Source organism: Aegilops tauschii, chromosome 5, assembly GCF_002575655.3.
Source record: "Aegilops tauschii subsp. strangulata cultivar AL8/78 chromosome 5, Aet v6.0, whole genome shotgun sequence".
NCBI lineage: Eukaryota > Viridiplantae > Streptophyta > Magnoliopsida > Poales > Poaceae > Aegilops > Aegilops tauschii.
In genome coordinates, this window is record NC_053039.3 from 581,803,973 (window position 1) to 581,948,151 (window position 144,179).

A 144,179-nucleotide genomic window follows, 5' to 3' on the forward strand; every position below is an offset into this window, starting at 1 on the left:
TACAGTTACCTCATCAAGTTCTACTTTCCTCCCACTCACTTCTTTCAAGAGAAACTCCTTCTCTAGAAAGGATCCATTCTTAGCAATGAATATCTTGCCTTCGGATCTATGATAGAAGGTGTACCCAATTGTCTCCTTTGGGTATCCTATGAAGACACATTTCTCCGATTTGGGTTTGAGCTTCTCAGGATGAAACTTTTTCTTATAAGCATCGCAACCCCAAACTTTAAGAAACGACAGCTTAGGTTTCTTGCGAAACCATAGTTCATACGGTGTCGTCTCAACGGATTTAGATGGTGCCCTATTTAACGTGAATGCAACTGTCTCTAATGCATAACCCCAAAACTATAGTGGTAAATCGGTAAGAAACATCATAGATTGCACTATATCCAATAAAGTACGGTTATGACGTTCGGACACACCATTATGCTGTGGTGTTCCAGGTGGCACGAATTTGTGAAACTATTCCACATTGTTTTAATTGAAGACCAAACTCGTAACTCAAATATTTGTCTCCGCGATCAAATCATAGAAACCTTTTTCTTGTCACGATGATTTTCCACTTCACTCTGAAATTCTTTGAACTTTTCAAATGCTTCAGACTTATGTTTCATCAAGTAGATATACCCATATCTGCTCAAATCATCTGTGAAGGTCAGAAAATAACGATACCCGCCGTGAGCCTCAACACTCATCGGATCGCATACATCAGTATGTATTATTTCCAATAAGTCAGTTGCTCGCTTCATTGTTCCGGAGAACGGAGTCTTAGTCCTCTTGCCCATAAGGCATGGTTCGCAAGCATCAAGTGATTCATAATCAAGTGATTCCAAAATCCCATCAGCATGGAGTTTCTTCATGCGCTTTACACCAATATGACCTAAACGGCAGTGCCACAAATAAGTTGCACTATCATTATTAACTTTGCATCTTTTGACTTCAATATTATGAATATGTGTATCACTACGATCGAGATCCAATGAACCATTTTCATTGGGTGTGTAACCATATAAGGTTTTATTCATGTAAACAGAACAACAATTATTCTCTAACTTAAATGAATAACCGTATTGCAATAAACATGATCAAATCATATTCATGCTCAACGCAAACACCAAATAATACTTATTTAGGTTCAACACTAATCCCGAAAGTATAGGGAGTGTGCGATGATGATCATATCAATCTTGGAACCACTTCCAATACACATCGTCACTTCATCCTTAACTAGTTTCTGTTCATTATGCAACTCCCGTTTCGAGTTACTACTCTTTAGCAACTAAACCAATATCAAATGCTGAGGGGTTGCTACGAACACTAGTATAATACACATCAATAATCTGTATATCAAATATACCTTTGTTCACTTTACCATCCTTTCTTATCCACCAAATAGTTGGGGTAGTTCCGCTTCCAGTGACTAGTCCCTTTGCAGTAGAAGCACTTAGTCTCAGGCTTAGGACCAGACTTAGGCTTCTTCACTTGAGCAGCAACTTGCTTGTCATAATTCTTGAAGTTCCCCTTCTTCCCTTTGCCCTTTTCTTGAAACTAGTGGTCTCGTCAACCATCAACACTTGATGTTTTTCTTGATTTCTACCTTCGTCGATTTCAGCATCACGAAGAGCTCGGGAATTACTTTCGTCATCCCTTGCATACTATAGTTCATCACGAAGTTCTACTAACTTGGTGATGGTGACTAGAGAATTCTGTCAATCACTATTTTATCTGAAAGATTAACTCCCACTTGATTCAAGCGATTGTAGTACCTAGACAATCTGAGCACATGCTCACTGCTTGAGCTATTCTCCTCCATCTTTTAGCTATAGAACTTGTTGGAGACTTCATATCTCTCAACTCGGGTATTTGCTTGAAATATTAACTTCAACTCTTGGAACATCTCATATGGTCCATGACGTTCAAAACGTCTTTGAAGTCCCGATTATAAGCCGTTAAGCATGGTGCACTAAACTATTAAGTAGTCATCATATTGAGCTAGCCAAACGTTCATAACGTCCGCATCTGCTCCCGCAATAGGTCTGTCACCTAGCGGTGCATCAAGGACATAATTCTTCTATGCAGCAATGAGGATAATCCTCAGATCACGGATCCAATCCGCATCTTTGCTACTAACATCTTTCAACATACATTTTCTCTAGGAACATATCAAAAATAAACACAGGGAGGCAACAACGCGAGCTATTGATCTACAACAAAATTTGCAAAATACTATTAGGACTAAGTTCATGATAAATTTAAGTTCAATTAATCATATTACTTAAGAACTCCCACTTACATAGACATCCCTCTAATCCTCTAAGTGATTACGTGATCCATATCAACTAAACCATGTCCGATCATCACGTGAGATGGAGTAGGTTCAACGGTGAACATCATTATGTTAATCATATCTACTATATGATTCATGCTCGACCTTTCGGTCTCCATGTTCCGAGGCCATATCTGCTATATGCTAGGCTCGTCAAGTTTAACCTGAGTATTCCGCGTGTGCAACTGTTTTGCACCCGTTGTATTTGAACGTAGAGCCTATCACACCCGATCATCACGTGGTGTCTCAGCACGAAGAACTTTCGCAACGGTGCATACTCAGGGAGAACACTTATACTTTGATAATTTAGTGAGGGATCATCTTATAATGCTACCGTCAATCAAAGCAAGATAAGATGCATAAAAGATAAACATCACATGCAATCAATATAAGTCATATGATATGGCCATCATCATCTTGTGCTTGTGATCTCCATCTCCGAAGCACCGTCATGATCACTATCGTCACCGGCGCGACACCTTGATCTCCATCATAGCATCGTTGTCGTCTCGCCAATCTTATGCTTCTACGACTATCGCTACCGCTTAGTGATAATGTAAAGCATTACAGGGCGATTGCATTGCATACAATAAAGCGACAACCATATGGCTCCTGCCAGTTGCCGATAACTCGGTTACAAAACATGATCATCTCATACAATAAATTTAGCATCATGCTTTGACCATATCACATCACAACATGCCCTGCAAAAACAAGTTAGACGTCCTCTACTTTGTTGTTGCAAGTTTTACGTGGCTGCTACGGGCTTAGCAAGAACCGTTCTTACCTACGCATCAAAACCACAACGATAGTTTGTCAAGTTGGTGCTGTTTTAACCTTCGCAAGGACCGGGCGTAGCCACACTCGGTTCAAGTAAAGTGAGAGTGACAGACACCCGCCAGTCACCTTTAAGCAACGAGTGCTCGCAACGGTGAAACCAGTCTCGCGTAAGCGTACGCGTAATGTCGGTCCGGGCCACTTCATCTCACAATACCGCCGAACCAAAGTATGACATGCTGGTAAGCAGTATGACTTATATCGCCCACAACTCACTTGTGTTCTACTCGTGCATACGACATCTACGCATAAAACCAGGCTCTGATACCACTGTTGGGGAACGTGGTAATTTCAAAAATTTCCTACGCACACGCAAGATCATGGTGATGCACAGCAACGAGAGGGGAGAGTGTTGTCCACGTACCTTCGTAGACCGAAAGCGGAAGCGTTAACACAACGCGGTTGATGTAGTCGTACGTCTTCACGATTCGACCGATCAAGTACCGAACGCACGGCACCTCCGAGTTCTGCACACGTTCAGCTCGATGACGTCCCTCGAAGTCCGATCCAGCCGAGTGTTGAGGGAGAGTTTCGTCAGCACGACGGCGTGGTGACAATGATGATGTTCTACCGACGCAGGGCTTCGCCTATGCACCGCTACGATATTATCGAGGTGTAATATGGTGGAGGGGGGCACCGCACACGGCTAAGAGATCGTTGATCAATTGTTGTGTCTATGGGGTGCCCCCCTGCCCCCGTATATAAAGGAGTAAGGGGGGGAGGCGGCCGGCCTAGGACGAGGGCGCGCCAAGGGGGGGAGTCCTACTCCCACCGGGAGTAGGACTCTTCCTTTCCTTGTTGGAGTAGGAGAAGGGAAGGGAGAAGGAGAAGGAAGGAAGGGGGCGCCCCCCCCTCCCTAGTCCAATTCGGACTAGTCCATGGGGAGGGGTGCGGCCACCCTTTGGGGCCTTTCTCTCCTTTCCCGAATGGCCCATTAAGGCCCAATACGAATTCCCGTAACTCTCCAGTACTCCGAAAAATAACCGAATCACTCGGAACCTTTCCGATATCCGAATATAGTCGTCCAATATATCGATCTTTACGTCTCAACCATTTCGAGACTCCTCGTCATGTCCCCGATCTCATCCAGGACTCCGAACTCCTTCGGTACATCAAAACTCATAAACTCATAATAAAACTGTCATCGTAACGTTAAGCGTGCGGACCCTACGGGTTCGAGAACTATGTAGACATGACCGAGACACGTCTCCGGTCAATAACCAATAGCGGGACCTGGATGCCCATATTGGCTCGCACATATTCTACGAAGATCTTTATCGGTCAAACCGCATAACAACATACGTTGTTCCCTTTGTCATCGGTATGTTACTTGCCCGAGATTCGATCGTCGGTATCTTAATACCTAGTTCAATCTCGTTACCGGCAAGTCTCTTTACTCGTTCCGTAATACATCATCTCGCAACAAACTCATTAGTTGCAATGCTTGCAAGGCTTAAGTGATGTGCATTACCGAGAGGGCCCAGAGATACCTCTCCGACAATCGGAGTGACAAATCCTAATCTCGAAATACGCCAACCCAACAAGTACCTTCGGAGACACCTGTAGAGCACCTTTATAATCACCCATTTACGTTGTGACGTTTGGTAGAACACAAAGTGTTCCTCTGGTAAACGGGAGTTGCATAATCTCATAGTCATAGGAACATGTATAAGTCATGAAGAAAGCAATAGCAACATACTAAACGATCGAGTGCTAACTAACGGAATGGGTCAAGTCAATCACATCATTCTCCTAATGATGTGATCCCGTTAATCAAATGACAACTCATGTCTATGGCTAGGAAACATAACCATCTTTGATCAACGAGCTAGTCAAGTAGAGGCATACTAGTGACACTCTGTTTGTCTATGTATTCACACATGTATCATTTTTCCGGTTAATACAATTCTAGCATGAATAATAAACATTTATCATGATATAAGGAAATAAATAATAACTTTATTATTGCCTCTAGGGCATATTTCCTTCAAAGGGTCCCGGCGAACTAGCTGTTCCGAATGACGCTGAGGGACGCGGACCCATGTGGAAGAAGAAATCTATATTTTGGGACCTACCCTACTCGAAAGACCTAGAGGTACGCTCTTCAATCGACGTGATGCACGTGACGAAGAACCTTTGCGTGAACCTGTTAGGCTTCTTGGGCGTGTATGGCAAGACAAAAGATACACCCGAGGCACGGGAGGACCTGCAATGTTTGCACGAAAAAGACGGCATGCCTCCAAAGCAGTATGAAGGTCCTGCCAGCTACGCTCTTACCAAAGAAGAGAAGGAAATCTTTTTTGAATGCCTGCTTAGTATGAAGGTCCCGACTGGCTTCTCGTCGAATATAAAGGGAATAATAAATATTCCAGAGAAAAAGTTCCAGAACCTAAAGTCTCATGACTGCCACGTGATTATGACGCAACTGCTTCCGGTTGCATTGAGGGGGCTTCTACCGGAAAACGTCCGATTAGCCATTGTGAAGCTATGTGCATTCCTCAATGCAATCTCTCAGAAGGTGATCGATCCATAAATCATACCAAGGCTAAGGAGTGATGTGGTGCAATGTCTTGTCAGTTTCGAGCTGGTGTTCCCACCATCCTTCTTCAATATCATGACGCACGTCCTAGTTCATCTAGTCGACGAGATTGTCATTCTGGGCCCCGTATTTCTACACAATATGTTCCCCTTTGAGAGGTTCATGGGAGTCCTAAAGAAATATGTCCGTAACCGTGCTAGGACAGAAGGAAGCATCTCCATGGGCCATCAAACAGAGGATGTCATTGGGTTTTGTGTTGACTTCATTCCTGGCCTTAAGAAGATAGGTCTCCCTAAATCGCGGTATGACGGGAGACTGACTGGAAAAGGCACGCTAGGAGCGGACTCAATAATATGCAGGGACGGGCATTCTTGGTCTCAAGCACACTACACAGTTCTACAGAACTCTACCTTGGTGACCCCGTATGTCGATGAACACAAGAACAGTCTGCGCTCCAAACACCCGGAGCAGTGTGACGACTGTATTACATGTGAACACATCAGGACTTTTAGCAGTTGGTTGGAAACACGTCTCAGAGGTGACAACACTGTTTGTGACGAGCTGTACTCGTTGTCCAGGGGACCATCTTCGACTGTATTGACTTACAAAGGATACGAGATAAATGGGAATACATTTTACACGATCGCCCAAGATCAAAAGAGCACCAACCAAAACAGCGGTGTCCGCTTTGATGCAGCAACCGAGAGGGGAAAGGACACATATTATGGTTACATAGTGGACATATGGGAACTTGACTACGGACATGATTTTAAGGTCCCTTTGTTTAAGTGCAAATGGGTCAATCTGTCAGGAGGCGGGGTACAGGTAGACCCACAGTACGGAATGACAACAGTGGATCTAAACAATCTTGGGTACACTGACGAACCGTTCGTCCTAGCCAATGATGTGGCACAGGTTATCTATGTGAAGGACATGTCTACCAAACTGAGAAAAAGAAAAGATAAGGAAGCGAATACATCATACGATGAGCCAAAGCGCCACATAGTTCTTTCAGGAAGGGACATCGTGGGAGTGGAGGGCAAGACAGACATGTCTGAAGATTATGAAAAGTTTCATGAAATTCCTCCTTTCAAAGTCAAGGCTGACCCAATCATCCTGATAAACGATGAAGAATATCCATGGTTACGGCGCAATAAGCAAAGCACACAAGCGAAAATAAGTGAAGACTTTCTCTCCACAACTATTATGATGATACCATGCCAACTTTCAACCTTTTCGTAGTTCATTTGAGATGCCTGTTGTAACAGATGAGTTTCCGTATGAAACCCTGATACTTTGAAAGGGATTGTCCATGTTGTACACGAAGTGAATCCAGTTTTTCCCATAACCCTCTCAACTTTTTAGCACATGCTATGTGGGTGAAATGATGATACCATGCCAACTTTCAACCTTTTCAGAGTTCATTTGAAATGCTTTTCAATTTCAGGGTCTTATAGCTAAAAAAATCAGTAAATGCATGAAAAATAACAAATGAAGTAAGAAAGGGTTGAAATTGACGATGTGGCTTTGAATGGTGCATTTTGAACACACAAAAAGTCTAGAGTTCAAATAAGTTCGAAAAAATGAAATCCCTTTGTAACAGATGAGTTTTCGTCCGAAACCATGATACTTCGAAAGAGATTGTCCATTTTTTACACGAAGTGCATCCAGTTTTTCCCATAACCCTCTCAACTTTTTAGCACATGCTATGTGGGTGAAATGATTATACCATGCCAACTTTAAACCTGTTCAGACTTTATTTGTAGTGCTTTTCAATTTCAGGGTCATTTAGCTCAAAGAATGAACTAATATAAAAAAAGAACGAACTAATACAAAACAAAAATGAACTAATAGCTAAAAGAATGAACTAAAAATAATTAATTAAAATATTCTGTTATGATCAACTAAAACAAAACTATAATATTCTTTAATGGCAAAAAGAAAATCAACTAAATAACTTTTATAAAACTCGAATAGCAAAAGGAATCAACTAAAAAGCTTTTATAAACCTCTAGTATTTTTTAAACTAAAATTGCATAACATTTATGCAACTAAAATTATCAAAGTATTTTCTGTTCAAAACATGAAAAGAAGAAAGGATTATCATAAAGATTTTTTTGTTAGAAACTTTAGTAGCAAAAAGAATTTTCATAAAGAATTTTTTTGATAGAAACTAAAATAACAAAATCTGTTTTTGAATATAATGATAAAACGCAGTAATATTAAATAGCAGGAAAAAGCATCACTCAAAATATATTTTTATAGTGAAGTTATTCACAAACTAGTGATTCACACAAATTTCAAAGAATTAAAATTTAAATTAATCAAATTTGGAAACTAATGGAGTAACAGAAAGTTTATAATTATTCTGACCTAATGGGCCACACGGCATGCATACGATTAGAAACCCATCTGTACATGGGCCAGGATGCAGGCCCGCAGGCCCAATAGGCCCAACATGGCAGTGACACGGGTAGGCAAGTACTGCCTGCATATTAGAGGGGGGCTCAGCACCTGAGCCGCAACGCATCTTATAAACAGGTGCTGAGCTCTCTCAGCTAGCGAGGTGGGACTAAACTTCCCACCACACCGCGCCAGCACAAGGTCTTTGGTCTCGGTGGGTGGCACGAACCGGAACCAATGCCCCCCTTTGGTCCCGTTTCGTGGCACCAACCGGTACCAATGCCCCCCCTTTAGTCTCGGTTGGTACCACCAACCGGGACCAAAGGCCCCTGTTTCCCGCCCTTTGGGCTGCTGAAAAGAGACCTTTGGTCCCGGTTGGTGGCACCAACCGGGACTAAAGGGGGCTTTGGTCCCGGTTGGTGCTACCAACCGGGACCAAAGGTGTGGCTATATAAGCCAACACTTAGGAAAATTTCACATCTCATCTCGCAGTTGCCGCCCCGAAGAGCCGATGACATCGACGCCGCCAGGCTGCCCCGCCCCCGCCCGCCGCCCCCGCCGTCGCTATCGCCGTCGCCCGTGCCCGTCGTCGCCGTCGCCCGTGCCCGTTATCGCCGTCGCCCGCGCCCCTTGCCCGACGCTGTCGCAGCTCGCCGCCCCTGCCCCGACGCGCACCGCCCCGGCCCTGCCCCGACGCGCGCCGCCTGGCCCGCTCCCGTCGTCGCCGTCGCCCTGCCCCGCCCCCTTCGTCGCCGTCGCCCCTATCCCAAGCGCGCGCCCCCTGCCCCGTCGGCGTCCTCACCGCCGACCCCGCGCCCCTCCTCACCTTGGTCCGGCCGGTGCCCCTGTCCTTTTTTTCATATATAAGATGATATATATGCTTGTTTTTTTTTCATATATATGATGATATATATGCTTGTTATCATAATTGTTTTTGTTCATATATATGATGATTTTTTATAGAATATGATGTTGTTTTTGTTCATAGATGATCATATATATGATGTATGCATGGATGTGGATGAAATATAATGTTTTTTTGTTCATAGAATATGATGTTTTTTTTATTCATAGATTTTTTTTGGTCATGAGAGAGGCGGGGACGTCGGGGAAGTTGTACTGTTTAGGGTTAGGGTCATCAACGAAAAAGGAAAATAAGGAAAAAGAAGAAAAGAGGAAGAAGGAAGAAGGAGAAGAAGAGGAGAAAAAAAAATAAGAAGAGGAAGTAGAACAAAAAAGGAGAAGAAGAAGGAATAGAGGAGAAGAAGAAAAAAATAGAAATCCTCTTTTTTTCTTCTATTTTTTCATCTTCTTCTTTTCCTCTTTTTTTCTTCTTCTCCTCTTTTTTTAGATGTATTTTTTGTATGTATGTATGTATGAGGGATCATAGATGTATTTTTTCAGAATTTTCTATCGTGCATAGACCGATTTTAGACCACAGGAGCACCCCCCCCTATCGTTGCAAAAGTTGCTAAGTGATATTAAGAAGGAAGAAGAAGAAAAAGAAGGAGAGGAAAAAGGAAAATAAGAAGAGAAAGAAAGGAGAAGAAGAGGAGAGGAAGAAGAGGAGAAATAAATAAGAAGAGGAAAAAAGAAGAAAAAGAAAAGGAGAAGAAGAAGAAAAAATATTCTATTTTTTCTTCTTCTCCTCTATTCCTTTCATCTTCTCCTCTTTTTTTTCTTCGATCTTCTCCTCTATTCCTTTATTCTTCTCCTCTTTTTTCTTCTTCTTCGTCTTCTTATTTTTTTATCGGGTATGTCGTTGTCGATATACCCCTCCCCGATAACTTCAACGTGAGGGGGGGGGCTCGATATACCCCTCCCCGATAACTTCGGCATGAGGGAGGGAGGGGGTCGACGAGGGTTCGAGGGGGCGAGGGTCGGGAAATAGCTAGGGTAGAGGGTCGAGGGTCGCTGAGGGTTCGAGGGTCCAGGGTCGAGGGTTCAAGCGTCGTCGAGGGGCCGAGGGGCCGAGGGTCGAGGGGTCGGGGGTCAAGGGTCGCTGAGGGGACGAGGATCGAGGGGTCGAGGGTCAAGGGTTCGAGGGTCGAGGGGTCGAGGTTCGAGGGGTCGAGGGTCGCCGATGGGCCGATGGTCGAGGGGTCGAGGGTCGAGAGTCATCGAGGGGCCGTGGGTTCGAGGGTCGCCGAGGGGCCACGGGTCGTCGAGGGGCCGATGGGTCGAGGGTCGAGGGGTTGATGGTCGAGGGGTCGAGGGTTTGAGGGTCGTCGAGGGGCCGAGGGGTCGAGAGGTTGCCGAGGCCACCCAAATTTACCAAGTTAAAATAGCGTTGTCGTCGAGGCCACCCCGAACCCTTGAAGCGTTGCCGAGGCCACCCCAAACCCGGGAGAAGCGTCGAGGCCACTAATATGATTCCTTTGTTGTGATTAGGTAGCTAGGTCTACCTTTGCCACTAATATATCCACCTGCTTCATGTTTGTACAATAATTGCCATGTTGTAATATTTGCAGAAACAATGGAGCACGGACAAGACGAGGCAGCAGAAGAGGTGTTGGGGGACATAATCTTAGCTGGAGGTGATGTCTTGTCGTATCTTAACGACAATGATGGTCTGGAAGGACAGGGTGAAGAAGCAGGCTACGGTGATCGAACAATGGAGGAGGAAAGACATGATTATGATGGCTCCGGTGACCCAATGCCGGTGTAAGAAGGAGACCGTGATGACGGCTCCGGTGACCGAACAGAGTCCGGCCAGGTATATATATTAGTTAAGCCAGTGCTGACTAGCTAATTGATGCATTCATTGTTTTGGTATGTACACATATTAATTAACTGTCGTCTTTCTTCTTTTTTCTAGCCCTCCGGATCGAGCACAACTTCGGTAAGGAGACGAGGCCCGAAGAAAAAGTTGCGCTCGGATGAAAGGTTTGAGATCACAGCAATCACGCGCGATGGCCAACCGATTGAACCCATCCGGACAAAGGAAACATTTGCTGCTCAGTGCGGGGTTCTTGTTAGGGACAAGATCCCGATCAGCATCCACCAATGGTGTAAGCCGGCTAAGGAAGACCCTGAGGTGTCTTATGTGAACGATATGCAGAAAGATGATCTTTGGACTGCGCTGAAGGCAAATTTCACCCTACCGCCAGAGGAGGATCGGGAGAAGCCAGTTAAAGAGCAATTGATCAAGTCTGATGCTCTTAAGAAGATGGCAGAACTATTCAGGAGGTGGAAGAATGAGCTGAAAACATCGTTTGTCGACCAAGAAAAGACACCAGAATTCACCGGCCGGTATGAGAAGATCAGAGATCACTGGCCCGCATTTGTGGCCCACAAGACATCGGACAAGAGTAAGAAGATGTCAGCGACAAACAAGAAAAATGCTGCGAAGAAGAAGCTTCACCATTGCATGGGGTTAGGTGGCTACCTCATAGCCCGGCCGGTGTGGGCCAAGGCTGAGAATGACCTGGTTGATAAAGGGGACGAACCAGAGACATTGAACTGGCCAGACCGTTGCCGGACTTGGTTCTTCGGTGTTGGCGGAACCTTGGACCCTGTAACAGGGAAGTGCGTTTGGACAAACGAGCAACTACGAATACCTGTCATGAAGCTTCAGCAGTATATCGATGCAGCGCAGCAAGGGACGTTCGTTCTAGACATAGAGAACGACGAGCTCACAATGGCCCTCGGGAATCCTGAGCACCCTGGACGGACACGAGGCACGCCAGGCTCCGTTTCGTGGAAGGCTGGGTTTCCGGACACAGGCGGTTACAAATGCCAGGAGAGGAGGAAGAAAGTGGAGCAGACCCAACTCCAGGCGCTGCACGCAAGGGTACAAGGGATAGAGGAACGAGAAGCAGTTCGCATCAAGCGACCTGCCGAAGCTACCCCGCCATCTCAGCGGAGAAGCAGCGTGGCTTCCACCGACTTGCTTCAGTTGGAGCCTGTCTTCACGGCTCCTGCTAGCTACCTCATGGATGCTATCACGGAGTCTCAACATTTCCACCTTATGACACAATGGCAGAACTTCAAAGTCAAGGCGGATGTTGGCTCTGTTCGACCTCATGAACCCGACGCAACTTTTCGCTGCCGTCCAATTCCAGAAGGATATGCTAAGGTGACGGTGGACGAAATAACAGAGGGATTTGAGGACCTCAAGCTTGACCACCCTACCGGTGAAGGGGAGACTCGGCTGGGTTCTGCTCTGAAGACTCCATGCCTATGGCAGAAGGAGCTCATCAACCTTCCAAACTGGATGCCTCCGCCTCCTCCTCCTCCTCCTCCGGCGAGTCATGGCACTCCTCCTCCTCCTCCGCCTCCTCCTCCGGCGAGTGATCAGGGCACTCCGCCTCCTTCTCTGCCTGCGCCGGCGCGCCTGAGCAGCCAGCCTCCTCCTTCTCCGCCTCATCGGCAAGGGCGGAAGAGACCTGCCGCCGCTCCGGCTGCTCTGGTGCGTCGTAGTCCTTCTCCTCCGCCTCGTAAGCAAGGAAAGAAGACAGCCGCAGCCGCTCCATCTGCTTTGGTGTCTAGCAGTACAGCCAGAGGCGGGAGGCAATACAGATTCGATCCATCTCTCAAGCCTCTAGAGAAGTTACCATACGAGAGGACTGTGGAGGATAACGCGGAGATCTGTCAAACCCAAGTGAGGGACTTCTTTGAAGGGGTGAAAGCAAAGAAACATCTACCTCCGGAGGAGAAGATAGATCCGGTGAAAGCGAAGCGCACTGTGGATGCCCTGAAGAAACCACCAAAGTCTCCGCCGAAAGGCAACTATGAGCGCATTATTGAAAGGTCATATACCGAAGCGGAGCGGTCGGGAAGTACTATCAGTGATCAAAGGTTAACAGAACGACGAGCTGGGAAAAAAATTGCCCAGCTCGGCGAACAAGCGAACCAATCGTGCCCCACGCTCAAGGTGTCTAGCGATTTCGTCGCTAATCATCTGGTGATTTTGCCCAATACCAATCTTGGAGATTACCTGCCCGACGATGTACATTATGATTTCTTGGAGGTGGACGAACATAGATACCATTACGGGAAGCCTCTCGTCAAAGATGAAAGATCTCTAACAACGATGATGCGAAGATTCCATGATTGGTACATGAAAACCTACAGAGAGTCTGGGGGGATGAATACTTTGACGCTGAGAGTTAAAGAGGGGCATGACCTCGATGGAATTGATCTGTTGAATGTTCCATTTGAGGAGTTCTTCCAGTTTTTCAATTAACAGGCCCTCGATAAATTAACGGTCACTTGCTACTGTCTGTAAGTACTACTTCTGTCATTAAGTCTCTATATATAGGTCAGCTCTTTCATTGCATGTATATATAATTATCCTCACTATATTATGCAGATTGAAGATCGCCGAAGAAAAGACAAATCGGTGATATTGGGTTCATTAACACAAATCTCATAGATGCATATACGGTTGAATTTCAGGCCAAAGATACTGAGGGCAACTTGCTACGATCGTTGGTATTAAATCAAAACAAAGCTATAATACTCTTTCCTTACAATTTCAAGTGAGTGTTACTATCTTGTGCACATTCGGTTTCCCTTATTAGTCGAGGTTATAGTAATGTAATTGATGAGTTATGCATGTGTGCGCAGGTTCCACTATATTCTCCTAGAGATTAAGCTTGAGTAGGGACTAGTAACCGTCTTAGACTCGAGACGAAAAGATCCCCAGGAGTATGCGGACATGACTGAAATGCTTGAGAAGTAAGTTCAATCGATCATTATCGCACCATATCGGCAACTTTGTTCCTTTCTTGATATCAAGTAATTGTTTTCTTTGTCTGGCAGGATTTGGAAAAACTTCACCTCAAAAGCTCCGGGACTGCCGAAGAAGCTGCAATTTAAACACCCGAAAGTAAGTACTACTAGCATGTTCCATGCATCTCCTAGTGATTCAAGCGCTAGTTTCATCAATACAATTTAGCATGCTTGCTTATCAGTTTGATTGACCTCTATTTCTTGTAAAGTGGTTGTGGCAGGAAGCCGGGAATAATTACTATGGATACTACGTTTGTGAGTCCATCCGCCACACGACCTGTGAGCGGGGCTACTCTAAAAAACAATATGAAGTGCGTAAGCAATAATATTCACAATTTTATTTTATTACCATCATTTGTGTTGAGTTTCATTCATTCATATATATGTATTGACACCCTTCTTCAAATTAGATGTTTCGGATGCGGGATGAACTCCTAGCACCAGATCGCATGCGAGCAATTTAAGAGGAATTGGCGGCATTCTTTTTTGACCACACGATCGATAAAGATGGAGAATACCATGTGCACTACCAGCGGTGCGCCATTAGTATCTGGTACTCTAATGGCGCACCAGGCAGTGCGCCATTAGTATAGGCCCCGGTGCGCCATTAGTATGCCTCCCCGTGGGCATGTGCTTTGCCATACTAATGGCGCACTGGTGGGTGATGCGCCATTAGTATCCTTTGGCATACTAATGGCGCACGTCTGGGTGATGCGCCATTAGTATGTATATTAGGGATTTTTTTTCTTTTCTGATATTTGCACAGATTACAAAATATATTATTGGACAGAATATAAACAGCACCACACAGCAACAGCAGATTCATCGAATACAATAGAAGTTTAGTCTCCGAATACAATTCATCATATTAGTCTCCGAAATCAAAAGACCGAACAAAGATAGAACATTACAAGTCTCGAGACCGCGAGTAGCGAGTTTGTCGAAATTAATACTAATCCTAACAAGTCCTACTAATCATCATCATACAACTTCTACTCGTTATTAATAACAAGTCATACGACCATCATCCTGATAGTCATCGAAGCAACCCTACTTAATTGTTCTTAGCACATGATCATCAGTATTAGGCAGGACCTAAAATACCCTATTTAAGGTAAAATAGCATAAAACAATATAGACCCTGACTCTCCATTATGGAGAATGGAGATCATCATGTCTCCAATTCTTGCGCGGCGCTTCCTTTTGCTTCCAAGAACCTCCTTACGACTGTCCATACATTTTTTCCATTCTCTGATTAGCATGTCTCCACTTCTTCTAGAAATCCGGTATGGACAGTTGAGATTTGTAGGATGACCTGGATATAAGTTCAAAACTTGAAGGCTGCCATTCTGATACATCAAATGAGGCACACAATCCTCTGGGATTCTCTGTCGAAAAACATAGTAATAACTTCATAGTAAGCAATGATGTACTAGTTTTAGAAGTATGCAAAAGATGCACGGATGTCGTAATAGTAAAAAATCTTACCAAGGTATCTCCATGGTAGTTACCGTAGTTCAACACGTGCACTAGTGGCACGTATTGACCATAATGTTGAGGAGTTTGATTGTAGATATTGTAATTCTCAAGATCAGTACAAAATCCGACCAGATGATTTTTCTCCTGATAAGTTAACTCGGAGCCATCGGTGTAGTGGGTTTTGTCTACCATTTTCCGCACATTTTTTGAACAATCAAAATAAGTTGTCAATGGAAATAAGTTGTCAACTATTTTGAAATAAACAATATAGATTAGTTAATAATTAACTATGTTTGAGAAACTCACATAGCGGTAGAACTGGAGGCGTATCAACAAGGACCCAAATGTCGATATTGTCTTGGTCGATGCCAGGATCACCAAGATCCATGGTGACAAGCATACCCTCATCAAAACCATACATCTTGCAAAATGCTTCCCAATTTTTGCAACCAAAATGGGTTACGCTCTCAGCATTATACAGATTTACTTCAAAATCCACATCATGATGTGTCCTTAGGTGAATTTTCTTCGTTTCAAAATTTTCATGATCTTCAAAATCCATCCTCTCCAAGACATAGCGTCTTGCATGGCATGGGATAAACTATACTCGAATTGTAAAAGATGAAATTACACGTTGGAATAGTTGAAGTCATGCTTAATTATGAAAAAACACTTGTCGTCGTTGCGTACCATTTCAACTTCGAAGGTCTCCTCGAGCTTAATGCTGAAGCGCCGATCATCGTCCAGGTGAGGCCTGTCGCACAGACCTCGACCGTCGTGGCACCAGTCGCACTCCCCCGAGAGACTTTCGTCGTCCGATGACGACATTTCCTATGTTCATAATTCAAAACTACATCATCTCTGTTGGGTCCAATAAGATAATCCACAGTGTGGTGAAAACACGCCCATCCAAATAGAATATGTGGTATGGGCTTTTTTAGTAGGTCATCCTACCAGATTAGGATTTATCGATGACGAGCAACTGACATTAGTAATAACTATGAGTAGATATCACACTTCTATATGAATAACACAAGAGGCAGTTGATCCTACTTAATTAAGTACTAAGATACCCCGGCCCATGCATTAGTCGGAAGTGCCCCATATGTCCTATTTTTAGCAAAGTCATGCTAAAATTCACGGAAAATTTTAGCATGACCTTTGCTGAAAATAGGACATATGGAGTACCCGAATTTGCCGGAACGGAAGTTAATCGACATTCCGGCAAACTCAAGGGCCTCTCGGGGTACCTGCAAAATCATCACGACACGATGGTCGCAGACAAAACCCAGCAAACTAGCAATTGATGGATCAACACGTAAAACATGTCCAATAAGAGCATATAATTCAACAACTCCACTGAAAATGAGAGCTGAAAGATGCAGGGAGCACAAACAGCTCAGAAAAAGGATGCAGGGAGCACAAAGAGCTACACTCTGAATCTTTTATCTATTTATACCTGTAAATTAGCACTCCGATGCTGGCCTTGACAAATGATCCCACTATGTTGTTTGCTGGAACCTGCAAAATGATCCCACTATGTTGACAAATGATCCCACTATGTTGTTATACTTGAGAACACTGTAACAAAATCAAAACCACAATAAACAGTGGTCAAATACAGAAGAAGGAACAATTTATTTGTACTGTAAAAAAGGTTAGAGAGAAAAGTTAATGAGGATGAGTCACATAAACCAATTCAGATCACTCCCTCCCCAACACTGGCAATGCTCACTAGATCTTTATAAACCTAGGTACTTGTTTGGGATAAAAATAATAGAAGGGATTTCAGGAAGGAGTTCAAAACATATAACATTGGAGGGTTAGATTCAATTTAACCTCTTGTACCTCCTGTACATGTGTGAATTAAGGAGTAGCAAGCACAAGAACAGCAAAATTCAGAGATGACAGAAAATCAAGGCACAAATTACACAGAACCATGAAGCTAAAATATAACTATTTAAATGAAGGCACTGTAAGAAAAGACAACATAGTTCAGTAAAGTCATGAACATAAATACTGCAGAATTTAGAGACCACTTAGTACTGTAAATTCAGTTAGCAACAAGACAGAGAAATTGCACTTAGATTTCAAAGAAAAATATGACTACTCCACACTGTAAATCATCAACATTGACACTGTAATAACTGTATACTCCACACTGTAAAAAGACAGAACATTTTTTTTCCACAACTTGAATCTGCAGATTATCACGAGGAGTGAAGCAATTTTGATTTACAAACATAGTTACTCCTACTACTTATCTGCGGGGGTCGGGGCGATGGGAGTGGAGTCCGGCGGGGGTCGGGGCGGCGGCGTCGTGGGTCAGGTGAGCGCGCGGGTGGACTGGCGAGGGAGAGGGGAGGAATTAGCTAAGGGGGGAAACTTACTAATGGCGCACCCCGAAGCGGTGCGCCATTAGAATGTTTTTTTACATAGCAATGGCGCACCCACGACGGGTGCGCCATTAGTAAAAAAAATTTATGTAGCAATGGCGCACCAGCCATAGGTGTGCCATAAGTAATTTTTATTATTATTTTTTGTTGCATCTAATAAATTTTTTAGAAAATGAATATGAATATGAAACAGTAACAATTTTTTACAAAAACAGTAATAATTTGTGACGGTGGAGCGGGCCGGGGAGGGTGCGGGGGGTCGTCGGCGGCGGTGGAGCGGGCCGGGGAGGGTGCGGGGGGTCGTCGGCGGCGGTGGAGCTGGCCGGGGAGGGTGCGGGGGGTCGTCGGCGGCGGTGGTGCGGGCCGGGGAGGGTGCGGGCCGGGGGGTCGTCGGCGGCGGTGGAGCGGGCCGGGAGGGTGCGGGGGGGCGTCGGCGGCGGTGGAGCGGGCCGGGGAGGGTGCGGGGGGCGTCGGCGGCGGTGGAGCGGGCCGGGGAGGGTGCGCTGGGTCGTCGGCGGCTGTGGAGCAGGGGAGCTAGGGTGCGGTGGGTCGTCGGCGGCGGTGGAGTGGGGGAGGGTGCGGGGGGTCGTCGGCGGCGGTGGAACGGGCCGGGGAGGGTGCGGTGGGTCGTCGGCGGCGGTGGAGCAGGGGAGCTAGGGTGCGGTGGGTCGTCGGCGGCGGTGGAGCAGGGGAGGGTGCGGGGGGTCGGCGGCGGCGCCCGGTGGAGCGGGGTAGAGGGTGCAGGGGGTGCTCGGCGGCGAGGGGGACCGGATCTGGCGAGGTGGAATAGCGATCGAGATGGAGGGGGATCGAGATCAAGTGTCCATTAAATATACACTAATGGCGCACGGGGAGCAGTGCGCCATTACTAGCTTAAACTAGTAATGGCGCACTGCACCAGGTGCGCCATTAGTAGTTTTGCAAAAAAGTAAAAAAAAAAAATTAGTGGCGCACTATGTTGTTGGTGCGCCATTACTAGTTACAACTAGTAATGGCGCACTATGTCCTGGTGCGCCATTAGTATGTCTGGCAAAAAAAAAATTTTGTTACTAATGGCGCACCGTTTGTCTGGTGCGCCATTAGTGTCTTTCACACTAATGGCGCACCAGCACATGGTGCGCCATTGCTATATAGCAATGGCGCACCACATGTCTGGTGCGCCATTAGTGGCCATTGCATCTATAGCCCTTTTCCTAGTAGTGGTGGACCCTGAGTTCATATATAATTAGGGGATTATATTGTAAGAGACCTTACATTGTATATATGTAGCCAGTAGCGTCGGATAGATATACGAAAACTTGTTGTTCGACCAATCTCTCGGAGAAGGAGAGGTCGATATCACTTCTCTCTGTATGCATATGTTCATGACGATCTTCTGTTTCCTTCATTTTTACTTACTAGCTAGCGTGTCGAGTCCTCTTTATACGTATAGTACGTAGCGTCGACCAAGCACGGAGATAAGAGAGGACACTTCTCTCTATTAATTAGCTAACTAACACAATATATGAAACACCTAAATTAACCCCCAAAACCCCCTAAACCCACCCCCTTAAAAAAACAAAAAGCTCAGCTCCTGCCAGCTGCTGACGCGTGGATGCCTATTGGTCCCGGTTGGTGCCACCAACCGGGACCAAAGGCCCTCCTGCCTGGACTCGCCGCACCGGTCACGTGGAGGCCCATCTGTCCCGGTTCGTGTAAGGACCGGGACTAAAGGCCTAGGGCTTTAGAAACGACCCTTTAGTCCCGGTTCAACAACCGGGACAAATGGGCCTTACGAACCGGGACATATAGCCCTTTTTCTACTAGTGACAACTATCCTCAAACACCCTTTTTTTGTATATATATCCATATGGAACGGTAAAAATAGAGCCAGCCATATAATAGCACAAATTAATTAATTAAGCAACTCGCGTTTTTCTCTTATTCTTTTCTGAAAAGAAGGATAGCCATCAGCCTCTGCATCTAAGTGATGCATGCAACCATTTAAAAAAAAATCAACGCTCACTCTTGCTTGACTTCTTTGGGACCGTCGGCTGTTTTCAATTCGACCTAAGTTAAGTTTTCTTCTAATCATAGGATGACACATGGACATTCAACTTTTCCCGATTTGATGAAAAATCATTTTTAACGTGAAATCTATTTTCAGGGCTCTCCCGCATAGCGTTGGATTTCGAACGAGTGAATGTGTTTCTAGTCATCAACGTAACCAACCCCCCCGTACACACACAAAAACATAGATGAACCACATGTCTTCGTGTCGATTATATATGTGTGAGAGGTTTGGAGAGATAGAGCTTATCCCAAAAGACTAGGCAAAAAAAATGTTTATCTCACATATTCAGTTGTACATGTTTATCCTAACAGGTACATGTTTATCTCACATATTCAGTTGTACATGTTTATCCTAACAGGTGATGTTTATCCCATATCGCCATTTCAGTTTTAAAAAAATCATAAGAAAATGATAAAATCTTCAAAAAATAAAATCCTTCGAGAGGTAGTTATATTACTACATCTACTAGTTAGGAAAATTTGAAAACTTCAATTTGGACATGTTTTGCAAAAAGTGTAGGGAAAATGTAAAACGGCTATAACTTTTGCATACGATGTCAAAAAAAACGTATAATATATCAAAAAATTCAGCACGAAAATCCGCATACGATTTTGACCGCCTACAGCCTGTTTGCAATTTTTTTAGAATCCTCAAATTCCAGAAGGAATAAAAGATATGCTCAAATTTCAGTTTTTTTGTTTAAATCTGGTCAAACTATGGTCAAACTGTGGTCAAACTTATTCAAAGAATATTAGTGTTACTAAATAATTACTGTTTTTAAGAATAATAGTTTCAAACTCAAACGGTGAAACGTGTGACCTAATGCTCAAGCTAAACTGCTGAGGGTTAATAGGATTGTCAGCTTACATTTGTCAGGAAAACAACAAGTGCAAACTTGGAAAGTAGAGGAAATAGAACTCCGAAGTTAAGCGTGCTCAGGCTGGGGGAGTGAGAGGATGCGTGACCGGCCGGGAAGTTAGACGATTTGGAATGAGTGATCCACACTTGAGTAGTTAAGAGGTGTGATTAGAGACTATATCATCAAATAATTCAGAAATTTTAAAATCGGAAAAAAAATCAAATTTTTTTTCCAAAATTTTCAGAATTTTTTTTCAGAAAAAACCTTTAGTACCGGTTGGTAACACCAACCGGTACTAAAGGTCCCCCATACCACAGCGCGAGCTCACGCCACGTGGTGGGCCTTTGTGGCGGTTCGTGCCGAACCGGTACTAAAGGGGGGGGGGCTTTAGTCTCCACTCTTTAGTGCCGGTTGCATAACCGGCACTAATGGCCCTTACGAACCGGGGATAAAGCTTTGTTTTCTACTAGTGTACATTGCTCGCATTTTTGCTACAATCGGCGTCACATTTTGCCTCATCGCACGGCCATCGTAGTTTTTGCTACATACGGCCATCGCATGTCAATTACGTTTTTATATACTGAAGAATATGACATACCCTAGCAAGTCATTTCCGGAGAATAGTTACCAACAAGTGATTTACAAGTGAGCCTCTAGTTTATTAAAACTGGGATGCGACTCACTCTATTAATATGCACGACGCCACTCACTCTGACTGAAACGGTCACCTGCTTGAAGCGAGCAGCGGATCAATGAATATATATTGTAAATATGGGCTGATCTTATTTTTTAATTAAAAATGTGTTTTATATTCACTGTTGTATATTAGAGATAAATACTGATGGCTTTGGATGATGCTTTGAAAATGTGGATTGACAAAGCTTTATGATGGCTAAACTGAAAAACTCATCGCATCCTGCGCAACTGAAAGAGATTCATATAAACAATTGTACTTCTTTATATATTTGTTACACATGATGGTAGAAATGAGGTATTTTATATACATTTTGGTTTTTTCAGAGTAAGAGAAAGACGAAGATGTATTATGTCGACGTTCAGAAAGAATCCGTCGACAAGAGTGTCGACGCGATGTTATTGGAAGGAGTCAAAAATTCATTGATAGTTATATAAAACAATACAAATATAGAAAATACGGGCATTCTACTAATAGAGCTAGTGTGAACGGAGAGGACCCTCATTTTTCCCATCATCAGGACCATGGACCCTGAGTAGTAGTGATAGTTATATAAAACAATACAAATATAGAAAATACGGGCATTCTACTAATAGAGCTTGTGTGAACGGAGAGGACCCTCATTTTGCCCATCATCAGGACCATGGACCTTGAGTAGTACCATGATCGACAAGGAAACCCGCAAGAATGTCTGGCCGTCGTCCTCGACATGCTCGGCACCGTCTGGCCGTCCCTCGTCACTCGCCGGCACGCCCACAAGGGCGAGGTGGACACAAGCAACTCCTCCTCGTGCCTGCAATCCTGGAGCGGAATCGTGTTACTTTCTAGTCATATGGCGAGAAAGTGATACAATAAGAAGAAAACAATCAAAACGTGCGTCTCTCTAGCTTGCTAGTGCCACAAGCTGAAGCTTGTACAAAAACCACTGCTGAGAGGAAGCCAGCCTTGTGTTGATATGGCTATATAAGCTGCTGGGGAATACACAACTACACAAGGCTGGCAAACACCACGAGAAGTCCATTACCTGCATTTCTTAATACAGTACTAAATAAAAATGTTGAGTCTCGCTTGGACTCGTCGCGGCGACGCGGAGGCACCACCCACCCCAACCCCAACCTGGGGTGGCTGCTCTCTCCACGGACTCGACATTGAGGTGGTGAGGGAGAAGGACACTGTCCCTGGCGGCAACGGCAACGGGCTAGTTGCAATCCCTTCGTATTTTTGGGGCGCCCGGCTGGCGAAGCGGCAAGATGGAGGCTTCCCCTTGTACACGGGCTACTCGGCGGCGAGGGCCTTGGTCGGCAAGGGGGCGGGGGCCATGGCGGATCTGAGAAGGCTGTCTCGCGAGGCGGAAGACATGCTGGCGGAGATGTTTGCTAGCATTAGCAGTGATGGCGGAGGCGACGCGGCACGGCCCAGGGTGGTGCAACTGCGACTGTCGCCGGAGCTGGCGCTGTGGAAAAGCACGCAGCACGCAATCGGCAACGTGTTGCCCACTAAGGGCGCCGGGCTGGTCCAAGCCACGCCGCAGGTTCTCGCCTTGCTGGGCGCCGCCGACTGGCCTGAGGCGATGACAACAACCAACGCCCTATCTGGTAGCGGCATGGCGAACCTGCTGATTGGCGCCTCCGACGTGCGCACCCTCTTCTCCAACTACGTGGTGGACATGGCATTTTATTACGAGCACGGGTACCACAAGGTGTTCCCCTCCTTCAGCCGCCTCCTGCGCGACGGGCTCGCCGACGCCCGCTCGCTACGAACCCCTGGTGGCCAGCAGCGACGCGAGGCCGTCGCCATCGGCGCGTCCTACATCCGAGCCAAGATCGCATTGGAGGCGGCGCACAGGACGCTCCTCAAGGACCGGTCGGGGCAGATGGACCGCCACGCCGCCCAGGTCATGTCCCTGTGCGAGAGCAGCATCCTCGGCATGGGGGCTGAGGCCATAGCCCGGGGCTTCGATGTCGGCGCCGTCACGAGCGACCTCGTCTTCAGCTCGCCCGGCACCGATGTCATCGATGTGGGCAGTGACCTGGTAAACTCCGAGGTCATGAACTCGTTCCTCAACGTGGCCGACATCGCCGCCACAGGCGTGGTGAGCGAGACGGCGCTGCGGGCCATCTACGACGCCTACGCTGCCACGGGAGCTCGGATGTACACTCAGAGGTGGCACGAGCCTGTGGCCCGGATGTGCATCACCTTGTACACTTGGCACCTGCACAACGACCGGCACATGTTCCTCCGCCGTGCCCTCCTAGGATGGCCCAAGGCCCGCAAGTCCCCGGCGCGGCCCCAGCGAGAGGCCGACTTCGACGAGGTCTTCGACACCGACTTTCATACCACCGGCTTCAGCAGGCCCCTTGACGCTGAGTATGCCTGCAATGGGGAAGAAACCTGCGACCACGTCCGGCGCTTCCTCAAAGTAAAAGGAGACCAAGACCACCTGCTGGCCGCCCTTTGGTCGTCCATTGTCACCGGTCCGCTGGAGTACGTCCGGAAGGGCGAGGTGGACGAGCAGCGTGAGAAACACCTCATTGAATCCTCGCGCCTGCAAATGGTCCAGCTCTTCTCCAAGGGCCTCATCGACGAAATGGTTTGGCTCGTCGCCCATGCAAGCCACCATGCCTGGCAGGTGAACTATCTGTTTGAGGCCGCCATGTTTGGCAGCATACTGGACGGGGGCGAGTTGATAGGCAAGCTCGATCGGGCGGAATAGGCTGTCAACATGCATCCATCTTAATTATATTCGGCCGGCCGGCCTGCTGCTGTGATCGATCCGAACGAACGTCCTTAATTCTGCATGCATGCATGTTTTCCTTTTTAATTCTATATTTTCTTTCTTCTTTGGGAATCCCCTTTCTTTCCAATCATACGATGACATTCAACTTTTTTCCATTTCATTCATCCCAAACTCAAAATATTATGTATGTATGTATGTTACTTACAGTTTTTATACGTGCATCTACTCCTATTTAATTTACATGAGGTCGACATTGGTGTCCTCTCCAAATTCCATCCAAACCTTCTTGGTGTCGTTCGTCCAAGAAGCAAATCTCGGAAATGATATGTTTCATCTCCTACTCACAACTATCCTCAAACACCATCTTTTTTGTTTTGTATAAATATTCATATGGAACGGTAAAGATAGAGCCAGTCATACAATGGCGGAAATTAATTAATTAAGCAGCTCATGTTTTTCTCTTCTTCTTTTTTGAAAAGGAGGTTAGCCTGTGGCCTCTGCATCAAATGGATGCATGCAACCATTTAAAAAAAAAAATCAAAGCTCACTCTTGCCTGACTTCTTTGTCAGCAAGTTGAAGTGTGCATCGATTGCCAACCAGCCGTGAGTTCTGCACCTTGTTAAGGAGGAATAGGAGACAACAACATGACCATGACATATATACCCTACTTGCTGTCTAAATCTTATATTTGGCCCGCTCTGAACATGGTCCCCCATATTTTCCTTTTCTTGTCTATGCATTTCCTTTCTTCTTTGGGACTGTCGGCTGTTTTTCAATTCGACCTAAGTTAAGTTTTCTTCTAACCATAGGATGACACGTGGACATTCACCTTTTTTCGATTTCATGAAAAATCATTTTTTTAACGTGAAATCTATTTTCAGGGCTATTTCCGGCGGACTCCCGCATAGCCTTGGATTTCGAACGAGTGAATGGGATTATAAGTGTTTCTAGTCATCAATGTAACATAGATGAGCCCCCTCCCCCCCCCCCCCCCCACTACACACACAAAAGCATAGATGAGCCGCATGTCTTCGTGTTGATTATATATGTGTGATTACAACGTTTAGAGAGATTACAGGGAGGTTTGGAGAGATAGAGCTTATCCCAAAAGACTAGGCAAAAAAAATGTTTATCTCACATATTGAGTTGTACATGTTTATCCTAACAGGTGCATGTTTTTTGCATCGTTTTGCTCCGAATTTCGACAGTTTTCTTTGGGAGTTTTAACAGGTGCATGTTCCTGATTAGTAACAGGTATCACTAGTAGAAAAAGGGGCTTTCGTTCGGGCCTGGCCAGCCCATTAGTCCCGGTTCTGACACGAACTGGGACCAATGGAGGCATTTGTCCCGGTTCGAGAGCCCAGGGGGCCGGCAGGGGCCTCGTGGGCATTGGTCCCGGTTCGTCTGGGCCCATTTTTCCCGGTTCTTGGCACGAACCGGGACCAATGGGCCTCGCTCCTTGCCCACAACCATTGGTCCCGGTTCGTGGCAGGAACCGGTAAAGGAGGAGGGCCTTTAGTCCCGGTTCCATCCACGAACCGAGACAAATGAGTTGCCTATATATATATACCCCATCGCCGGTGAGCAGAGCACTCCACAGTGCTCTGTTTTTTGCTGGCCGGCGAGGGGGAGGGCATTGGGTGCTCTAGCTCACCTCCTATGCACATGAGGTGTTCGATGAAATGCCCGAGCCACACTAGTTAAGCTTTCTCCTCTCGAAGCTCGACCTTCGAGATCCATTTTCTCCGAGATTTGTCTAGGTTTATATTAGTGGTCCGTCACGCCCCGTCCCCGTCTTCACTGCCGTCGATCGCCCGCGCCGATCTCGTCGCCGGGACCACCGTGGTGAGCCTCTTGTTCTTATCTTCTTTCTAAAAAAAAAATTCTTACTTTACATAGATACTTGTCTAATTTTCTTACTTTTGACACACATAATTATATATAATGCACGCAGATGAACAGGCAATGGATGTACGGTGACAGACACACCTCCGAGTACATTAAGGGCGTGCATAATTTTCTCGAAGTAGCTGAGGCAAACAAGCATAATTGTTTTATGTGCTGTCCATGCCCTAGCTGTGGGAATACGAGGTCTTACTCTCACTCGAAAACCCTCCACACCCACCTGCTTTATAAGGGTTTCATGCCACACTATAATGTTTGGACCAAGCACGGAGAAATAAATAGGGGTTATGATGGAAGGCAGCGAAGAAGAAGAGGACGATGACAACTATGTGCCCCCTGAATACGGTGATGCTGCAACGAGGGAAGCTGCCGAAGATCAAGAGGAACCAGACGATGTGCCCGATGATGATGATCTCCGCCGGGTCATTGTCGATGCAAGGACGCAATGCGAAAGTGAAAAGGAGAAGCTGAAGTTCGATCGCATGTTAGAGGATAACAAAAAAGGGTTGTACCCCAATTGCGAAGATGGCAACACAAAGCTCGGTACCGTACTGGAATTACTGCAGTGGAAGGCAGAGAATGCTGTGCCTGACAAAGGATTTGAGAAGCTACTGAAAATATTGAAGAAGAAGCTTCCAAAGGATAACGAATTGCCCGACAGTACGTACGCAGCAAAGAAGGTCGTATGCCCTCTAGGATTGGAGGTGGAGAAGATACATGCATGCCCTAATGACTGCATCCTCTACCGCGGTGCGTACAAGGATTTGAACGCATGCCCGGTATGCGGTGCATTGCGGTATAAGATCAGACGAGATGACCCTAGTGATGTTGATGGCGAGCCCCGCAGGAAGAGGGTTCCTGCGAAGGTGATGTGGTATACTAATGGCGCACCCCGGATGCGTCATTAGTATATACAACAGTGCGCCATTAGTATGCCTCCCAGGGAGCCACGTATACCCAGGTGCTTTGGCATACTAATGGCGCACAACAACAGGATGCGCCATTAGTAACTTCGGCATACTAATGGCGCACTGTTTAGTGATGCGCCATTAGTATCCTTTGGCATACTAATGGCGCACTATGATGTGATGCGCCATTAGTATGAATATTAGGTTTTTTTATTTTTTTATTTTCTGTTTTTTGCACAGGTTACAAAATGTATAATTGGACAAAATATAGACAGCACACATCAACAACAGATTCATCGAATACAATAGAAGATTAGTCTCTGAATATAATTCATCATTTTAGTCTCCGAATACAATTCATCATATTAGTCTCCGAATTGAAAAGACCGAACAAAGATAGAACATTATATTACAAGTCTCGAGACCGCGAGTTTGTCTTCACATTACAAGTCGATATCGATCATCTAAACTACCATCACATAGAAGAGAGCTGCGGTCATCACGATGAAACTCGTCTTCATCCGGTTCCTCCAACGCTCCCTCCCCTCTCCCGCTAGATAGCGGGCGTATCTAGATTCGGCCTCGGCCCTAGTGGCGTACCCTTTGTAACTGTTACCGCTGAATCGGTGAACCTGTCTCCGACACTCCTCCCAGTCGTCGTAGACTCCGGGAACCTTACCCTTGTATACGACATACCACGGCATCGCTATGCAGTAGCCAAACGAAACGTTAGTACCAATTCACAGACAATACATAAGCAATATATAAGTATGCAACAGAACGATCGGAAGAGAAAAGCAAGACATTAATAGCATCGATTACATCTAAGTTGAACGACTCTCGAAACCAAAGAGACATACTACAAGTTCATTAAAGTTTAATTACAACATGAGCCAATCGATGTTTCAGAACTAGACACAGCATCACTGCTTTCGACTCGACTCAAGAACATCTTGTTTGTACCTTCTTTTTGGGCAAACAACTCTTCCAATTTTTGCCATAAGGTGCGTGCATGTGTCTCATCAATGATATGGTTCAAAACATTGTCATCGACCCATTGCCGAATAAACCCACAAGCTTGGCGATGAAGTACCCTCCACTGACCTTCCTCAATGGCCTCCGGCATCTCAGTGGAGAACACTGACTTCTAGTATTCTTTCACATACAACAAGTCCTCCATCTTGCCCTTCCATGCTTGATAATTTGTACCATTCAAAGATATCATCCTGCTGGTATTCACTTTCATCTTTCACCACAAGAAACTCAGCAATTTGCACAAGCAAACCAAGGCTCTGATACCACTTTGTTGGGGCTGGACAGCAACAATGCGCTGCACAAATTCACCGACACGGCAAATATGCACACTACACAGCCCCCTCCACTTGTGATGAACTTCGAGGACAGTTTCAACCAAGAAGTAAGCAGCGGAATAACACAAACAACATGCACATGTGACACAGGATTTAACGTGGAAAAACCTCCTCAACTTGAGGAGTAAAAAACCACGGCTGTGGACCGATCGGTCCACGCAACTTCACTATGAGAATGATGAGTACAAAGTCTTCTCTAGAACCTCTAGAGAGATTTACAACACACTCTCCACGTTGCCAACCGGCAACATCAACAACAACCACAAGAGACAAGATTTCAGCAAAGCAGAGTTTACACAGCTTCTGTACCCTCCAGTGTTTTGCAAACTGCTCTTAAACCGCTGAACCAAACAACACCAAATTTGGCAGACAAGTAGACACATGAGTTCCTGAGATCCCCTTCAAATTTCAGCTCAATCGGACATCGTTTGCCTACCCAAACTGTTCGTCTCCCAAAACTACTCTATTCTGAAACTGCAGCAGTCAGAGCTGACAAAACCACTCTCAAATTGATGCTTCACTGACTCAATCCTCAAACCAGCTAACCAGATCGAAGTACTCAAAGTAAGGAACGAGCTCACCAAGTTTGGGGTCGGTCCAAGCACGTTTGAGCCTCCAACCACCAGCTTGAACACTGTCTAGTCAGATGCAGCAAATCTGGACAGAACCTCTACTTCTTATTCTTCCTCTCTCTCTCAGGTTGTGTGTTCTCTCTCACACTCTCACGAAATGGCAGCCACCACCAACAGGGGTGGAGTGGCTAGGGTTTTCTCCTTGCTCCCTTCGCCAGGAAACACTAACGGATGCAGAACAGATCAACGGTTCATATGTGTTGGACTTGTGGGCTGATGTTGGGCTGCCAACACACCTCCATGTGGAGGACTTAGCCCAACAGTTTGCACCAAAGTGCACTCCACAAGCTTCATCTAACCGCACGTTGTTCTTCAGGCTAAGGCCTGTTTCGAAATATAAAGATGGCCTGGTGCCCCCTTCTTTTTCAAAAAAAAATGAGTGAGTGGCTGAACCAAAACGACGACGCTGGACCGTGGACGGACGGACTAATAACTTGGAGCTATATATATTGCCGTGCGGAGCGCGCACGCTATACTGTCTGCCTACCTTAGAATTTTTTTTCCTTTGTTTATAATATAGTATAACAAAAGTTCATTTTTTGCATATTGTCAGAATTCCCTAGTTTTTAGCGTCGGCAAGACAGATGGATGCTCCATGACTGATTATCCTATAGCACGTGCATGGCTCGATATGTATGTATTGTAGCCCGTACGTAAATAGTACGTGCTGCTTTATAAAATGTACAGGCGGTGCATAAATATTTCCACATACACGTGACTGATCATACATGGTAATACTTGTTTGACGAGATTTTGTCGCGCGGAAGTATCTATGAGCATGGAAAATGTGATAGTGTTTTGCATGTGCACGTATAAAGCAACCAAATCTCTGGCCCAAATGAAGTAACCCACATATTAAGAGCAGCTTCATGGGGAACAAATGAAATCACTACATGTTCATCAAACTCATCTTCATCAATCTCAAACATGGTACCGACTACAGCATCCCTCACAACAGTGGTCTCAAAGCCAAAGATACCAACCCCAGAGGATGATCACCAGCTTCCGTAGGAAAGAACTGAGAATGTTGAAGCAAACCTTCAATGATGTGACGGAGCGCTGCCTTGCGATGGAAGGGGATGACTCTATTGGCTTCCACGATGGCGAGGAAATCGTGACGCAGAGGAGGGACTGGGCCAATCACCATATCGTCCCGCACCCTGCGATCCGGCAGTCCGAGCTCCACGGTCATCCCCGGCGGGAGGTAGGGGATGACATTGATGGGAAAGTTGGCCATGGCTGGAGCTCTCTGCAGAGGCGCAGTGGATGACTCAGAGGTCGAGGCAGAATGCGGAGCGATGGCCCTTGGGGGGTAACTTGGGGACCCAACGCCACCTTTTGCTCGGCCGCAGAGTAGAGCAGGATGATGACACGTGTCCCCCAGCGCCACAACTATTGCATCGAACGGATGTAGTCGTTTGTTGCTTTGCAATGTCAAGGTTGGTAGGTGCACTAAATGGCTCGGTCAAATCAGAGTCATGATTCCGTGGCACTGTTGAATTGACATGCAATTTATTCTTCCCAAAAGATAAGTCCTTCTCTTGTGGCAATGTATCATGCAAATTGGGTGCAAATCGTTGACAGGGCAGGTGTAGATCATTTGCTCCCAAACATAGAGAATAGTCCTTATTAAGGTTAGATTGACGGGGTAGGTGTGGATAATTTTTTCTTTTAGAAAGAAGATAAGAACAAGAGGCTCACCACGGTGGTGCCGGCGACGAGATCGGTGCGGGCGAATAACGGCGGTGAGGACAGGGACGGGACAGGAGAGGGACCGGCAAACCTAGACAAATCTTGAGGAAAATGGAGATTAGACAAGGAGCTTCGAGAGGAGAAAGCTTAAGTAGTGTGGCTAGGGCATTTCATCGAACACTTCATGTGCATAGGAGGTGAGCTAGAGCACCACAAAGCTCTCCCCTCGCCGGCCGGAAAAAACAGAGCAGTGTGGACTGATCTGCTGCGGCGATGGGGTATATATAGGCAACTCATTGGTCCCGGTTCGTGACAGGAACCGGGACTAAAGGCCCCCTTCTGTCCCGGTTCCAGCCACGAACCGGGACCAATGGGTGTGGGTCAGGAGCGAGGACCATTGGTCCCGGCTCGTGCCTAGAACCGGAACAAATGGGTCAAGACGAACCGGGACAGATGCCCCACGAGGCCCGGCCGGCCCCCTGGGCGCACGAACCGGGACGTATACCCCCCATAGGTCCCGGTTCGTGACTGAACCGGGACTAATCCGTTCAAAAAACAATTCTATCATCTTGTGATAGATTACAACAAGCCTTACATAATTATGTATGAATTTATGTTTAGGTGCATATATAGTTCACCATAATGACATACACAGGAGCGAAGACACCCTTTAGACAGATATAGGAATTTGTAAAAGCTCTTTACCACTTCATTACAAGCACTATCATACATTGGGCTACACTAGGATGATTTAACTCAACTAGGGCCGTCTGCAATCATTTACTTTCATGCGGTTGCATCATCCTATATGATATGTTCCATAGAATGGGCTGTATAAGGTGTCAATAAGTAGACCTTATTAGTAGTAACCTTTCATTCATCAGTATTTATCATACATGGCTGCAATAATGTACTCCTTTTTCATCTTTTATTACTCTTTCTGGGTTTTAGTGATGTATGATTCTATAATTAAAAATATAACAATGGTCTTTACGATCCGTATAAATAGAATGCATCATCGGGCGCGGCGTGCCGCCGCGCGGGCTATGCTAGTAAATGACTAGAGATGATTTATATTCCTTTACGTGGGTTCACGTGAATCGGGCTCAGATAAGACAACCATGGGGCAAATGCATATGGTAGCACTATTCAAAATTATTGTATTTCTTCTGTCCCTATTTACACGGTGTCCACAACCTCCACGGCCCGTTCAGAGCCCGGCTGCCAAGAAGGTCGACGCGGAAGATGCGCACTCGCGCAGTGGCGCGTGGCGAACTGGCGATACAATCCATGACGGGCTCGGTTCCAAGGACGAGCATGCTTGCTCTCAGAGGAAGGTGGATGTCGTAGGATATGCATTGCACATCATGGCAGGGCACGGCCGCCTGGTGGGCGAGCGTCGGCGCGCTGCTCAAGCTGCGCACCGACATGGACCCTTCTGATTCCGGACCGGAAGTGACACCGCTGGACTTGGGCGTCATCATGACAGCAAGTGGCGCGCCCAGACAACTTGGTGCAGCTGTATTGATAGGGGAAGGAGCGCCCCGCCTAGCAGCCAAGGCAGCCTCGGACGTAGGTTCAACCTCGTTCTCTTCTTCAGTTACACACCTGCACGAGATGCAACTGAAGTATGGTAATATTATTTTTTTGAACAGTAGTATGGCCAATATGTGTGTTGAACTGTTGACCCTTGGCGAGCGTGGTGTTTTACTCACCTGCGCATCTTGGAGTACCTCTGAATAGATGGTCAAGCTAAAATGGGTTAAGAAATTGCTCCACACATGACAAACACTGGACGATCTGTGCACGACTGATGAATCCAGCGGCTGTTGTTCGGCGTTGGACAAGATTCCGCCGGTGGATGTAATCATCGTCCGCAAATCGTCTATGTAGTTGTCGTGCACATAGCATTGCTCAATGGGTTATGCTCTTTCGAGAAGTCTGTGAACGACCATTCTGTAGCTGATAGTGCACACAAGGTGACTGGTTCCAATAAAGAGTAAGAGTGTCCGACTCATTCGCAGTTAATTTAATTTATGAAGTAGTAATAGTTAGCTTGTGGAACGATATCAACTGGCCCGCTCCCCTCCCTCGTGTCGCCCCGCTCGGGCGACCCGAGGGGCGAAACCCTACCCCCGCCGCCTCCCTCCCCTGCTCGCCCTCCCCTCGCCGCTGCCGGAGACTGCTGACGCCGAGCAAGCTTGGCGCACCGTCGATGAAGGTGGCGGCGGGGCCCTCGCCGCCTCGCTTCGTCCGTGGGGGGCCTCTGGATCTGGGGCGGCGGCCCCGGTTGGTGAGGCGTCGCCGGCTTCGGCATCCGGTGGCGCGGGCGCAGGTCGGCGGTTCTCGGCCGTGTGGACGGCAAGATCCCCGAATAATGCGGGCCAGCGCACGGCGACAGCGTTTGCTCCGGCTGCATCAGATCTGGCTGCCCCCACTGCCCTTCTTCTCCAGCAAGCTCCTCCCCTCCCCAGATCCGGCCTGCCTCATCGAGGGGCCTCGGTTTGCTCGGGTGGGAGTGGGTGTCAGGATGTAGGACCGGGGGAAACCCCAGCCAGCCATGCCGGCGGCGACGCCCGCGGGCGCCGCGCACCTTCCCGGAGGCGCCGTTCAGGTCTTGCTCCCCATCCCCCTCCCCTTTGTCTCCCGGGAGAAATCCTCAATTTTGTTGGGCAGCGGCGACGACCTTGGCGCCGTAACCTTTTTGAAGGCGCTGTTTTGGGAACAAAGATGGGTTGTGGGCTTCGTTGTGGTGTAGGTGGAGTGTGTCGGCGGCGGCAGCGTGCGTCCAGCGGTGGCGGTGTCTCCCTTGGTGCTGGGTCAAGTTGTTATGGTGCTCTTCGCCGGGCTGCAGTTTATTCCTCCGGTGCCTTGGATCTTCCAGGACGGGAGGGGATAGGGTTCCCCTCCTACGGTGGCTGCACTTCAGCTCGTCGAGCGAGCCGAAGCTCCCAATTTGTTCTTGGCCCTCGCTGTTGCCCAATTGTGCATTCTGACCGCTCGCCCTCTTCCAAGTCAGAACTTTGGCATATGGTGTTGCTCTGCTCTAGGTGAGTCGTCGTCGGCATGTCGGGAACGCCTGGTCCGCCCAAGTGGTTTCTTCGAGGCCATCCATCTAGGCTCTAGGGTGAGCATGTCCATCGCTCAACGGTGCGGCGCCTTCGAGCCAGGCGAGTAGGCAGGGGCCTTCTTTGATGATGGATCTGGATGGATGTGTCTTTCTTCAAGCCCAGGTTTTGGCAACGGCGTGCCTTGCATCATCGTCGGTGCACTCTCCTGACCAGGATTTCGCTTTCGCCTTGGTTTTCGGCGTGCAAGAGGATAGTGGCATCTCCAAGCTATATGCTTTACGCCAATCTTTCTAACTAGCTTGTAGTATGTGCATTGTGAGCTGTTCCTTGGCGCCCCTGTATCTTTGCTGTCTATTTTCTTTGCTTTAGTTGGTGAGTGGTATATTTGGAGTTGTAATCCTGGCCGGTTGATGGCTTTGTTAATTCAAAGCCGGGCTCTACTTGAGCCTTCGTTCTAAAAAAAATAGTTGAGCTTGTAGCTGCCTCATTTATTACAACTAGATGATACCCCGCGCGTTGCTGCGGGAATTGTCTATCACTCAATACGACGATCGATGGAGTGGGGAGTAGAGAAATCATGATGGCATTAGCAAATCCAGGCATAAAAGGGATTACCACTCAGAAAAGTGTTCAAAGTTCTCAACATGGTATCGAAGCAAACAAAACCAAATGAGAGTTATTTTGGGTTGAAGTTGCAGAGTCTGCCATTAGTGCAATGAATATAGATCAAAGTGGTGACCATATCTATAAGATAAGCAGTCTGTCATTAGGATATTGCATGGTAAAGAAGCAAATATAAATTGTCCAAGATAGATTAGTCTTTATTCATGCAGTTACTTGCATAATTAAAGTTCCACTAAGAAAGAAAACAATCAAAGTTGATCAACCCAATGAGGACTAATTATTCATTTAAGCAATAGTACACCAGATTTAGTGAGGAGGAAGAGTAGTTTGTGAGAACCTTGCATGCGTGGTTGACAATGTCCTGCATATGGCAAAAAAAGAAACATTATTGCAAAGGTTAAACTTGTATAGTCAAGCTAGCTGTGAGAAACTTAACATGAGGCTGAAATAAATGGAAACAGCAGAGCGACGCAGACGGTGAGACTGGAGAAGAATCCGAAGGCAAGCCAACGGACATCCCCCCACAGTCGTAACGGTCGACGCATCGCGGAGTCGTGCCTGGAGTGGAAACCAACGTGGTTGCTCAAGCAGGCGGTAGCCCTTTGTGCCGTTTGTCGATGTAGCCAAGAGCGTGGGTGGTGGAGCCGTGGTCGAGGTAGCCGTGCGAAGAATGTCGTGGTCGATGTCGAGTCGGGGTGGCCGGTGTCGAGGAAGTCGCCGTGGAGCCGCGGGCGCAAGGAGGCGCCAAGTTAGTCATGGGCGCAGTGGTGACGAGGTAGTGGTGCGCCGGAAGGATGATGGTGTTGACGACGCGTCGCGGCGGATTTGCCAAGCCCGGGGACACATCGTGGACGAAGGCATGCACCGGTGTTGCCAGCACCGGGCATGTGTAGACGGACGAAGGCGAAGTTGACGAAGCGCCGACCAGGCTTGCCACGCCCGGGGACACATCGTGGATGAAGGCACGCATCGGTGTTGCCAGCATCGGGCATGCGTAGACGAGGGACCTGCACGAGCTGGACGCCATGTCGGAGAAGTCGGAGGGGCCAGCAGAGAAGAACTCGACGACGATTGTGGCGTCCATCGGCGCGGGGCCGATGTCACCAACGGTGGTCGGAGTAGACGAAGTGGTCGGGGTAGATGACGACAACGCTGGCGACGGGCTGGTGCTTGGACGAAGACGAAAGGGGTGGACGGGCGGCGGCGGCGCCTACGAAGGTAGCGGCGGCGGCGGCTAGGTTAGGAGTGCGGCGGCGGTGCTCGAGGTAGGCGAAGAACCCTGACAGCGTGACGAAGACCGGCGCGGACGGTGGTGTTCCCGCGCCAAGGGAGACGGCGCGGCGCATACCACGGGAGGTCGACGCGTGGTGACAGCGGAGTGGATCGCAGGCCGCGGCGCTACGGCCCGAAGGGGCGACGCAGCGGCGGGAGGAGGGTCGGGACGACGGCAGGAAGACCTCGGGGCGGCGGCGGGGACCGCGGGCCGCGACGCTGCGGCCCGAAGGGGCGACGCAACAGCGGTTCACGAGTCGGTGTAGCCGTGGGGACGGCCTCGGGCGGCGGCGGAGACCGCGTGCCACGCTCGCTACGGCCCAAAGGGGCGACGCAGCGGCAGCACGCGCGTCGATGCAGCCGCGGGAAGAACCACGGGGCGGCGGCGCTGCGGCCCGACGGGGCGACGCAGTGGCAGCCCGATGCTCGATCGGTGGAGAGGCGCGCTAAACTCGGGGACGATCTTCACGGGGCCTGCGAAGGCGCGCGCAATCGACGGGCCAGGTCGGTCGCACGGTGTAGCTGAGGCGGATCGCGGCGGCGGGCAGGTGATCAATCCAATCGCGCGCGAGGTCGGGGACACCGCTTGGTGGAGGCGGGGTGGCGGCGGAGTCCGAGATGAAGCCGGCGACGGCGGGCGGCAGGGCGGCTATGATTGGCCGCCGTATGGCGCGAGGCCGCCGGGTCGGGGTGATGCAGGAGTCCCGGTCGGAGCAGGGTGGTGATGGCCGGCGTAGATCGACGGGCGGGTCGGCGCGCGAACGGCGGCGGTGAGGGCCGCCGCATGACGCGAGGCTGCCGGGTCGGGGCGACCGGCAGGCAGACGCGCGGACGACGCGCGAGGCCGCCGGGTTGGTGAAGAAGCTGGCCGATCGCGCCGGTGTTGGAGTAGAGGCGCACGGGGTCGACGGCGGCGACGGGCGACGCAAACCGATCAAGCAGATCGGAAAACCAAAAAGAAAAACGCCGATCAAAGCGACCGGGGAGAGAGCGAAATAACCCGGAGCAAGGGCTCGGGAAAAAGACTCTCTAGGGCAGCCGGCCAACACGGCCGACGGACAAACCCTAGGTATGGGCGGCGCGGCCCCCGGCGGCGGTCATGGAGGCCAACCACCCCGGGGGCGGCGTGCGGGTGCGGAAGCGGCGGCGGCTAGGGTTTGGATCGTGATTAGGCTGATACCATGTTAGAAGGGAGAGAGAGGGATTGTTGCGGAATATGATGGATTAGTTGTTGTATTGCTTGAGCCTCGTGGGCATATATATAGGAGTACATGATTTACTTGGAGTACAAGACAAGCCAGAATATTTCCTAGTCTAACCTATGTTTCCTAATACAATCACGTTACTCAACATTTACAAATCAGATGGAAATTGCTTAAAGGAATCATGTGTTGTTATTTTGGTTTGTAGAAGGGCATGCTCATCCAACAGTAACTAATTAAATTCAGAGATGGGAGCTTCATGCGAACAGTATAGGTAACAAAATAGAATATTAGCAGAAGCATGTGCTCAGCTCATCTACTGTAAATAAGAAAATGAAGAGATGAGAGTTTGTTTCCCTAGTAGCAAGAGTCCCAAGAATGAACGAAGCAGCAATGACCCTTGGAGGTAAAACTTTGAGCACTTTTCAAGTTGGAGTGCGATCTGAAAAATTCAAAGCCAAGAGCTCAGGGATAGTAGAAATGAAAGGTAGCTGAAAACTAAAGCTGTCAGATATACCAAAGTGCACGACAGTCAACGTAGACGACAGCCATGGTGCAGAGCAATGGTGCACAACGGCCTCATAGGTTATGCATTCACCAACGACCTCGGATTCTAGGTGGCTGGCGACGGTCCGACGGTCCGTCTGTGTCCCAACGCCCAAAGAGATGGAGGCGAGGAAGACCGTCGGGCGTGCTGGAGAAGGTCAGAAGGAGAAGATCAGCCTGCACACACGCCGATTTGGCTGTGCCTTTCCTACGATCTCGGCGGCCAACAACAGAATCGTGGCCCAACCCGCGCAGAGAGGAGTTGCAGGCGACACAAACCGGCGGTCGTGCGAGAGTAGTAGACTTCATGCGGAGATCGCCTACCCGTGGCTCCTTCATTTTGATCAAGAGAGAGAGAGGGGGGGGGCAATTGACGGACGTCAGCTGTGTCTAGGCAAGGGAAAACCTGACCTATTTTTGAGTGGGGAGATCGAGGTGCAGGGCTCTTTGTCCTATGGTTGGAAACTGAACTATTAATGGGGAATCAAGCCGCTAGTATTCGTTTTGCTGAACTTTCCATGCATATGTGTTTCAGTACGCCGATGCAGTTACCTAAAAATAAGGGGGGAAATTAGTGGTGGAACACTAAAATAAAAATGATGATCTGGCTGCATGTGCTGGTGTGGCATGTGTGGGACGTGTGTGATGAAGTGGATAGGTTGCATGTCAAGATAAATAGGTTAGTGGGGTTAGTGGGTTGCTCCCATTTAGTATTGATGATGTGGCATGGTGATGATGTGGACAGTGTGCATATTGATGATGTGGCATGGTGATGATGTTAACTGGCAGTGTTTGATTCGAGATTAGAGAGGTTGACGGCCCCACCCTCAAAATCAGGGGAGCCAGTGATAATTAGTGTAGAGAGGCCCGTGAACCTCCCGTAATCATCCGTGTGTTTAGAATTATCCGTTGGTAAGTTAGCAGTTATGATGGTAAGCACCATAGCATTACTTTGTAGGCACCGTGAGATATATCTCAGGCATGCCTGTGAATTAAGGTGTTCTGACTATTCTATTAACTCATTTCTTTCTATCCAACCACGGCCCTTCCACTTGAGAGCAGTGCATATCTAAAGGAGATGGCACCAGAGGACATGAGTTTTATTTTTCGACTGCTACAATCTACGATCCGGATAATAACCTGTAGCAAAGCACATGCATCAGTTTTTCTAGACTACGTTTGTAGGTTCCTTGTGTTTACGACAGGATATTGAAGTTCTCAGTGGAACACTTTTTTTTTCATTTTGATTCACCTACACTAATAGAAAACATGGCTTTGGTTCGGCCAGAAAAAAGCATTAATCCCAGTTGCATTACAAATCGTGACTAATGTGAGCATTAGTCCCGGTTCGAGCGGCTAGGGCACCGTACAAGCATTAGTATCGGTTGGTGCCACGAACCGGGACTAAAGGGTGCGATGCCCATTAGTATCGGTTTGTGGCATCAACCGGTACTAAAGGTTAGACCATTAGTCCCGGTTCGAGCCACCAACCGGTACTAATGGGGTTTGAGGCATTAGTACCGCTTCATGGCACGAACCGATACTAAAGGTCCCATTTTCAAACTCTAGCCCCCCATCGCCTTTTCAGTTTTGTAAAAAGCAAAAGAAAATGATAAAAACTTAAAAAATTAAAATCCTTCCAGATGTAGTTATGTTACTACATGTACTAGTTAGGAAAATTTAAAAACTTAAATTTGGACATGTTTTGCAAAAAGTGTAGGGAAAATGTAAAACGGCTATAACTTTTGCATACGATGTCAGAAAAAACGTATAATATATCAAAATGTTCAGCACGAAAATCCGCATCCGATTTTGACCGCCTACGACTTGTTTGCAAATTTTTAGAATCCTCAAATTCTAAAAGGAAAAAAAGTTATGCTCAAATTTCTGTTTTTTTTTTGAATTTTTGTTAAATCTGGTCAAACTATGGTCAAACTACTTATTCAAGAAGTATTAGTGTTACTAAATAATTATTCAAGAATATTAGTGTTACTAAATAATTATTTCAGTTTTTTTGAATTTTGGTCAAATCTGGTTAAACTATGGTCACAATGGTCAAACTAATTATTCAAGAAATATTAGTGTTACTAAATAATTATTTCAGTTTTTTGAATTTTTGTCAAATCTGGTCAAACTATGGTCAAACTGTGGTCAACCTATGGTCAAACTACTTATTCAAGAAATATTAGTGTTACTAAATAATTATTGTTTTTTAGAACAATAGTTTCAAACTCAAACACTGAAATGTGTGACTTCATGCTCAAGGTAAATTCCTGAGGTTTAATAGGATTGACATCTTACTATTGTCATGAAAACGACAAGTGCAGACTTGGAAACGAGGGAGAATAGAACCCGGAAATTAAGCGTGCCCAGGCCGGAGTAGTGAGAGGATGGGTGACCGTCCGGGAAGTTAGATGATTTGGAATGATGAGGGTGATTAGAGATTAGAGGTTAAATTGAGCAGTGATGAGGGGTGATTAGAGATTAGAGGTTAAAATAATTCAGAAATTTGAAAATCAAAAAAAAAATTAAAAAAAATCATAAAATTTCCTTTAGTACCGGTTGGTGTTACCAACCGGGACTAAAGGTGGACCTCCAGGCAGCGGCCACGTGGAGGGCCTTTAGTCCCGGTTCGTGTAAGAACCGGGACTAAAGGGGGAGGCTTTAGTAACGACCCTTTAGTCCCGGTTTCAGAACCGGGACTAAAGGCCCTTATGAACCAGGACTAAAGGTCCTCTTTCTACTAGTGCTATTCTAGGAAGATTGCCTACTGAGATTTAGTATGATAGTTCAAATAGAGGGCATCAGTTATTTGTCTAGGTGCATTGCATGTGCTATACTTTTTCTCACTTCAATGCGCACGTTGGGAAATTTTGCAGGTAATATCCATCTAGATTAATTTGCTTGCTGAGGCTGCAGTTATTATTCTAGTTGATTAAATTGTTGTTGCTACTACTTCATATATACTGATATTGCTATTATTCTAAGCTAATGTTGTTCATGTGGATCAATTGACTCAGAATCATACCCCATGTCCTGAGCTCAAAGTTACGATATGTATCCTCATATGATCCATCTATTTTGTTCTCATCAGCGATCGTTGTCCCATGACACAGTGTTGACTCAGCCAACTGTGGTTCGTATGGGCTGGTGTTTTCTCCCGTTGCAACGCACGGGCATTTGTGCTAAGTCTCTAAGAAGGGTGAATTAATACTCGCGGCTAAATATACTCATAAGCACTTCCAAGAACAAAACTACTATGGTTCACTTTAATATATAATATCGTGCGTGGACGAGCTGATCTAAAGATTTTATTCCTACATGAGTCACATTATTTTTTTCCTCGAAAGAAGAGGGAAAAAAAAAAGAATCGCTCGACAAACAGGAAAACTCTTACACGGCGGACAGAGGCACAGAGCTGCTGCGCAGCGGCGGCGGCGGCCTGGATCTGGGCTGTGTGTTGGCGTATCCTGGTGGGGGTGGTTGATGAGCCGCCGGCGGGGTGCCTGGGCCAGTGTGGGAAGAGGTCGTCGAGTCCGGGTGGCACCGGAATGGGTCCGGATGCCATCGAGATGAGGGCGGCGGGGGTCGGATGTTGCGGAGGTGCCCCGGCCGACACGCGCCACCTCTGTCAATTCATCTGTGGAAGGAAGCTATGGAGACAGCTTTGGGGCCTTCCTGCTTCTTCTGTCCTTTTTTATGTATGCTGTGTTCTACAGTTTCCATGTCCATGTTCTAACTGCGATTTGTTTCTTTCAGATGGATGGATGGATGGATCTGCTACGAAATACGAAGTTCATCAGCTGCAACAACAGGACGAGCTAAATTGGTGACTTTTTATAAGATCCGGGAACAAGCATGTTAATTGGGGATATAATATGTCGGGGATATCATATCAGCAGTAAATTTGTTATTTACTTTCTTTGTATGGTCATCTACGCATCTGTTCTCAATACATCTTCTTGCACCTTCAGTCAGCCTTCAAGCAGCGATGTCTTTCGATATTAACGTCGTTAATACACTGATCGGGTTGGGTTCTGATTCTTACCATTTCAGGCTTTCAGCTGAGGAGGTAAGAGATCCAACTATTTGTCATCACATTCTGCTGCTCGTGTTTGCAGAGCGCTCTTAAATTTCAACAACCTGCTTCATCTTCCGCGTCGAAAATGAAATATTAATGGTTCGACAACTGCTTTAAGAAATTATCTTGATTGTGAAGGGGGCACTGCTTTCCTTTAAGCATTCAGTTAACATATTCAGTGGCACTTTATGTATCTCATCTCATGGACAGGCACGGCACGCATAGATAGAATGTCTTTGGAGTTGGACTGAAGAAAAGAAAGATGCCCACTCCATTCATTATGCTCTTGGGTTCCAATCTATCATCAATACTTTAATTTGAATGCCCTGCCCAAGCAAACAAAAGCAAAAGGGATTCCTTGTCTCTCTCTTCAACCCAATGCTCACACAATCAATGCATTATGTGCTCTTTTCTTTCATAAACTCTTGCCTCTGCTGTTACTTCAGTTGGAACTGGGTGCTACGAAATTCATCATCTGCAGCAGGAGGTGACCTTTTAAAGGGTCCATATTTATTGGGGATCAACATCTGCTCTCTTTTCTCAGTGTCACAGGTACACATCTGTTCTGAATATGTCCCCTTGCAACTTCAAGCAGTGATGTCTTTCAATGTTAATGTTCGTTCATAGACAGATTGGGCTATTGCAGTTTCAGGAATTCAGAAACCCAACTATTTCGTCAGTCCCGTTCTGCTGTTAGTGTTTGCAGAGGGCTCTCTAAAATTTCTGCAAACCGCTTCATGTTCTGCATCACCAAAAAATGAAATAAAGTGGTTCGGCAACTACTTTAAGCAATAAGCATGATTGTGAAGGGGGGCACCTCACAACGATTTATTAGTATATTCGTCAAGCATGGCAAGTGGCAGTTAGTTTACATATTCAGTTGCGCTTTCCGCGCACCGGCCAGCGGCCAGTGCACACACATTCTAGAATGTCTTTGGACTGAAGAAAAGAAAGATGCTCACTCCATCCATTATGCTTTTTGAAAAGCGAGGCTTGTTGCAACTTTGGTTCCATCATCGCGCGCATCCTAATTTCGATGCCCAGGCAAGGCAAAGCAAAGCAGAAAGGCCTCCTTGTCTCTTGTTTTGAACCCAATGCTCACACAGCAATCAAAGGCCTGCCTAATCTGATTCTAACCCCACAGAGAATTCACAAGCACAGCACAGGAGCAATATTCCCATCGCCATCGCCATGAGCGTGATTGCGGCTGCTGTGGGGAAGCAGGTCCTCGACAAGCTGGTCGGCGACCTCGGCGGCAAGCTTGGCGGCGAGCTGGGCAGCTACGTCCTGTCAGAGGTCACTTTGCAGTGGAGGTACAAAGACGACGTGTTCAAGTTGGGGGAGAAGATGAAAGATGTGGAGGCCGTGCTGGGTGATGCCGATAAGAGGTCGCGTCGAGGAGGACGAGAAGACGGAAGAGTGTATGAGCGGTGGCTTACCAAGTTTAAGCGTGTGGCCTATGATGTGGAGGACGTGTTCGATGAGTTGGAAGCCAACGAGCTCATCAAGAAGAGCCAACCCAAGGTAACTCTACTTTCCCCTCTCCCCCTCTCCTCGTCGCTGGCCGTACGCCGCTCTTGCGGCTTCCGTATTGTAGGTTTGTCTCGCTGTTAGGGTTGCACCATGCAATTATCCAACGACCAACAGCGAGCGAGTCGTCTCAACGAACGGCTGAGATCTCAATCCCTCCACAGCGGTGGCCAGCAAGCACGAGGCAACACAGTATCGGTTTCAGGAGAAGAAGCCATCTTTCGGCATTCGTCTCGGCGGTGAGCTGCGGTCTGTGCAGAGGCCTCCAGAGACTACTCAGTATTTTCCTGCTAATTTAATGGGATATCTGAGATGTTTATTCTTCTTCATCTAATCTAAAAAGATAGGGATCTATTCTGCGTTCTTTTTTTGTGTGTGAATAAATCCATTCTGCGTTTATTGTTGTTGGAGCAAATGTCTTTGTGTAAATCAGGGGGGCGAAGGGATTGGTTAGGAGGTAGTCCGTAAGTTAATTTGCCTGTGTGCTGCCCGTAAGTGTAGCATTTTTTATCTGATTATGCCATAGCCCATCTTTACATATCCCTTCTTTTGTAACCAACATGCGTCCTTCTCAATCAGCGAGGCAGATGAGAATCCGAAAAAAGATGTTCTTAGAGACTGAAGTTATTAACTTAAACTCTTTTATCTTTGCAGGTCAGCTTATGGTTTTCCAGAAACAATCAACTCCTGCAGCGAATGACCATGCCCCACAAGATGAAGAAGGTGATGGAAAAAATAGACGCAATTGAAAAGGAGGGCAGAACGAGGCTCAGTCTTGTGCCGCAGGAAGCAAGGGGAGAAGGGAGCAGAAACAATGAAACACTTGCAGCCAACTGGAATGCTGCTGGCATGAAAACTGGAATGGTGGGCAGGGGTATCGAGAAGGAGAAGATAATCAGCCTGCTACTCACAAGTGAAGAAGCTAACCAGCAGGATATCTCCATCATTCCAGTTGTCGGCCTCGGTGGCATAGGCAAGACAACATTGGCTGAATCAGTTCTTGCAGACAAGAGGGTCAGTGTCTTTGACATCTCAATATGGGTTAATGTGTCCATGGAGTTTGATTTGCACAAAATTGGGAGTGTCATCCTGAAAAGAATGATGGATAACACTATCAACCTTGACAACTGTGATTTGCAGTTTCATCGTCTGAAAAAAGAACTTGCTACTAGAAGATACTTGATTGTTCTGGATAATCTCTGGGAAGAAGATGGAAATAAGCTTGAAAGGCTCAAGGAGATGTTACAGCATGGCCGAAAGGGCAGCTGTGTTATAGTAACTACCCGAAACCTACGCATAGTGCAACAATTGCGCACTGGTTTTCTTGCCAATGAGAGGAAAATTTGCCCAGTTCCTGAGTCTGAAATAATAGAGTTGGATGTTTTAGAACCTGGTGACTGTTGGGAATTAATGAAGCAAAGGGCATTTGGGCCTGATGATGACCATACTGGCTTTGAAAAAATTGGAAAGCAGATTGCAGCCAAGTGTGGAGGATTACCGCTCGTGGCAAATGCTCTTGGGCAAGTAATGTCAGAGCTGAGGACCGTGGGGGCATGGGAACATATAAGAGACACCAAGGTTGTTTTGGATTTTCAAGAAGAACATCAGCAGGAAACATTAGAGAGTCTAATGCTGAGCTATTACTGCATGAAGAAAGAATTCAAAATGTGTTTCACGTACTTGGCAGCCTTCTCCAAGGGCTTTGTCATGGACAGCAATCGTCTAATCCGGCAATGGAATGCACTTGGATACATTAATTCAAGGCATGATGGTCAAAGGTGCATCAACTACCTTTTGGGGATGTCCTTTCTTCGGATTCCAGGATCCGCTTCGGTTAGTACCTATAGACACCATTTCTCTTGTACCGTTGTATGGCTGGTTCATTTTTACCATTATGTTGTTTTACTCTATTTATAGACAAGAACACGCTTTCATAAATTGTACTCTGGTATGGTTTAGATTAGTCCCTACACTTTGACTTTTCATTTATGTTAATGATTTCATATATCCATCTCCAAATTTTTCATTTGTTATTAGCATTGATAACTTCATTTTTATACTTTACTAGGTCATTTATTTTGACTACGTTGGGTTTATATATTTTTAATTTTAGATTCTTACTTGTCCTTTTATATTTTTTTAGTTTTAGATTCTTTCTTATCCTTCGATTCCTGGATTTAATGTCTCGATTGTGTGCCACAAAATTAGAACATATATATGATGGTGATTCAATCCTAGTTAGAGTCCACCAAATTATGTGGATGGTACTATTCTTCTCTAGTGAGAATTTGTGGCATTACTTTGGCAACCCGCCACTTTTTTTGCAATGGAAGATACATCCCCCCTACATGTATATTAATTTAATAAGTTTAGAAATAAGGCTTTCGAACGCTATCTTAACTTAGTGGAGTATCAAACTACAAGATGTCATTTGCTAGAGCTACCAGGTTAACATTACAACACAATAGTTTTGCGGGAACAAACCTGGATCGACATAAAAGTTCACAAGCTGGTAATAGAAACAAAGAAATTACAGTGCAAGCGCACTCGGTGGTGTTTGTGAGCGTGACCATGAGCACTAATCCTTACACTCTGCCCATGGCCCTCCGGTAGTCTAGAATCTTCTGGGTTGTCCTCTAGGCAGCCCACATCATTATTGTGATTCCATGGACCATGACTACAGTGATCTTGGGAATGGCGACAAACTCATTAAATTTAATTGAGTTCAAACTAACAGTGAGAAACCCGACCAGGTATTGTCGTGTATTCCTCGCCCTCCCCCACTACTCGTCCCTATCCCCACTCACAGGGCAAGCTTTTCCTCGTCCCCGATACCCGCAGAGGATTCCTGCCCTGTCTGAGTTGTTGATGCAACAACATTGTACGATGGTGGTTGCATGGTCACTGGATGACGGAGAGTTTGGAAAGGCGCCACGACACAGGGAGGTGTTGTGACCAATGACTACTAGTACCAACCAGAGGTGAGGTCGGGAGCGTGCCAGCGTTTTAGTGTGCACGGCCTGGAGGAGCGGGGCAGCGAGCGACCATGGGGAATAGCCGAACAGGAGAGCTATAGGGCGGGCCAGCAGGATCGGGCTAGCAAACGGCTGCTGGTGAAGTGGCAATTGGCGGCGGCGACGGGTCATGTGGTCAATATGGGGAAGAGAGAGGGTGGCACCGGGCAGCTATGAGGGGATGAGGGACCAAAGGAGGCTAGGCTTCGGGAGAGGGATTTAGGTTTAGTCCCTTAGGGTTGCAAAGGTGGTCACACATGCCAGGCCCCTCCCGGCAATGGTATTGAGAGAGACAGTTGACAGGAATAAATGACGAGAGATGACTCATATTCCTTTATGTGGTTCACGTGAATCTGGCTCAGATAAGACATAACCATGGGCCAAGTGCATATGGTAGCACTATTCAAAATTATTGTAGTTCTTCCTTCCCTATTTACACGGTGTCCACATATTTCAAGGTTCAACTTTGACCTTCAATTTGGTCGATAAAAACATGAGTTATATGTCACAAAAATTATCATTCAATTCATACTCCAAATGTTTCCAGTGGTACAATTTGTATGACATGTGACTCACATATTATTTTTCAAATTGATGGTCAATTTTCAATCACGAAATGCAAGGTCACCATGTAAATTGGGACGAAGGGAGCATTCCACTCTGTCAGACCCCAAGCCATGAGTGCCATCTCCCGAAGAAGATACCACACTAGCCCTAGCTAAGAGTAATGTTTGCCTTCCGTTTCCTCCACCCTGAGCAGTATGAATGTGAGCACTCCCCCCCCCCCCCCCCCCCCCTCAACCAACTTTGGGGCAGGGGCCACCACCGATGTGGAGGAACTGGCGGCGGCTAGAGTTCGGCACTCCAGTGCCACTCAGGGAGCGGCATAGGAGCGGTTCCTTTAATAATCAGTCATATTCATAATTTCTAGTTAGTAAGCAAGCTATGTATAGTTTCAAATTAGTTGAAACTTATTGAACTTGTTAGTAAACAAGTCAATCTTGACATCCAAAGAAATTCAAACAATTTACAAAAACATATCTACAGAGATATGTATGTACTACCATTCCTTGTATGCAAAATATGCTCTACTTGCTCTGTTAGTTAGCCAAACTTCATATTTTTATATGAAAATCCATAGTTTGTAGTTAAAACTTTGTGTAGGAAAGTTCTTGGTAAAAGGCTCCACAGAGTTTCAGGAAGTTTCAATTTTATGTTCTTACTTTGCTATATTGTCGCTGTTTTATGTTTCTCCTTACGATACTATATTGATAGTAGTTACCTCTGCAGGTTAGTCCAAGTGCATTGCATTTCAAAACTCCTCCAGAACTCGTCATGCATGATTTGGTGCATGATCTTGTGTCAAGAATTGTTGTTGATGACTTCATTAAGCTCGATGCTACCAAAAGCACAAGCTGGAACAGACCTCATTACTACCGGCATGCACAGTTAACCAACTTGAAGAATGATCCTAAGGTTTTCAAATATATTCCAGGCAAACTTAGATCCCTCCACTTTAGGGATTTTGGGGGGATGCAACTCCCGAAAAAGGCATTTTCTCGGTGCAAGTACATACGTGTCTTGGACCTAAGTGGACATTCAGCTAAAGGCCAATCAGCTCCAAGTAGCGTGGTGCTGCCATCTTCCATTAGTCAATTGAAGCTAATTCGGTATCTTGATGCCACAGGCTTGCCAATAGCATCACTTCCTAAGAATTTTCATACACTACAAAACATGGAAACTCTTATTCTATCAAATTCCTTGCTTGAAACCTTACCTGACAGTATTTGTCGCCTCGGCAAACTTTGCTATTTGGACCTATCTGGCAGTAGCAGGCTCAGTAAGCTGCCAGCATCACTAGGGGAGCTCTCTCAACTCTTTTTTCTCAATCTATCCGGATGTTTTATACTCCAAGAGTTGCCTGAATCAATCTGTGAGCTTACATGCTTACACCACCTAAACATGTCAGATTGTTGTGCTCTTCAAAAGCTCCCTGATAAATTTGGTAGCCTTCCTAAACTCTCCTTCTTAAACTTGTCAAGTTGTTCAAAGCTCACCAAACTACCTGACAATATAAGCCTTCCATGTTTAGAGCATCTGAACCTATTGAGTTGCCATGAGCTAGAAAACCTGCCAATTGATTTTGGCCACCTTCAGAAACTTGAGTTCTTGAACCTCTCTGGTTGCTACAAGGTTTTAATGCTGCCAGGGTCATTTTGCCAACTTAATCATTTGAAGTACCTAGATCTTTCAGATTGTCATAACCTTGAAAAACTCCCTGACTGTTTTGGTGACCTCGTCGAGCTTCAGTATTTGAACCTAACAAGTTGTCCTAAACTCCGACGATTGCCTGAGTCAGTATGCAAGTTGTTTAAGCTGAGGTGTCTCTATTTGTCATACTGTCTGAGGCTCAGTGAGCTCCCCTCCTCATTTGGTAACCTTAAGCTTCAAATACTGCACATGAATGGCCTTCTATATATGTATGACTGCCCTGATAGCATTGGTGACATGACCAGTCTCACCCAGTTTGTGATTGATACTGCAACTTCTAAGCTGCTTGAGAAGATTCCAGCCATTCAAAAGCGTCTAAATCTCGTGGGCACAGTAAGGCATGACATACATGAGATAGGGAGCAGAGGATGCAGCAGTATAGTGGACCTTGTGGGATTGACTTGTTCAGAGCTGATACTTGCAGGGCTTCAAAATGTCAGGCATCCAGAAGATGCAGACAGAGTCAGACTGCGTGATAAATCGGATATTCGATTGCTTAAACTTCTCTGGGAAAACCAAGAAGGTAAATCAGTGCTGGACAGGCTCGTACCTCCTCGGACTCTTGAACACTTTCAGCTACTTGGGTATAGCAGCAAGGATTTCCCTAACTGGATGTTTCACATCTCGTCCTATCTCCCCTTTCTCAGCGAACTGACTCTTAATGGTTTGGAAGCATGTGATTCTCTTCCTCCATTCGGGGCACTGCCAAATTTAAGAATGTTGTGTCTGAAAAACATTCCCAATATTAGGAAAATCGGTAAGGAATTCTATGGAGAGGGTAGACCTTGTATGAAACTAAGAGTATTGACGCTGAAGTTGATGAAGAATTTGGTGGAATGGTGGACAACAAAGACAAGTGAAGAAAACAAAGAGTTCCTAATCCCCAATTTGCATTTTTTGTTTGTAGTGGACTGTCCAAAGTTGAAGTTCCTACCATATCCCCCAAGAAGTATGAATTGGGGTTTGAGCAACAGCGACACAGTTTTGCCAGAGCGAGGATTTGGAAACCTCTCCTCTTATATTCATCCTTCTGAGATCGTTCTGAAGAGCTGTAGTTTCTCTCAAGACAGGTGGGATAGTTTTCAACACTTTACCACCCTGGAGAATTTTTATGTATACTCCATCAGTGGCTTGAGGACTTTGCCAGAGGTCATGCGATGCTTCACTTCTCTCACTGGACTATGGTTGGTGTCGTTGAATGACCTGGAGACACTCCCGGTATGGTTGGGTCAGCTCGGTTCTCTACAGCTCTTTCACATCCACAATTGCCCTAAGCTGACATCTTTGCCCGAAAGCATGAAGAATCTCACCGCTCTTAGAAAACTGAGGTTGCTAGAGTGCAAAGGCCGGGAGATATTACCGGAATGGTTGGGACAGTTGACTTCTCTAGAAGAACTTTTCATCAGAGATTGTCCCAGCCTGACATGTTTGCCTGAAAGCATACAGAATCTCTCTGCTTTGAAGCTACTTAGAATTGTTCGATGTCCGAGTCTAATTGCGAGGTGCCAAGGGGAGGATGCCCACAAGATTTGTCACATCTCCAAAGTCGAATTCAACTGAGCTGTTTGTACAAAATTGTTGGTCTCTTATGCAGAACTGGGGAACCCTTGGCCAAGTGCAGGAGAGGAACTGGGATATTACAGCTGGGTAGTTCCATCTCGACGCCGGACGCCCTCTGCCCTTTGGAGGTGGAGGTGGGCACCGACGACCCCGGCTTCCTCAGCATCTTCTCTGAGGCCATTGTTGCCGCCCACCTCTCCATTTTTGCTCCCGGTGTTCTATCCCTGCTGCAGAGAAGGTATGCAGTGTGTTGCAAGCGTATTGTGCCCAAATACCATGCATTAGAATTTTTGTTTCTTTCTGTACAGTTCAAGGGCAGAAGCATATATACTGCAGTTGTTATCTTATAAGATGCAGTATAAGTTGTAGCTAATCTTGTCAACTTTTAGAAATTGAACCTGCATCAAACAACTATGCGTCACTGGAATGCAACTTCTTATTGGTTTTCTTCTCTTTAGGTAAGTCAATTTTCATCGTGCTATAACATCCAGCTGACATCCACGTGACTATTATTTGTCAATTATGCGTGCAGGCTTACATCGCTGTTCCGGGTTGCTGAACCTTGCAAAAAGAGCATGAGGCAGAGCTCAAGGAAGTGGGCAATTCCAAGGAGCAGTTTCTTTGAGACCAAGTTCTCGCTGGGATTCTCAAGGAGCGTATTTTGATGACGGAGGAGCTCTCCAGTAGCTGACTGACTAATGTTGTACTACTACTGTTACCGTTGTGAGTTAGAAAGGAATTGAACGTGACTCCAGGGCCTCGAGGAGAGGAACCATGTAAGATTACTAATTTCAACAGAGCGATTTTTTTTTTGTGGCAATGCTTCATTCATTCATGTATGCAATTTATCTATCGAGTTACTACTTTTACTTCTATACTTGCTAATGTGGTTACTCTCTCCAGATAGCATACATCTTGGGCCTGCCTGTGCAAATCACTAGGTACCGAGTGTGCCTGGTCAGTTGCTTCAGGACATGATCAATGTGCCCAGTGAATGGAAAGACAACACAAGTTACTCTCCAACGGCCGTCCCTTGTTGTCTATTTTTGCCATGCTGGATTGTGAGCAGATGACCATTTAATTATAAGGTTTTGTATATAGTCGCTTATAAGGTTTTGTATAGTCGTTTATAAGGTTCTCGATGGCTCATTTAGAATCAATCCCAGTGCATGCGTGCTGATCATGCTGCTGCCATGCCATGGCATGTTTCTGTTGTTATCGATCCATTACTGGCTGCAACTTCCATATACAAATGAAGATGATGATTTAGATTCTGTCTTCCGATTTTCTTGAGAGAGCCCTTCCCTTGTTTCCTGGAGTATTTTCTTTTGATGCTTATAAATGGTGGCGGCAGTAATGCGTTCCTAGGTACAACTGTACAAGTCATTGTTTTTGGTTAAATCCTCCTTTTGTTATTTATTTATTGATGTATTTGGGCCAACTAGGTTAGTTTACCTGCTTTTCTTCCTGTAGTTGAGCCAACAAAACAATGGAATTATATTTCCCCAACATACGGTGCACTTCTGTTTTTACCATCTTGTATGCTTATTCTCTCAGATGGTAGTGTTTTTTATGGAATAATATTGGAACTGCTTGAGCCTTATGTCGTATTCCATTAAGTGTTAGTTTCTTTTTTGGTCCGAGATAAATCTCAGTGTGTTCTTGTATGATTACTTGTTTTTGACAAAAAATATTGCAACCTGGTTGATACATTCCTTAGGTTACAGCTGGTTTCCTGTGATTTCTTCAGAATATTAGTTTTCCACTGTATTATTTGCAACCTGGTTTTTGTCTGATTTTCTTTTTTCTTTCTATTTTTTTTCTTTATCTTTGTTTCTTGGTTTCCCACTGTATTATTTGGAACCTGGTTTTTGTATGATTTTCCTTTTATTTTTATTTTTATCTTTATCTTTATCCTTGTTTCCTGCTTTTCTAGTTTTTTGTTGATTCTTTTTCCTTTTCTTGTTTATCTCTTTTTTCCCTATTATTATTTTCTTTTACTCCTTATGATTTCATTTATTTGTATCTTTTATTCTTTCCCTTTTTAGGTTTATTTTTTTTGTTTTACTTTGCATTCTTTTTTTAATGAAATTTAAAATAAATTTAAATGTAGTGATTTTTCTTCATAAATATGTACTTTTCCCAAACACACAGGAAACATTTTCCAAATACACGTTGAACATTTTACAGATACATATTCTTCATTTTTATACACCATGAACTTTTTCCAAATAATGTTGAACTTTTTTCAGTACAAAATGACGTGGTGAACATTTTTTAAAATCATATTGAATTTATTTTAATGCACGATGAACATTTTTTATACATGCAAATACTTTAAAAAATACACGAACATTTCCAAAATGTGAGAACAGTTTTTATAAGTACATGAATATTTTAGTTTTCAATGCATGCGAACTTTTTTATTGTTAAATAATATATATATATAGATAATATATTAGTTTTTTAAGCTAAATACTCTCCACTTTATTGATTAATATAGAGTTCTTTTTTGAAAAGGGGTACTTTATTACTTAACAGATTTAAGCATTACATCCTGTCTCAGCATAACTAAGATGCAGAGAGCCAAACAATGTCCTCTGACGCAAACGAAAAATAAAATGGTAAAATACAAAGAAACATGTACAGTCCGTATAACCCCTAAAGCAGAGGGCGAGGGGGGATCCTAAGATCATGCTACCACCCATGTTGGGTAAAAGTATCCCTAACCGTAGCCTTCAATCGTGTACACACCTCCGTAAATAGGTCTAGATTATCCAAGCGTTGTATAGAGGACCATAAACGAAGAGTGTCGGTACATCTATAGATAACCTACATAAGAGAAGTAGTTTTATCGTTAAAAACCTTATTCATTTTTACATAGCCAAAGCAACCAAATAACGGCATGCGCTCCCACCCTGGGAAGAGTTCTAAACCTATGATAAATCCCATGTAACTAGTTGCTCAGTATATTAATGATACTACAAGGAGGATATAAGCGATTAGCTACCTGGATGACTGGCCATATAAAACGAGCCAATTTACATTGGACAAATGTTTTATTGTCTCATCATGCGGGACACATTAATACTTCCATGCCAATTCGTCTTACTACGTTATCTTTAGTAAGAATGATTCCGCGACGAAAATACCATGCAAATATTTTATTCTTAAGAGGTATCTTCATCTTCCAGATTTTCTTGTTATTATCAACTAGCACGTCAGACTGGATCAAAGCTCTATACATAGACTCCACTCAGAATTTCCCATTCCCATGTAGGTTCCAATGAAATACATCGGACCCTTGTGACAACTGTACTGTGGTTAACCGCTGGAGTAGTATGTTCCACGATTGGATCTAGGTCCAATTAAATCCTTTCTGAACCTTATATTTGGCGGAAATGATTCCAAAACCTTGGCGATAGTAACACCCTTGTGACGCACAATATTGTATAAAGCTGGATAATATTCCAAGAGTGTAGCATTACCTAGACACTTATCCTTCTAGAATCTAATTTTTGAGCCATCCTTAATCAAGAAGGAACCATAGTGGAAGAAATGTTTCTTCGTTGCCATTAGTATCGCCCAAAAGTGAGAGTCCCCGGGCTTCCAGTATACTTTGGACCGCCTTTGAACCCACATATTTTCTCCTTAGGAGGATTTGCTATACACCATTTTCAATAACTTGAACAACCATTTACCGAGGAGGGCCCTATTCTTAACCTCAAGGTCATGAATGCCCAACCTGTCTTGGTCCTCGGAACGGCAAACCACACTGCATGTAGCCAACCGATATTTCTTTCTCTCGCTATCTCTTTGCCAAAAAAAATCTTGATCGGAAGTAATCCTTCTAATCATGTTCTTCCACCCAAAGATAGCAGTTTTACTTTTTATCAGTATGTAATACTCCTTTCAGCAACTAGATGAAGGAAGTCATATATAGTACCATGCATGTCCTTCCACCCAGAGATAGCAGTTTAACTTTTCAACTACTAAGTCCTTTTTGTATCACCGCAATTATGTTAGGCCTGCAAAATGGTGGTATTATTCCTTTGCTTTCCTTTTGTTGATCCCTGTGTTTAAGCCAATATAGCTGTCCACCATGTTGATTAGTTGCAGGCAGCATGATACGTTCTTCTTTTGGTTTGAACGGGAGGCGCAACTCCAAGGACGGATCGAGCTATCTCTGCAGACCAGAAAAGCATGTGAACACTGTCAGTGCGGCAAGCTTTACTGTACTACAATATTGGTCAAAATGTCGATTGGCCGAAGTGACCTATACATTTAGTCAAGTCTCTCCTTTTTATGCCGCATGCCTAAAGAACACTTGCGAATCCACGTGAATTGCACATGGATCAACGCTTGGTCACGACGCAGGCTTAAGAGATAAGATGTACTAAGAATTTGTAAATTCAGATTCCAAGAACCATACGGGTTTTCCTAGATTGGATCCAGACAACCTAGGGTTCAAAGGCATCATTATTGAATTTGGTTATCGCCCCTAAACATTCCAAGTGGCCGAGATGATACCTAGTTTACACAAAGACTAGCAGAGACAGAGCTCATGCTTTTCTACGCAAAACCTCCTAAAAAGCCAATGTGATAGGCCACTGCCATGCCTATGGGATTGACGGAAAGCTTAGGTGTCCTGCAAATGTTGTGTGGTATCGACAAGAAAATACAAGGACTCTGGAGCAACCAATGAGTTTAGTTTTCGTACATCTAGGTTAGCTTGCATAAACCAGAAAAGTCTGTGAAGCTTCCCAGACCCTTATTTTTATTCAATAAGGTTGTGCACTATTGATCAAAATTTTGATTCGCTTTATTGACTGCAACGACATAAAATCAATGAGTCTCTACTTTTAATGATGCAGACCTAATGATCATACTCCCTCCATTCCTAAATATTTGTGTTTCTAGAGATTTCAACAAGTGACTACATACAGAGCAAAATGAGCGAATCTACACTCTAAAATATGTCTATATACATCTGTATGTGGTAATCCATTTGAAATCTGTAGAAAGACAAATATTTAGGAACGGAGGGAGTATATCAGTATCATGCATATTATACTAGTGTATGATACTATCTCCCTAATGCATTATATCATATAGTAGTATCATGCAGTACTTTATTTATTGCCATGCATGACACATAGTAGTATAACATTTATTATAATAGGGTATCATTATATGATACTTAACACTCTCTTTCTTCATTTAATTCTATGATACATCATTAAAATTGCCTAGTTGACATGCATGATACTAGCTATGATACTACCATTACAACCAGCCTAATGAACACTCACGGAGCACATGCATTAGCGTTATACCTCACGAAGACAAGCGATAACATCGAAAAAATTACAAATTAATATTCCTAGAATCATATACATTACTTTGGTTAGTCTGATTCAGCATTTGCTAGTGTTTGCAGGACAATAAGATGGAGCATGGTTATGCCATCACATGCAACTTGGTTAAAGTGATCAGTCTGACTCGTATATTAGTTAAGAAATTCATCGATTAGGTGAATGGGTTAAAGTGGTCATGCCTCAATGTTTTAACTATGCCCTAATCACGTTCTTGCACGAACCACGAAAGCATGTGTAAGCTGTCAGTTCAACACGAAAATCAACAAGCTGTACTAAATGATATTGACCAGTACTATGTTGATTGGCTAGATTTACTACTCCCTCTGTAAACAAATATAAGAGTGTTTAGATCACTATTTTAGTGATCTAAACACTCTTATATTTTTTTACAGAGAGAGTAGTACATTAACCAAAAAAATAATGAAACCTCTACTTTTTATGACGCGCGGCCAAAGAATACTCGAGGATTCACGACTCTAATTTTAATATATATTTTGTTTTTGTACCTAAAAATTAGTTTCGATTAGGATAACCTAATATCTTCAGAACACCAGGATCCATCATGGTCATTTCCCGGAAAGACTCCAAATAGCGGGATTAGTTTACTTTACAAGATGCCATCAACTACAAGTAGCCTTGATTAACCATAGAACATTTTGGGTTCCCATGTGTGGGACATCATACGTATCAATTTTCCACATACGAGGACACAAGGTGAAGGACCCACTGGGACTTAGTGGACAGACAAATAGGTGCCCCTCCCCTCTCCAAAACCCTAGTTGCCGCCACCCCTCCACTTCTCTCTCTTCTTCCCTCGCAGCTGCCAAAGATCATCAGGGAATGTTGACATGCTTGCGTCCTGTCCATGTTGAAAGTGTTGCCTCGAAGCTTGACTTTGAGGATGAAAATCCCGTTTTCGACCTTTGGCTGGACCTGTCAACATCAGTGCATGTGCGGTAAATGCTTCCTGAAGGCGTTCTCTAGGAGTTGTGTGCTTGTTCATTTTTTGGTGTTATGGGTTCAGGGTAGAATTGTCCTTTTTGATGGCATCACCTTGTAGTTTCTCCTTTTCGTAAGCCATTTTTTGCATTGATGATATAATTTGATTGGCATTGTTTTTTTCTTGAAAAGGAGAATGTACTTTCGGCCTCTGCATCTGGACGATGCATACAGTCATTTTATTAATTATTCACGAAGACCATACAAAGTAATACTCCCTCCGTTCCTTGATATAAGATGTATAGATTTTTGAGAAAAAGTCCGAAATATAAGGTGTATTGGGTTACACCGCTCGTTTGGATAATTTTTGAAGGAATTTGATTACATTTCCTTATATCAGGCAAGCTCCTCTATTTTATCATGTCAATTAGTCAGGTATAATCTCGCCCAAAACTTGTGAAATTTTCCCTCCATGTGCGTTCTTTAATTTTCGTGCCAAAAACTATACACCCTATATTTAGGAATGCAGGGAGTATATCAGTAAGCATGGAGCCACCATCTAGGCAACACTTGTTGCTACTCCTATCCCTTTGATGAAGAGGTGCCGAATGTCCGAGCCAAATACCAAACAGATATCGCATCAAATCCTAACATTTAAAGCCGGATGCCCCAGCCCGGCCACATAACAGGAAGCGGGTCACACACCGGACCAGCGCACTCTCAGATGTTCTGACCGCCATCATTCAATGGTCCATCTCCATAGCAGAAACTGACGCATCGACCTTGCCTGACCTGCCGTCGACGCCATCACGACGCCAGACAACGCCACCATCCTGCACATATCCGCCGTCAGCCTTGCGGTAGATGTAACACCGCTCCCCCTCTTGTCCCCTTTAGCCAGCACATGCTCCAAAACGATGCCCCCATGAGGGACAACGATATGGAAGGTGCCATCATCATCCGATCCGGTAGACCCAGATCTAGGGTTTCTCCCGGGGCATCACGAGTGGGCTACCACGACCAGCAACAACGATGCCTCGAGAAGGGAACAACGTCACAGACGCCACCGTCGTTCGCCATGAACGTAGTCGGCGCGATTTTCACCGGAAGTCACGGCCCCCCGATCTCGCAGCTGACTAGAACCGTACGGAGCCTCGCCTTGAAGACGAAAGCCACCATCGGCACACCGGCAGGGAGCCTCCAGCCGCCCCTCGTCGGTCCCTCCACGCGCCGCCGGTTGGAAAAAACCACGCCGGGGCGGACCTGGACGGGACGCCAGATCCACGGCTTCTGCCGCCACCCATCTCCGGGCACAGAATCCACCGAGGGGAAGAGCTCCATACTGGCCATAGATCTGGCCGTCGCCGCACACGGAAGGGGCGCCGCCCTACCTGCTGCTCGTGGATCCAACATCGGAGTCGCCCCTGCCGCCTTCGGGAGATCTCGCAGCACACCACCCGCCCTAGCGCTTTGGCGTCGGGCCCGCCGCCACCGCGGACTTGGCCGGCGGCAGGAGAGAAGACGGGAGGGTCCTGGCGGTGCTAGGGTTTGGGTCCCCTGGCGTCGCCCAGGGGAGGCGACGCGAGGGGGTGAGAGACACAAGGCGGACTATCAGATAGATCTCCAAGGTGTGAGTAACCAATAATATATAAGGATACGTGCATGAACTGAACCGGAGGTCAGTGGTCGACCCTCCTTTTCGAAGAACGAGGAGGCAATGTAGAAATAATTGTAAATTAAGCTTCCATGCACAAGATGCATTTGGGGGGAGGGGGGATCATGACAATCTAGTGTATTTAATGAATTATGACAATCTAGTGTTTGCAAGACAACATGATGGAGCATGGTTATTTTCGGCAGAGTCCAAGTAGCTTGATCAGTTAATTTCACAACACACCGTAAAGCTGCTACTAGCCTTCATTAAAAAGAATAGCACAAGAGCATATGCTTTGCTATGGAAAAATACACCTAAGAGGACAATGAGTTAGGCCCTCGACATGAGAGATTGTCAGAAGAACGTAAACGTTGGTGTCCAACAATCATTGTCTGGTTTCACAAAGAAGGGAGCACCAGTGTAAGATTTGAAGCTAGAGGCCATGTTGCATTTTGAAACATGGGACGTCTAGTAATATTGAGGAGATATGGAACAAAGACGGCGGTCGTAGAATAAATATGGTACAAGGGTGAGGTCTTTCGTAGTTTGACCTGTTCGATCATATATGTTGTAATTCAAGCGATGATAGTCGGTTGGATGCATGAAGCTGAAACATATAGCAAGCTTTTGAGTTGGAGTGTCATCCCTCATTTGTCTATTTGTGACAATTACAAAAATGAAGGTCTCATATGAGAGCCAGAGTCCATTTGTGTATTTGTTTCTTTTCAAGAGCGTTGGTAGTAAGAGTGCATTTCTTTATATTGGGTGTCTCTTGTAACAGTATCCATCCTACGTGTGACTATACCTTTATTATTAGTTTTGATTGATGTTTCAAGATTTTTAAGGCACATATAATATATTTATAATTTATGGGAAACAACAATGCTGAACTTGACGGGTGAGTAGTGTAAAAGTATGCTATTTGTATCACATATTCACAAAACCGATAGACTGTTGTGATAGTCGAGCAATATAGCTAGTATAAATAAAAATACCATAATACTACAAGTTGCAGTAAATCAATACACTTATTTTTGGGACAAAAGGAGTAGTACATAACTACTGATGCTAAACTGTAAATAAGGCAGGTGAGTGGAGAGGGACATGAGTTTCTGACAAATTCCTGTTACGATTCAGAGAGCACTACTCCATTCGTTCATTCTCGTCACACACACACGCACACACACAGAGAGAGATACAGAGAGCGCGCAATAGCTTTGGCTTGGCTGGGCAGCCATCAGCCATGGTTGGGCTCGGGGGTGTGATTGCGGGTGGCGTGGCGGAACACATCGTGGGCAAGCTGGGCGAGTACGCGGCGTCGGAGATCACTCTGCAGTGGGGGTACAGAGAGGACATTCTGGACATGGAGGACAAGATGAAAGATCTGGAGGCTGTGCTGCTCGACGCCGACGACAAGTCGCGCCGAGGAGGAGTGCACGGGAGAGTGTACGAGCGGTGGCTTACCAAGTTCAAGAGCTCATGAGCAAGACCCAGTCCGCGGTAACTAATGTATCCTCTTCCCCTCTCCTCCCCGCCCGCCGGCTCCGGCCGGCGGCTTCCGTTTTTTTCTTTTTCTTTTTTTTCATCTGGCTCTGCACTATATCTTCTCTGAAGACTCAAGGTGTCTGTCAGCTCCCCTGTTATTCTTCTGCTTCTTCAGTTAACCAACGACTGGCAGTGACACCTTCGGTCTCAACGGACGGCTGAGATCTCACCATACCATTTCTCAGCGAGCAATTAACTTCGTGGATCTTCTCTGACAAAAAATAAAATAAAAAATAAACGTTGTCGATCCCCTCCGGGACCTGACAGGGAGAACATATCAGGTGCACCAAGCCAATTTGTGCACCCAATGCGCCGGTGGCTTCAGGACCCTTAGATGAAAAATTAATGGGCCAGATCTTGGTCAAAAGAAGGACTATGCCTTTTTTGCAAAGACAACCTTGCAACTTCTACAAACTAACCCGCACTCCATGGCACACTCTCCCATCAAAAAAATTCGTATGTTTATTTTTCTGGCCCAAACATAAAATGGTTCATATATTTTGAACCGAATGATGGATTTAAGATCCGTTTTGACTGTCTTTTTTGTCTTGACAAGATATTCGAAATAAGATTGATGTTCAATATGTTTCCAAATATTATTATTTGCTGGTTTTTTAAAGCTTGACTCAGAACTTGTGATGTATTACAAGGATTTGCACCCGGAACGCGCGTGTGAGAAGGATGCATAACATGTCTGTGTTGCAGTCAAGTTTTGAGTTAAATTTTAAAAAGTAAAAACATATTAATTTTTAAAGACATACTCAATATTTATCTTGATTTGAAGATCTCGTCAAAGCAAAGATGTCAGTCAAAACGGATCAGAAATCGGACATTTAGTTTAAAATATATGACACCTATTTGTTTGAAGCAAACAAATTAAACACGTAATTTTATTTATAGGAGAGGGAGATGTGTAGTGCAGGTTGATTTTGGTAAATAAATGGACTATTTTGCAATGTTCCAACAATCCAACGACCAGCCTGATCATATCCTTCAGTATTTTATCCAATGGCTCATACAACATGGGTGCATTCGGTGCATGAGTTGGCTCGGTGCACCTGATACGTTCTCACCTGACAGGCACTGGCGGCGGCGGCGGCGGCACCGGCGGCATCTCGCCGCCGGATCTAGCTCTAGCGGTTGTGGGTAAAGTGGTGGCGGCGACAACCCTGTTGTTGTGGGTTTTAAATCTTCGTTGTAGAGGAGTTCCATCTGTGGAGGGAGAATCGCCGGATCCTCAAGCCACCATCCTAACGAAGACGTCGTTAGGATGGTGGCTTGAGGATCCGGCGATTCTCCCTCAACTGCGTCGGTGAGAAGCCTCGGTTTCAGGAGAAGAAGCCATCTCTGGTACAGAGGCCGACAGAGATTAATCCGTACTAGTAGTCTGTATTTTCCTCTCTAGTACGTACTACAGTAGTAGCTTCTGCCTGGGTCACATCTGAATGGATAAATTTGTAAAAAAAAAAAGGCTTATATCTGATTATAATGCCATAGCCCGTCTTTGTTTATACATTCCTTCTTTAGTACAGTCTCTAACTAACGTGCGGCCTTCTTCTCAGATGAGAGACTAATCCGAAAATGATGTGATTTTTTGCAGGTCAGCTTATGGTTTTCCAGAAATAATCAACTCCTGCAGCGAATGACCATGCCACACAAGATGAAGAAGGTCATGAAGAAAATAGATGAAATCGAAAAGGAGGGCAAAACGAGGCTCAATGATGCGCCTGGAGCAGCAAGGGCACAAGGGAGCAGGCACATTGATACTTTTGCAGCCACCTCGAATGGTGATGACACCAAAACTGGAATGGTGGGGATGAGTAAAGAGAGGGAGAAGATAATCAGTCATGTGCCTCAAGCAGCAAAGGCAGAAGGAAGCAGAAAAACAGGGATGGTGGGGAGGGATGCCCAGAAGGAGAAGATAATCAGCCTGCTACTCACAAGTCAAGAAGCTAACCAGCAGGATATCTCCATCATTCCAGTTGTTGGCCTTGGTGGCATAGGCAAGACCACATTGGCTGAATCGGTTCTTGCAGATAAGAGGGTCAGTGTCTTTGACGCCTTAGTCTGGGTCCATGTGTCCAAGGAATTTGATTTGCACAAAATTGGGAGTGCCATCCTGAAAAGCTTGGTTAGCAACATCAACCTTAACAATTGTACTATGCAGTTTCTGTATGATAATCTGAGCAAAGAACTTGCTACTAGAATATACTTGATTGTTTTGGATGATCTCTGCTTTGCAGGTGATGAGTAGGGTTGAGGCAGAAAATGTGATCGGTTTATACAGGTCGTGGATTAGTTCGCCAGCCCGTGGAGGTACAAGTGATGAACAAGGTCGTGAAGGATTTTACGCCGGCCATGGCTTTGCTCGCCAACTCGGATACATGTGCAGATGAAATAGATGATTCAGAAGATTTAATCAGTTTACACCGATCCAGATACAGGCACAGGTGGGCGTTTAGCAAAAACGCATACCTACACCTTGATAGAAAGATGAGAGAGTGAATAACAGGGCTAGCACACAGGATACACAGACGCACGCGTACACGCGCAAGGCTGGCCGAGGCGTACGTACATAGCCGGCCGCTATCTTAACCATGCACGTTTTGTGCCTTGGACCCTTGGTCCTTTTCTAGATGTACAACATACGCATACGGTGGCCGACAGGCTGCGTTGCTCCTACAAGAAGAAATGGTGAGATGATCATGTGATCCGCTTGCTTCTCAAATATTAGCTTGATGCGTGTGCCCAAAAAACAAGCAAGTAGAAAACAAATGTTGTGCTCCAGATGATGAAATGGGCATGTACGTACATGATGTTTGAGGCAGGAACAATAAACCAGCAGATCAGCAATCTTTGTACATGCTAATTACAGCCAACTGAGGTTTGGTCCGAGATTTTTTCCGGACAGCAGGCATGTAGTTTTGAGCTGCTAGTTTTACGAGATATAAAACACGCCAAGTAAGGCTGTGTAACATTTTCAGCCCCATTGGCACATGAGGATACCTTCAGAAAATTTGGTGAGATCGGGATCAGCTTGCTGATGTGTAGGGCCGGCACGGTTACACTTAGAAAACTATCACAGGCAAACCATTATGAGTTAGGCCCTGAAATTTTTATAAGTCGACAAAGACACGATCAGAGGTGCACTGTAAAACTCTCAGAGTATGTGTGCCATCAGAGATCATGTGTGAAGAAGCCCTGTGCATGCACCCCCGCACACTCAAGATCATACGTGGTTGAGTGGTGTGACGAGGAGTTCCATCAGCTCCATGTTATGTTTGTGAGCGAGCCGATCTACGGCAAAGTCACATATTTTGGTAGCACACTGAAGATCATGTGGCGATCGAGTGATGCATTGAGGACCGTGGTTCCCTGATTAAGGATAAACTGGTTCACACCATGTGCAAAATGATTAACAGTGCCAATGCACTTTATTTGATCATTCGATACCGACGAGGCCGGATATTTCATAGCAAGTCTCTTGCAGCACAATCCTTTTCCGTGACCGACGATGCTGGAAATCATTTGTCCTGACCGACGAGGCTGAACGCACTATCTCCTTGACCGACGAGGCTTGGAAACATTACCCCTTTCCGTGACCGACGAGGCCGGAACCCTTTTGTCCTGGCCGACGAAGCCGGACTCACTTTGTTCGCGACCGACGAGGCCCAACACATTTTTGAAGACTTTACTATGAACCCGGTGCCGTCGAGGCCGGACGTTTCATACCAAGGGCCGACTAGGCCTTCGAACATTCGTATTTGCCACCTTTACTTCTCAGCATATCATGAGAACATTTCAGGTTCAAGACGACGACCATCAGGGCAACTTAATCGGAGGTGTTCTGCGGGATTTACCGGCAGATGTAATTAACCGGATGGTCTTACGAGGCTCCGGGAACCAAAATCTCCACGGCCGCCGGATATTAGTCAGATTACTTATCTGTGGCACAATATTTGTAATCATGTGGGAAACCGCACTTTGTAATTCTCATGAGAATTACGAAAAAGGGTTTCCCCCTGCTTTATATTATAAAGCAACAGCCAAGCATACAACCATCGATACCACAAAAAGAAAGAAGAAGAAGGAAAAAAGAAGGCAACAGAGGATACAAGATGCCACCGGACAACAGCAGCCCTGACAACCCTAGAAGCTAGGACATCGAGGACCCCGGCAACTCCAGGACATGCCCACGACACGCTCACGCTAATGGAGTGGCCCGCCGCCGGAGGAAGCGCACAGCCGTCAACTCACATACCGTTGCCGGCCATCCGGGAGCACGCTTGATCCCGGATGGACTAGGAGAGGATGGCAACACGCTACCACGCCGGCAAAGTTACTCCGATCAATGCCACCGCCTCGGGCTATGCCACGAAGAACACCGAACATTGTCGAGCATGACCCACTGAAGAACCGGCAACCGACCATGCCAAAGCCGCGACCACCACTCACCCGTCCCAAAGGCGGCGTCTTCAAGAAGAAAGCGACGCCAAGACGCCGTCGCCGCCCAATCCAAGGGGATTCGGGTTTTCACCCGGGACAAAGGAGAGGAGGAGCATGGGCTAGGACTCGATGCCGACCCCAAGAAGTAGAACGGCGACGGAGCGCCGCCGGCATTGTGGCTGCCGCAGCTCGCCAAGGGTTCCCCCCATCCATAGCCCACTCCAACCAACCACCAAACCAGCCACACGAGGTCGCCGGCAACCGAGTCGGCGTGGGCGGCCAGAGAACGCGGAGGTCGCCGTCTTCAAATCGAGATCCATGCTCACCGCCGACGCGCCGCCCGCACGGCCAAGTCCAGCGGCCGGAACCATCAGCACCACCTCCCCCGGTCGCCAGGGAGGGGTGCCCTCGCCGGAGGAGGCCGCCGCCCGTACCTGCGCCGCCCAAACTGGAGGCCCCGCCGCCACGCCACCTGCCCCGCCAGCCGCCGGCCACGGCAGGGGAGGTCGCCCGTGGTCCAGGCCGCCCGCAGCCCCCGCCACCCGCCGGGCCGCCGGCGCCAGATCTGGCCAGACCCGACGGGTGCGGCACCACCAGAGACCGCGGCCGCCGCGCCGCAAGAGGAGGCCCCGCGCGCGACGCCGCCAACCACGTGCGCCGCCGCTCAGAGCCCCCGTCGCCGCACCGCTGCACCCCGCGCCAGTGCAGCGCCTCCACGCGCCCGGGCCGTCCCGCGCCAGCCGAGGGAAGTAGAGGGGAGGGGAAACGAGGCCCCGCCGCCGCCGAAGCCAGCCGGGCTTTGCCCGCTGGCCCTTGCCGGCGGCGGCGAGGGGAGGAGGAGGGAGGGAGGGCGCGGAGAGCCGGCGGCTAGGGTTTCCCCCGCGTCGCTCGCGGGAGCGGCGGGGAGGGAGGGGGGGAGGACTCAGGTCACGCTCCCACTTCGATTATCAGCAACAATAAAATTAAGCATTCTCATAAGAATTAATAAAGCAGTATTTTCCTATGTGTGTTTGTTTCTTTATTTATTTTGTATACGGATGTATACTGGCACGCCCGCAATCTTTACTTTATTGCCGTTACGCACTAGGAAATACCCCTGCCCGGGGACGTTTCTTTTTCGCGAAACAATACTATTTCGTAATTAGCAGAGACATACGTACGCCATGATGCATACATACGGACTGGCTAGCTAGCTGAAAGATGAAGGGCGCGGGCTTTGGCTCCGCTAGCTTCATTGCCGTGGCCGTGTCTTGCCCGGGATCACTTCCTCACTGAGTGGCCGAGCCAAAATGACCACTCCGACTGTGTATCGACCGACCGAATTTTTACTTCTAATATCTTAGTTGGTAGTTTTCCGGTTAATTTTCGTCCCACCTCCTCTAGTTTTTTTCGTCCTCCCTCCCGTCTCCCAATTCCCCCACAGTAACGATTCCACCTCCCAATTTCGTCGGTTTTTTTTGTAGGTTTTTTTTCGTAGTTTCTTATTTGCCCCCCTCCCACTGGCTGGACAAACCCAACGTTTATTTGGTATCTCTACTCCTAATGTCTCACTTGGTAGTCTCCGAGGTTAATTTTCGTCCCACCTCCTTTGGTTTTTTTCGTCCTCCCTCCCACCTCCCAATTCCCCCACAGTAACGATCCCACCTCCCAGTTTCGCCGGTTTTTTTCGTAGGTTTTTTTCGTAGGTTTTTTATTCGCCCCCCTCCCACTGGCCGGACAAACCCAACGTTTATTTGGTAACACAATGAATTCACATATGGTGATTGATTTCTTCTTTGGTAACCCAACTAACGGATGGTAATCAATCTTCAAATACCAAAACCAAACGTACAAGGCAACAATCAATTCACGTATCACAATCAATTCACGTACCAAAACCATTCGTTACCCGGTTCCACCGATCGATACACAATCCCTCTGATTTTTTGTTGCGTTGCTCGCTCCTCCCCCGAGTCCCTCCCAAGGAAGGAAATCAATGAGCAATCCCTCCTTCCAAGTGAAGCATGTGTTGACCAAGGAAATAAATTGGCTGGCAATCCCCTTTGATCCGATCGATTAACTGCAGATGGACGTGCCTAGAGAGAAGAAAGGGGTAGAGTGCTACCTCCTGCTAGATCACACCACGCCTCCGGCCACCCCGCGTTTCCCATGTCGGCGCACGATGTGGCGCTATGGTCGTCGTGCATGCCACCACCCGCGTCATCCGTGGAGCCCTAGCCGCTCTAATCCGATGGCCCCTTCCCCTACATCCCCAACCTCGTCAAATACTCAGATCCGGGAGGACGCAAGAAGGCCGACGCGGAGGACACGCAGGGGCGCACGGTGATGCGGGTTGCCGCCGGTCTCAGGTCCAAGACTGCGCGCGGCACGCCGTTGCAAGAGATGCTCAGACAGATGCATTGGACCTGGTCACTGACACGATGGCACCCGACTCCGCAGCGCAGCCGACCTATGGTCTCTCCTTGGCTTCAACAAGGCCATGTTGTGCTTATGCATCAGCCCCGCCCCGCGGTGCGCATGTCAGTAGTCCTACTGGCTACTGCACATATAGTTACACTGTTACTTTCCTTCAGCAAAAGATCCATGCCTTGTTACTTGAGTTTCTTGATCTTTTTCTCCTGCTAAACCATTGTTTTGAATGGTGATTCCAGGAAGGAGGAGCGGACACCTACGCCATGTGTCATCAGTGGAGGTAGGATGGCAAGAAAAAGCTCTCCAACACCAACTTCACATTGTTCCGTAGTTTGATTCATTATATTTTCCCCAAGTTCCATGTTCCCCCCTTTTCCATTCCATGCATGTATGCGTTGTGTTGTGTGTGGTAAAGCAATTTCCAGAAGAACCATAACTATTTATGTATGTTGGTATATTTACCGGTGAATTTGCAAGACATTCAAATGGGTGAGTTAACTAGGGTGTGTGTTTCTGCTGATCCACGACATATGGACGTAGTTGTTCTACTCCTTATTTAACCGGAAGAATTCCTAGCTGGGATGAAGCTGGGCCATTTTAAGGCTAGCTCTTACATGTTCTCCAAGTGTTAGAGCTTCTCAAATTGTAGACTCACTATTGCCTTGCAGTTTCTACTCCACTGCCGCCTGCTTATATGAATATTTCCCTTTAAAGTTCTCACTAATTTGGTATGCTAGACACGCAAAAGTGCCCGCTTTCAAATTGTCATAAAGTATTCGATTCGTGCACAATTCAATCTCCAAACAAAGGAAACAATTAACCTCTACATCCCGTATCCAATAAGATGGATATGTGTGTGTGTTAGAGAGAGAGAGAGAGAGGGAGAGGGGGAGAGAGAGTGAGGAAGAGGGAGGGAGAGAGTGTGTGTGAGGATTTGATGGTAAAAAAGGTCGTCAATGTCACTTGATATGTGTGAGAATATTAAATGTAATATTAGCACGATTAATATTAAACTCTTAAAGTTAATATGGCCCTGTTGCAACGCACGGGCGTTCTTCTAGTAATAATTAATAAATGTAAACTGCTGAAGCTATATATGTATGCCGTGCGCACACTACTGTCTACCCACAGCCACAATCATTCACCATGCCGTGCGCTGCCGTCTGCCCAGTGCCCACAATCACCATGCACCCTCCTGCAAAGATGCTGCTCCTCCTCGCCGGCGTCGTTGCCGTACTGCTCGCCACCTCGTCCCATGTGTCAGCCGCCTGCACACCGCAGGAGCGGGACGCACTGCTGGCCATCAAGCGAGGCATCACCGGCGAGATCGGCACCGCTGGTCTCCTCGCCTCATGGCGGAAAGACGAAGACTGCTGCCGGTGGAGAGGTGTCCGGTGCAGCAACCGGACTGGCCATGTCGTCGCGCTGAACCTTTGAGGCCAGGGACTGGCCGGTGAGATAAGTCCTTCTCTGCTCTCCCTGCCGCATCTGGAGCATCTTGATCTCAGCGCCACCAACCTTACCGGCCGTATTCCTGCCTTTCTGGGTTCTTTGGAAAACTTGAGGTATCTTAACCTATCCCATGTAAAGTTTTCTCCCGGGGAAGTGCCTCCCCCACCTTGGCAAACTCTCAAAGCTGCACTATCTTGACCTCTCACCCTATGACTATAACTATGTGTCCTCCAAGGATCTCTCATGGTTAACACGTCTACAGTTTCCAAGGTATCTCAACCTGGGTGCCGTAGACCTGAGCACAGTAGCCGATTGGCCTCATGTGGTCAACGCCCTTCCGTCTTTGAGGTCCCTTCATCTTCATCGTTGTGCGCTAATTAGTGCCCACCAGTCGCTCCCACAATTAAACCTCAGTACAACCATTGAGGATCTCGACCTCTCTGAAAACAACTTTGACCACCCGATTGCCTCTTGCTGGTTATGGAACCTAACAAGACTCAAGCATCTCTACCTTGAAGCTAACATTGGACTATATGGTCAGCTTCCGGATGCATTGGGCGGTATGGTATCCTTGCAAGAATTATCCTTATCACAATTTACTAACAATATGAGCATGGACTCGGCAGACTTGAAGAACCTATGCAACTTGAGGTTCCTAGACCTTGGTTATTCTTTCACACACGGAATTAAAGCGGAGAAGCTGCCGCAATGTTCGTCAAACAAATTGCAGGAGTTGTACCTGGACGGAAACCAGTTGACAGGAACTCTTGAAGATTGGATGGGACACCGCACCAGCTTAGTCGTTCTTTGGCTCTCCTAGAACAACATTACTGGGCCTATACCAGAATCTATAGGGCGGTTTAGAAATTTACGGGGTCTAGTCCTCTCTGGCAACAACCTGACTGGACATGTGCCATCTGAAATCGGCATTCTCACAAATTTGTGGGGTCTAGACCTCTCGGGCAACCACCTGACTTGACATGTGCCATCTTAAAATCGGCGTTCTCATGAATTTGCGTTCATTGGATCTAAGTAACAATCACTTGGGTGGTCTAGTTACAGAAGAGCACTTTCATGGTCTAAAAAGCTTACAGATCTTATACTTGAATGATAATATGATTACAGAACAACACTTATCTAATAATCAATTTGAGATTAAGGTGGGTTCAGAATGGGTTCCTCCATTTAGACTGCAAGAAGTGCATCTTGGATCTTGCCAGATAGGGCCTCAGTTCCCTGCATGGCTTAAGTGGCAAGTGGAACTTACTTTCCTTAATATCTCAAGCGCAAGGATAACCGATAGGTTTCCAGATTGGTTCTCTAATGCCTTTTCAAAGGTCACATTCATGGATATCTCCAATAACCGAATAAGTGGTGCATTGCCAAAAAAATGGGTAACATGTCATTGGAAAGTTTATTTTTTGGTTCAAACAATATATCTGGTAGAATACCTCAATTGCCCAGAAATCTAAGCACGTTGGACATACCAAGAAACACTTTATCAGGCCCCTGCCATCAGATTTTGGGGGTCCTAACCTGTATTGGATAGATCTATCTTCCAATTACATTACAGGTCAAATCCTGTGTCTGTATGTGAATTGAGATTATCCGACTTGAATTTGGCCAACAATATTCTTGAAGGAGAACTTCCTAAATGTTTCAACACAGAAGTCATCTCGTTTCTATTGTTAAGCAACAATAGCTTCTCTGGCAAGTTTCCACCATTTCTAGAAAGCTGCACAAAGCTATCCTTTTTAGATCTGGGAGGAACAGATTCTCCGGTACATTGCCAATGTGGATTGGAAACATGGAGGAACTACGGTTTCTACGGCTGATCAATAACATGTTCTATGGTCATATTCCAAATAACATCACAAGTCTCAGAAAACTGTATCATTTGAATCTTGCGGCTAATAGGATATCAGGATCCATACCTCATCATCTATCAAATCTAACATCCATGACAACTTCATACGTACTGGATTCTAACACCATTGAAGAATTTTCCATTTCATCAATTGATATGCATGTAATCATCAAGAGGCAAGAACTTAAATACAATGGTTATGCTGCTTTGGGGGTATCGAGCATTGACTTCTCATGCAACTATTTAAATGGTAAAATTCTAGAGGAAATAACATCCCTTGTTGCATTGATGAATCTGAACTTGTCTTGGAATCAATTGAATGGAGGATTACCTAACAAGATTGGGGACATGCAGACATTGGAGTCACTTGACATCTCGAATAATAACATTTCAGGAGAAATCCCGGCAAGCATATCAAATCTAACGTACTTGATTATTCTGGACATGTCCTATAATCATCTAGAAGGAAGAATACCATCAGGAGGTCAACTTGAAACTCTTTATGTGGAGAACCCATCCATGTACAATGGCAACATTGGCCTTTGTGGGCCTATCCTTCATAAAAATTGCTCTGTCAACAATAATGCACCACAGCCTGACCATCAAGAGGGAAGTGAAGAAGTTTCAGAATCGATGTTGTTCATTTACTATGGACTTGGGTCAGGATTTGTAGCTGGCCTCTGGGTTGTGTTTGTTGCTCTGCTCTTCAAGATAGCATGGAGGATTGCTTATTTTCGCTTCTTTGACAAGGTGCATGATAAAGCCTATGTGTTTATAGTTGTCACTTGGGGCAGGTTAGCCAGGACTAGGTAACTACAATTCTAGTGCTACAATGAATCAGCGTATGACAAGTGTCAGTCTATCATATGAGTTGTATGAATAAATGAAAGTGAATAACGTGTATTTAGAGACTTGTGCTAGTGTATGCATTTTTTGTTTTCAGTGAACTTGTAATAATGAATGTTGCATGATGCATGTAACCGTTATTGGTTTGTACTTGTGAGCCATGATGAACCCAGCGTGCTGATGAATCCAAATTCTGAGATCACCTGCACTGATGATATAGAGTGGGCAGACAAAAATATTGTTGTTGTTCACTCTCAATTCGTCCGGACCCTATATTTGGTCTTGGTTGTAGCCAACTCGTAGGAATGTAGGATGACCCTCACAATTGTGCAGGCATGGCCGTAGTGTCGCTTGTTAACTTGAAATGTTATCTAAAATTAATTTAGTTTTCAGGCCTACTTAGTACGTACAAGTTAGCAATGGAACCCGTACTTATGTTTACTACATCTGAACGTGTGAACATAAGGTAAATTCTGAACCACGACTTGTATGTACGTTGTCGTAGAGCAGCTAGCGTACTTACATGAATATGAGCATTTCCAACATCTTCCATATAATAGGGCACGAAAAGTTGGTGGAGAAAAAAGAATGGGCATCAGAAGGTGTTTTTTTGGGCATGAGAAGTGGCCGTCTTCAACAGCACCTTAAAATAGGCACCCAGATCAACTAAATCATCTTCTTTTTCAACTAAATATTTGAACTACTTCAATCATAATCCATATTTTTTTTAAAGTTCGACCAAAATTTAAACATAGTTCAAATACCAACTACTGAATGGATATAGCCGGCTGACAGCTGATGTGAGCATAGACAGATGTTCATCGTGTATAAGATGTTCATTTTTCTTCTTACAACATCTCATCTTGCTTTAAAAAAGTGTCCATCACATATTAATAACATAATGTTCATCATCTATTTATTTTAAGGGAAATGTTCATCACACATTAAAAAGAGTTAGCATAAATATGTTTCAGGTTTATTAAAAAGGTCTATCGTTAATTAAAAGTGACTACCATGTATTAATTTTTTATGGTGTATTAAAAATGTTCTTACAGGTACATAAAAAAATGTGCATCATGTATGAAAATTTTGTTTGTCATGTATTAGGATTTTTTTATGGACGCGACTAATGTCCGACTGTGTGGTCGTTAGCAACAAATCCACACGATTCCTATATTCCATCAATCACCCTTGCTCGGGAGCCCTTCTTTCTTTTCTTAATTGTGACTGACGTGGATGAAAGAAAGAGCGCTGCATGCTTATGTCTCAAAAAATGCATGCATGCATGTAAGACAGAATTGCTGACATCAGCAAAGATTCCATCAAATTTCACAATTTAAAATGTTTTGTAGCTTAAACCATCGCTCCGATTGAAAAACCGTTTTCACAATAAAGATTCGTCACGACGAGACCTTCGAAACTAGATCCCATGTTGGTATGTTTCGATGACTTTTTTTTCGGATCGAAAGTTACCAGACCCAGACTAAGTAAGTTATCACATATATGATACATAAGTTACCATCTTATTTATATAGAAATTACCGGGGCATAAAAAGTGGTCCTCCAATTCCCCCCTATGCAAATGATTTAGAAGACCGAAAAGTTGATGTCATCCTTGATTCCCCTAAGTTTCAAACTTCAAAATGTTTTCTAGCTCAAACCTTCGGTCCGATCAAAAAATCGCCTTCACATAAAAAACACACCGTGAAGAGGGCGTCGAAACTAGATCCTATGTTGATATGTTCCGACGACTTTTATTTCGGATCAAAAGTTACCAGTTCTAGGCTTAATAATTTATCACACATGTGTACATATGTTACCACGTTGTTTCGACAGATATTAGCGGGACATAAACCTTCCAACCTTCTTATCAGCTCGGGTTAAACTTACTGCGGTGATTGTGCATGTGTTATCACGTATAAGATGCATATAGTACCAAAAAAATTTACACGAAAGTTGTCGAGGTATGTTATTAAACAACTCCCTCATCAAAGTTATCAGAATCGAGACACATAAGTTATCAGGTCTGATCTGTGAGTTATCATGCTATTCACACAAAAGTTACGGAGGGAATATTTCATCCCCCCCATGCCAAAGTTATCAGGACTGAGGTACACAAGTTATCAGGTCTGTGATATGTGAGTTACCATGCTATTCACATAAAAGTTACCAGGGGGTATTTCATCACCCCCCCTCCCCCCCCCCCCCTGCACACACACACCCCATGCCAAAGTTATCAGGACCGGGATACATAAATTATCAGTGTGCGACGTGTGAGTTACCATGCTATTCACACAAAAGTTAACGGTGGTATATTTCATCAACCACCCTGCCCTCCCCCCCCCCCCCCCCCCCCCCCACCGGCGGCAAAGTCACCAGGACCGAGGTACATAAGTTATCAGGTTTTCCATGAGTGACTTACAGTGCTATTAACATTAAAGTTGCCGTGGGTACATTTTATGACCCCATCGTCAAAGTTATTAGCAACGAGGCACATAAGTTATCGCCGCCCTTTGCCTTGGCGGTGCCGCCCCACTTGGTGTTCAAAATTTCCGCGATTTTTGTACATAAGTTATAAGGTCTGTAGTTTGTCTATTACCATCCTACTTATACAGAAGTTACCAGGGGTGCGCATTCAACAGATATTTTCCGCAGGTAAAAACTTTCGCAATTTTTGTATCTAAGTTATCACGTCCGTGGTACGTATATTCCAATGCCATTTTACACAAAAGTTACCGGCGGTATGTTTTCCAACAACTCCCGCCTCTTGTTGAAAAGTTACCGTGCTGTTTGTACCTAAGTTATCAGGTCTGTAGTGTGTCTACTATCACCTTTTTACACAGAAGTTATCGGGTTATGTGTATTCAACAACTTTTTACCCAGGAAAACGTTATTGTAATATTTGTACCTAAGTTATCAGGTTTGCGGTACGTACATAGGTTATTAGCTCCGCTGTGCATAAAAATTATCATGCAATTTGCAGAAAAGTTATTGGGGATGGGGGGGGGGCAATAAGTTGCCGATGGGTTGTACACATGTCATCTGCTCCGATGTGCATAAATTATCATGTTATTTGTATAGAAGTTATCGGGAGGTGGGGGTATAGACAGCTTATACAATAGACTGTCTTTCTAGCTGTCTATAACATTTGAAATGAGAAAAACTCTACAAATTCAGCTACTAATTTTTCCAAATGCAAAACAATAAAGCAAGTAATTTGCAGAGACTCCTGCCACCATGCATAGTGTTGGCTTCATTTCACGTGGCATCCACGAAGAGAAAAAATAGCAAAATTAATTAAGGGAGGAAAATGTAGAGAGAGACGAAGCAAAGAATGGATCAATCCCAATTCCTAGAAGTCGCATGCATCACAAGCTGAGCTGACAGTGATTTTGCACATCCTTTGTGGCCTCGCCTTGGTGGCTGTTGACCACTGTCCTCAAACGATCACAATCACAAGGTTTTCCAGGAATTTGGAATCATGAAAGAGGTGGCAAGTCACGTACTCGCGTGCAGGTAGTCAGCTGGATCATGTGCAGTTTTCTTTTCTCTTTCCGACGAGTGTTTCTACCTCCTGCGATGCCCATCGATGGTAGTAAAGTGCAGACCTGCAACTTTGAACCGTATACACTACATGTACCTTGTATTTGCACAAAAAAATAGGTATGGCAGCAGCCAAACCATGCGACTACATCAGCCTCAAGTAGCGGCTCGTCGGGCGACGCACATGGTCTCTTACTCGCCGCTGACGACAAGAGGATTGGGATGCTAGATTCTTGCAGAGAGGAAAAATCAGACCTGCGGTTGCACGCGTCCTCGGCGTGATGCAGCTGACGCTGCGACGGCGCTCTGGGATTAGGGGAGGCCGGCGGGAGCGAAACCGGCGGCGCAGGGGTGCAGGGTGTCGGGGAATGGCCAGATCCAGACGTGGACGAGGTAGGGGAGGTCGGAGACGGCGCTGTATCGGGCGGCGGCCGTGTAACCGAGAGACAGAGTGGTTGAGCGAAAGAAGAGAAGGGAAGGAGTAGGGAGAAGGAAGGGAGAGGGAAGGAGCAGGGGCAGATGGGAGGTTCGAGGGGCGCTTCTGCTGGTGCTGCTCGCCGGCGGTGGGCGCACCGAGCGCGGCGGGACATGGGGTGTGTGGCCAGCGGGAGGATGACGACGCCTCCGTGGAGCAGTTGTCGCACAGGCGGGGAGGCCAGCGAAACGTTATCTTCAGCGGACTCTACTTTTGAAGCGCGATGGTCGTATGGCATCCAGCGCGTGCGGATCTGTTACTAAAATCCTGCCGGTAGGAATATAGCTTTCTCTTTTTTTTATTATATACTTAAAAAATCCTTTAGTATTAGATACATCCGTATCTAGACAAATCTAAGACAAGAATTTTGGGACGGAGGGAGTACTTAAAAAATCCTTACGGTGTTTACTGAAAATAATTTAGGATGATATTTAAAAAAATTCCATGCGTATTTATAAATTCTTATCATGTATTTTGTTTCATGCGCATCTTTTATTGGAAAATATTAATTGTGTATTAAAAGAATCTTCAATGCCCATTTTTAAATGTTCACTGTATGTTTAAAAAATGGTCAACATGTTTTCTAAAAATTTCATTTTATATTTTATAAATACAATAATAATTGTGAATAAATATTTATTTATAAATCTTAAAGTAAATGCAAGAAATAAAAAGTAAAGTATGAAGCTAATCGGCCCAACTTGAAGGTTGCTGGCCAGTGCAGGTGAGGGAGTCTTTGTGGGTCTACGCGCTCGGGCTCGGATTATTGAAATCACTAATTGAGATGTACTTCTTCCAAAGATCATTCCCACCTCCCCAAATTGTGACAAGTCACAACCTGGGAGTTTTTTTTCTTTTTTCGTAGATCCGTTTATTCAAAATGTTTTATCTCTTAAACAGTGTGTCCGAATCTTGAACCGTTTTCATCATTGGATTCCTCGCGTCGAGATCTTCAAAACTAGGTCTCTTGTTGATAGGGTTTGGCAAAAAAATCACAACAAAAATGACGAAAAAACAAACCGGGAGCACTTTTTTCCCTTTCTGAAAGAGCACGGCCATGCCTCTCGCGAAAGCAAAACCGTGCCTTTCGCGGAAGCAAAATCATGCCACTTGCGAAAGAAAAAAACGCATTTTTTCAGTTTTCGAGAGGCACGGTCGTGCCAAGGCATGTCAAACTGAATATAATCATGAGGTAGCTAGCAAAAAAGCCAGGAGCAAACGGCTAAAAGGCTCCTTGATCTGATTATGTCCACCAGATCTGGACTCACTCTGAGATATAGCGAACAACATTTTTTTTCATGTAAACTGAAATAAGTCCCAAATTGTGATATAACGAACAGTTTTGTTTTTGGACCCTGTAAATTGAAATCAGATGGAGTAGACTAGTGGGTTGGATTGATTTTGCGCAAAGACATGGAAGACCAAAACTGAAGCAGTGACGATGTAATTTTGTTTGCAGAAATTAATTAATGCAGGAAGGAGAGCATGTAAGCTAACCTACTCCCTCCGTCCGGTGAGTGTACATCTAGGTTCAAACTTTGTTCACAAAAGAGTGTACTTCTATCTTCCCAATACTTCTCTCTCATCACACGATAATCAAGACCAATAGCAATCTACACATGGTCAATCTACACATGGTCTTCGTAATTTCTACATGCACTTAGCTCATTGGAGGGTGGGTAATTAAAGAGGAGAGAGATAGTGGCTTGCACCTTTCCAATGCATTTTTTTTACTCAACTCCATAATTTGTCCTAAATTTCTAGATGTATACTCTTCACCGGACAGAGGGAGTAGTTAATTATACTAGTACAGCAAACCTAATATAGATCAGCACGCCCATCAAACAGCTCACAACGAAAATTAGCTGCTGCTTGAGCATAATTTGAAAAGACAGAGAGGTGGAAAGCCCTGTATTAATCCATACTGTCATCTCAAACAAAAGAGGCACAAATACAAGGACATGCCGTTCTCAATACATAATGGAAGATTGAACCAAAAACAGCATGAATACTACTCATGAACCAAAACACAAGGACCTGTACCAAGAATTGAGCAGCGGCCTGCACGCACGGGATTCTAAACGGGAACAAACAAAAAAAGAAACAGAGCTATCCTATTGCTGCGGCCTGCTGCATGGAAATAAACAACTCATGAAACATGGACAATCTTATACAGTAGATGACTTTACAAAACCAGATGAATACTGCTCCCAATTCAGCAGGACAAAATCTTGAAGAGTACTAACACATCAACCAACCAGCCAGCACACCCGATAGTATTTTGCAGTTTGCACAGCCAGACACAACATATGCGCTCCTCTCCTCTCTGGAAGACAGTAGCCACATTAGCAGGCATAGAAAGTAAGAGCAGTGACGCAAACGAAAAATTACATTACATATATGAAAGAATGAGCAGACGACGAATAACCTTACGGTGTCGTGGCCTTGAAGCTGGCGGTAAATATATAGAAGGCTCGGAGCCCTCCTCGGGCAGAAGAACCATGGCGTTCAATTCCTTCCTCAACCACACCAGTGAGTATTGACAATCACTAGAATAGAACAACATTAGTCAGTTACTCCAGAGCTCTTCTGACATCAAGATATGTTCCTTGAGAATCCCAGTGAGATTTGTCTGAAAGAAACTGCTCCCTGGAGAGAATTGACCCTCTTCCTTGTGCACTGCCTCGTTTTTCACATTGTGAAATCCATCTTGTGCAAACGCAAACCTACATGTATGATTAACCAAGTCAGGTAGATGTCAGCTAGATGTAATGGCACAATGAAATTTGTATGCTTGAAAAGATTTCTTTTTTCAAGTCAAGTAAGCAGTAGAAATAGAGAAGGGAATCAATAAGAAGTTGTACTGATCAGTCATTCCAAGTCCCTTTAATTACTTCTTTGATGCAAAGTTCTATATTTCTTACAGTTGACAAGATTAGCTACGACTAAGGCTGCATGCATCTTATAAGAAAATTGTATACAAAGAAGAAGAAAAAAGTGGTAATTCCGCTTACGTCCTCTGCAGCAGCTGGGGCCAACAGGACAGCCTCCAACGCAAGTATGGAGTATGTAGCCACTGGGAGAAAAGATGTTCAGGTGGCTGGGCTACGATGCCGTCAGAGATTGAGCTATGCATAAGAGACCACCAATATCGTACAACAACTCAGCTGAATTCGACTCTGGGGATGTTACAAATCTTGTCGGCATCCTCCCCTTGGCACCTCGCAGCCAGACTTGGACATCCCTCAATATCGAGTTGCTTCAAAGCACAGAGATTCCGTATACTTCCAGACAAATATTTCAGGTTGGGGCAATCTTTGATAAAAATTTGTTCTAAAGAAGTCATGTCAGGTTGGGGCAACTGCCAATGAAAAGTACTTCCAAAGAAGTCAACTGTCCCAAATATTTAGGTACTGTCTCCAGGCCTTTGCACTCTGACAAGAGTATTATTTTAAGAGCGGTGAGCTTTTTGATGCTTTCGGGTAAAGATGGCAGGTTGGGGCAAATCTTTGATACTAAGTGCTTCTAGAGAAGTCAGCTGTCCCAACCATTCAGGTAATGTCGCTAGGCTTCGCAATCTGTCAACTTCAGTATTTTAAGAGCGGTGAGGTTCTTCATGCTTTCAGGCAAAGATGTCAGGTTGAGGCAATCATTGATCTTAAGTTCTCCTAGAGAAGTCAGCTATCCCAACCATTCAGGTAATGTCTCCAGGCCTTTGCACTCTAACAACATCCATGTTTTCATGCTTTCAGGTAAGGATGTCACGCTAGGGCAATCACAGACTACAATTTTTTCTAGAGAACGTAGGTGGCCCAACCATACTGGCAGTGTCTCCAGGTCCTTCAACATAGATAAATGTAGTACAGTGAGAGAGCTGAAGCATCGTATGACCTCTGGCAAAGTCCTGAAGCCACTGACGGATGTTAACTGAAATATCTCAAGGGTGGGAAAGTGTTGAAGTCTCTCCCACTTGTCTTCAGAGAAACTACAACTCTCTAGAACCATCGTAGAAGGAAAGAATGGAAGACGAGAGCTTTCCAAATCCTCGTTCAGGCAAAACTGTCTCGTTGTTGCTCAAAAACCAAAACATACTTCTTGGGGGATATGGCAGGAACTTCAGCTTTTGGCAGTTCACTACCTCCAAATAATGCAAATTAGGGATTAGAAACTCTTCATTTTCTTTACTTGACTCTGTTGTCCACCATTCCTCCAAATTCTCCATCAACCCCAATCGCAGTACTCTTAGTTTCATACAAGGTCTGCCCTCTCCATAGAATTCCTTGCCAATTTTTCTAATCTTGGGAATGTTGTATAGAGATATGCTTCTTAAATTTGGCAGTGCCACGAATAGAGGAAGACTATCACATTCTTCCAAACCATAAAGAGTCAGTTCACTGAGAAAAGGCAGGTAGGACGAGATGTCAAACATCCAATCAGGGAATTCATTGCTCCTATACCCAACTAGCTCAAAGTTTTCAAGAGTCCGAGGAGGAACGAGCCTGTCCAGCACAGATTCACCTCCTTCATTTTCCCAGCAAAGTTTTAGTGCTCGGATATCTGATTTATCACGCAGTTTGAAACTGTCTGCATCTTCTGGACGCTTGACATTCTAAAGGTCTTTAAGTATCAGCTCTGAACAAGCCAATCCCACAAGATCCACTATACTGCTACATTCTCCACTCTTTATCTCATGTACACGATGCACTACTTTTCCCACAAGGTTTAGACGCCTTCCAATTTCTTTAACCTCATCAAGCAAACCAGAAGTTGCATTACAAGTCACAAACTGGGTGAGACTAGTCATGTCACCAATGCTATCAGGGCAGTCATCCATATCTCTAAGGCCATTCATGTGCAGTATTTGAAGCTTAAGGTCACCAAATGAGGAGGGGAGCTCCCTAAGCTTCAGACAGTATGACAGATAGAGACACCTCAGCTTAAACAACTTGCATATTGACTCAGGCAATAGTCGAAGCTTAGCACAACTTGTTAGGTTCAAATATTCAAGCTCAAAGAGGCGACCAAAACATTCAGGGAGTCTTTTGAGGTTATGACAATCCGAAAGATCTTGGTATTTCAAATGATTAAGTTGCAAAATGATACTGGTAGCAGTGGAACCTTGTAGCAACCAGAGAGGTTCATGAACTCAAGCTTCTGAAGGTGGCCGAAATCAATTGGCAGGTTTTCTAGCTCATGGCAACTAGATAGGTTCAGATGCTCTAAACACGGAAAGCTTACATTGTCAGGTAGTTTGGTGAGCTTCGAACATCCTGACAAGTTTAAGAATGAGAGTTTAAGAAGGCCACCAAATTTATCAGGCAACTTTTGAAGAGCACAACAATCTGACATGTCCAGGTGATGTAAACATGTAAGCTCACAGATTGATTCAGGCAACTGTTGGAGTATAGAACACCCGGATAGATTAAGGAAAAAGAGTTGAGAGAGCTCCCCTAGTGATGCAAGTAGCTTACCGAGGCCGCTACTGCCAGATAGGTCCAAATAGCAAAGTTTGGTGAGGCGACAAATACTGTCAGGCAAGGTTTCAAGAAAGCAATTGGACAGAATAAGAGTTTCCATGTTTTGAAGTGCATGAAAATACTTAGGAAGTGATGTTATTGGCAAGCATGTGGCATCAAGATACCTAATTAGTTTCAATTGATTAATGGAAGATGGCAGCACCACACTACTTGGAGCAGATTGGCCATTAGCTGAATGTCCACTTAGGTCCAAGACACGTATGTACTTGGACCGAGAAAATGCCTTTTTAGGGAGTTGGCGTCCCCCCAAATCCCTAAATTGGAGGGATCTAAGCTTGCCTGGAATATATTTGAAAACCTCGGGATCATTCTTGAAGTTGGTTAACTGTGCATGTCGGCAGTAGCGAGCTTTGTTCCAGCTGGCGCTCTTGGTAGCATCCAGATCAATGAACTCATCAAGAACAATTATTGATGCAAGATCATGCACCAAATCATGCATGACGAGTTTTGTAGGAGCTTTGAAATGCAATGGACTTGGATTAACCTGCAGAGGAAACTACTATCAAAATAGTATTGCAAAGAGAAATGTAAAATCAGTTGAGAATAGGGAATGTTAAAATGTTAAACCAGTTCAGTAAAATTGCAACTTCCTCAAAATCTGTGGAGCCCTTATACAAAACAATTTGCCTACACATTTTTTTACTAGGAACCATGGATTTTCATAAATTGTTTTTAGCATGTAAAGCTAATAAATTACATGATGTATATGAGGAATGGATTTACATACATATTTCTCTAGATATATTTTAGAATTTTAGAATTTCTTTGGATGTCAAGTTGACTTGTTTACTAACTAGTTCAACAAGTTTCAACTAACTCCAAACGATATTTAACTTCCTTACTAAGTACAAATTATAAAGATGAGTGATTATTAAAGGAACCCCTCCTGGCTGGCAACGGGGCGCCTAACTGTAGTTAACATAGTAGAAAAAACTGATCTAGTAAAGTAAAAAAAAAATAAAGTTATCAGTACTAATAATAAATTTCAATTTAGAAATGGATATATTAAGAGACCTTTTACGGTACATCAAATTAATTTGGGCCGTTAATTTCTGTGGCTTGGAGGGTCCAGATAAGCCAATACTACAACAGATTTTTGGTAGTATATTGACTAGTTAGGGCATTTTGGGTACTCTAATGTTTATCAATCACAGCAGGTTCCTTCCTCGCCATGGCGCAGTCCACGCCGACCAATACTTTTCGGCCGGCGACGCACGATGAAACGAAGTTGCTCCAAGCCGACCTGTACCGGACGTAGACAGCGACCTAGAAAAGCTACGCTAGTAGACTCGCCGCCGGCCGGATACACAAGCACGTGACACGTACGCAAGTACGCAACAATCAGATCGCTGATTTCTCTTGTAAAACGCCTACGTAGACGCTTGTTGATGGCCACGGGCACGCATCATCTCCGGTGTTCTTCTTTATTGCCTCAACTTAGTATGCAACAGCAATAATTGATGCAACAACAATAAATTCCTCAATAATGCATCCAGATCAGTAAATTCATCAACAACAATAATTGATGCAAGATCATGGACTAAATCATGCATGACAAGTTCTGAAGGAGCTTTGAAATGCAACGGACTTGGACTAACCTGCAGAGGTAACTACTACAATATCGTACTGCAAAGAGAAATGTAAAATCCCTTGATAATATGAAATGTTAAAATGGGCTTAAGAGAAAACATTAAGCTTGTCCAGTAAAATCAAAAATTCCTCAAAATCAATGGAGCCCTTATATAGAACAATTTTCTTACACAATATTTTTACTAGAAACCATGGATTTTCATAAGTCGTTTTTATGCCATCAAAATTTGGATAATTAAGCATATGCTATATATGAGGAATTGTTTTCATAAATATTTGTCTAGATATGTCTTGTGGATTTTAATAATTTCTCTGGATGTCAAGTTTGAATTCTTTGTTAACCAGTTCATTAAGTGAAACTATGCATACCTTGATTACTAACTACAAATTATGAAGATGAATGATTATTGAAGGAACCACTCCTGTGTTGCTCCCTGGGTGACACCGGGTCGCCTAACTCTATCTCTGGGTGACTAGAGCTTTAGACCAGGTTTAAACTGATACTACCAGATGTGGAAATTTTTAGGTGTGAATGCACTCTTGACTGGAACGCCATGGGCAGAGTGTAGGAACTGCTCATGGTCACACACCACCGAATGTGCTGCAATTTTCTTTGTTTCTATATAATCAGTGCATGAACTTTACAACAAAATTGCGGTGTTGTAATGTTAAGTTGGTAGCTCTAGCAAATGACATCATGTGGCTTGATACTCTACTAAATTAAGCTAGAGCCCAAAAGCCTGTTTTCCGTAATTATTAAATGAATACACATATAGGCGGTTGCACCTAGAGAAATTTATCTTCCTTTTCCAAAAAAAGTGGCGGCTTGCTAAAGGAATGCCACAAATTCTCACGAGAAAAGAATAACAACCATGCACAGGTGGTGGCTCTAACTAGGATTAATATTTGATATTATTGGATAGATCTATAGCAAATGATCTAACAAGTTTATGTAACATGTCTGATTCAAAATTATTAACATAAATTAAAAATCAAAGTGTAGGGCGTAATCTAGAACCATAAGAGAGTATAAATAAGTAGAAAAGAACATAATACTAAAAAGAGAAATGGTGTCTATAGGTACTAACCGAAGTGGAACCTGGAATCCGAAGAAAGGACATCCCCAGAAGGTAGTTGATGCACCTTTGACCATCGTGCCTTGAATTAATGTATCCAAGTGCATTCCATTGCTGGATTAGACGATTCCTGTGCATGACAAAGCCCTTGGGGAAGGTTGCCAAGTATGTGAAACACATTTTGAATTCTGGCTCCATGTGGTAATAGCTCAGCATTAGCCTCTCTAATGTTTCTTTCTGATCTCTCAAACCCAAATCAACCTTGGTGTCTCTTATATCTTCCCATGCCCCGACGTTCTTTCTCTCTGACATTACTTGCCCAAGAGCGTTTGCAACAAGTGGTAAACCCCCACACTTGCCTGCAATCTGCTTTCCGATTTCTTCCAAGCTACTTTGGTCATCACCAGGCCCAAATGCCCTTTGCTTCATCAATTCCCAACAGTCATCAGGGTTTAAAACATCCAGATTGATGACTTCAGACTCAGGAATCGGACAAATTTTCCACTGATTTGCAAGAAAACCAGTGCGCAAGCATTGCACCACGCTTTGGTTTCGGGTAGTTACAATAATGCGGCTACCCTTGCGGCCATGCTGTAACATCTTCAACTCTTCAAGGTTATTTCCATCTTCCTCACATAGATCATCCAGGACAATCAAGTATCTTCTAGTAGCAAGTTCTTTGGTCAGATTATCAGACAGAAACTGCATAGTACAATCGCTAAGGTTGTTGATGTTGCTATTCAAGCTTTTCAGGATGGCCCTCCCAATTTTGCTCAAATCAAACTGCTTCGACACATGAACCCAGACTGAGACATCAAAGACGTTGACCCTCTTGTCTGCAAGAACCGATTCAACCAATGTTGTCTTGCCTATGCCACCAAGGCCAACAACTGGAATGATGGAGATATTCCGGTCAGCTTCTTCACTTGTGAGCAGCAGGCTGATTATCTTCTCCTTCTCGATAACCCTCCCCGCCATTCCAGTTTTGATGCCATCACCATTCCAGTTGGCTGCAAAAGTTTCATTGTTTCTGTTCCCTTGCCCCCTTGCTTCTCGAGGCACAAGATTGAGCTCACTACTGCCCTCCTCTTTAATTTTGTCAATCTTGTTCATCACCTTCTTCATCTTGTGTGGCATGGTTACTCGCTGCAGGAGTTGGTTGTGTCTGGAAAACCAGAAGCTGACCTGTAAAAATAAAAGAAAATGGAGATGGGCTATAGCATATATAAACAGATATACAGAGACATTTGGTCCAAACACGATACGATACTCAGGCAAATATCGTATCGTGTTTGGACCAATGGAGATGGGTTAGTTTTTTGTTTTTGTTTTTTTCTGCGTGTGATTATCAATCAAATCCAATGTGACACAGGCAGAGGCTAATGTACGAGAGGACAATACATGGCGGAAAATTACTAGAGATTAGTCTCTGGAGGCCTCTGCACAGCACAGACCGCCGAATTAAGAGAGGCGCCGCCGATGCATTCTTGCTCTGAAACTGGCATCCTCAAGACACCCACCCATCTTACTCGTAAATCCGCCGCCAGCACGAGCGCCGCGCCGGCGAGATGGTGCTGGGATCGGGGATCCGTGCTGCCGCCGCAATGAAGGATCCAGACAAGATTCACAAGGAATGCAATTAACTGCTCGTGGAGAAAGGGTATGGCGAGATCCCAGCCGTCCGTTGAGACGAGTCGCTAGTTGCGGTCGTTGGATAACTGAAGAAGATGAACAGGGGAGCGACACCTTCTCTTCAGAGGTGCTGAAGCCGCCGGAGCGGCGTACGGTGGCGGAGACGGGAGAGGGGAAAGTAGAGGAGAGCACTGTCGTTACCTTGGATTGGGTCTTGCTGATGAGCTCATTGGCGTCCAGCTCGTCGAGCACGTCCTCCACGTCGTACGCCACGCGCTTGAACTTGGCGAGCCACCGCTCGTACACCCTGCCACCTTGCCGCCCTTGTCGGCGCGACCTCTCGTCGGCGTCGCCCAGCACGGCCTCCACATCTTTCATCTTCTCCCCCAACTCCAGCACCTCCTCCCTGTACCTCCACTGCAGACTAACCTCCGACGCGGCGTATTCACCGAGCTTGCTCACGATCTGCTTCCCCACGGCGCCCGCAATCACACCGCCGAGCCCGCTCATGGCCATGGCTCCCCAGCCAAGCGCGCGCTCTCACTCTCGCTCCGACGAGACTCTAGGTGGGATCTGCAAGAAGGCTTCGTGGGTAAACGCAGAGGAGCTCACATCAATAATGCTGAGGAGGCTCGCAACAGATCGCCAAGCATTTATTCGGCGCCAACTTTACTGTCTTAGGTAGCACTGTACCAGCAGCAAAGTAATTAAATACTACCGTCCTGCTATTTTTCGGGGTGAGACTTCGCTGACTAGAAGCACCTCGGTCCGTCCTAGTGAATGCACAAAGTAAAAAAAGTTAGTGTAGATACACCAATTCTTGTCCTAAAAGAACAAATAAGTACAAACCTCGTACTCATCACTAATTTTATTTATTTATTTATTTTGCGGGAAAGAGAGATTTCATTACTCAAGGAGGCTTCTCAGCCTTACATAAGTTCACAATAGAGTCCAGCCCCGAAAACAGCCAAACCGCATATAGTTCCTCCATATATAGTTCATGTTAAAATGAGTGAATCTACACTCTAAACTATGTCTATATATATCCGTATATAGTTCATATTAAAATGTCTACAAAGACTTATATTTAGGGACAGAGGGAGTAAACATCACTACTAGGGAAATGCTTATAGGTAGGACATCAGTGGTAGCGCTGGTTACGTTGCCAGCGCTACTGATACTTAGTAGTAGCGCTGGGCGGCAGAAAGCGCTACAGCTAACAAAGTATTAATAGCGCTGGGCCAGCAGGCAGTGCTACTGCTAAGTGGTCACATGGCCACCGGCGGGCTACACATAGTAGTAGCGGTTGTCTGAGACCAGCGCTACTACTAAGGACTTAGCAGTAGCGCCGGGCGGGCAGCCAGCGCTACTGTTATTGATACCTTATCCTCCCACGCGCGCCCGCCCGAACACTCACTATCTTCCCACACACTCTTCCTACAAGCGATCTTCCTCATCTTCAAGAAGATGCTCAAGCTACCATCTCCGGCAAGATCACATCGGCATTGACGCCACCACCGACAAGAACTTGAAGGTCAAGAGTCCTGCCGCCGCCCGGTATGCCGCCTCCCTCCCTTCTCCTTCCATCCCTTACTTCTCCCTCCCTCCCTCCGACCTCCCCCTCTCCCTCCATATTCCGCTGCCGCCTCTCCCTCCATCCCTTCTCCCTCACTTCTCCCTCCCCCTCCCCCTCTACCTACATCCCTCTCTCCCTCCCTTCCTCCGATCCCTCCTGCATTGCATGCATACACAGATGGATAGATAGATGAATGGATAGATAGATAGATAGATGAATAGATAGATGGTTAGAACTATTGTATTTTTGATATATTGCATAGATAGACAAATGGATGGATGGATATATTGATGGATATATAGATAGATGGATGGATGGATAGATGTTAGGGTTAGAACTAGGGTATTTTTAGTAAATGTATAGGTCTTTTCAATTTTTAGGGTTACAAATTTGGTTTCTGTTTTAGACATATGATTTCACTAAGTCCTAATAATGTTTTTGTTTATATTTTGTTTTTGTAGAAATCAAGGAGCCCCTGCATCATCCCGTCCCCGTCGTTCCCGTCACCGACCCCCTCCGACCTCGAGGTGAGACCAGCCAAGTCCCCATGTCGATGATGATGTAGATGTTTTGATAGATGTAGTAGAGTAGTAGATGAGTAGCTGTGACAATGTGATGACCAGGCAAACACCTCCAAGTGACCTATGTTTTGCCGGAGTGTTGATTCATTTTCATTCTGGCAAATTTCGGGCGCTCGATATGTCCTTTCTAGCAAAGGTCATGCCGGATTTGCTAGAATATGTAGGAAATATCGAGTGCCCCGGATTTGCTAGAAAGAGAATTAAACAACATTTCAAGTTGACTTTTAAGTCTGTCGGGGTTCCATACATGATAGTAAAAAATCTGTGAGGGAGAGTCTCCACCATATATGAGAGAAAAAGAATGCCGACTGTTGTCGTGGAGTCGCTTCTCCTTCTTCTCTTTGCGCTAGAACTTTGTTATGCACTAGGGGAAGAAGGAGTAGCGACCATCATCGACGGTCGAAAAATCAGTGAGGGAGTGTCCACCATATATGAGAGAAGAAGAATGCCGACTGTTGTCGTGGGGGTCGCTTCTCCTTCTTCTCCTTGTGCTAGATATTTGTTATGCACTAGGGGAAGGAGGAGTAGCGACCATCATCGACGGTCGAAAAAAGGTGAGGAGTGTCCACCATATACGTGAGATAAGAGTTTAGGAAGGAAGACTCGACAGACCTAAAGTCAACCCGTTGCATATTGAGTAATAGTGATTTGTGTGTTGAGTTTCCTAGTAGTTGCCTTCGATCGATTTTAAATGTTTCAACTATGAACATAGGAAATGTCTGACGACGAAAGGGAATTCATTATGTTTGAATACTGTGAAGACGAGTGCGGCCTGTGCGACAAGCCTCACCTACCTGGATGAGACCTTCGAAGTGGATACAGTAAGTCACAACGACAAGCCTTTTTTCGTAATTAAGCATGACTTCTGCTTCTTTTGCTTCAACTTATAATTTTAATTTTTTACAATTCTACTAGCGTATCCCCTGACATGCAAGAATTTATGTCTTGGATAACATTGGTTTCAGTACTATGGACAGTATGGAGGTAAAGAGAGTTCACTTGAGGACCGAGCATGGTTATACTTTTGCCATAAAATTATACAATGCAGACACCTACTCCTATTTTGAATGCAAAAAATGGGGAACACTATGCAAGCCTTATGCATTTGAGCCTAATATGCTTATCACCTTTGATATTCGTCCGGAAGATGAAATTGAAGGTAATATCGACATCTGGGTCGATGTGCAGACGCCTCCAGTTCTACCATTATGTGAGTTTCTCAACCATATTTACTAAGTAATTTATATTGTTTATTTAAAAATACTTGGCAACTAATTTCTATTGACAACTTATTTCCATTCAATCAAACATGTTGAGAGTTTGGTAGAACATCACCTACTACTGTCCCAGAGCTGAACTAAACTGCGAGGAGATAGGTCATTATGTTTTATGGCTTGAGGATCTTGATACTGTCAATACAGGTTATTTTCCTGGACTTCGAAATATTAGTACTCAATACGTGCGACCACCAGTATGCGTGTTGAACTACGGTCACATCTATTTAGGAAAGATGGTAAGATTTTTACTATTTGTCCTCAGTGCATCTTTTGCATACATTATTTTTAAGCTAAACTTCGTTGCTAAGTATGTTACTATGATGTTCTTCAACAGGGACTCACGATGAATGTTGTGCCTCGTTGGATCGAGCCTAAAGGTCGCATGACAATGGTTAGCTTACGGCAAAGATATCCTGCATTGCACATGAGTGCATTCATGATTTCTCAATGCGAGCAAGTCTTAATAGTTAAAGACCGGAGCAAAATTGTGAAGGATCATAGCAGAGAAGTACTAGGGGGTAGCAATCAGAAGCGCCGCCCACAATTAGGAGATAGATTCATCTGCATTCTCCAATATGATGAAGCAGAGTGCTACACATGTTTTATGCTATTTTACCTGAGAGAGAGTAGCATGAGTGATTAGCTAGCTAGAATGAGTTTGAAGATGATGATGTGCTACACTATGACTATGATGATTAAATAGCTGGTGGTAATGACCATGATGATTATTACTATTAGTTAGTGTTGATGGTGATTAGATAGTACACTATGAGTATGATGATTAAATAGTGTTGGTGGTAATTACTATGATGATTATTAGCTAGTGTCGTTGGTGATGGTATGATGCAACAGTTTTTATATTAATATGCCGATGATGTTGATCATGATTATCATGCTAATTTGTTATTATGATCATGATTAGTTATTACTAGCTGGTTGACTGACTGTAGGTTTTTGGCGTGCCTAGGTCCATTGGTCAAGGATTGAACTTGTTCGTGCATTTGAAGTGCTATTTTTACACTTCAACCGGTCAAATTCCCCAGCCGTGTTGTGCATTCCTTTTTCTAGGAACCACGGCTCACCATGCTCACTGGTCACCACTCCATGCATGCTTGATGTAAATCTTTTTCATCCCATCCTGGTTATGTATATAGTTCTGTTTGCCTTTCGTTGCATGGGTTCAGGTTCCACGATGGTTGATAATGAAAGGTAAGGTAAGGAATCTTTTGTATTAACCAGTGCCCTTGTTCTTGTCATTTTTAGGGCTTCTTTAGTTAATAGGATTTTACAAACTTAGGAATATGATGGAAAAAGAGTAGGAGTTATATGTCATGATATGTGGAAACCTACAGGACTGAAAACACAAGAATTCCTCATAGCCCATGTAAATATGTACTAAACTAATATAAGAGCGTTTAGATCATTAAAGTAGTAATCTAAACGCTCTTATATTAGTTTACGGAGGGAGTACATGAAGCTTTATGCGGTAACAATGCCAAACTATCTTGTTCTATCACATGCCACATTGCTAAGTACCACTACCATCAAGAACATAGAACAAGCAAATTCCTTGAGAGAAAAAAAACCAGTAGAAAATCTTGAATCTAATTTTAAGTCAGAGGGCTTCACAGTTGAAAGCCTTGGTCAGCATTTGGTTTGTAAGTCAGGCATGTATTTTTAGGCCTTTTGATTTCACTAATAAAATATGTATAATATGCACATAATTAAAGGTCTAGAATCCATGCCCTAACTTAGGGTAGAGCAAAACCCTTACAATAATTAGTAAAGTGAAGCAAAGTTTGATTTCGAGTCAAGATTTAAAAAATTGATATTGAATTTGTAGGGCCTTGCCCTCTCCGAGGAGAGAGAGCCCTTGTCCAAGCAAAGTTGCAATATGTATATATGCTGCATTTATCTTGTCTGGTGAGTTTGAACTTCAAATGAAAGCCTATGTTGTAACTATAAAAGGCAAGTCTTGGATAGATAGCCTGCCGCACGCCCTGTTGATATGTGGTGTGCATATATGTTGTCTTTGTTTTATCTAATGAATTTCAATTTAAAATGAGAGAACTACATAGATATGTTGTAATTACAAAAGGAGACGTCAAGCTTAGATGCAATACATTTATTATTACCACGCGTGGTGTGCCTTAGAAGAAAGTACATGCCGACACCTAGATTAAACGCATTATATTCATTGGTGGGTATATAGACGGTCAGCGATGGGTTGATGAGGGAAGAAAATAGAACATTGGTCTATTGTTCTCTTGCGTCCATGACGACTGTTATCTTCTTCAGTTGTATCTTATTTGTTTTGTTTCATCTACTCAAACTAACGATGGACCAGAAACCAAACTGAAGAAATGGCAGTGTACCTACAGTACGAATTGTCTTACAACATTATATAGATTAGAATAGCATCACGCAACAGAAGTAGAATGTCTTTGGTTAACTTGAGATAAACAATAATCAGATCCAATTTGAATTTATATTGGTAGTACAGTGATAGTCACAGCGAAACACCAAAAGCAAAATGAGTAGCTCTCGGAGAGTTCTCTAGGAACTCGGAACAGTTTTGGAACACATCTTTTTTTTTAATAAGAAAAGCTCAAATCTCAATAGATCTATAACCCTTTTCCCCTTTTTAAGGCTTCAATAGAGCTAAGCATCATCAGAATTCAGTCTTACACTGAAGCTACAAATGGTTTTGCTACGGTTGAGTGTTGCAACTCACAGCTCGAAATCCTTTCCCTCCTCATCTATCCTCCTTAGACCTATGAATCTCAAAACAGCCACAACATTACAGCTCTGCCAGAGCGGCTTCGTTCCATCAGGTTCAGTAAGCTGCAGTTCAGATCCAACGCCACTAAGCAGCAGAAAAAAAAATACAAATTCAATGCTATCATGTACTTGAATTTGTGTTCATAGAAAGGATACATGTGTGATCATATAAAAAATATATTTGTTCAGTAAGACAGAATGCATTAGAAGGAAAACAATCGCACATTCAGTTACATCACAACTTGTGAAATAGAGGAAGGTGAGAGTACTACTTCCACCTTCCTCCATTCAACCGTTGGAAGCAAAGCTAAGGACAGCTGACAGTAACTTGATAATATCCATACTATAGCTAGCGGATCTTTACATGAAGCGATGAGAAAGGGTGCCGCTGAACCATAAATGCAGGTTGATAAATTCACAAGAGGCTGAACCATGGTGCTAATGATAGGTAAAAGCTCCACAAAATTAATTGGTGCTGCAACATAATACTTATTTTTCACATGAGATGTTGGAGCTGTGTAAACAGGAAAAAATGCAAGAGAATGAGCAAAAAAACAGTGGTACAAATTAAAGATAATCTAGAACTCTTGTTCAATCATACGGTCATATAAGTGTCGATGAATACTGAAAAGGCAAGAGATACATCATCCGCGTAGTAATTGGAAACACAAAGACACAAAGTTTTACCTAGAAACCTGAAGCACGCCTTTCTAGACATGGCAAACTCTTGGACGTAGATCCTCTAATCTACTTGACGCCCTTGCAGGCATTATTGCACTTGTGTATGTTTAGTCTACCAGCAGAAGCGTTTTTTTACATTATTGCACTTCTGTATGTGATGTATAATACTTTACATTAGTAGTGAAAAATTCAGCTGAAAGGGCACACCCCAGCAATCCTCATCTTGTGAACGCTGAGAAACTTCGGTGGTATGAGAAAAAACTGAAGACAACTTCCTTCCATTAGTTTCAGTATATGAAGGCAGCATTAGTTCAGGGATTGTCACATTAGTAGTTAATATGATGGAGTTTGTACATCGAAATACATGTCCACGTATAACTTATTTGCAGGTTTGTATTAACTGATATAGCTCTAGAAAACACACTATTAGTGGGGAGGAGGTGAACAACATTTACCAAAAGCTTAACAATCTAAAATAAATATGTGGTTAAGATTACCATTAACATGCATCTTGCTGCCATTTCATGGATGTTAACATTACCAAAAAAACCCTGGAAAAATAGCTGCAGAACAGGGAAGAGCAAAAGACCTGATGTGAGTTCACCTTTTGTAGTCCATATGCACTTACATAACCAACAGATATAGTGACCTGTTGAAACATTAATATTCCTTGTCAAAAGCTCCAAAGCAAAGAAAATCAACAGTCGATTGTGAGGTCTATATGGAATCAAATAACTCCCATAAACTAAGAAAGGCAGAGTAAAACATCAGTCTGGGATTCAAAAAACGAACCCTTGAGTCGTATCCACACCATATGGTACACAATTCCTCTCACGTAAGGTGAGGCTTGTGCATATATACTCAACTTCATCATGGGAACGTGTCTGCTTGTGTACAAAATAATAAAGAACCAATCGAATCCTACACAATGATAAATGCCTGTTTATTATTCTTATAAAACATTATTTTACTTACTGGATAATTACACGAGAAAACATGGAATAAGTACAGCTAGCTCTGTAATTGTAAAGGAAATAAGTTGAGTTCTGTATGTACTGGAAAAATTATACAGATTTATCTGTCTTTTTAATGCGGGTTTTACGGATAAAAGGACAACACTTGTACAATCAATCAAAAGTTAGATGACTGCATACACGCCCCATACTACAGACTGTGCTGTCTAGTTTGCAGTTTGCACATCAAGATAGACCTAATCATGGCATGGAACTAACAAAAGCTAGCGGCAGATAATACAAAACTGTTACTTCCAAACTTCACCCTCGTTCATTACAGACTTACAGTCACACACCAATTTCAGTTCAAGATGAGCTTCCACATCGCAGCCTGATCGAAAAATAAATTCTACAGAGGGAAGAAGGGGGCAAAGGGAATCGTGCGTGCTTACAGGTGAACTGCAACTTGCGGGACTGGGTCTCGACGACGCCCTACCTCATGGCCACCACGAAGAGGATCAGATGCTGGTGATGGTCCAATTCAAGGCCATGTATCTCTGGGCGTCCCTCTCAGGCAGCCGCCGGTGCAAGAACCCGGTCAACATCTCGGAGGCCCCCATGGAAAGAGCCGCGGCAGTCCTCCTCGACGGTTGGGAAAGAGGATGCCGGGACATAGCCTCCGCTGCTGCTCCGAGACGGAATCATGATGCGGTGATGGACACGCGGACAGAACGGAGAGGAGGAAGAAACCGAGCGAAATATCTCCACGAAGACGCCGCTGCCCATCGGCACCCAAATCGCAAAGCACGATCAAAGCGACACCGATGATAATCAGAAAGCGGCATGACTACTGACCAACAGCGGCAAGAACAGAAGAAAGCGACGTATCGATTGGGCAACAGCGGCCGGGAGACAAACGCATGACCAATTCAAATACGTAAAAGCATCAAATTCCAACGTGACAGCGACGCAAAATAAGCACGCAAGAACACCGAACACATCAGCCTACCCCACATGCAGTACAAAAACGCTAAACCAACCAAAGCGATAGCCACACCCGTTCAAAAAATCTGAATAAAAACCTGTATCCACAAGGCCTTTCTACGCCACAACCACAACTCACCATGGGTCACTTTCATCCAAGTGTTTGAATCTCAGCGCGAAAACCTTGCCGGATATAGAGGCTTGGGTATATCATTGGTTGAAGGACGCGGATTAGATTCATGTGGATGGATCAAAAGTGACCAAAAGTTGAATTAGTAGGATCGTCGTCCTAATTCAACTTTTCATTCATCCAAATGAATCTAAATCATGTTTCTTCCTCACATGAGTCTGTATAAATACATCACAAATACATAGGGGGTATAAATTTGTGAAAGCAAAAATACTAGCAGTAGCGCTGGAAAGCATCTACTAGCAGTGCTGGGTTAGCAGCAACGCTTCATTTATTCAAGCGCTAACCATACTTACCAGTAGCGCTGCCCTGACCAGCGCTACTGCTACAACTTAGCTGTAGCGCTGGACCCAGCACTACTGCTATATGTATTTCAAGTGCTAGTATTAGAATTTTCCCTAGTAATGCATCATACTCATCACTAAATTTAAATAGTAACAACATTATTTATAGATAGGCTAAATCTAGCTAATTAGACACAACAACAAGCTAATCCTCCTTGTAATTTGGATCATGTATGTCACATTCCACGACCTATGTGGCTCGGGATCCCGATGGCTCCCCGTCGTCGGTGTAAATGTGGTATTTTTTTTACACCGGCTCTTCGTCGTTATTATCGCTTTTAGGCGCGGTTTTCTTGCAACCTGAAGCTCGATCAAGCTTAACCTGCAGATGCTACAGCTATTGTTTGGCTCACCATTGCAACTAACTCCACCGGAATACCGCAAATCCAGAAGCCAAACAGCCGATATTGCTGGAACATCTTCGGGAACAAGCAACTAGCTCTGAGCAGAGCAAAAGAACAGGGGAAAAAAACAAGTCTAGTCCGACGATGCCATGGATACTGCGACACATGTACATCGTGTACACATAAATACCCGTCGTATATTATTTTTATGACGCATTGTATATTAAGAAAATGTTCATGATGCATTAAAAATGTAGCCTTTATTAATATAAGCTCTGTCTTTATCTAAAATGTTCATATTTTACCTGCAAAAAAAATATTCATATTTTATTAAATATGTTTAAGTTTTATTAAAAATGTTAGCTTGTATTAAAATTTGTTCATGATACTCCCTCCATTCCATAATGTAGTGCATATAGATATTTTTATAAGTCAAACTTTACAAACTTTGACCAAGCTTCTAGAGAAAGCTAATTATATCTACAATATCAATTTTATACAATATGAAAATATGTCTTGTGATGTATCTATTGATATGTATTTGTTATTCTAGAGTATATATTTTACTCTACAAGCTTGGTCAAAGTTTGTAAAATTTGATACAAAAAATCTATAGGCACTACATCGTGAAATGGAGAGAGTATATTAAACTGTTCTTCAGGTATTAAACAATGTACATCTTGTATGTAGAAAATGTTCATCGCATATGAAAACATTATTTGTTATGTATTAAAATTTGTTATTGTATACTTAGAAAATGTTTGCTTTATTTTTTGAAATTTTTATCATTATATTCAAAAAAATGTTTGGTGCATATTTATAAAATGTTTATCATGTGTTTTTTTAGTGCTCATCATGTATTAGAAAATGTTCATCGTGTAATAAAGGAATGTTCATTATGTACTTTAAAAATATCCATTGTACGTTTCATCAACGTTCATCTTGTTCTTTCTAAAGACGCGTGAATATTGTTTGAATGAAAAAAAGGGAAGTTCTTTCTTCATAAATGTTAAAATATTTTTTTTTAAAGAAAGTACTCCCTCCGTCCCATAATGTAAGGCGCTTACTGTCAAAAAATGTCTTACATTATGGGACGGAGGGAGTAAACAAAACAAAAAAAAATTACGGAAATAAATAAGTAAATCTTGTAGGAAGCACCGGCAACGCCATACTCAATGCTAACTGGGCCACACCAGTGAGTGTCGCTCAGGGTGGGAACCTTCGCTGAAGGGGAGACCGAGATAGGCTGGCCCAAGAGCGTGGGAGGCCTCCTTTTTTTACGTTTTTTATTTTTATTTTCTGCTTTAGTTTATTATTTAAAATATATTACAAAAACACTCTACAAAATGTTGAAAAATTCTGAAGAGGTATTTGAAAATTGTTGAACAATTATCTGAAAAATGTTAAAAAGGTATTTAAAAAATGTTAATCATGCATTCGAAAAAAGTTGAATGTGTATAGAAGAATTGTTTATTTTGTTTTGAAAATATTGAAGAATTTTTGAACGTGTATGGAAAAAACAGGAGAAGAAAACCGAAAAAATGAAAAGAAAAACAACAAACAGAAAAACCAAAACAAAACATCAACAAACCAAACAGTATACACGCCCACGGAGCGGAGCTCCAAACTAGGCGGATGCTCCGCTATTTAACTATGGGCGTCACATAGGATCCACCCAGGCCATTGCCCACCACCCATATACCTTGTCCTTTTCTTCCTTTTATTGGTTTTTACTCCACCTTGTGGGCTGAAGGCCCATAGGCCGAATAGACCGAGCAGTCTGGGCCATAAGATGGGAAATAAAGGTGGGTCTCATGAGAAGTATGGCCCAAATAGTGGAGAGAGTATAATAAATGTTTTTCCTTTGTATTAATAAAGATATAAAAGATCAATTAAATTATTGCCCAAATAGTGAAAAGAGTATAATAAATGGTTACGCCTGCACTAAAATCCTAAGTGTTCCATTTATATAAAAACATTATTTTGCAAGTATAAACATAATAGATGTGCACAATCAAACATTGTTATTGGATTGTTTTGGTGGTGGTGGGGGGGGGGGGGGGGGGGGCTAATGCACGTGCTTGCGGCCCCGCTCAGTTTCCGACCAAGAGAGAAGCAGTCTACGTAAGTCAGTTATTACCTTCCTACCCCAATAGAGAGTATAGTACATTATCATTGGGATGTTGCGGGTCTATCATCGGCTGTGGGGCTATATATGGCATGTGATAGTCTGATACAGATGCAATGCTTATCCCTCCGTTCCAAAATAGATAACTCAACTTTGTACTATCTTTAGTACAAAGTTACTACAAAGTTTATTTATTTTGGAACGGAGGGAGTAGTTAGCACCACATACATTCCAAACAACAAGACATTAATTAATTAATATTCTTTTAAGTGTACACAAAAGTTTCAAGACTGTGACAACGATCGAAATTCCATTTGTCTAGCGCACGCGCTCTCTCTCTCTCTCTAGCACATATATTTCGGCACCTTGATTCATTAATTTTGAAGGTGCCATTCACAAATCACCATGTTAATTTTGTGCATGATTCCTAGTTCGTCAATAAAAATAATTTTATATAAAAACTTAATGGTACAATATATATGACAGAGACTAGTACAGTAGTCATGCCTACAACTTTTTTCTTTACTCGAAAAAATACCTACAATTTTTAATATGAAAAGCACAAGTTTTTATTATACTCTCAATTCGATGGATCTAAGCTCTCCAAAATCTTTTGTCCCATGTTAACATAGCTATTCGGACTTTTTACTTGTTTCCTTAAAAAAGATTTAAGTTTTGAGCAACACTCTATACAGTAGTAAGCTTGGCACTGGTTTACACATTTTTTTTGAATTTATTTCAGGCTTTCCGACAATGTTCGATAAGTATCTTGAAGGATCACGTAGAGAAAAGATGTGGATGCGTGCATTTATAAGAATGGTTGTATGTGCATGTATATGAGCATCTTTGTTTTTTTTGCGCGAGTGGTATATGATCATCTTCGAGCGTGTTAAAAGAAGTAGGTACAAAAACCGGGTGGCCGGGCAGGCAGGTGTTGGTGTGGGAAGGAAGGACCAGCTGCACGTAGCAAGATACCACTGGTAGAAAAAAGGCCTTTAGTCCCGGTTCGCAAAGGCCTTTAGTCCCGGCTGTGCAACCGGGACTAAATATGCGCGACTAAAGACCCCCCTTTAGTCGCGCCTCTTACGAACCGCGACTAAAGGCTTTAGTCCCGGTTAGTGGCTAACCGGGACTAAAGGCCCGTCCTTTAGTCCCGGTTCTCGTGGCTAACCGGGACTAAAGGCCTCCTCCGCAGGTTTAAATTCTTTTGCGAATTTTTTCAATTTTTTTTATTTTCAAATTTCTGAATTATTTTAACCTCTAATCTCTAATCACCACCCCTCATCACTGCTCAATTTATCCTCTAATCTCTAATCACCCCTCATCATTCCAAATCATCTAACTTTCCGAACGGTCACCCATCCTCCCACTCCCCCAGCCTGAGCACGCTTAACTTCCGGGTTCTATTCTCCCTCGTTTCCAAGTCTGCACTTGTTGTTTTCCTGACAATAGTAGGATGTCAATTCTATTAACCCTCAGGTATTTAGCTTGAGCATGAAGTGACACATTTCACTGTTTGAGTTTGAAACTATTGTTTTAAAAAACAATAATTATTTAGTAACACTAATATTTCTGGAATAATTAGTTTGACCTTTTTTGACCACAGTTTGACCAAAATTTAAAAAAACTGAAATAATTATTTAGTAACACTAATATTCTAGAATAATTGGTTTGACCATTGTTTGACCACAGTTTGACCACAATTTGAATTTTTTTGAATTTTTTTGCCTCTCCAGAACTTAAAAGCCCCGTATCTTTTTTTCTGTTAGGTTTTTGGGATTCTAAAAATGTTTAACGGGGTTCCCCCAGTTAAATTTGGATGTAACTTTTCGAGTAGATGATTTTTCATATAAAAAACTTTTTCATCCGAGTTCGTATGCAAAAGTTATGCCCATTTTAAGAATTTCCATAGAGATTTTGCAAATAAAGTTGAAATTCATATTTGTTAATTTTCCCAACAACTAGACCACATATCACATGGAAAACTTATTTTATTTTATTTTTATGACATTTTCATCATTTTCTTTTGTTTTTTCTAAAACTGAAAAGGCGATCGGGGGGTTAGAGTTTGAAAATGAGGCCTCAAATCCCTTTAGTCGCGGTTGGCCAGACCAACCGGGACTAAAGGTCTAACCTTTAATCCCGGTTGGCCTGGCCAACCGCGACTAAAGGCCTTCGGGCCAGCCTGAGGACCTTTAGTCCCGGTTGGCCAGGCCAACCGGGACTAAAGCCCCTCCCGTCCGCCAGCTGTCGACCGAGCGCGCTGGGCCCAGATAGTTGGTCGCGGGTCTCCTCCCGAACCGCGACTAAAGACCCCTTTAGTCCCGGTGCTATTATTTTGGGGACTAATGGGGGCGTATGGAAGCCTCTTTTTCTACTAGTGTACGTACACCGGCACTGCCGACTAAAAGTAAATATTTTAGATTTACACAACAGTAAGTAGAAAAATCGGCTGGCCGGGCATGCAGGCAGGCGTTAGTGTGGGAGGGACCAGCTAGGTAGCTGCATGTACACCGGCACTGCCGACTAAAACTAAACATTTTACTACAATAGATCAGGTTTTGCGAAACATTCTACACAAGGCACGGGTATTAAATGTTGAACGTGACATATTTGTATTGTTTATCCTATGTTCTCTAGCCTGGTATAGTTGACTTCTAGAGATATGATAGGATTAGTTTTCTTGTCACGCAAGACATCCTGTGTATATATTATGACCGACTCCCTGGAATACAATTGAGTTGCACCAAATATTCTCTCTACATGATATCAGTTTTACCGCGATCTTCTCTCGCTTCCGCAACCCGCAGCCGCCGCGCCTTCCTCTAGCTGCCGCCGCGCCAACTCCAAAACCCTACCGCCGCCGCCGTCGCTACTTCTCCCGTAGCCACCGCCGCCGCCCACTCCTCCCCAAACCCCTCAAGCCGCTGCCGTCGCTGCCACCTCTCCTGTAGCCGCCGCCGCCGCTTCCCTTCTTCTCCCTACCGCCGCCACCTTCCTCCCAAAACCCTAAAAGCCGCCGCCGCTAACATCTATCTCCTGTAGCCGCCGCCGCTTCCTTCCCAAACACCCATCACCGCCGCCGTTCCTTTCCTCCCTTCACCAACACCCAAACCCAGACCACCCGACGCCACCATGGCCAAGGTTGACGCGTCTGACGCCGGTTCCTTCTCCGGTGCCATGTTCACCTCTGACCGCCTCAACGAGCTTCACATCAAAGACCACGTACCGGTCATCCTCGACCTCGACTCGCCGTCCTACAATGCATGGCACACCTACTTCGCGCTGCTGTTCCGCTCTTACCGTCTCATCGAGCATGTTGATGGGAGCGTCGACTTCCGCGACATGAAGGACGACGACGAGTGGCTTGCTGTGGACACCTGCATCGTCAAGTGGCTCTTCCTCACCATCTCCGGCGGCCTCTGCAACATGGTGAACGCCCGCGATCCGTCCGCGTATGCTATGTGGACGCGCCTTTGTGATCTCTTCCTCGACAATCAACTCCAGCGCCGCGTCTTTCTTCAAGGGGAGTTCTTCACTATGCAGCAAAACGATCTTTCGATCGATGAGTACTGCACGCGGCTGAAGGTCCTCGCCGATGAACTGCGCGACGTCGGCATGACCATCGACGACTCCGTCCTCCTCACCAACCTCCTCCGCGGCCTCCACCCCGACCTTGGCCAGTCCGCCGCCAACCTCTCCCTCGTCATGCCGACGTACGCGAAGGCGGTCACTTATCTTCGCATGGAGGAAAAGCGTCTCCGTCACACCGCTCGGCAGGCGACCCACGCCGCCCTCCACGTCGTTCTCGCCGCTGGCCACGACGCTCCGCCGACTCCACCAGCACCACGCACGCCTCCTCCGACCCCGCCACCCGCGCCCGCGCCCGCCGGTGGACGCAAGCAGAAGGGCCGCGGGGGTCGCGGCCGCAACACCAACACGGCGCCGCGCCCTCCCACGGCAACCGCGGCCGCCCCTCCTCCGCCGTGGCTCTCGGGGTATAATCCCTGGACGGGGGTTGTGCATGCTTACTCCATGCCGATCCCCCGCCCTCCCGCTCCAAGCATCCTCGGGCCGCGCCCGTCTTCTCATCCGGCCATGCAAACCGCGATGGAGCTATACACCTCATCATCTTCTGTTCGGGTCTCCCCCATCCTATGACGATCTTCATGTCTTTGGTTGCTTGTGTTGCCCCAACATCACCGCCACCGCCCCACATAAGCTTGCGCCTCGGTCTCTCGCTTGTGTCTTTCTCGGCTATCAACCAAACACCAAAGGATTTCGCTGCTATGACCCGGTCTCTCGTCGCGTGTTTGTCTCACGACATGTTTACTTTGATGAGGTTGTTTTTCCCTTTGAGCAGGCTACACCGACAACAACTCCATCTTCGGATGATCTCCCTCGACGGCCTCGTGGAGCCCTTGCGCTTCCTCCGCCACGACCCCGTGCACCTCCAATGGGTCCTTCGGCGGGGCCTCCTTTGCCGGGTCAGGCGGAGCCGGCCTCCCCCCTCCAGGCTTCGGCTCCCTCTGGTCTGGTCGGCTCAGGCGGAGCTGGCCTCACCCCCCCGGGTTTCGGCGCCCGCCCTCGCTGGCCTGGCGCAGGAGGCGTCTCGGCCGGGCCCTCTCCTGCTTCGCCCGCACCCACGCTGGAGGCAGCCTTGCCCGCCCCCGCGTCGCCTGCGGCCTCGCCTGCCGCCTCGTCCGTCTCGGCCACGGCGTCATGTTCGCCACCCGCGGCCTCGCCCGCGGTCCTATCGCCGTCACCCGCGGTCGTCCCCGCGGACTCCTCTTCGCCACCCGCGGCCTTGCCCGCGGTCTTGACGCCGCCGTCTGCGGTCTCGGTTGAGGCCTCGACGGCTGCCTCACCAGCGGCTTCTCCCATGGCCACGCCTTCGTCCTCTTCCGTGGTTGTGCCTCCGCCTCGACGCCGGGCTTGGCCCCCGCCTCCGCCGCCTCATCATTCCATGGTGACGCGTGCTTAAGCCGGGATCCATCAGCCGAACCCTCGCTACCACAATCTCAGCGTCACGGTCATCTCTCCAGTAACGCGCTCGGTGCGTTCTGCACTGAGTGATCCGCGTTGGCTAGCGGCTATGCGTGCTGAGTATGATGCTCTCGTCGCCAACCGGACCTGGACGTTGGTTCCTCGCCCCCTGGTGCTAACATTATCACCGGCAAGTGGGTTTTTCGGCATAAGCTTCTTCCCGATGGCTCTCTGGACAGGTACAAGGCCCGCTGGGTTGTTCGCGGTTTTGCACAACGTGCCGGTGTTGACTTGTCGGAGACCTTCTCCCCGGTTGTCAAACCCGCCACGATTCGTGTTGTTCTTCAACTTGCCGCATCTCGTCACTGGCCTGTTCATCAGCTCGACATCAACAACGCTTTCCTCTATGGTCATCTTCAGGAGCGTGTTCTCTGTCAGCAGCCTACTGGTTTTGTCGATCCCTCTCGGCCTGATGATGTTTGCCTGCTCTCACGGTCTCTCTACGGTCTGAAGCAGGCGCCCCGTGCGTGGTATCAATGCATTGCAGCATTCCTCACTGCTCCCGGTTTTCGCAGCACCACCTCCGACACGTCACTATTTGTGCTTCATCGAGCTGATCATGTTGCCATGCTTCTTCTATATGTTGACGATATTGTCATCACCGCCTCTCGGGCGGACTTACTTCGCGACATCATCGGTCGTCTTGGTTCTGAGTTTGGCTTAAGGACTTGGGCGCTCTGCACTTCTTCCTCGGCATCAATGTGCGACGTGACACTTCCGGGTTTTTTCTTCATCAAGGACAGTATGCTCTTGATCTCTTGGATCGTGCTGGTATGACCGATTGCAAACCTGCTCCTACTCCTGCTGAGGCCAAGCCGAAGCTCTCTGCCACTGCTGGACAACCTGCCACGGATGCCGCCCTCTACCGCAGTATTGTTGGTGCTCTTCAGTACCTCACGCTCACCCGACCAGACATTCAGTTCGCCGTGCAGCAGGTTTTCCTGCACATGCACTCGCCTCGTGATGTTCACTGGTCTTTGGTCAAGCGCATTCTCCGGTACATTCGTGGCACACCGACGTTCGGTCTTCGTCTTCGCGCCTCCGCCTCCACTAAGCTCTTTGCTTACACTGATGCGGATTGGGCCGGATGCCCCGACACTCGACGATCTACGTCGGGATATTGTGTCTTCTTCGGTGACTCTCTCATCTCATGGTCCTCTAAGCGGCAGCCCACCGTCTCCCGCTCGAGTGCTGAGGCCGAGTACCGTGCCGTTGCCAACGTTGTTGCCGAGACATGTTGGTTACGACAACTACTTGGCGAACTTCGGGTCACCATCCCGAAAGCTACGGTGGTTTTCTGTGATAATGTTTCGGCCACCTATCTCGCGGCGAATCCGGTGCAGCATAAGCGCACCAAGCACATTGAGCTTGATGTTCACTTCGTTCGCGAGAAGGTTCAGTTGGGTCAGCTTCGTGTTCTTCATGTACCGACCACCCAACAGTTTGCCGACATTATGACCAAGGGGCTTCCAACCGCTGCATTCCAGGAGTTCCGTTCCAGTCTTTGCATCGCCGACGCCGACGCTTCGACTGCCGGGGGGGGGGGGGGGGGGGGCGTTGAACGTGACATATTTGTATTGCTTATCCTATCTTCTCTAGCCTCGTATAGTTGACTCCTAGAGATATGGTAGGATTAGTTTCCTTGTCACGCAAGACATGCTGTGTATATATTGTGACCGACTCCCTGGAATACAATTAAGTTGCACGAAATATTCTCTCTACATTAAACATCTTATAATACAGACGTACAGTGGGAAGGTGAGTAGTGCCGACTTAAGTTAAACAGCGGTAGCTAGTCTGATGAGAATATGCCCTCGATCGATCTCACTCTCAATAAGAGCTCCTGGCTGGCTGCAGGTTGAACGCATGCATGCATACAGTGGAAATCAAGGCCGGCCAATTAACCTGAAAATCAAAAGTGGATAGTTTGTTTTTTGGCTTCAGCAACGTACTTATTTTCATGTGTACGTTGCTGCTGCTTAGTGCTGGTTAGTGTGAGGCCTGAAATGTACGTAGGTGCCGACACGTCGAGCAAGTCGATCAATCGGTGACAACAACGATTGAGATGCTGGGGATGCCCACGCGTATACATGCACGTAAGCATAAGCATGCAACAAAATATTTTGGAGGTAGAGATCGAGATGCATGTGCATGGTCCCGCCCGGGCCGATCGACCACACCACACGATATTATTTGTGATCACGGGAGAGAGAGAGAGAGAGAGAGAGAGAGAGAGAGAGAGAGAGAGAGGGAGAGAGAGAGGGAGGTGCATGCGCATCCTGAAAACAATACTAGTACACTGCAGCGTTTTGTTGTCATCGATATATATATGACTCATCTGACATTTACTCCTACCATTCATTCAAATTCAATTAAGCCGGCACCTAAATTTGTCCATATATATTCACACTACTACTGCTGCCTGTCTACGGTCCTTCATTGTTCTTGTTCCCGGGGAAACCCATGCATGCCATGATCAAGTGATTTTCATACATGGGTAAGACTACAGAAATCCTACTCCTACCTACTAGTTTTATAGAAACTTCACGTCTGTGTGAGGAGGAATAACCACCAAACTTAACCGTCGCCATATTGAACTAATAATGCGTAAGATTTTTGTTAAACTGTTATGTACAATTATGTACGCCCCGATTCAAGATTTGGAGACTTGTTTGGACTTTGTATGTGTTTTAGCCCTTAATTAATTTGGATGAGATCCAAGCATGCAACAAGTCCATCTATACGCCGCCCATCAACTGTTGGATTACTTGATCGCTACCCTCCCACGACTCCCGTGTCATCCCCCTCCCCCCACGGGCGACCCGGGAGGGCGCCACCGCCTAGGGGTTCCCTTCCCCGCTGCCCTTCCCCTCGCCGCCGCCGACGGGCGCCACCAGGCAAAGCCCTCGTGGCGTTGGCGGCGGCGGGGCTACTCGTCACCTGTTCTGCGAGATGGGATGCGGGGCTCCTTCTCCTCAATAGCGCCGTAGGGCAGCAGGTCACTTCCGTCCCAGCGCCTTCCCCTGATGCCCTGCTAGCTCGATGGCGTGGCATCCCTTCCGGTGGTGCGGCGTCCCTGGCATGGGCACTGCCTCCTAGCGGCGGATCTGGGTACTCCCAGATTGGATCGGGGATGGAGGCTTTGGAGGTGGGAGTGGCCGGTGGCCCTGCGAGATGGCGATGGTGATGCATCTGGTGGCTAGGCTCCGCCGGTGACTTCGATCGTGGAGGTGCCGGCGGCAGCGTGTGCTCAGCCTGGTGGTGGCGGCGGCCGTGCACGGGAGTTGGATTCCTTCGAACAGATCTGGGGTGAAAACTTGCTTTCGGCTACTAAGGCCGGCGGTGGCGGCGCTATCTGCATCGTTCCCTTCTTGAAGGCATCGCCGTGGAGAAGTTCAAGGCCACTCTCTGCTACCTCCGGGGGAAACCCTAGATCGGATGATCAGTTGACGGCGGCGCTCTGGTGTCGTTCCCCCCTTGGGGCGTCTTTGTTGGAGGTACACATGTGATCGAGGGACCAGAGGACGGATTCTTTGGTGGAGCGGTGTGTCATCTCACTCATTGATGACGGCGGGTCTCGGCGGCATGGCGCTGTGGTGACTCGGCGTATGATGCACGGAGATGGACTCGCGCAGGAGGGTGACGCGGTCTGGCGTCGTGGTGGCGTCGACGGTAGCTAGACCGGGCAAGGTAGATGCACCAGTACAGCTCTGAAGATGGATTGGTGGCAGGTGGCTGCGGCGGCTTCATAACCGGCAGGCATCCTGGTTGAGGAGTGCGCCGGACCGGTGGGTGACCCATACCCGGCAGGCGTCCTGGATGGGACCTCAGGTCTTAGATGTTAGGTTTGGCTGCGAGGTCCGTTTGGTATTAGGCCCAGACTATCAGCATCCCTTCATCATTCATTCCGATTCAAATTCAATTAGCTAGCCAGCGATGCATATAAATTCACACTACTGCTACATACAGGCCCTTCATTGTCCTTGTTCCCCGGGAAACCCATGCATGCATGTGACCAACTTTGTACCATCTATTTGTGCCATCCCATCCATCCAGTGAAATTCATCCATGGACCATTTTCTATCATAAAACTATGGGTTTTCTATTTTTATGCCTCTGCTTGCAAAGTTGTGCTCGGTATCGCCCAAGCCAATAAACTTTGCCCACTTTTCCCTCCACTACGCCACCCATCCTCACAAATGCCCAAACAGATGTTTGCCGTTGGTCAGGACCGAGCGTAGCCACACATGATTCAACTAAAGTTGGAGAAACTGCCACTCACCAGCCACCTGTGTGCGAAGCACCTCGGTAGAACCAGTCTCGCGTAAGCGTACGCGTAATGTCGGTCCGGGCCGCTTCATCCAACAATACCGCAGAATCAAAGTATGACATGCTAGTAAGCAGTATGACTATTATCGCCCACAACTCACTTGTGTTCTACTCGTGCATATAACATCTACGCATAAACCTGGCTCGGATGCCACTATTGGGGAACGCAGTAATTTCAAAAATTTCCTACGCACACGCAAGATCATGGTGATGCATAGCAACGAGCGGGAGAGTGTTGTCCACGTACCCTCGTAGACCGTAAGCGGAAGCGTTATGACAACACGGTTGATGTAGTCGTACGTCTTCACGATCCGACCGATCCTAGTACCGAAAGTACGGCACCTCCGCGATCTGCACACGTTGGCTCGGTGACGTCCCACGAACTCACGATCCAGCAGAGTGTCGAGGGAGAGCTTCGTCAGCACGATGGCGTGATGACGGTGATGATGAAGCTACCGGCGCAGGGCTTTGCCTAAGCACTGCAACGATATGACCGAGGTGGATTATGGTGGATTATGGTGTGTCTATGGGGTGCCCCCTCCTCCGTATATAAAGGAGTGGAGGAGGGGGAGGGCCGGCCCTCCTATGGCGCGCCCCATGGGTAGTCCTACTCCCATCGGGAGTAGGATTCCCCCCCTTCCCTAGTTGGACTAGGAGTGGAAGGAAGGGGGAGAGAGGGGGAAGGAAAGGGGGGCTGGCCCCCCACCCAATTCGGATTGGGCTTGAGGGGGGCGCCCCCCCTCCTATGCCTCCTTCTCTTCTCTCCCACTATGGCCCGATAAGGCCCATATACCTCCCGGGGGGTTCTGGTAACCTCCCGGTACTCCGGTATATGCCCGAACTCACCTCGGAACCATTCCGACGTCCAAACATAGTCATCCAATATATCGATCTTTATGTCTCGACCATTTTGAGACTCCTCGTCATGTCCGTGATCATATCCGGGACTCCGAACTACCTTCGGTACATCAAAACACATAAACTCATAATACCGATCGTCAACGAACGTTAAGCGTGCGGACCCTACGGGTTTGAGAACTATGTAGACATGACCGAGACACGTCTCCGGACAATAACCAATAGCGGAACCTGGATGCTCATATTGGCTCCCACATATTCTACGAAGATCTTTATCGGTCAAACCGCATACCAACATACGTTGTTCCCTTTGTCATCGGTATGTTACTTGCCCGAGATTCGATCATCGGTATCTCAATACCTAGTTCAATCTCGTTACCGGCAAGTCTCTTTACTCGTTCCGTAATGCATCATCCCGTAACTGACTCATTAGTCATATTGCTTGCAAGGCTTATAGTGATGTGCATTACCGAGAGGGCCCAGAGATACCTCTCCGACAATCTAAGTGACAAATCCTAATCTTGATCTATGCCAACTCAACAAACACCATCGGAGACACCTGTAGAGCACCTTTATAATCACCCAGTTACGTTGTGACGTTTGGTAGCACACAAAGTGTTCCTCCGGTATTCGGGAGTTGCATAATCTCATAGTCATAGGAACATGTATAAGTCATGAAGAAAGCAATAGCAACATACTAAACGATCAAGTGCTATGCTAACGGAATGGGCCAAGTCAATCACATCATTCCCTAATGATGTGATCCTGTTTATCAAATGACAACTCATGTCTATGGCTAGGAAACTTAACCATCTTTGATTAACGAGCTAGTCTAGTAGAGGCATACTAGTGACACTCTATTTGTCTATGTATTCACACATGTACTAAGTTTCCGGTTAATACAATTCTAGCATGAATAATAAACATTTATCATGATATAAGGAAATATAAATAATAACTTTATTATTACCTCTAGGGCATATTTCCTTCAATAAGGCCTAGGGTTCATACTTTCACAGCTAGTGCAAGTTCTCTCAACAATGATAACATAATTGGATCATATAACGACCCCTTAACATGCAACGAAGAATCACTCCAAAGTTCCTATCGCGGAGAACATAAGATGAAATTGCTTGTAGGGTACGAAACCACCTCAAAGTTATTCTTTCTGATCAATCCATTGAGCTATTCCTATAAGTTTCACAAACAGCCCTAGAGTTCGTAGTAAAATAACACCATATGATACACATCAATCAACCCTAATGTCACCTAGATACTCCAATGTCACCACAAGTATCCCTGGTTCAATTATACGATATGCATCGCACAATCTCAGATTCATAGTATTCAATCCAACACAAAGAACTTCAAGAGTATCCCAAGATTTCTATCGGAGAAAGGAATATGAAAACGCATACCAACCCCTATGCATAGATTACCCCAATGTCACCATGGGAAACCGCAAGTTGATAACCAAAACATACATCAAGTGGATCAATAGAACATCCCGTTGTCACCACGGATATCCCATCGCAAGACATACATCAAGTGCTCTCACATCCAAAGATTCAATCCGACATAACAGAACCTCAAAGGAAAAGATTCAATTCATCACAAGGTAGAGAGGGAAGAACACCAGAAGATCCAACTATAGTAGCAAAGCTCGCGGTACATCAAGATCGTGCCAAATCAAGAACACGAGAGAGAGAGAGAGAGATCAAATACATAGCTACTGGTACATACCCTCAGCCCCGAGGGTGAACTACTCCCTCCTCGTCATGGTGGCCGCCGGGATGATGAAGATGGCCTCCGGTGATGATTCCCCCCTCCGGTAGGGTGGCGTAACGGGCTTAGATTAGTTTTTCGTGAATTCAGAGGCTTGCGGCGGCGGAACTCCCGATATAGGTTTCTTTCTGGGGGTTTCATGATTTATAGGAATTTTTGGCGTCAGTCTCACGTCAGGGGGGGGGTTCCCGAGGGACCCACAAGGCAGGGAGCATGCCCTAGGGGGGGGGGTAACGCACCCTCCACCCTTGTGATTGCCTCGGGACTCTTCTGGCCCATCTCTGATGCCCCGTGGGTCTCTTCTGGTCCATAAAAAAGTCACCGTTTAGTATTCCTTTTGTGCGAAGTTCAAAAACAAGGAAAAAACAGAAACTGGCATTGGGCTCTAGGTTAATAGGTTAGTCCCAGAAAAATATAAAATAGCATATTAATGCATATAAAACATCCAAAACAGATAATATAATAGCATGGAACAATCAAAAGTTATAGATACGTTGGAGAAGTATCACATGGTAGTTCTGCTGAAAACAGCGTCAGTCCGGGATAGTTCCATGCAAATCATACCAAAACCATATAGAATTGTTGTAAACATGGCATGAATACTTCATAAATTATAGATACGTTGGAGACATATCAGCATCCCCAGGCTTAATTCCTACTCGTCCTCGAGTAGGTAAATGATGAAAGAAATAATTTCAGAAGTGTGAATGCTAGCAAAGTGCATAAGTTTGATCAATGATAATTTCAATCACTTTTCCTAGCACATAACAGCAACTCTTTCTCACAAAACTTATCATGATAACGTAGCAATTGAAGACAGAATTTTTGTTGTGGAAAGCTACCTATCATATTCATCATATAATCTTTCTTTTGTAGCATGGACATTTGGACTTGAATGATTCAAAGAAATAGTTTATAATTTTACATGAGGACATCAATACTCAAGCATATCAACAAGCAACCATGTCTTTCAAAATATCAACACTAAAGAAAGTTATCCCAAGCCCATCATGCTCAATCATTGATTCATTCATGAAACACACTCGCATATTAGCTACATCCAATGCACAAGTATGATCATAGTGCTCCCTAATTGGTGCTTTGTAAGAGAAGATTTGAATGGAACTAACCCGGACTGACGCTGTTTTCAACAGACTTTCCATGGTGTTATTTATGTGGAGGGGGAGTATAAACTATACCATTCTGTTTGGGAACCGCCTATAATGTGTGTAGCATGGAAGATATCGCCATCTCTTGGTTGTTATGTTGACAATGAAAGTATGCCGCTCAAAATATTATTTATCTCTGTTTTAAAATCGAGCTCTGCCACCTCTACAAATCCCTGCTTCCCTCTGCGAAGGGTCTATCTATTTACTTTTATGTAGAGTCATCACCCTCTTATCAAAAAGCACCAGCTGGAGAGCACTGCCGTCATTTGCATCCATTACTGTTAATTTATATTGGGTATGACTATGACTGGATCTCTTTTACCATGAATTACAATGTCTAGTCAGTCCTTGGTCTTTAAAGGTGCTCTGCATTTATGTTTTGCGGTCTCAGAAAGGGCTAGCAAGATACCATCTTGTTATATTATATTATGATTGTTTTGAGAAAGTGTTGTCATCCAAGATTTATTATTATCGCTCGCTAGTTGATCATGCCATTGACATGAGTAAACATGAGACCTAAGTGTTACTGCGAATATGGTTAGTCATAATCTTTGCTGAAAACTTGAATGCTGGCTTTACATATTTACAACAACAAGAGCAAACAGAGTTTGTAAAAGTTTTTCTTTATCACTTTCAGTTTATCAACTGAATTGCTTGAGGACAAGCAAAGTTTTAAGCTTGGGGGAGTTGATACGTCTCCGTCGTATCTACTTTTCCAAACACTTTTGCCCTTGTTTTGGACTCTAACTTGCATGATTTGAATGGAACTAACCCGAACTGACACTGTTTTCAGCAAACTTTCCATGGTGTTATTTATGTGCAGAAACAAAAGTTCTCGGAATGACCTGAAACTCCACGGAACATATTTTTGGAAAATATAAAAAATACTGGAAGCAGAATCCACGTCAGGGGGGCCTCCACCTGTCCACGAGGGTGGGGGGCGCGCCTGCCCCCTGCCTCATGGGCCCCCTGACGCTCCACCGACCTCAACTCCAACTCCATATATTCGTGTTCGGGGAGAAAAAAATCATAGAGAAGGATCCATCGCGTTTTACGATACAGAGCCGCCGCCAAGCCCTAAAACCTCTCGGGAGGGCTGATCTGGAGTCCGTTCGGGGCTCCGGAGAGGGGAATCCGTCACCGTCGTCATCATCAACCATCCTCCATCACCAATTTCATGATGCTCACCGCCGTGCGTGAGTAATTCCATCGTAGGCTTGCAGGACGGTGATGGGTTGGATGAGATTTATCATGTAATCGAGTTAGTTTTGTTAGGGTTTGATCCCTAGTATCCACTATGTTCTGAGATTGATGTTGCTATGACTTTGCTATACTTAATGCTTGTCACTAGGGCCCGAGTGCCATGATTTCAGATCTGAACCTATTATGTTTTCATGAATATATGTGAGTTCTTGATCCTATCTTGCAAGTCTATAGTCACCTACTATGTGTTATGATCCGGCAACCCCGAAGTGACAATAATCGGGACCACTCCCGGTGATGACCATAGTTTGAGGAGTTCATGTATACACTATGCGTTAATGCTTTGTTCCGGTACTCTATTAAAAGGAGGCCTTAGTATCCCTTAGTTTCCATTAGGACCCGCTGCCACGGGAGGGTAGGACAAAAGATGTCATGCAATTTCTGTTCCATAAGCACGGATGACTATATTCGGAATACATGCCTACATTACATTGATGAATTGGAGCTAGTTCTGGGTCACCCTATGTTATGACTGTTACATGATGAACCGCATCCGGCATAATTCTCCATCACCGATCGAATACCTACGAGCTTTTCACTTATTGATCTTCGCTTATTTACATTTCCGTTGCTACTGTTACAATCACTACAAAACACCAAAACTATTACTTTTGCTACAGTTACCTTTGTTACCGTTAGCACTACTATCATATTACTTTGCTACTAAACACTTTGCTGCAGATACTAAGTTATCCAGGTGTGGTTGAATTGACAACTCAACTGCTAATACTTGAGAATATTCTTTGGCTCCCCTTGTGTCGAATCAATAAATTTGGGTTGAATACTCTACCCTCGAAAACTGTTGCGATCCCCTATACTTGTGGGTTATCAAGACTATTTTCTGGCGCCGTTGCCGGGGAGCATAGCTCTATTCTTTGAGTCACTTGGGATTTATATCTACTGGTCACTATGAGGAACTTGAAAGACGAGAAAACAAAAATCTATCCCTCAACTACGAGGGGATGTAAGGAACTGCCATCTAGCTCTACACTTGATTCACCTTCTGTTTTGAGTAAGCTTGCGACACCTAAACCTGCTTCTGCTATTCATTCTGATATGTCGCATGTTATTGATGATGCCACTTCTGCTATGCATGATACTTATGATGAAACTACTTCTATGCTTGATACTACTGTGCCACTTGGTGAATTTCTTGATGAACAACTTGTTAGGGCCAGAGAGAATGAAATTATTGAAACTGATAATTTTGATGATAGTGATGATGAAGACTCTCCCTCTAATAAATATGAATTGCCTGTTGTGGCTGAGGGTTATGTTCTGGATGAAGAATCTGCTAGAGCTATTCTTGCTTGTAATGATAGAAGTGATCTAAAGAGGTTATTAGCTAAATGGAAGCAGCAATCTCTTAATGCTAGAATGAAACCTGACCCTGCTTTTGCTCCTTCACCTATCTGTGTTACTGATAAGGATTATGAATTCTCTTTTGATCCTGATATAATTACTTTGGTTGAATCTGATCCTTTCTATGGCTATGAATCTGAAACTGTTGTGGCACATCTTACTAAATTAAATGATATAGCCACCCTGTTCACTAATGATGAGAAATCCCGCTACCTTTATATCCTTAAAATATTTCCGTTCTCATTAAAGGGTGATGCTAAGATATGGTATAATTCTCTTGATCCTGGTTGTGTGCGTAGTCCCCAGGATATGATTTATTACTTCTCTACTAAATATTTCCCTGCTCATAAGAAACAAGCTGCTTTAAGGGATATATATAATTTTGTGCAAACTGAAGATGAGAGTCTCCCACAAGCTTGGGGGAGGCTTCTCCAATTACTTAATGCTTTGCCTGATCATCCTCTCAAGAAAAATGAAATACTTGATATCTTTTATAATGGACTAACCGATGCTTCCAGAGATTACCTGGATAGTTGTGCTGGTTCTGTTTTCAGGGAAAGGACACCGGATGAAGCTGAGATTCTATTGAATAATATGTTGACAAATGAAAATAATTGGACACTTCCTGAGCCAACTCCTGATCCTATTCCTAAACCAACTCCAAAGAAGAGAGGTGTTCTATTTCTCAGTCCTGAAGATATGCAAGAGGCAAAGAAATCTATGAAAGAAAAAGGTATTAAAGCTGAAGATGTTAAGAATTTACCTCCTATTGAAGAAATACATGGTCTTAATTTACCGCTTGTTGAAGAAATATATGATCTTAATCCATCACCTATTGAAGAAACTCATGGTCTTGATAACCCGACACAGGTAGTAAAGGTAAATTCTCTCTATAGATATGATAAAGCTGAAATCCCTCCTACTAAAATTGCTAGCCAATGCTTGGATGAGTTTGATAACTTTATGGTTAAGCAAGAAGATTTTAATGCTTATTTTGGTAGACAGTTAAAACAAAATGCTTATATGATTGAACACTTGGGTGATTATATGTCTAGAGTTAAAGGTGAACTTAAACTCATTAGCAAACATGCTTCTATGGTCACCACTCAAGTAGAACAAGTACTTAAAGCTCAGAATGATTTGCTCAATGAATTGAATAGTAAGAATAATGACTATGCTGTTAGAGTGGCTACTAGAACTGGTAAAATGACTCAGGAACCTTTGTATCCTGAAGGCCACCCTAAGAGAATTGAACAAGATTCTTAGAGAAATAATTTAGATGCACCTAGTCCTTCTAAAAAGAAGAAAAAGAAAAATGATAGGACTTTGCATGCTTCTAGTGAACCTATTGCTGAACCACCTGAGAATCCAAATGATATTTCTATTTCTGATGCTGAAACGCAATCTGGTAATGAACATGAACCTAGTGATAATGTTAATGATAATGTTCATGATGATGCTCAACCTAGTAATGATAATGATGTAGAGGTTGAACCTGCTGTTGATCTTGATAACCCACAATCAAAGAATCAACGTTATGATAAGAGAGACTTTGTTGCTAGGAAGCACGGTAAAGAAAGGGAACCATGGGTTCAGAAACCCATGCCTTTTCCTCCCAAACCATCCAAGAAAAAGGATGATGAGGAAAATGTACCATGGCGGTCCTTCAAGGAAGCAAGGACCCAGGCTCGCAATGCGCGATGCCGATGATGAGCCACCAAGGAACGCTCCAGTGCGGCCTTGTGAATGGCCTTCAGAAGGCTTTATGGATCGAGCGGGAATCAAGGAAGAATTTAACGCATATTTGCGTAACGTTGATCTTGAGAGCTTTGATGCAGAGAAGTGCCGCCAATACCACTATCTCACTAGTTCATTTGTGAGGAGGTTTGAATTTTCATCTTCACGCAATTCTCAAACTGTCCCATTTGATCTCTATGAAAAATCTTACACCATGGACTTAGAGGATTTTACCACTGCTTGCAAACTTCCACAATGGGGCAGCCTCTTGAACCTCGCAATTCTGAATTTAGAGATTTTCTTGCCAGTATAACTGTGGGTGAATCTAGAGATATAGCCCAAGCTACCATAGGGAGCGTTCATTTTCCTGCTATACATTATTTTGCTCTCTTCATAGGTAGGTGCATAAATGGTAAGGATGAAGCATGTCACATGTGTGTCCTTGACCTCAGTATTCTTAGGAGTGCTGTGTTAGGAGATAAATCTTATAATTTGGGAGCCATTGTTGCACGTAGATTGCATCATAATAGATTTAATGGAGATTTCTTTGGTGGAATTTATGCAACCCGCTTAGCTGATTTTCTTGGTGTAGACATACGAGAGGATGATATTGAGTTGCCTCCTAGTTATTTAGATTATGAGGCTATGGTTCGTCATCAGTTTATTGAGAGAAATGAACAACCTCTCCAGTACCGACTAATCTTGGACAGACGATGCATCTATCGAGTCGCTCTTCCTGCTTCTGCTTTCTTTGACTTTCAGGCAAAAGGGAGACATTTTTAACCAGAGAGGAGGCGGAGGAATATAAGAGGAGGGTTGAGATAGCTCGCCTCCAAGCTGCAGCACATGATGCAATGACCGCCGCATCTTAGTACGACCCCAACTACAACTATGGATATCCGCTGGGCCATCCGTGGGAATAGAACAACTTAGGCCAAAAGCCTAAGCTTGGGGGAGTACGTATTTCTCACCGACATTACATTCATGTTCACACACTCATTGCTAGATGTCGGTGCTCATACTCTTTCACTGTAATATCCATGCTAGTTTATTTTCTTTTTCTTGCTTTCTTCTTGTGTGTTTGATAAACCATAAGAAAAACAAAAAAAATTAGTGTAGCTTTTAGTTAGTTTACCTTTCATGCTGTAGTAGTAATAATTAAAAGAAAATCCAAAAAGATTTCCTGTTTTCTTTTGCTTGTTGGGAGCTTTCCCGTGTAAATAGTTTTATTTCTTTTCTTTTCTTTGGGGGTCGATAGGAGAAGACCATGATTAAATTGTTGAAGTGGCTCTTATATGCATTATTGTTGATTTAACCAAGAACCCATATTGCCTTGTCTTCTCCTGTTTATTAAATGCTCGCAGATTCCAGCTTAGTCCAATGCACGTGCACTATTATTATTATTCACATCGTTCGGTCGTGCAAGTGAAAGGCAATTATGACGATATATGATGGACTGACTGAGATGAGAGAAGCTGGTATGAACTTGACCTCTCTTGTTTTTGTAAATATGATTAGTTCATCGTTCCTGATTCAGCCTATTATGAATAAACATGTTTGCAATGACAATTAGAGATTATAGTTGCTTATACCATGCTTGATTAGCTATCAGTTATAATGGTTTACCTTGCGTGCCAACATGCTATTAAAATGGTTGTGATGTGGTATAGTAGGGTGGTATCCTCCTTTGAATGATTCAAGTGACTTGACTTGGCACATGTTCACGCATGTAGTTGAAAAAAATCAACATAGCCCTCACGATATTTATGTTCATGGTGGATTATATCCTACTCATGCTTGTACTCAATGTTTATTAATTTTAATGCATGTTCATGACTGTTGTCGCTCTCTAGTTGGTCGCTTCCCAGTCTTTTGCTAGCCTTCACTTGTACTAAGCGGGAATACTTCTTGTGCATCCAATCCCTTAAACCCCAAACTTTCTCCATATGAGTCCACCATACCTTCCTATATGCGGTATCTACCTGCCGTTGCAAGTAAATTTGTATGTGCCAAACTCTAAACCTTCAAATGAAATTCTGTTTTGTATGCTCAAATAGCTCATGTATCAACTAGGGCTGTCATTATCTTCTATGTTAGGCGGGTTATTCTCAAGAGGAGTGGACTCCGCTCCTCACTCATGAGAAAATGGCTGGTCACCGGGATACCCTGTCCCATGATTTATGCAAACTAAATCAAAATAATTGCAAACAAAACTCCCCCTGGGACTGTTGTTAGTTGGAGGCACTCGTTGTTTCGAGCAAGCCATGGATTGATGCTTGTTGGTGGAGGGGGAGTATAAACTTTACCATTCTCTTTGGGAACCGCCTATAATGTGTGTAGCATGGAAGATATCGCCATCTCTCGGTTGTTATGTTGACAATGAAAGTATGCCGCTCAAAATATTATTTATCTCTGTTTTAAAATCAAGCTCTTGCACCTCTACAAATCCCTGCTTCCCTCTGCGAAGGGTCTATCTATTTACTTTTATGTTGAGTCATCACCCTCTTATCAAAAAGCACCAGCTGGAGAGCACTGATGTTATTCGCAACCATTACTGTTAATTTATATTGGGTATGACTATGACTAGATCTCTTTTACCATGAATTACAATGTCTAGTCAGTCCTTGGTCTTTAAAGGTGCTCTGCATTTATGTTTTGCGGTCTCAGAAAGGGCTAGCGAGATACCATCTTGTTATATTATATCATGATTGTTTTGAGAAAGTGTTGTCGTCCGAGATTTATTATTATTGCTCGCTATTTTATCATGCCATTGACATGAGTAAACATGAGACCTAAGTGTTACTGCGAATATGGTTAGTCATAATCTTTGCTGAAAACTTGAATGCTAGCTTTACATATTTACAACAACAAGAGCAAACAGAGTTTGTAAAAGTTTTTCTTTATCACTTTCAGTTTATCAACTGAATTGCTTGAGGACAAGCAAAGTTTTAAGTTTGGGGGAGTTGATATGTCTCCGTCGTATCTACTTTTCCAAACACGTTTGCCCTTGTTTTGGATTCTAACTTGCATGATTTGAATGGAACTAACCCGGACTGACGCTGTTTTCAGCAGACTTTCCATGGTGTTATTTATGTGCAGAAACAAAAGTTCTCGGAATGACCTGAAACTCCACGGAACATATTTTTGGAAAATATTAAAAATACTGGAAGAAGAGTCCACGTCAGGGGGCCCTCCACCTGTCCACGAGGGTGGGGGGCGCGCCTGCCCCCCTGGGCGCACCCCCTGCCTCATGGGCCCCCTGACGCTCCACCGACCTCAACTCCAACTCCATATATTCATTTTCGGGGAGAAAAAAAATCATAGAGAAGGATTCATCACGTTTTATGATACGAAGCCGCCGCCAAGCCCTAAAACCTCTCGGGAGGGCTGATCTGGAGTCCGTTTGGCGCTCCGGAGAGGGGAATCCGTCGCCGTCGTATAAAAATCATCAACCATCCTCCATCACCAATTTCATGATGCTCACCGCCGTGCGTGAGTAATTCCATCGTAGGCTGCTGGACGGTGATGGGTTGGATGAGATTTATCATGTAATCGAGTTAGTTTTGTTAGGGTTTGATCCCTAGTATCCACTATGTTCTGAGATTGATGTTGCTATGACTTTGCTATGCTTAATGCTTGTCAGTAGGGCCCGAGTGCCATGATTTCAGATCTGAACCTATTATGTTTTCATGAATATATGTGAGTTCTTGATCCTATCTTGCAAGTCTATAGTCACCTACTATGTGTTATGATCCGCCAACCCCGAAGTGACAATAATCGGGACCACTCCCGGTGATGACCATAGTTTGAGCAGTTCATGTATTCACTATGCGTTAATGCTTTGTTCCGGTACTCTATTAAAAGGAGGCCTTAATATCCCTTAGTTTCCATTAGGACCCCGCTGCCACGGGAGGGTAGGACAAAAGATGTCATGCAAGTTCTTTGTCATAAGCACGTATGACTATATTCGGTATACATGCCTACATTACATTGATGAATTGGAGCTAGTTCTGTGTCACCCTATGTTATGACTGTTACATGATGAACCGCATCCGGCATAGTTCTCCATCACCGATCCAATGCCGACGAGCTTTTCACTTATTGATCTTCGCTTATTTACTTTTCCGTTGCTACTGTTACAATCACTACAAAACACCAAAAAATTTACTTTTGCTACTGTTACCTTTGTTACCGTTACCACTACTATCATATTACTTTGCTACTAAACACTTTGCTGCAGATACTAAGTTATCCAGGTGTGGTTGAATTGACAACTCAACTGCTAATACTTGAGAATATTCTTTGGCTCCCCTTTTGTCGAATCAATAAATTTGGGTTGAATACTCTACCCTCGAAAACTGTTGCGATCCCCTATACTTGTGGGTTATCATCCCCATCGTCACTCGCGTCGTCCCCGTCGTCCTCCCCATGCCCCGCTGCCAAAATCAATGCGGCTCCCCTGTGAGGAACCCCCCTCCTGTCCTCCTCTCTCTCATAGTCGTCGCTGTCACCGCGTCTCGCCCGTCGTGCCACTCGCGCTCCCCGCTGTGGCCATCGCCCGCACAGGGGCCCTAGCCGCGCGCCCGCGTCGGCTGAGCTCCGCCTGGCCCCCTCGTTGTGCTACCTCCCAGAGCCCCGCTGCTGCTGCGCCTAGCTAACTCTGCTGCTGGGCCTCGCCCCCCCTCGTCGCGTCCGCTACGCCTCTCCGGCTGCACCAGCGCCGCCGCACTCCACCCCTGTCGACCAGCGCCCGCCGCCTGCATCGTCGCGCACACCACGCGCAGCCCCGCCTCCACCGCTACTCGCCGCCACTCGCCGACCCGCCTCCCTCCGCTGGCGCCATCCGCGGGTGGGTGCGCCCTCCCTCGTCTGCTCGCCGTGGCCGCGCTCCGGCGAGCCACCCGCGGCGCCCCGGCTGGCTCCGCTTGGGACTCGCCCGTTCGGGTGCACACGCCCGGCGCCCGTAAACCCCACACCCCCACACCCCCTGGCCCAATGACAGCCGGGGCCCAGCCCCAGAATGTTTTAGTAAAAACAAAATTTAGAATTAAACTGTTAATTAAAGAATTAGTTAATTTCATTAATCATAATTAGATTAATCTAATCACTAATTAACCTAATTAACTGTTAGTTAATTAATCAGTCAATGACATGCGGGACCCTCACGTCAGTTTGACCAGTCAACACCTCTGTTGACTGTTGACGTCATGCTGATGCAATAATACTAATTTCGAATTAATTTAATAATAATAAATTAGAAAATGATTTAAAACATTAAAAATTAATAGAAAATAAACCGTAGCTCACATGGAAAAACTTTGTACATGAAAGTTGCTCAGAATAGCGAGACGAATCCGGGTTCGCAGCCCGTTCGTTCGCCACACCTCCCTAGCATAGCAAACACGCAACGTTCCCCCTCCGGTTCATCTGTCCAAAAACGCGAAACACAGGGGTTATTTTCCCGGATGTTTCCCTCTTCGTCGGTATCACCTCCTACCGTGTTAGGGCACACCAAACACCACTCATTGTCATGTCATGCATCGTCATGTATATGTTTGCATTATATTTATTGTTTCTTCCCCCTCTTCTCTCGCTAGACACCGAGACCGACGCCGCTGCTACCCAGTACGACTACGGTGTTGACGACCCCTTCTTGCCAGAGCAACCAGGCAAGCCCCCCCTTGATCACCAGATATCGCCTATTCCTTCTCTCTACTGCTTGCATTTGAGTAGTGTGGCATGTTACTGCTTTCGGTTAATCCTATTCTGTTGCATAGCCTGTCATTGTTGCTACAGTTGTTACCCTTACTTGCAATCCTAAATGCTTAGTATAGGATGCTAGTATTTCATCAGTGGCCCTACATTCTTGTCCGTATGCCATGCTATACTACCGGGCCGTGATCACTTGGGAGGTGATCACGGGTATATACTTACATACATACTATCTGATACATGTGGTGACTAAAGTCGGGTCGGCTCGTAGAGTACCCGCAAGTGGTTCCGATGAGGGGGCTGAAAGGACAGGTGGCTCCATCCCAGCAGAGGTGGGCCTGGGTTCCCGGCGGCCCCCGACTGTTTCTTTGTGGCAGAGCGACAGGGCAGGTTGAGACCACCTAGGTGAGAGGTGGGCCTGGCCCTGGTTGGCATCCGCGGTTACTTCAAAATAACACGCTTAACGAGATCTTGGTATTTGATCTGAGTCTGGCCACTGGCCTATACGCACTAACCAACTACGCGGGAGCATTTATGGGCACTCGACGTCGTGGTATCAGCCGAAGCTTTCTTGACGTCGGCGACTGAGCGGCACGCGCCGGGTTGGACCGCGTAAAGGAACTTCCTTTGTAATGGAGGTTGCCAGGTTTGCTCACCGGCCGCGTACGCAACGTGCAGGTGTGCAATGGGCGATGGGCCCAGACTCCTGCGCGCATAGGATTTAGACCAGCGTGCTGACCTCTCTGTTGTGCCTAGGTAGGGCTGCGACGTGTTGATCTTCCGAGGCCGAGCATGACCCAGGAAAGTGTGTCCGGCCAGAGAGATCGAGCGTGTTGGGAAATGTGGTGCACCCCTGCAGGGTAGTTTATCTATTCGAATAGCCGTGTCCCTCGGTAAAAGGATGACCCGGAGTTGTACCTTGACCTTATGAAAACTAGAATCGGATACTTAATAAAACACACCCTTTCAAGTGCCAGATACAACCTGATGACCGCTCTCTAACAGGGCGACGAGGAGAGGATCACCGGGTAGGATTATGCTATACGATGATACTTGGTGAACTTACCATCTACTCTCTTCTACTGCTTCCATATGGAGGCTGCCAGAAGCGTAGTCTTTGATAGGACTAGCCATCCCCCTCTTATTCTGGCCTTCTACAGTTCAGTCCACCGATATTGCCCCTTTACACTGATACCCATGCATATGTAGTGTAGATCCTTGCTTGCGAGTACTTTCGATGAGTACTCATGGTTGCTTTTCTCCCTCTTTTCCCCCTTTACATTCTACCTGGTTGTCGCAACCAGATGTTGGAGCCCAGGAGCCAGACGCCATCGTCGACGACGACCCCTACTACACCGAGGGTGCCTACTACTACGTGCAGGCCGCCGCCGACGACCAGGAGTAGTTTAGGAGGATCCCAGGTAGGAGGCATGCGCCTCTTTCGATCTGTATCCCAGTTTGTGGTAGCCTTCTTAAGGCAGACTTCTTTACTTATGTTTGTACTCAGATATTGTTGCTTCCGCTGACTCGTCTATGATCGAGCACTTGTGTTCGAGCCCTCTGGCTTGTATTATGATTCTTGTATGACTTATTTATGCTTTTAGAGTTGTGTTGTGATATCTTCCCGTGAGTCCCCGATCTTAATCGTACACGTTTGCGTGCATAATTAGTGTACGATTGAACCGGGGGCGTCACAAGTTGGTATCAGAGCCGACTACCTGTAGGAATCCCCCTTTACAACTCCTTGGCCGAAGTCGAGTCTAGACTTTACAAAACTTTTACTAACATGGCGGTGTGCCTTACGGGCCCACGTCGCCATTGGGTGGTATTAGGATCTTTTATTCCTTGTCTATACTCTGGGATTCTGATCTCTCCTCTATTCGGGTTAAATAATTTTGCTAACTCTAACTCTAGGTTCTCATAATTACTTCCTCCCGGAGAGCCCCTCAGTCCAAATGATCGTCTGCTGCATCAGAAGATTTCGAAGATACTCTCCGGTATTCTCTCGAGAAAACTTTGTGCCCGTTGCTTTTGCAATTCCCTACCAGCAAAATATCCATATGGATAAATACATACACCTGTCGTTCTTACTTTTATTTCCAGTTGATCTTGTGATTACAAGATACCTCGAAATTCTCTCTATTGTTCTGAGAATACTTTGTGCCTACTGCCTTGCAATTCTTCGCCACCTGAATACCCCTACGAATTATTTCTTGCACTTATCGAGTTTTCGCTCATCCCAAGTTGATTCAAGTAATTCACAAAAAATCTTCGAAATACTATTCGAGTTTCTTAAAATCCTCAGCAACATATTGCTCCTGGATTCCTTGCCTTCCTGCATTATGGTTAAATTCCATATTTCTAGTAATCTCCGTTGACATCCTTGGTCACTATCATTTCGAGTCCCTTGACTCAATATGTTGTGAATGCTCGCAATCCTCAATCGGATCCTAGAATTCATCCTTCTGACTCAGATGTCATTTTGAACATGAGCTGGTTCTCAACCAATTAAATTGCCGTCGATTGTACCCCTAATCCTACTCAACTTATCCATCCTTAATCAGAGTGTTTGCCTCTGATCCCTTGATTTGGAAATCATAATTCTTTTGCTTTTGAGCTTTGAATTAGTCAGTTGTTTCTATAATCTGATCTCCTTGCATTCCTTCTTCCTCTGGTTGAGAACCGATGCTCACATCAGATCCCTTGAGGACCACCAAAACCTTTGTTGGGTTTTATCCGACAACGTCCTTCCTATTCAATCACTTTGGAAGTTCTTTCCCTGATACATAATGCCATTGGTAAATCCTATTCTCGGATTTGGCCAACCATGCTCTGTTTTCGAGCTGGTGATAATTACTCTTGAAGCTTGTGGTATATGTTTCTAAGATGCCCCGATGGGTTGAACCTGTGCCTTCCTTAATCTGTGTGAACCCGAGAGTTGTCCAAGGTTCATACTCCTCTAGTAATTCACCAGGTAGATCTTCGCACTCAAATCATTTTTAGTAGAGAAGTGAATGAAAGGTTATGCATTGGAGAAGTGGGAGTCGACCTTGAACTTTGTGTTCATGCCCATGGACACGATGTAGATCTTATCATTAAAGCTTTTCTTAAATTAATTATTCCCTTGGTATAAGTTCATCTTATATATGGGATCTGGCCTTTTGCAATTGTGGTTCCGACCATGTTCTCCTTTAAATACCATTTCTCGTGCAAGTTTAAGCACTTGTCTTCTGCAGAGCAATACCCTAGTCCAACCTCTACTTTGATCTGTCGTCGATTATTACCCCCCTGGTATCTAGAGATTATCATGGAACTGCATAACTTCTTATGAGTTCTTCATGAAGTACTACATTCTCACTGATTCCAATTTTTCACGGGCTCTGAGTTATGAAACACTCAAAGACACCGATAACTGAACCGAGTCCGCACTATGGTTCAACAACTCTTAGTAATCTTCTTTACGTACGAGTTTTACCCGATCACGCCATTCCTACCCTGTTTGGCTATATCATTGTCGTGATGATTTTAACTATGCTACCTGGTCCTTATTCCCGGAGCACAACTTTCTACGATGAGCTAAGCTTACGTCGATCTTCCTCATCATATCATTTCGCCTTGAACAACAAGCTTATTTTCGAGTCTGTGTCATACCCTTGTTTCCAATAACCTTTCGCTTCACCATTCCTTTGACTTGATGTCATTGCCGATCGATTACATCTTGAAATCTCTCGACAAATGTGTCATGATCATCATCAACATTCTGAGCTCTTCCAAGATATCTATTGAATTCTTCATGGGAAATACCATCCTTGTCCCTTGGTAAATTGTGTTGTCATCGACTACTTCCTTGCCTTCTTTCCAACACAAACTTGTTTGTGTTGTTGCTGTACCTTGAGTTCCTGGCTATCCAGCTTGTCTTATGTTCTACCTTGAAGTCATACCATCTTATATATCAAGAATGTTGTGAGAATTTCACCACCTCTTAAGAATTCTTGGTACAAGTGATACATCCCGCCATCTACATTCATCTCTTGGTCCCCGTGTTGTTTCTAACCGGAATACCGACGATTGAACTGTGATGTGTAAAATTCAAAATTACTAGCAACCTTATTGCTTGTAAGATAATGAACGATAGTTTCATTCTTTGTGTGTTGGTTATTGAATCACCATTCTAAACATTGCTCATGCTACCTAAGCCCATATTATGGGTGCACCTTCCAACCAATGGTTAATGGTGTATGTTTTCCTTGAGCATACATCATTATACCATTTGGTCTGACAAATGTTATCTCTTTGTTCACATAATCGTGGAAATCCATCCTTTGGAAATCTCGATGATTTGTCGCTGAGTCCATCAGCCCACCTCCTCATCCTCACCTTGGTTTACTGATGAACTCTTGTTTCGGAACTCGCTTCCATAGTTCATTTCCCGAGAATCTTATGATGTCTTCTCGTCAATTCGTGTCGCACCTTTAGCTCAGGATCCTGAGTTTGAGGTATCCTGACACCAATCAGATCTGAATCTCGGTCAGATATGATGGTTGGAATCTATTTCAAGAGTTATAACATTGGCCTTTATATGACCCGGTAAGGCGATGTCATGCCTTGCACACCTGGCCGGAGGACCTATTGTTATAGTTTCCTTTTTGGCAAGGTTAGTCATTCTTCCGTGAGGAAATTGTAAGATTTATTCTATAAGTGGTTCCTGATGGATCCTTTGTGAATCCAAAGACTGATCTTTACCCAATGACCATGTCAATGCTATCTCGAAGCATGTCTGAGGTACTCCGTTCATCAACAAGAACAATTGAAGCGCAATGCTTAATTTTCTTGAACAATTATCCAAACACCATTGTATGGGTAATGTCATGAAGTTCCTCTCCCCTTACCTATATGGTTTTATACCTTCTATCCTGTCTTGGATATCATGCCCTGCTTGTCCTTGGGAAGGATATACCCCTGAAATATGTGTTTAAACACATCAACCTTTCCATTGTTCTATTTAATCTAATGATCACATTTTCCTTTCCATTGTTTTGTTTAACCTTTCTTGTGATCCATATGATCTAAGCAGTAATATTCTTCTGCTTATGTAAACACCTTGGAGTACAACCGTGTCAGTATGACCATGTTACTACCATTGATAACATTTCGGTAACCACCGATGGACGAGAACTTTGCCTACTGGTCCGCCTCGTTCAACAAGCAGGAAAATGGTTCTCTTCATCCCTCGCCCTTGGTACCAATGTTGTTACCGAAATAACTGACAGGTTATTCTCTGACACGCCTTGCTATCATGATCATGCAAGATGACTTCGCGCTCCTGCTTTTAAACCACATGGTGGGCCCATAACCCACAGTTCCACAGGACCGAAACCTGACTCTCCTGTACACCCATGTTGCCAAAGTTATTCCTCCCGCTTGATCTCGTATGTAATTCATGGGTCACCTTCCTTGTAATCTACTTTGGAATCAGACACAATACTTATTCCCGTTGATTTGAACCCCTATCACGCCCCGTTTCAGGCATCAGACGTTTGTCTGCCCGCTCGAAACTTCCCAGGATACCTTCGTATTTTGCTCTCGATATTTTCTCAAGTTTCAATTCGAGAGTTACTTTCCGCCACCTTCCCTGATGTTATCGACCAGGTAGTCAACTTTGCAGAGGTCCGTTCTTTCGGAATAACCACCCTTTATTCTTTCGTAAGTACGATGGAGTTCCCAAAGCAAGGACGACAACTTCATCATGATGAACTGAAGTAGAGAAATGAAGACATCAATGTAATGGATCAACCTCTTCGAGAAGAGCAACCAAGACCGAGAACACTCGCTAGAATTTCATAACCAGAACCTTCCCCTTTACTCCGCCTCTTAAAATCTTGGGACGAGATTTCTTGTAGTGGAGGAGAATTGTGACGCCCGGATAATTAAGCTATAGTAAACCTCTATTAATGATGCCACGTAACCTCGGTTACTGTTGTTAATCTCGCGTTAGTTCGAAACCGGTTCAAATTCAAATTTGAAATTAGGTCAAACGATAAAGGTTTTCAAATGTTAAAACTAAAATGTTCGGAGTGAGCCAAATAATGCATAGGGAATTATGGAGGAGAAACCCCACTTTATAAAATGTTTAAATACTCTAAAAGGAATAAAACAATAGCAACAACTGTTGTTTAAATACTTTTAAATAATAAATAATCATGAAACTATCTTAATTAGGTGCCAAACTTATTGTGGCAGAGGTATATTTGGTAATGCAAATTTGGGTGTTAGTTATATATTTTGCAAACAAAAATAATTTCGGAAATAAAATAAAAATAGTAAAAGAAAAACATACAAAACAGAAAACGAAAGAGAAAAAGAAAACCCCCTTTCCCTGGGCCTTGGCCCCGGCCCATCCCAACCCCCTGGCCTATATGGCCTCGTTCCCCCCAAACCCTAACTTAACCACCACCACTCCCCCACTCGCCCTCCCCCCTCACTGCCCTGATCCAGATCGGGATCGGGGCGACCGCGCCCTCGACGCCCGACGCCGCCCCGCCACTCGACGCCGGAGCCACCTTGCCGGACTGCCTCCCGGTCGTCCTCTCCGTCGCCTACTCGTCCCCGTCATCGCTAGCGTCGTCCCCGTCGTTCTCCCCACGCCCCGCTGCCAAAATCCCTGCGGCTGCCCTGTGAGGAACCCCCCTCCTATCCTCCTCTCCCTCGTAGTCGTCGCTGTCACCGCGTCTCGCCCACCGTGCCGCTTGCGCACCCCGCTGTGGCCATCGCCCGCACCGGCGCCCTAGCCGCGCGCCCGCGTCGGCTGAGCTCCGCCTGGCCCCCTCGTTGTGCCACCTCCCGGAGCCCCGCTGCTGCTGCGCCCCGCTACCTCTGCTGGCGGGCCTCGCCCCCCTCATCGCGTCTGCTCCACCTCCCCGGCCGCACCAGCGCCGCCGCAATCCGCCCTACCGACGAGCGCCCGCCGCCTGCATTCTCGCGCACACCCCGCGCCGCCCCGCCTCCACCGCTGCTCGCCGCCACTCGCCGACCCAACTCCCTCCGCTGGCGCCATCTACGGGTGGGTGCGCCCTCCCTCGTCTACTCGCCGTGGCCGCGCTCCAGCGAGCCACCCGCGGCGCCCCGGCTGGTTCCGCTCAGGAGTCGCCCGTTCGGGTGCCCACTGAGGGAGTCCTGGACTAAGGGGTCCTCGGGCGTCCGGACTATGTGACATGGGCCGCACTGATGGGCTGTGAACATACAAGACCGAAGACTCTCACCCGTGTCCGGATGGGACTCTCCTTGGCGTGGAAGGCAAGCTTGGCGCCCGGATATGAAGATTACTTTCTCTGTAACCGACTTTGTACAATCCTAGTCCCCTCCGGTGTCTATATAAACCGGAGGGCTTAGTCCGTAGAGGTAATCACAATTATAACAATAGTCATACAGGCTAGACTTCTATGGTTTAGCCATTACGATCTCGTGGTAGATCAACTCTTGTAATACTCATATTCATCAAGATCAATCAAGCAGGAAGTGGGGTATTACCTCCATAGAGAGGGCCCGAACCTGGGTAAACATCGTGTTCCCCGTCTCCTATTACCATTAACCTTAGACGCACAGTTCGGGACCCCCTACCCGAGATCCGCCGGTTTTGAGACCGACATTGGTGCTTTCATTGAGAGTTCCGCTGTGTCGTCACCACAAGGTTTGATGGCTCCGCCAATCATCTACAACAACGCAGTCCAAGGGGAAGCTTTCCTCCCCGGACAGATCTTCGTATTCGGCGGCTTCGCACTACGGGCCTACTCGCTTGGCCATCTAGAGCAGATCAACAGCTACGCCCCTGGCCATCAGGTTAGGTTTGGAAGCCTGAATTACGTTGCTGATATCCGCGGAGACTTGATCTTCAACGGATTCGAGCCCATGGAAGCTGCTCCCTGCCGCCGAGATGAACATGACTTGAGTCTGTCATTGGACCGAGCCCAGGAAATAGCGCCTGTGACTGCTCCAGCCCTGGATCCCGAGCAAGCTGTGCCATCCGAGGACAGGAAGCTCAACCCCACCGCGGAAGCCGCAAACTCAACGGCGTTAGAGCCGCACACCGATCCGACTTCGAGCGGGGTCTGTGTTACCGAAACCTCGGACTCGTCTCCGACCATAAGTTCCGAACTGCGTGCATCCGCGCCCATCAAATCTGATCGAGCGCCGATCGTCGAGTTCAGCTCCGCGGACATCCTCCGGCACTCACCTTTAGGCGATGTGCTAAACTCATGAAAAGCCCTCTCCCTATCAGGGGACTCTCAGCCAAACTATATCCGGTTTGTATTAGAGGCCGATGACGGGGAATTCCGCTTCCCACCCACCACCCACTACATAGCCACAGTCGAAGATTTAACCGACATGCTCGATTACGGCTCCGAAGACATCGACGGTATGAACGACGATGCCGGAGAGGAGTAGGCACAAAATCCACCGCCCGCGGGGCGCCGGACAGCCACCTCCTATGACGTATACATGGTGGGTACACCCAAAGAGAACAACGACGACGATGAGAAGGATCCATTCGAGGATAAACCTCCTGAGATACAGCCAAAGCGCCGACATCAGCGATGCCGCTCTAAATCGCGCCGTGGAAAAAATAGCAACACCGGCACAGGAGAGAACAATACTCCGGACGATGCCGAAGACAATGAAGACCCCGTTGAACCAATTTCTGAACAGGATGAACGGGAGGATGGGTGAGTCAGCCCTAATGAACAGGCCATTAACGAAGACTCGGAGGACAGCAACTATCTTCCACCCTCCGAGGATGAGGTGAGCCTCGGCGACGAATAGTTTATCGTGCCTGAGGAACCCGACGAGCAGGAGCGCTTTAAGCGCCGGCTAATTGACAGTGCGAGGATCCTGTAAAAGAAGCAGCAGCAGCTGCAAGCTGACCAAGATCTTCTTAATGACAGATGGACCGATGTCCTGGCAGCCGAGGAATACGACCTCGAGCGCCCAATCAAAAGTTACCCGAAGCGCAAATTGTTACCCCAATTCGACGACAAGGCGCTGGAGCCCGTCCTACCAGCACGCAATGCGGCTGACCGACCACCACGCGGCCGGGACAAAGCGGCAACTCAAGCCGGACACTAGCCCGCACTACCTCGCCGTCCAAACAGAGACACAACAGCTCGGGGATACACATATGACCTGCGGCATGACCTGAAGAGCAGAGCAGGCCCGACCAGATCGATCTACGGATCACGGGGGCGTGCCCCGACGCGTGACGATGGCCATCTGGCCATACGTGACAAACACAACCATGCCCGGGCCGAGCATCATGGACGAACTCCATCCGAACTACGTCGCGATGTGGCCCGGGATAGAGGTGCCGCACACCCCCTTTGCTTCACTGATGAGGTAATGGACCATGAATTCCCAGAAGGGTTCAAACCCGTGAATATTGAATCATATGATGGGACAACAGACCGCGCGGTATGGATTGAGGATGTTCTTCTCCATATTCATATGGCCCGCGGTGATGATCTTCATGCCATCAAATACCTCCCGCTCAAACTTAAGGGACTAGCTCGGTACTGGTTGAACAGTCTGCCCGAAAATTCAATTGGCAGCTGGGAGGACTTGCAAGATGCCTTCCTTGACAACTTCCAAGGTACATATGTCCGACCTCCGGATCCTGACAACTTAAGTCACATAGTTCAACAGCCCGGAGAGTCAGCCAGGAAATTCTGGACTAGGTTCTTAACTAAAAAGAACCAGATCGTCGACTGCCCAGATGCCGAAGCCCTAGTGGCCTTTAAGCATAGCATCCGCGACGAATGGCTTGCCCGTCACCTCGGCCAAGAAAAGACGAAGTCCATGGCAGCCCTCACGGCACTCATGACCCGTTTTTGTGCGGGCGAGGATAGTTGGCTGGCCCGTAGCAATAATAATGCAAGCGAACCTGGCACTTCTGAAACCAGAAACAGCAACGGCAAGCCCCGACGCAACAGACACAAGCGCCGAAGCAAGGGTGACAATACCAATGACATGGCGGTCAACGCCGGATTTAGTGGCTCTAAGTCCGGTCAGCGGAAGAAGCCATATAAAAGAAACAATCCGGGCTCATACAGCTTGGACCGCATACTTGATCGTCCATGTCAAATCCACGGCACTCCTGATAAACCAGCCAATCATACCAACAGAGACTGTTGGGTTTTCAAACAGGCCGGCAAGTTAAATGCCGAGAACAAGGAGAAGGAGTCAGAAAGCAAGGACAATGACGAGGAGCCCCGACCACCGAACAGAGGGGGACAGAAGAAGTCCCCCCCCCCCCAAGTTAAAACGGCGAACATGATATACGCTACTCAAATCCCCAAAAGGGAGCGCAAGCGCGCGCTCAGGGACGTCTACGCGATAGAGCCAGTCGCCCCAAAGTTCAACCCAAGGTTGTCCTGTCCGATCACTTTTGATCGCAGGGACCATCCGACCAGTATCCGTCATGGCGGTTGAGCCGCGCTGGTCCTCGACCCAATTGTCGGTGTGGAACGACACCTATGGGATCACAAGAATCCCTACTATGGTTGCCGGGGCGCAGGGTTGGGAGAAGAGCAGGGCTAGTAGACAGCACAAGGATCGTTTACCCAGGTTCGGGCCGCGAGGATGCGTAAAACCCTAGTCCTACTTTGGTGGGTGTATTTCAGAGAGTTCTTGAGCTCTCGAACTAGCTGTGGTCAGTGCATGGTTCGAAAGAGCTAAATCCTTCTCCAGTATGCCATGGGCCTCCTTTTATAGTCAGAAGGGGCTGCCACAGTGGCACACAGGAGGTGGAAAGGCTTACAGTGCCCTGAGCTTATCGCTCGTATTACAGGACAAGACGCATTTAATGCGTAGCTTAGGTGTCCCCTTGCTTTATTGGGGATGGGGGCGAGGCCCGTCCCGTCCGTCACCGCTCCTCCTCGCTTTGACACGCGCCTTGGCCAGCGATGCGTGCGGCGCCATGTAGGCAGGCAGGCAGCTGAGGTGCTGCGATGGTGGAGCCTTCACGAAGATCCGCATGCCGCTACACAGGCGCTCGATGAGTTGGCCTGGGAGCTGCATGTTGCCACGCAGGTGCCCGCCCAGCTGGTTGGGCTGGCAGCTGCATGTGAACGGCGGTGGAAGCTTGGTTGGCGTAGGCCTGGCGGTGGCCCTGCTGGCGTCCTTGGTGAGGGCCTTGCCGGGTGGCCCGACAATGGTCTTGCTGTGTGGCCCGGCAATGGTCTTTCTGTGGCGCACTGTCGTCCCCGGCAAGGGCCTTGCCGGGGGTCTGGTGGCCTTCCTCGGCAAGGATATTGCCGAGGATCGTCGTCTTCTAATCCTCATCTGATCTTGAATATGTCTTCACAAAGATCTGCATGCCACCATGGAGGTGCCTCCCGAGCCCTGGCCCAACGTGATGTTGGAGACCGTGGGCTCAAGGGTGGCCCGCTCTGTTGGTGCGGGGCGAGCCGTCCCGGCAAGGATCTTGCCGGGGCTGCTGAGGCTGCCTCGGCAAGGGTCTTTCCGGGGGAACCTGCTTCGTCCCTCTGCTCTTTGTGGTCTTGGCCTTGGTGTTGCTCTGATTGTCTTGGGCTTCCGTCTTACCTTGGCTCACCTCCCCTGCTCTGCTTGGCGTGACCGTAGGCGCGGCTCCGACTGCCCGTGCACAGGTATAGGGGTACAAAAACGCACCCCTCTTTTTGTACACCGACAGGAGCCCCCGGGCCTGGGCCACACATAAGCGCGACACGTTGTTGGGCCAGGCCCAAAATGGTGCGCGGGCAGGCGGGGCGGTTTTTACGCGGTAAAACTTTTCACGCGTTACGCTTCCCACGAACCGCGCACGCGGCGCGGCGTGGAGGGGTGTGCGTGACGTGGGCGGCATGCGTGGGGCGGTTCCTGCACGCATGCGTCACATCACAGTAAATGGGCAGTGCGACCCGCGGCTTCCCCATAAAAAGGGATAACCGTGGGCGCACTGTTCCTTTTACCCTTCGCGCAACCCCAATCTCGGAAACCTCCGCCTGCCTTCCTCTTCTTCTCCAAGCTTCATTCCTGCTCGCCGCCATTGCGCTTCCGCCGCCCTCTGTCCTGTCCTCCTCCCCCAGCCGCCTTGGCGCCAAAATCCACCAAGGGCAAGGGAGTGGCCAAGGACGTCGGAGCTGCGGAGCTGCCGGAGAGTGTGCTGGTGGTGCAGCGGACGCAGTCTGCCTTCTTCCCCTCGACAGTTGACGTGTTCGAGCTTCGGGACTCCTTCAGGCCCCTGTGGGGAGTGAAGACGGAGGGGGGGGGGAATTCAGGGCATCCAGCCACGCGCGTCATCCCCGCCGACTGCGCCGAGGCTGCCCCAAATCGGTACCCCTTCTTTGTCGATTATTTTTCCTGCGGGCTCTGTCCTCCCTTCTCCGATTTCTTCAGCGACATCATGCATACCTTTGGCTTCCGCCTCCTAGATTTTACTCCGAATGCGGTGGCGTGCATGGCCCTTTTTGCGCATCTCTGCGAGGGCTTCGCCGGGGTGCACCCCAACACGGCGCTCTTCCGCCATTATTTCTCCCCTCGGATCCAACCAGGGGGCACCATCTCTGGTTGCATTGCCTGGGTCTCAAGATCCAAGGGGGCGTATCCAGAGGGCGCCATGAAGGAGAGGTGGGAAGAATGGCGGGGCCGGTGGTGCTGGATCGAGGAGGAGGACCCGCCGGCGTTCTGCGAGGTTCACCGAGCACCGCCGGTCCGCAGAAGTGATTGGAGCGATGTCGATGCTGACGACGAGAAGCTCACGGTCGCCACCACCAGGATCCTCCGGCTCACTGAGGCCGGCCGCACCCTTGAGATGATCGGGCGGACTTCATCCGCCGCCGAAATGCTCCACTGCATAACAAGGGGAGGCCAGCCTGGCTCTTCATGAACCCCGCCGACATCATGCGGCTTCGTCCCAGCCTCACCCACAACTTCATAGTGATGGGGCACGCCCATTTCTGCCAGCGGCTCTTGCAGCTTGACGTGGGCCGCGACGGCGAGGTCGAGCGGAACGGCAAGGTCGCGAGGGCCGCCGCGAAGGCCGACAAGGTCCTCAAGGGGCCTCTGTTCAAGCTGCCGATGGGGGTGGTCCCGTTGTGCAATAACTCGCGCCGGTCCGATATCATTTCCATGATGCCGGACTGCAACGCGCATGGCCCCGACCCGAGCTGGAAGGAGCCGGAGGACGCCGAGGTGCAGCAGTTCATTGACAATCTGCACGAGGGGTACGTCAACGCCGACGCCGAGCGGCTGTTTGTTCAGGACACCACCTAGGCGGAGCTGGACTACATCGCCACCAGGGCGAGGGAGGCACAGCTCGTCAAGGAGGCCGGCAGCGCCGCGGTGTGGAGGACAAGGCCGCGACGGCCGCGGAGGAGGAGGAGCTCACCCGGTGGGCGGCGGCCGCCGGGGGAGCCAGCAGCGCCGGCACCGAGGCTCCTCTGGTTGAAGATGTGACCGGCGAGTCGTCGGAGGAGGAGGCCGAGACCGCAGGCCCGACGCCGGCTATGGGAAGAGGGAGAGTCCTGCGGCAGGCCAGTTCCGGCGAGCCGGTCCGACCCGGCAGGGCTGCGCGGCCACAGCTGACCTTGGAGGGGTCCGGGCGCCACATGAGGGCCGCAGCGGCAAAGAAGCCGGCGAAGGCCGCGGTGAAGAAGAAGACAGCCGCCCCTTCTTCGTCCACGCGTGTCCAGACACCACCTCCTTCTCCTCCTCCGGCGATGTTGATACGGAGGTTACTTTTGATTATGGATCCCTCAGCCCGAGGAGGAAGAGGAAAACAGCAGAGGAGGAGGCGGACGACGAGTAAGTATCTGGTTCCTTTTCGTTATCTCTGCCTCCTCAATCTGTGTTGCTCGTCTTGACTTGTCTTCATCTTTGCAGGGACGTGGAGACGCTGGTCCAGAGAGTGAAGAGGGCCAAGGTCTCGGCGGGTGGCCAGCCCCCAGTTGGTACTTCGGGGGCGCCATTGGTGGTGTTGACCAGCCCGGACAGCAGCCCCCGGCATAGCCCCCAGCGTAAGTTCATCACTTCTTCCCCCGTCGACATGCGTCATGGGCACGACACTTTGGTGCTGACCTTGCCAGGTATGCAGGAGGAGAGCAGCAACAGGAGGAGCCACACAGGGCTACTCCCAACACGCCGCCCCCATCGACCACGCCGCCCCGAGGGGCGTCCCCGGCAAGGGCGCCAGGCACCAGGCCCACACACATGGAGGAGGAGGAGGAGAACTTGGGCGCCGGCGGCTTTGCCTCGACGCCAAATGTTGGCGGGGAGGGGACTTCCGTTTCCCAGCCGGGTACTGGCACAGGTAAGTCGTTCGCCGTTCGTCCCTGCTTCTTTTTCTTTCTGGCTCTTGGTCCTGGCCTTGCCTCACCCCCTTCTTTGGTGTCCAGATTCCTCCTCGGTGAACCCAGAGGACGTGGACGCAATCATCGAGGACGTCGCCAAGGCCGCCGAGGCGGACGCCGAGAAGATCGCCGCCGAGGAGGCCGCCAAGGGCGCTACCGAGGACGCCGCCAAGGGGCCTGCCGGGGAGGCCGGCAAGGCTGCCGCTGAGGAGACTGGCAAGGGGCCTGCCGGAGAGGCCGGCGGGGCCGCTGCCGAGGAGGAGGAGGAGGTGGCTGAGGACCAGCCTCCCTCTTCTGCTGCTTCCGGCTCCGGCAAGTACCTGAGGGTGAGCGACGACTTGTTCGTCCACCTTCCAGGTGCGTTGAGCACCAGGACACCCGTTGAGGGAGAGGTGCTCGACGACGAAGTGCTTGCCGCTGCCGGGCTTGAAGTCGTCGACGAGCCAATCATTGGCGGCGACGGTTCGCAGGAAGAGCGGCTCCTCCACGCCATGGGCGCCAGCTTCTGGAAGCTCGAGGCGCTCCACCCCGCCCGCTTGGACAAGGTTAAGTCCAGGACGGCGGTGGTGGAGAAAGCGGAGGCGGACCTCCAGAAGCGCGTTGCCGAGACGCAGTACTGGTTCCGCGAGGCCCACAAGGAGCTTAAGGCTGCCCAGGGCAAGCTGGCCAAGCGCGACATGGAGCTCACCATGAAGCTCGCCGACGTCGAGAAAGCTCAAGAGACGGCGAGGAACTTGGCCGCGGCCGCCGAAGCCGCCCGGACCCAGCACGAGGCCGCGCTGAACTCCCAGGAGGAGGACCTTGCTGCCGGGGAGCTCTCCGAGGCCAACAACTCCATCAAAGACCTCCAGCTGAAGCTGGAGGGTCTCGAGAAGGTGCTGTCGGAGGCCAAAACCCGAGAGGGGACCCTGGCCAAGGAGCTGGAGGCCGAGAAGCTGTTGCGGAAGAACGAGGGCCTCAACTTCGCAGATCAAGTGGCGGGCGAGAACCGTTGGCTCGATCGCCTCGCCACCGTCGCCAACCAGGCCGCCGCGCAGCTGGCCATCATGGGGATGCCGGATGTGAGGTATGTCCCAGAGCGGAGCGTGAGCGCCAATTGCAGCCTGACCATGTTCTTTGAGAAGGTCGTCGGCGCTCTGGAGCGGCTCCACGCCAACCGGGCGGCCTCACTGGCCGGCCAGTCCCGGAGGCTTTGCCAGGGTGCCATGACCAATGTTCTCACCAAGGTGGCGCACTGGTACCCCGACCTCGACTTCGACGCCGCGCTGGAGAGCTTGCCGGAGGGTACTGACCTCGCGCCGCTCAGGGAGCGCATCAAGCCCATCATCAACCGAGTCGGCGAAATCCAGAGGGTGGAGGGCCAGCGCCGGGATTAGGCACCCCGTTCTTTATCGCTGCTGCAGGTTCACAACCAAGACAATCGCTATCTCTAGTTAGAACCGCAGCAACAATTCGATGTAATATAATTCTGCAGCACTTTCAGTATCATGCATGTTACTTTCCTGTTTGATTTTTCTTTGTATGTCCACCCTACGTTACTGGGTAGGCTCGCCGGCGCGTAAACCCAAGGCGGCGTCTTGGGGACGGATCCCCATTGGCCTGCCGGGTGTGCTTGCTGCCGGGCGAACCACCTTGCCAACCTTAGCGCGGCCGCCCAAACTGTCGAGCTTGACTCGAGTCAAAGTCAGGAGCGTTGCCAAGTGCGGAAGGCTACCCCGCCACTCTCGACGCGGCCGCTTTGAGCTGTTGAGCGGACTCGAAACAGAACACGGGTGTTGCCAATTGCGGGAGGGCCCCTTTGCGTGCAGGTTTCTCATACATAGGCGAGATCTCCGAGGACGATAACCTTATGTATAGGAGGAAATAACTCAAAGCTCTGAATGACTTAGCTTTTCTGTTGCCGCACCGGTGTCGTTCCTCCGGCCGCCTTTTTCTCAGGAGCCATGGCAACGAAGAACTGCTAGGCTAACTACTAGACCAGATTCTCACAATTCCGCCCCTACCCAGCGCGCCAAAGATGTCGGTGTGGAACGACACCTATGGGATCACAAGAATCCCTACTACGGTTGCCGGGGCGCAGGGTTGCGAGAAGAGCAGGGCTAGTAGATAGCACAAGGATCGTTTACCCAAGTTCGGCCGCGAGGATGCGTAAAACCCTAGTCCTGCTTTGGTGGGTGTATTTCAGAGAGTTCTTGAGCTCTCGAACTAGCTGTGGTTAGTGCATGGTTCGAAAGAGCCGAATCCTTCTCCAGTATGCCATGGGCCTCCTTTTACAGTCGGAAGGGGCTACCACAGTGGCACACAGGAGGTGGAAAGGCGTACAATGCCCTGAGCTTATTGCTCGTATTACAGGACAAGACGCATTTAATGCGTAGCTTAGGTGTCCCCTTGCTTTATTGGGGACGGGGGCGAGGCCCGTTCCGTCCGTCGCCGCTCCTCCTCGCTTTGACACGCGCCTTGGCCAGCGATGCGTGCGGCGCCATGTAGGCAGGCAGGCAGCTGAGGTGGCGCGGTGGTGGAGCCTTCACGAAGATCTGCATGCCGCTACGCAGGCCCTCGATGAGTTGGCCTGGGAGCTGCATGTTGCCACGCAGGTGCCCGCCCAGCTAGTTGGGCTGGCAGCTGCATGTGAACGGCGGTGGAAGCTTGGTTGGCGTGGGCCTGGCGGTGGCCCTGCTGGCATCCTTGGTGAGGGCCTTGCCGGGTGGCCCGGCAAGGGTCTTGCCGTGTGGCCCGGCTGGCGTCCTTGGTGAGGGCCTTGCCGGATTTAGGCCTATCTGAAGCTCAAGATGCCCGGACCACGCGACATCATAACAGTTAATGGAAACAAGGAGCGCTCCCTCCGTACCGAGGAGCACACCGCTGCTCTCGCAGCAGAAGCACAGAGCGGCCTTTTCAAGCAGAACCTTAATTCGGCGGCCAAGCTCCCGAACACTGTCAAACGAGTCCGAACTACTCTACAGCAGGGCAGTCCAGTTCGTCAAGAGCTTGACTAGCAAATTGGCCTCTGTCTCGGTCCCGACCAAGCGGCGGCGTTTGTACCGTGCGTACATAATTACGCACTTAAAATACCATGGGCATAGACGGAGGCATAGCTAGATCGTGGTCCATAACACGGCTCAACGTCCCCTGGACCCACATAATTTTTCTTTTTCTTTGTCATCCTTTTCAGGTTTCTCTTTTCCCAGGCATTTCCTGGTGGCCTGATTGTCGGATCCCTCAAGGGACGGATACACCAAGATGGCAAGAAGCATTGACGTATAAGGGAATTTCCAGGTGGTCTCTTTAAACGATTGTTATGCCTGTTTTCAGGACCCGCACGCAGCTCCCCTTGCTCGTGGCATGTTAAATAGCCATGTTGCTTATCGCACTACTTGTACAAATACAGTTTGACGTATTAATCAAACTATAATGGAATATAGTCCGTGGCATTAGCCTATTACTTCTTTTTTTTGATATTCTTATCAATTGCACCCGTACACTCTGGTACGCCTTAATTTGCTAGGGGCTTCATTACGCCCCATAATACAGCAACAAAGTCCGAACACTTTTTTACAGTATAGTTTGGCACCCCGAACTTTAGCATTATATGCATCAGCTCCGAATCATGTCTTTGGTCAATAGTTGGGTTGCTCGGCTCCTGTGCTTACTACCTTACGTTCCGCTATATCGGCTAGGGTAGTAAAGGGAGAACTACTGCGATTGTGTCCTGGTTCATCCGGATGAGCACCTCAGTAGAGAAAGCTGAAAACTGAGTGTCATGATGCGGCGTGAGCCGATCAGCTGTTCGAGAGGTTCCAAATCTTTTGTGATTTTTTCCGCATTACGCGATGAATCGGTTTTTTGTCCGATCAGGTGTTTACAGCACCCCAAGTTCAGACTTACGAATACTAGGGGCTGCGCCTAAATTTCTATTGTCAAACTCCTATGGCTATGTGAGGGTAATAAAGCCACATAGTCCGATTGCCTTGTTCATTGCGCTAAACACCTCCTTCAAGGACCAAAAAATTGGATCAAGAGTGTTTAGATTCCATCCCGAACACCCCCGTACTACCTACGTGGGGGCTGAAGCCGACGACTGGCCAACTCTTAGATTTAATAAAAACGGTCGCACAGGAGGTAAAATTTCACACAATGCATTATATTACATAAATCATCTTTGTTTCGTAATACAGGGCAAGATAATATGAATGTATTCATTCAAAGATCACGTCTTTCACACACTGCCCCACCACAATGCGGCATCCCTCCAGGACACTATCAAAATACAGCTCGGGCGTACGGTGCCTTGCCCTCGGGCGGTCCCTCGGTTGCGAGCTTGACGGCGTTTATCTTCGCCCACTGCACCTTGACGCGGGCGAAGGCCATCCGCGCACCCTCAATGCAGACCGATCGCTTAATAACATCAAGCCGAGGGCAGGCACTGATCAGCCGCTTCACGAGCCGAAGTAGCTGCTGGGTATGGCTTTGGCAGGCCACAACCGGACTATCAAATCCTTCATGGCCAGTTGGGCCACCCTATGCAGTTTGACCAACTGTTTTAGCTGATCGCTAAAGGGCACCGGATGTTCTGGCGCAAAATATTGCAACCAGAACAATTTCTCCGTTGAACTCCCCTCTTCGGCTCGGAAGAATTCCACAGCGTCAGAAACACTACGCGGCAGATCCGCAAACACCCCTGGAGAACTCCAAATCTGGGTTAGTAAGAGGTACCTCCTCTTCACATATTTGGTTTGCATAATGAATGCCTTAGCTGCCGTAATTTTCTTGGCCTCCTGGATTTCCTGGAGGGCGCCCTGGGCTTCCACCCAGGCATCTTGTGTGCTCTGGCGAGCCTTGGCGAGTTCGGTCTCTTGATCCACACTCTTGCGCTCCAAGGACTCGCATTTCTTTACGGTATCATGGAGCTCCTGCTGGACCTCCTCAACCCTGGCCTCGTGCCTCTCACGGGCGGTTCGCTCCTTGGCCGCTTTCTTCTCGGCTTCGGCCAGCACCTTTTTAAGGGCCTCGACCTCGGACGTCGCTCCTACATATATCGTGGCACTCTGGTCAATACATATCACTTATTTCTTCCGCATATACAGCAGGTCATTACATACCTTGCTTCTCCTCTATCTGCTTCATTGCTTGGCCGAGCTCCTCCTCGGCCCGCTCCAGTCTCTGCTTCAGTGCAGAGACTTCGGCAGCATGGGCAATCGCAGTCAGCAACGACGCCTGCTTATGCACATGGACACATATGGTTAGTCTTCTGCGAAAATTATTCGATCCTCTGTCCGGCTTTTCTTTCCAACACCAGACAGTATCTCAGGGCCTACTGTGTATACCGTGACTTTTTTTTTACATAATTGCGTTTGCTTACCTCAAAGCCTGTTAGAAGGCTTGTGCAGGCTTCGGTCAGTCCGCTTTTCGCGGACTGGATCTTCTCAATCACTGTACCCATAAGGGTACGGTGTTCCTCCACAATGGAAGCATTTCGCAGCGCTTCCAGGAGAGCGTCCGGTGCCTCTGGTTGGACAGAGGTCACCGGCGGAGTTGGCATACCTCCTTGTTTCAAAGGAGGCTGCCTGCCGGATCCCGGAGCCGTACTGGTCTCCGAGACCGTATTCGGCTGGGGGCTGAACTGCATGTGGTCCCCATCGCCAGTCTCCATGGGGATTTTCTCCCCCATGTGTCCGGCGGTCGAGGTTCTACCCTCTGGCGCTGCCCTGGTGTCCTCTTGAGTCTCTCGCCGGCCTGGGACCCTTCGGGACAACACCTCGGTGTCGTCCATAGCCTTGGGAGAGGGGGCCTCCGGATGGGACCCGCTCTCCTGTTGGAAATATGCCCTAGAGGCAATAATAAAATGGTTATTATTATATTTCCTTGTTCATGATAATTGTCTATTGTTCATGCTATAATTGTGTTATCCGGAAATCGTAATACATGTGTCAATACATAGACCACAACATGTCCCTAGTGAGCCTCTAGTTGACTAGCTCGTTGATCAACAGATAGTCATGGTTTCCTGACTATGGACATTGGATGTCATTGATGACGGGATCACATCATTAGGAGAATGATGTGATGGACAAGACCCAATCCTAAGCATAGCACAAGATCGTGTAGTTCGTTTGCTAGAGCTTTTCCAAATGTCAAGTATCATTTCCTTAGACCATGAGATTGTGCAACTCCCGGATACCATAGGAGTGCTTTGGGTGTGCCAAACGTCACAACGTAACTGGGTGGCTATAAAGGTGCACTACGGGTATCTCCGAAAGTGTCTGTTGGGTTGGCACGAATCGAGACTGGGATTTGTCACTCCGTATGACGGAGAGGTATCTCTGGGCCCACTCGGTAATGCATCATCATAATGAGCTCAATGTGACCAAGTGTTTGGTCACGGGATCATGCATTACGGTACGAGTAAAGTGACTTGCCGGTAAAGAGATTGAACAAGGTATTGGGATACCGACGATCGAATCTCGGGCAAGTAATGTACCGATTGACAAAGGGAATTGTATACGGGATTGATTGAATCCTCGACATCGTGGTTCATCCGATGAGATCATCGTGGAACATGTAGGAGCCAACATGGGTATCCAGATCCCGCTGTTGGTTATTGACCGGAGAGTCGTCTCGGTCATGTCTGCATGTCTCCCAAACCCGTAGGGTCTACACACTTAAGGTTCGGTGACGCTAGGGTTGTAGAGATATTAGTATGCGGAAATCCGAAAGTTGTTCGGAGTCCCGAATGAGATCCCGGACGTCACGAGGAGTTCCGGAATGGTCCGGAGGTGAAGAATTGTATATAGGAAGTTCAGTTTCGGCCACCGGGAAAGTTTCGGGGGTCACCGGTATTGTACCGGGACCACCGGAAGGGTCCCGGGGGGTCCACCGGGTGGGGCCACCTATCCCGGAGGGCCCCATGGGCTGAAGTGGGAGGGAACCAGCCCCGGGTGGGCTGGTGCGCCCCCCCCTGGGCCTCCCCCTGCGCCTAGGGTTGGAAACCCTAGGGGTGGGGGGCGCCCCACTTGCCTTGGGGGGCAAGCCACCCCCTTGGCCGCCGCCCCCCCTTAGAGATGGGATCTCCCAGGGCCAGCGCCCCCCAGGGACTCTATATAAAGGGAGGGAGGGAGGGCAGCCGCACCACAGCCCCTGGCGCCTCCCTCTCCCTCCCGTGACACCTCTCCCTCTCGCTGAGCTTGGCGAAGCCCTGCCGAGATCCCCGCTACTTCCACCACCACGCCGTCATGCTGCTGGATCTCCATCAACCTCTCCTTCTCCCTTGCTGGATCAAGAAGGAGGAGACATCTTCCCAACCGTATGTGTGTTGAACGCGAAGGTGCCGTCCGTTCGACGCTCGGTCATCGGTGATTTGGATCACGACGAGTACGACTCCATTAACCCCGTTCTCTTGAACGCTTCCGCTCGCGATCTACAAGGGTATGTAGATGCACTCTACTCTCTCTTGTTGCTAGATGAATCCATAGATTGATCTTGGTGATGCGTAGAAAATTTTAAATTTCTGCTACGATCCCCAACAGTGGCATCATGAGCTAGGTCTATGCGTAGTTTCTATGCACGAGTAGAACACAAACTTGTTGTGGGCGTAGATGCTGTCAATTTTCTTGCCACTACTAGTCTTGTTTCGGCGGCATCGTGGGATGAAGCGGCCCGGACCGACCATACACGTACGCTTACGTGAGACAGGTTCCACCGACCGACATGCACTAGTTGCATAAGGTGGCTAGCGGGTGTCTGTCTCTCCCACTTTAGTCGGAACGGATTCGATGAAAAGGGTCCTTATGAAGGGTAAATAGAAATTGGCATATCACGTTGTGGTTTTGGCGTAGGTAAGAAACGTTCTTGATAAGAAACCTATAGCAGCCACGTAAAAACTTGCAACAACAATTAGAGGACGTCTAACTTGTTTTTGCAGCATATCCCGTGTGATGTGATATGGCCAAAAGGATGTGATGAATGATATATGTGATGTATGAGATTGATCATGTTCTTGTAATAGGAATCACGACTTGCATGTCGATGAGTATGACAACCGGCAGGAGCCATAGGAGTTGTCTTTATTTTTTGTATGACCTGCGTGTCATTGAATAACGCCATGTAAATTACTTTACTTTATTGCTAAACACGTTAGCCATAGAAGTAGAAGTAATCGTTGGCGTGACAACTTCATGAAGACACGATGATGGAGATCATGGTGTCATGCCGGTGACGAAGATGATCATGGCGCCCCGAAGATGGAGATTAGAAGGAGCAAAATGATATTGGCCATATCATGTCACTATTTGATTGCATGTGATGTTTATCATGTTTTACATCTTATTTGCTTAGAACGACGGTAGCTTAAATAAGATGATCCCTCGCAATAATTTCAAGAAAGTGTTCCCCCTAACTGTGCACCGTTGCGAAGGTTCGTTGTTTCGAAGCACCACGTGATGATCGGGTGTGATAGATTCTAACGTTCGAATACAACGGGTGTAAGCCAGATTTACACACGCAATACACTTAGGTTGACTTGATGAGCCTAGCATGTACAGACATGGCCTCGGAACACGGAAGACCGAAAGGTCGAGCATGAGTCGTATAGAAGATACGATCAACATGAAGATGTTCACCGATGTTGACTAGTCCGTCTCACGTGATGATCGGACACGGCCTAGTTGACTCGGATCATGTTTCACATAGATGACTAGAGGGATGTCTATCTGAGTGGGAGTTCATTAAATAATTTGATTAGATGAACTTAATTATCATGAACTTAGTCTAAAATCTTTAAACTATGTCTTGTAGATCAAATGTCCCACGCTAATGTTGCCCTCAACTTCAACGCGTTCCTAGAGAAAACCAAGCTGAAAGATGATGGCAGCAACTATACGGACTGGGTCCGGAACCTGAGGATCATCCTCATAGCTGCCAAGAAAGATTATGTCCTAGAAGCACCGCTAGGTGACGCACCCATCCCAGAGAACCAAGACGTTATGAACGCTTGGCAGCAGCGTGCTGATGATTACTCCCTCGTTCAGTGTGGCATGCTTTACAGCTTAGAACCGGGGCTCCAAATGCGTTTTGAGCAACACGGAGCATATGAGATGTTCGAAGAGCTGAAAATGGTTTTCCAAGCTCATGCCCGGGTCGAGAGATATGAAGTCTCCGACAAGTTCTTCAGTTGTAAGATGGAGGAAAATAGTTCTATCAGTGAGCACATACTCAAAATGTCTGGGTTACACAACCGCTTGACTCAGCTGGGAGTTAATCTCCCGAATGACGCGGGGGTTTGACAGAATCCTTCAGTTGCTTCCACCGAGCTACAAGAGCTTTGTCATGAACTTCAATATGCAGGGGATGGAAAAGACCATTCCTGAGGTATATTCAATGCTGAAATCAGCGGAGGTGGAGATCAAAAAGGAACACAAGTGTTGATGGTGAATAAAACCACTAAGTTCAACAAAGGCAAGGGTAAGAAGAACTTCAAGAAGGACGGCAAGGGAGTTGCCGCGCCCGGTAAGCCAGTTGCCGGGAAGAAGCCAAAGAATGGACCCAAGCCTGAGACTGAGTGCTTTTATTGCAAGGGAAGTGGTCACTGGAAGCGGAACTGCCCCAAGTACTTAGCGGACAAGAAGGCCGGCAACATCAAAGGTATATGTGATATACATGTTATTGATGTGTACCTTACCAGCACTCGTAGTAGCTCCTGGGTATTTGATACCGGTGCAGTTGCTCATATTTGTAACTCAAAGCAGGAGCTGCAGAATAAACGGAGACTGGCAAAGGACGAGGTGACGATGCGCGTCGGGAATGGTTCCAAGGTCGATGTGATCGCCGTCGGCACGCTACCTCTACATTTACCTACGGGATTAGTTTTAAACCTCAATAATTGTTATTTAGTGCCAGCTTTGAGCATGAACATTGTATCAGGATCTCGTCTAATTCGAGATGGCTACTCATTTAAATCCGAGAATAATGGTTGTTCTATTTATATGAGAGATATGTTTTATGGTCATGCCCCGCTGGTTAATGGTTTATTCTTAATGAATCTCGAACGTAGTGTTACACATATTCATAGTGTGAATACCAAAAGATGTAAAGTTGATAACGATAGTCCCACATACTTGTGGCACTGCCGCCTTGGTCACATTGGTGTCAAGCGCATGAAGAAGCTCAATGCTGATGGACTTTTAGAGTCTCTCGATTATGAATCATTTGACACATGCGAACTATGCCTCATGGGTAAGATGACCAAGACTCCGTTCTTCGGAACAATGGAGCGAGCAACCAACTTATTGGAAATCATACATACTGATGTGTGCGGTCCAATGAGTGTTGAGGCTCGCGGTGGCTATCGTTATGTTCTCACTCTCACTGATGACTTGAGTAGATATGGGTATGTCTACCTAATGAAACACAAGTCTGAGACCTTTGAAAAGTTCAAGGAATTTCAGAGTGAGGTTGAGAATCAACGTGACAGAAAAATAAAGTTCTTACGATCAGATCGTGGAGGGGAAAATTTGAGTCACGAATTTGGCACACACTTAAGGAAATGTGGAATAGTTTCACAACTCACGCCGCCTGGAACACCTCAGCGAAATGGTGTG

The 144,179-nt window shown here is 46.4% G+C and overlaps 5 protein-coding genes and 1 pseudogene across 13 annotated transcripts; 4 read left to right on the forward strand and 2 right to left on the reverse strand.

Moving 5' to 3' along the window:
* The first annotated feature begins 22,223 nt into the window (after positions 1-22,223).
* Positions 22,224-24,214, forward strand: LOC141022219 (uncharacterized). Its single transcript, XM_073498535.1, has one exon. The coding sequence runs from the start codon at positions 22,377-22,379 to the stop codon at positions 24,033-24,035; it is 1,659 nt and encodes a 552-aa protein (XP_073354636.1). The 5' UTR covers positions 22,224-22,376; the 3' UTR covers positions 24,036-24,214.
* A 17,470-nt stretch (positions 24,215-41,684) lies between these two features.
* Positions 41,685-51,012, forward strand: LOC109784510 (uncharacterized). Of its 9 annotated transcripts, none has more exons than XM_073498536.1 (7): positions 41,810-41,915; positions 41,991-42,887; positions 43,548-44,726; positions 47,198-49,976; positions 50,128-50,196; positions 50,271-50,514; positions 50,642-51,012. In XM_073498536.1, the coding sequence occupies exons 2-4, from the start codon at positions 42,555-42,557 to the stop codon at positions 49,736-49,738; spliced, it is 4,053 nt and encodes a 1,350-aa protein (XP_073354637.1). In that variant the 5' UTR covers positions 41,810-41,915; positions 41,991-42,554; the 3' UTR covers positions 49,739-49,976; positions 50,128-50,196; positions 50,271-50,514; positions 50,642-51,012. The 9 variants fall into 9 exon arrangements, with proteins under 9 accessions (XP_073354643.1, XP_073354644.1, XP_073354639.1 ...); XM_020343142.4 differs by having other exon boundaries at positions 41,811-41,915; positions 42,010-42,887; XM_073498537.1 differs by having other exon boundaries at positions 41,827-41,915; positions 42,508-42,887.
* A 9,890-nt stretch (positions 51,013-60,902) lies between these two features.
* On the forward strand, positions 60,903-61,508 carry LOC141023234 (putative disease resistance protein At3g14460). The gene has a single exon (XM_073499589.1). It carries the CDS (start codon positions 60,903-60,905, stop codon positions 61,506-61,508), a length of 606 nt encoding a protein of 201 aa, XP_073355690.1.
* Positions 61,509-67,297: 5,789 nt separating this feature from the next.
* LOC141022803 (receptor-like protein EIX2) lies at positions 67,298-68,384 on the forward strand. Its single transcript, XM_073499073.1, has 2 exons — positions 67,298-67,506; positions 67,703-68,384. The coding sequence occupies exons 1-2, from the start codon at positions 67,298-67,300 to the stop codon at positions 68,382-68,384; spliced, it is 891 nt and encodes a 296-aa protein (XP_073355174.1).
* An 8,500-nt stretch (positions 68,385-76,884) lies between these two features.
* Positions 76,885-79,366, reverse strand: LOC141020580 (uncharacterized; annotated as a pseudogene).
* On the reverse strand, positions 79,233-84,757 carry LOC109784572 (putative disease resistance protein RGA3). Its single transcript, XM_073498544.1, has 3 exons — positions 84,332-84,757; positions 82,511-83,683; positions 79,233-80,316 (listed from the first exon to the last, which is right to left on the reverse strand). The coding sequence occupies exons 1-3, from the start codon at positions 84,644-84,646 to the stop codon at positions 79,372-79,374; spliced, it is 2,433 nt and encodes an 810-aa protein (XP_073354645.1). The 5' UTR covers positions 84,647-84,757; the 3' UTR covers positions 79,233-79,371.
* Between the last annotated feature and the right edge of the window lie 59,422 nt (positions 84,758-144,179).

Excerpts from the sequence above, each read along its gene's own strand:
- LOC141023234 (XM_073499589.1), top strand. The coding sequence starts at position 60,903 with ATGCCACACAAGATGAAGAAGGTCATGAAGAAAATAGATGAAATCGAA.
- LOC141022219 (XM_073498535.1), top strand. The coding sequence starts at position 22,377 with ATGTTGAGTCTCGCTTGGACTCGTCGCGGCGACGCGGAGGCACCACCC.
- LOC109784572 (XM_073498544.1), bottom strand. The coding sequence starts at position 84,646 with ATGGCCATGAGCGGGCTCGGCGGTGTGATTGCGGGCGCCGTGGGGAAG. Across the intron at positions 83,684-84,331 it reads TCAGCAAGACCCAATCCAAG|GTCAGCTTCTGGTTTTCCAG; the intron begins GTAACGACAGTG and ends TTATTTTTACAG. Across the intron at positions 80,317-82,510 it reads GGATTCCAGGTTCCACTTCG|GTTAATCCAAGTCCATTGCA; the intron begins GTTAGTACCTAT and ends TTTCCTCTGCAG.
- LOC141022803 (XM_073499073.1), top strand. The coding sequence starts at position 67,298 with ATGCACCCTCCTGCAAAGATGCTGCTCCTCCTCGCCGGCGTCGTTGCC. Across the intron at positions 67,507-67,702 it reads TGCCGGTGGAGAGGTGTCCG|TTTTCTCCCGGGGAAGTGCC; the intron begins GTGCAGCAACCG and ends TCCCATGTAAAG.
- LOC109784510 (XM_073498538.1), top strand. The coding sequence starts at position 42,555 with ATGAGCGTGATTGCGGCTGCTGTGGGGAAGCAGGTCCTCGACAAGCTG. Across the intron at positions 42,888-43,547 it reads TCAAGAAGAGCCAACCCAAG|GTCAGCTTATGGTTTTCCAG; the intron begins GTAACTCTACTT and ends TTATCTTTGCAG. Across the intron at positions 44,727-47,197 it reads GGATTCCAGGATCCGCTTCG|GTTAGTCCAAGTGCATTGCA; the intron begins GTTAGTACCTAT and ends TTACCTCTGCAG.